Source organism: Capricornis sumatraensis, chromosome 10 (assembly GCF_032405125.1).
Source record: "Capricornis sumatraensis isolate serow.1 chromosome 10, serow.2, whole genome shotgun sequence".
NCBI classification, from domain to species: Eukaryota; Metazoa; Chordata; class Mammalia; order Artiodactyla; family Bovidae; genus Capricornis; species Capricornis sumatraensis.
This window is the reverse complement of record NC_091078.1, coordinates 10,311,779-10,454,356: the sequence shown is the minus strand read 5'-3', so window position 1 is coordinate 10,454,356 and position 142,578 is coordinate 10,311,779. Positions and strand designations below refer to the sequence as shown.

General features: G+C 51.1%; 2 protein-coding genes and 1 pseudogene across 2 annotated transcripts; 2 read left to right on the top strand and 1 right to left on the bottom strand.

Annotated features, from left to right (window-relative positions):
- Nucleotides 1-1,372: 1,372 nt before the first annotated feature.
- PPIF (peptidylprolyl isomerase F) lies at nucleotides 1,373-8,248 on the top strand. Its single transcript, XM_068981872.1, has 6 exons — nucleotides 1,373-1,618; nucleotides 2,856-2,886; nucleotides 3,330-3,418; nucleotides 5,143-5,239; nucleotides 5,774-5,849; nucleotides 7,360-8,248. The coding sequence occupies exons 1-6, from the start codon at nucleotides 1,421-1,423 to the stop codon at nucleotides 7,493-7,495; spliced, it is 627 nt and encodes a 208-aa protein (XP_068837973.1). The 5' UTR covers nucleotides 1,373-1,420; the 3' UTR covers nucleotides 7,496-8,248.
- A 16,292-nt stretch (nucleotides 8,249-24,540) lies between these two features.
- On the bottom strand, nucleotides 24,541-87,105 carry ZCCHC24 (zinc finger CCHC-type containing 24). The gene is made up of 4 exons (XM_068982979.1): nucleotides 86,855-87,105; nucleotides 74,491-74,691; nucleotides 33,420-33,584; nucleotides 24,541-24,664 (listed from the first exon to the last, which is right to left on the bottom strand). Exons 1-4 carry the CDS (start codon nucleotides 87,098-87,100, stop codon nucleotides 24,551-24,553), a joined length of 726 nt encoding a protein of 241 aa, XP_068839080.1. The 5' UTR covers nucleotides 87,101-87,105; the 3' UTR covers nucleotides 24,541-24,550.
- A 27,295-nt stretch (nucleotides 87,106-114,400) lies between these two features.
- Nucleotides 114,401-114,870, top strand: LOC138087719 (RNA-binding protein 3 pseudogene; annotated as a pseudogene).
- Nucleotides 114,871-142,578: the final 27,708 nt, after the last annotated feature.

The window sequence follows — 142,578 nt, the reverse complement described above, 5'->3', positions numbered from 1 at the left end:
CCTGACCTCTTCCCAGAGTCATTTCAGGGTCTGGGGCAGGTCAATTTAGAGTTTAAGTTCATCTAACTCCAAGGCCCAAATCCCACCCTCTTCTCTGCCCACTCAGAACTCTGAGTCCCTGCAGCTGAGGCCCACCACTGTCTGAGCAAAAACCATCCACGCTCTGCCCAGCACTGACGCTCATGGCACAGCACTTAATAGCTGACCACCCCCCTTACTCTTGTTCCTTTTATTCCTGGAACAGGCCTGGAAAACAAGAAGGGGAGAGATTAGCATCACACACTATTCTGCAGAGTGGTCTGGGAGGACTGGCCCTGGCTGGCAGCGGGGGACTTCCCGGTTCGCTGACCTCTGGGCAGTGCCTTCCTCTCTCCCAGCCTCAGTCATACATCTTGGGAACTGCACATGTTGGCTCAGATGCTCTCTCAAGTCCCCTGCCGGTCATTCATTTCCTGTGGGCCTCCCATGCCCACAGGCTTCTGTGCAGCCCACCTCAGCCTGTGGGGTAGACTCCCCCTCACTGTGGTTCCTCGCTCTCAGTTCCCCTTCTCGTCCCATCTTGCCTTCTCGCTTTTCCTTAGACTGGGCCCGGTGGTATGTTACCCGCAGAAGCAGTTTTGGGGGCAGGATTAGGGGCAGGAGGGGAGCTAGCAGCCATCTGTCCTGGTTGCTGGCATTCAGGACTATCAGTCTGGGGGTCAGGGAGGGGGAGTCAGACCCAGTCCTGGCGGAGGTCTGGGGGTCTGGTAAGAGCATGACAGGCCCAGGCTGAGAATGGGAGAGGGACTGGTTTCTAGAAGCATCTGGAGACAAGCCCAGGCTTGGACAAGGAGCCCTGTGTTCACAGTGGGAGGTGTCTGCCTGTCTCCTCCTGTCACCTCTCATTCTAATCCCGCCTCTCGTCTCCAACTTTCTTTGACTGACTCTCAGTTGCCACAGTCTCTCGGTCCGTCTGTCCATTTGCAGGGCCTATAGGGCAAGGGACAGTGAACACAAAAGCCTCAAAGGCAGACTTCTGTTATATTCAAAGAAAAACATATGGCGGCTCCTATTTTGGAGTTAACCACGTTTTAGCATTTACCCCTCTTTTCATCTATTGGGACCCTCACAAAATAGAACCGGCCTCCCTTGGCGAAGTCGCATCTGTCCCTCAGGTCTCCAGCCCTGGTTGGGGTGTGTTCAGACTTCACGCCCCACCGCCCCACCGCCCCACCAGCCGGGGTGCGCTGCCAGCTGGGACCAGCAGGGGGAGCCCGCGAACAGGTTGGAGGAGGCGGGATGGAGGCGGGGCCGCGAGGCCGGCTGGGCCAATAAAGGCGGCGGTGCGCGGCAGCTGCTGACTCTGCCCTCTGGGCACAAGTGACCCTGCCTTCCGTCCTCTCCGTTCGCCGGTTGATCTCTAGCTCGGACCCGCGCGCCCATGATGCTGGCACTCCGCTGCGGCCCCCGCCTGCTCGGCCTGCTCTCCAGCCCGCGCTCAGCGCACCTGCGCCTCCCCGCGGTCCGCGCTTGCAGCAGCGGCAGCGGCTCCCGCGGCCCGTCCTCTTCCTCCGGGAACCCGCTCGTGTACCTGGACGTGGGCGCTGACGGGCAGCCGCTCGGCCGCGTGGTGCTGGAGGTGAGACCACCGGACCGGACCGCGCTGGACTGGGCGTGGGGGATGGTCCCGGAAGAGCCTTGGACTCCAGGCCGGCGCTGTGCCTGGCTCACTGGGTGACCTTGATTCCTGCCCCCGGGCTCTGGGCCTCAGTTTCCCCATCTCTTAAGAAGGGCCATCGGACTGGTCTCTCCAGGCCTCCCTTCGGATCTTTGGACTAGTGGAGGCGGGAGGGAAGGCGCGTGTGGAGGAGACAGCTCAAGGTCAGATCGTAGGCTAGGAGGGTCCGCCCCGCTGGCCGGCCGCGGGGGGGCTCCGAGACTTAACCGGGTGGGCGCCTAGGCCCAAGCTTCGAGGTGGGTGTCAGGGGGGTTGGGGGTCGGGGCGGCGGGCGGGCGGGCGGGAAGCTCACGTGGTGGCCCTTGCAGAAGGCGGAGCCGGCCCCAGGCCCGCCCCCTGCTACCTGGCTGTCCGGAGAGGTAAGGTGGTTTTGGGCCGTCTCCTCTCCCAGCAGTTCAGGCTGGCCTGGCCGCAAGCTCCAGCCACCAGACAAACGTGGCATAGACCTCTTGGGGTCAGGGCACTGTGCTCAGGGTGTGCCCCAGCCACCCTCCCAAGGTGACACAGTGCCTGCCCCAGCTCTGTGGGCCTTTTTGAAAGACAAAGCAAGAAACCTACACAGTCCAGAAAGTAACAGAGGGGAAGCTTGGGTGTAGCCTTCAAGCCCATTTTAAACAAAGGTGTCTCAGTTAAACCTCGGTTTCCTCTTCTGGAAAATGGAGAGCACCCATTTATTTTAAACATTCGGCACCAGAGTGGCTCTTGCAACTGGGAGGCAAGAGGCAGGCTTGGATAGGGCTCCTGCCTTCCCTTTCCCCGACCCTCCTGCCTCTCTCTGAGCCTCAGTTTCCCACCTGCCCACTGGGGAGCTTGGACTGGCTCCCCCCGGGGGCCACCCTCTCCAGGCCCTGGGTCTCTGATGCTTTGAGCCCAGCTGAAGCAGCTCTGCCAGTTCTGCCCCCAGAAGAAGGCCAGGGTGGTGTTGTCATCTCTTCTGACAGATTGGGAAATCGAGGCTGCCTCTCCCAACCTGCAGTTCAGGAAGCAGCTGGCAGAAATGATTGCTTAGGTGGCCTCCCACGGAGGATTGAGAATGACAGGAATGGTGCTTTCCCTGGCTCCTGGACCATGTAGGGGGTTGGGTCCTTCCTTCTCCTGCCTCTGGACTGAGCCTGTCTTCCCTCTCTTTTCCCCGCAGCTGAAGGCAGATGTCGTCCCAAAGACAGCAGGTAAGACGGGGACCGGGGCCTTCTGAGTCTGGGCCACATGGAAGAGAGAGGGGCATGGCGAGGTGGGTGGGATGGTGAGAGGAGTCAGGGCGGAGACCTATGGCCAGATGGGAGTACACCACCACATGTGCTCAGCTGCTGGGGACCTTGGAGCAGCCTCCGACCCTCTCTGAGCCTCCTGGTGGAGGGTGGACTTACTTGGACTCCTTGCCCCACTGACCCGGTGCTACTCCTGCCACAGTGCTCAGATGCTGAGGTCAGGGCACAGGATGATTTGTCCCAGGTCACACAGTCAGCAGAGACCCCAGGGCAGGGCTCTTTCCATGTCCGGGGGTGGGTGGGTAGAGAGGGCGCCGGCTGGAACCAGCTGTGGCCCCTGCGCTGAGGCCTGGTCCTGCTGACCTGCTTTTTTCCTTCACCTCCTGCTCCCCCCACCACCCCAGAGAACTTCAGAGCCCTGTGCACCGGGGAGAAGGGCTTTGGATACAAAGGGTCCACATTCCACAGAGTGATTCCGTCCTTCATGTGCCAGGTATGGTGGGCCTCTTCCTGCCTCAACTTCTTCTGTAAGTGGCATAGTGACAGGGCCATGTTGGAGAATGTCACGGGGATTAGCCAGTGTGTTTGTGCCTGGAGAGTACTGGATGGAGGGCAACCGCGGCCATTCACTCAGCCTGTCCTCTCCTGAGAGTCTGGAGCTTGTCCTGGCAGCCATAATGCCTTCCCTGCCCCAGGAGCTAAGCAACAGGACAAGCGGCAGGTCGGCCCTGCTTGGCAGGGCTGGGAGAGTGGAGCGGCGGAGGGAGAATGGCATCGGGGTGTGGATGTGCTGGAGGCTTTGGAATAACAGCGTATTCAGTCTCTGCCCACAGCCCCCAGTGTGTCCCACCGAGCACTCGGCATAGGAGATGAGGAGGAAGGGGAGGAGGGAGGCCAGGCACAGACAAGAACACGCAGGTCCGGACTTGGAGCCTCTCTCCAGCATAGGGCATCTTTCTCGGTTAAATGCATTTGCTCTTTAGTCATATGTTCGGCCTCTTTTCAGGAGCATTAGCTTTGCTGTGTTAGAAGTTTTGTGGGTAGGTGTGGCAGGCGAGAATTTCCGCCGGTGCCAGGGCCTGAGCCATGCTGAGGGTTGTCCTGTGTTAGGTCAGACCCTGCTAAGACAGGGGCTCATGTCTGAGGCCAGCAGGCCTGGAGGCAGGAGCATGGCTGCCATGACCTCTTTGAAGTCCTTTCAGCTGGGATCTCTGCCCCCCAGTTCCCTCTCCCCTGACCTGGTGGCTGTCATCACATCGTGGTGAGCGGCATGGGTTGGGGCTGGGCCTGCTGACGTGTTGAACATGAGGAATGCAGCGACTGGAGGGGGTTGTGGCTGCGGGACAGGCCTGGCCATAGCCCGTGGCTCTCAGCTGCAGAGGCCCCCAGCTCTGCCTGAGGCTGTAGATTGAGCAGGAGCCGAAGCAGATGTCCAAGCTGGGCTAGGATCTTACTCTCACCACAGTAGGCAAGGGCAGGGACTCCAAAGCTGGTGGGCTCTTGGAGGCATGGGATGGTGGGACCAGGCACCGGGAGGCCCGGTCTTCTCTGGGGACACCTTATTGGCATTTATGGATGTTTCAAAAGCAGGGCTAGTCGGGTCATCCCTGTTACCCGAGGAGGTCATCTCAGGAAAAGAGCAATATGATGGGGGCTGGGGGCTGGGGCTGGCAGACCCTGGGCTCTTCTGTCTGTGGCTCCTTGTGGAAGCCTCGAGCAAGCCGTGAGGAAGACCACCAGCCCTGGGTGGACTTTGTCCTAGGCCGGGTGAAAGGGAGATGCTGGGACAGGAACTGGGGCTCAGCAGAGGGACCTGCCTCTGTGCCAGCTACCCACAGACCACACTGGGGAGCAGGGACTCCTGGCCTCCTCCTTGTTTACCCTCCAAGAGTTGTGGGTAGAAAATTCTAGGTCTCTTAAGAAGCAGCTCGAAATGGCTGAGAATTTTTAAGGATCATTTAAAATCTCACTCAGACAAAAATGAATCATTCAGAAACCAGGGTAGTTATTGGGGCAGAAAGTATTAAACCTTTATTTTGTTGCTTACGTTCCTTAGCGTTATATCAGCCCTTCTATCATTGGGTGTTTTCTGACCCCTTTGGCTGAGGGCTCCCAGCTGGGTGGGCCCTGGGGGGCTGGGCACTGTGTCCCAGCATGGGAATAGCACCCCTCTGCCAGCTCTAGTGGCGACTCTCAGCTAGCGCTCCGTGTTCACAGGCTGGTGACTTCACCAACCACAACGGCACGGGAGGAAAGTCCATCTATGGAAGCCGCTTTCCTGACGAGAACTTCAGGCTGAAGCACGAGGGGCCGGGTGAGTAAGGCTGTCAATCCCCACCTGGTCATGTGCCCTGAGCTGTGAGCCTGGCGCTGCCACCCCAGCAGGCCTGCAGGCTGCAACCAGATGGCTCCACATCTAGGGACACATCTTCCTTCCTTCAGGGTGATGGGTGGGCTTACTGGATTGTCCCAGAGGCTTTTTCATCCTGAGCTCTCAGTTTCAAAAACAAACCTTTCTTTGATCACCATTCTCTGAGAGCTGTTAAGCAAAGCCCTAGCTTTGTGTTACCTTTAGGACCCAACGTGCAATGTGGAAAAAGCTAGAGTTCAGGGCTGGAGGTCCTGCCCCTGCTCTACCACCGAGAGCTTCCAGGAGGCCCTTCCCTCCTGTGTCGTCAAGGCAGACAGGCCCTGGGTGGCTGTGTGCTCTGGGCTTGGCTCTCCTCTTCTGAGCCCCAAGTATCTTCAGCCGCAAGCATCCTTCCTGTGGTGTGCGTCATCCGCTCTTGAACAGCTCCCAGGTGATATGCCTCCTGGGGCAGCCTGCTCATCCCACTTGTTTTTGCAGGTGTCCTGTCCATGGCCAATGCGGGCCCCAACACCAACGGCTCCCAGTTCTTCATTTGCACCATAAAGACAGACTGGTAAGTTGCCAGCTCCTGGTCCAGGCCCTCAGGGTAGCAGGGTGGCCTTGAGCTGGAGCGGGAGGATAGTTTGAGGCCAAACTCTGCTCTGGGGCAGTAGCCCTCACCCGGCTGAGTGTGTAAGAGGAGAAAGGCCCCAGAAGGATTGAGGAAGAATTTGGGTTATTTTGCAACTCTGTCTTTTATCAGGCTTCCCATTGTTGCTGTAGCTGGAATTTCTCAGTGTTCTGAGCATGCACACATACACACAGGAAAGAATTCTCTTACCAAATACATTGGGGAAATGCTGCAGAACTTATCAGGCCTCGGGATGGCTTGTGGCAGAAGCTTGCTCACTTGGTTTAACCTGCCGTTTCCCAGCTTATTTAACTTTGGGCTGCACCTTGGAAAATGCTGCAGTAGACAGCATTTGGCCATCATACCGGATTTCTCATCAGGCATTAGCACCAGCCTGTGGCAGCCACCAGCCCCGCCGGAACCCTCTTTCCCATTGCGCTTGTATTTTAGGGATGTCTTCCCAGGTCAGTTTCCCACTACCTAATCAGTTTTCACTTCCCAGAGTCCCCTGTGTCCTCACCCTGAGGCATCTCAGCGGGGTGAGGGGACAACAGCTGGCCTGGAGCTAAAACTTAATAAAGCCCGTTTCCAAGGACTTTAGGGAGACCCAGGTGGTGGTGGATACTAGTGGTCTGTAGCCTCTGAGCCAGAAGGGACACGGATGTTGGAGTGGGCAGGTTGTTGCTGGCCCTGCCTGCCCTCCTTATGTGAAAACCCCTGGTGGAACCCAAAGTGTAACCAGTCTTGGTTGGTGGCCCTGAACTGAGCTGCCTTCTAGATTCTCGGGACTCTCTCAGGCTGAGAGCTGCCTGGGACTCGAGTGGGTTCACCATGCGTATCACCTTGGCTCTCACCTCAGAGCTCCTGACAGTTAAGGCGGTTCCAAGAGGCCTTTCCTGGTGCCCTAGTGGCTAACAGTGCACCTTCTGATGCAGGGGGTACGGATTTGATCCCTGGTCAGGGAGTTCATATCCCACATGTTTCGTGTCCAAAAAAAAAAAAAAAAACCACCCATAAATAAACCCTAGAAACAATATTGTAACAAATTCAATAAAGACTTCAAAAATGGTCCACATCAAAAAATAAATAAATAAATAAAACACTTAAAATGACTCCATTTACACAGACTTATTTCTTCAGAGTAGTTCAATATCCCATCATCTCCCTGAGCAGAGTGAGAACAAGTCACTCTTTGTAGGTCAGGTTCCCAGGATTCAGGCTGAGTGGCCTGGGCCGAGGTCGCACAGCAGGTGAGGCAGAACACAGCCTGGGAGGGACTGGGGGACTCAGCAAGGCTCCACACGGGACCTGTGGGAGGTTGGGCCAGCTTTCCGGTCTGAGTTCCTTTCAGAACTGCTGTTTTCAGTAAATAATTCCATGACCAAGGGACTGTGACCCTGGGTGACATTGCAGCACTCTTGTTTCTGCTTACCTGGCTCACCTCTCCTCCCAGGCTGGACGGCAAACATGTTGTGTTTGGCCATGTGAAAGAGGGCATGGACGTCGTGAAGAAAATAGAATCTTTCGGCTCCAAGAGTGGGAAGACATCCAAGAAGATCGTCATCACAGACTGCGGCCAGTTGAGCTGACCCTGTGTGCTTCCAGGAGGCCTCCTAGGAATGTCAGACCCCACAGGACCCACCGGGCAGCTTCCCCAGTGCCCTCCCTTCCCCAGCGCCCCGTTTCTGGACACCCATCGTGGATACAGTGTCGCCGCTCCTCGTAGTCATCACCTGTGACCACCTGGCTCAAGTTCACCCATGCCTCGGGCACAGATGATGAGTTAGCTTTAAAGGCGGTTTCTGCCTTTTCTTTGACCACAGGGGAAAGCTGGTTGCTGTAAAGGGCTGTCATATCTGTTTAATACTGTCTTTCTGATCGCAATAATTTCACTAGACTCCCTGGAGCTGAAGCTGTGACACTAACTACTCCAGGCTGTGGTGTGACCTGAGTTGGAGGCACGGGCCACAGACCTACAGAGCTTGGCCTTCGGAGCGCACTCCAGGCCTTTGTGACGGTCCCACAGCCGAGGCCTTTAATCCCAGCCACTGTGAATCCCCTTGGTTTGCTGCTCTTGTATTTGGGGAGAGCCCGTGGGGGTGGAAGCAGCTGAACCGGGGGACAGACCCACTGCAAGCTGTGCCTTGTCAATGTGAATTCCCAGGTTGAAAATACAAATAACCTGTAAGTGCTATGTGCTCTGGAAGGAAGTCAAGGTGTGTTTTCCTGGTGGGCTTTGATTTGTTTTTCCTGTGTGTTTAATAAATTAAATCTATTGATTATGTACACAATATACTTTTGGAAAATTTCTTTATGTTCACCTTAGATGTGAAAATAAATGCTATTTTCTATAAAAGACTGTCTGGTGTCCATGCCTTTAGCAAGCACTGTCTATAACACAACTGTTTGGAGCCAGTGTTTATTGTTAACTGCCGTCACTCCATGCTCTGAGCAGGGCCTTTGCGTGGACTTGCAGTCCACCAGCAACCTCTGAGGGTATTCTTGTCATCCTGTTCAACAGGAGAGGAAACAGGCTCAAACAGACTGTCTCAGCACCCACAGCCCACCCGAGCGCCCTGGTGTGCCTCTGAGTAACTGAGCCTCAGTTCTGCTCAGCAGAGTAATGGGATAACAGTGCCCAGCGCACAGGGTGGTGAAGGCTGGACGTGATCTGTGGAAAGTACACAGCACGGGCCCTGGCACGTGGTCTGGAGGGGCAAGGGCACCATTTCTGGTGTGTCTAGGTCTTAGAAAAGAAGGAGCTCTGATTATGTCGGGCTAGATGTGGACTTTACTTCCCTCTGTGCCATTTAAATTTGGAGTTAAATTTGGAGTTACAGGGTTTCTAAATTGGCATGGGGGCCAGATTGAGGGGTGGGAGGAGAGTAAGAACATCCTTAAACAGCCAAGGGAGGACCGTCTGAATAATAGAAGAATCACAAGATGATTAGCGTTGCCTCACCTTGGAGTTTCCTGAGTGTCATGGTGTGTGGTCCCAGGTCCTTGTCATTCTCAGCTCACTGTGGCTGGACTTTCTATAGTGGCTCAGCAGCAAATAATCCGCCTGGCAATGCAGGAGACTTGGGTTCAATTCCTGGGCTGGGAAAATCCTCTGCAGAAGGAAAGGGCAACCCATTCCAGTATTCTTGCTAGGATAATCGCATGGCAGAGGAGCCTGGTGGGCATGACTTAGCAACTAAAAGCAAAAAATAAGTAGAGGGTTTGGGTCATTAGAGTCATGGAGAGTTTCTATGAAGTCAGTTCAGCTACATGCATTGGGAACTTAGCTTATCTAATAGTTCTCAAACAGCTCTCAAAGAGCCTTGAAGCGTCCTCCGACGTGAGCACGGCCCCTGAACCTCCCTTCAATCGTTCAGTCGCTAAGTCGTGTCCGACTCTGCAACCCCATGGACTGCAGCATGCCAAGCTTCCCTGTCCTTCACTTTCTCCTGGAGTTTACTCAAACTCATGTCCATTGAGTTGGTGATACCATCCAACCATTTCATCTTCTGTCAACCCCCTTCTCCTCCTGCCTTCAATCTTTCCCAGCATCAGGGTCTTATCCAGTGAGTGGGCTCTTCACATCAGGTGGTCTTTCAATCATAGATACCCTCTTATGTTTTCTAAAAGGGATCTCATTTGAAGAGTGGGATCTTGAGCCAAGTATCAATAACAGTTATTGGTCAGTCCATCCAGCATTTTACAGATGGGTAAACTGAGGCTGCCAGAGGGGTCATGGTTGCTAAGGTGACTTCCTGAGTCAGTTGGTAGAGCAGAGGCTCGAATCCTGGACCTGACAGACCAGAGGGCTTTCCATGGGAGGCGTTTCCACAGACTCCTTTGTCTTCAGATCACACACGTTCAGAGCTCTTTGAATTTCTTAGGTCAAAGCCATGATTTCCGTCCCTGTGGTTTCCTCTTGGCCTCTGGGGATTCTGGGAGGCAGCGGTGCTGTGGGCAAGTGTGAGGGCCAGCCCCTTGAGGTGTGACCACTGGGCCCCTGGTGACTTCTGAGGGGTCGCAGGGTCACAGAGCCTGTGGGGCATGTGTTCAGTTCACAGAGCATTTCCTTTTTGACAAGGAGGAAGCATATGTGTACGTGCGTGCATGTGTGTGCGTGCCTGTCCCTCCCATGCAGAGGAGTCTAGTGTGGTGTAGGGGAAGAAAGTATTCAGGAATTCCCTAAAAACAGAATTTCCCAAAAACAGAATTTCCCACAGGTGGGACTGTTCCCTATATTTCTTTTCCTAGAACTCTTGCACAAGGGCCCGAATTGGTCTTACTATACAAAGCAGAGCCTGCGCAACAGACAAATGAAGACGCTGACTTGTTGCTGACGCACAGTGCCTAACGCATGAAGGGAACAGTGAGTCATACACGTGCTCTCACAGACGGAATCATACGTGGACGTCATGTAAACACAGTGTGTTTAAATCTCTGAAATAGCAGTTTTCTGAGACAACACAGGAGAGCTTTTCACACTGACTTCATTGAACCTTTAAACCAAGAAATTTTTGTGCCTTGTTTTACATCCCTGGATATGTTCCAGTGCCTCCTGGCTTATAGTCTATGGGAACTTGAATAGAATTAGTGTTCGGCTGTTGTGTGAAAATTGTATAAATCTCACTTAGGTTGGCTTGGTTCACAGTGCTTTTCAGGTCTACTCTATCCTCCTACTTTTCTATTCATTCTATTAATTTTTGAGAGTTTGATATTGAAACTCCAACTGAAAAAAAATCTTGATTTATCTACTTAAAAATATTGTAATATATAGTGGAACTATATGTAACTTTGTATTCTCCAAGTGTCTTGTAAATATGTTATAATGCTTTCATAATTTAAAAACTAAAAAATTATAAAAGCTAAAACAATTGACTTCATTGAAGTATAATTTACCTGCAATAAAATTCATACATTTGAAATGTACAGATCAATGACTTGACAAATTCATACACTGAGTAATCGCCACCAAATTAAATTAAAGAACATATCTCCATGAAGAGATGGAAAGCTTCCATCTTTCCAGAAAGCTACCTCTGTGCCTGCTCCCAGGAACCCAGTGATTCTGTCTCTGTGGATACCTTTTACCTGTTCTGGAACTTGGCGGAAACGGAATCCTACAAGATTTACTTTTTGTGTCTGACTTCTTTCATGTAGCAAATATGAGGATGTAGAATTTAACACACTGCTGGGCTTTATAGAATGTTGCTCCATGAAATGGAATGTCAGTCAGTGCTCCCAAGGTCTGGTAAGGTCTAAAGCAATGCTTCTCCTGGGAATCATGCGGTGCTGAGAAAACATGCAGATTCCCAGGCCATGGCTGAGACCTGTGGAATACCAGTCTCGGAGGGTGGAATCTAGGTCTCTGAATTTTCAGATAACAATTCAACTAAAGTTTGAGAATTTGAGTGTAGGCGAGAGGGGGCAAGGCTGAAAAGGGAGGCCACCAGACCACTGGAGTCATGGTTAACTTGCGAAACACTATTCACTGTGTCTCTGGGAAGCTGGAGTAAGACCCTCCACCTGTAAAAGATGCTTCACTTGAGTTTCTAGGTGGACACTCTTGGGTGATGGGTAGGTCAGCCTGTTCAGCCAATTTTTGTGGGGACTGGTGGTTTGGGTGGGCCCAGACAGGAGAAAATTTCTCAGTGAACAGCTTCTGGAGGCCACGAGTCAGATCTGTGTCTGAAGTCCACTGGAATAGGGTGATTAGAGAAAGTCTTGGTTCCATGCTGAGTGTTCTGATGGCTCCATATATCTGCGAATATACTGGAAAAACACTGAATTATATACTTCAGGCGGATGAATTGTATGACACATGAACAATATCACAATAAATCTGCTTAAAAATGTGTGATATAAAGTCTCAGAATTCTTTGGGTGTGCAAGCTGTTTCTCTGAAGTCCTGTCCTTCTGGAAAATGCTGAGGTTTGACCTGGTGATGGAAGTCTTGGTTGGTCTTGGGTATTACCTTTCAAAGCACCCATCCGTGGTAAAGTCTGGTCTCAGACACAGAAGGGCAGGCTACTTGCACAGGTAAGGGAGTAATGGAGTGACTGGAGGGTTCAAGTTGTTAGTTTCATTTGGGCCCAAACAGATGTCCCCATCACAGACTTCAGGATCCAATTCCTTTCCACTGATGCCCTTCACGTGAAAGCCTTAGCGAGACTGTGAATTCAAACGATACTGTAATTCAGCTGATTATACAATTAAATTTTTGTTAGATTTTAAGTGATGTCAGTCCATTTCTATGAGAAATGAAAGATGTTTTCGAGTTGTCATGGAAGCTTTCTGGTTCTCAGACCTTAACATAAGCCGAGAATTAAAGGACCTGCTTGTCATTTTCTTTTGGTAAACAATCAAGCGTGCTCAGAATAATTCTCTGCACAGTGTGGTCCTTATGGTCATGGATACTGCCATAACCATCGTGTGTGCAGCCACCTGGCTTCCCAAAGCACGTGCCTCTCTCGTCACTTAACCGCAGGTGACAGCTCTGTGGTGTCACTGCATGCCATGTGTCACCATCATTCCACTTCCTATTGTTCAGCCATGCCTTCAAGCCCAGGGGCACAGCCAAGCACATCTCTAACTACCATCTTTGTAGGGTTATCTCCTAGGATCACCGCCAGTGTCAACGCGTTGGTCAGGGTCCAGACAGAATACAGAAACAACACAGTGATTCTAACACGGAAAGTTTAATACAAAAAGGTGTTAACCACTCGTGGGTTTACCTACCAAAGTGTCTCTCTAGTGCCCTCTACTGATTGTGTGTGTGTGTGTGTGTTGCTCAGTCATGTTCTACTCTTTCCCACCCAATGGACTGTAGCCCGCCAGGTTCCTCAGTCCCGTGAGATTCTCCAGGCAAGAATACTGGAATGAGTTGCCATTTCCTTCTCCAGGGTATCTTCCTGACCCAGGATAGAACCCGGGTCTCCTGCATTGCAGGCAGATTCTTTAATGCCTGACCCACCAGGGGAGCCCCTCGGCTAATAAAGGTTAATATAACTTCAGGTGGCAAGAAACAATGGTTACAGTGTCACAAACAGGGTAATGGAGGGAAGAGGTGAAAGACAAGGAACTTGTAAGTGGTGGCATCGCCCTCGTATCTAATCTGACAAACTCTGCCATTCAATTAAAAGTTTAGGGCACTTATATTCAACTTGATTATCGATATAGTTAGATTTACATTGACCTCCTTTCTATTTGTTTCACCTTTGTCCCCTCCTCACCTCCTTTAGGATTGAGTTTTTCCTCCCAAATGATTTCACTCCACCTCCACTATGGACGGCTCAGACTTAATTCTTCACTTTGCATTTTCAGTGGTTTCTCTAGGATTTACAATATGTAGCTTAATTTATCACAGATTACCTGTAAATAATATTGTACTACTTTATATATGTGTCAGAATTGCTAGCCTTAATGGGAACTTCATGTTTAAGATTTTGAGGACCATCAAACTGTTTTCCAGAGTGGCTAGAAAATTTTATATTCTCACAAGCAATGCATAAGCATTTTGATTTCTCCATGGCCTCACCAGCACTTTTTATTATTCATCTTTCTGAGTCTTGATGTCAAAGTAGTATTTCATTGAGGTTTTGATTTGCATACTCCCAATGACTAATTTTTTGGGGCTCCAAAATCACTGCAGATGGTGATTGCAGCCATGAAATTAAAAGACGCTTACTCCTTGGAAGGAAAGTTATGACCAACCTAGATAGCATATTCAAAAGCAGAGACATTACTTTGCCAACAAAGGTCTGTCTAATCAAGGCTATGGTTTTTCCAGTGGTCATGTATGGATGTGAGAGTTGGACTGTGAAGAAAGCTGAGCACCGAAGAATTGATGCTTCTGAACTGTGGTGTTGGAGAAGACTCTTGAGAGTCCCTTGGACTGCAAGGAGATCCAACCAGTCCATTCTAAAGGAGATCAGTTCTGGGTGTTCATTGGAAGGACTGATGCTAAAGCTGAAACTCCAATACTTTGGCCACCTCATGTGAAGAGTTGACTCATTGGAAAAGACTCTGATGCCAGGAGGGATTGGGGGCAGGAGGAGAAGGGGACGACAGAGGATGAGATGGCTGGATGGCATCACCGACTCGATGGACATGGGTTTGGGTGAACTCTGGGAGTTGGTGATGGACAGGGAGGCCTGGCGTGCTGCGATTCATGTGGTCACAAAGAGTCGGACACGACTGAGCAACTGAACTGAACTGAACTGAATGACTAATGATGTTGAGCATCTTCTCATCTGTTTATGGACCCTTTGGACATATTCTTTGAAGAAATGTCTATTCAGATATTTGTTGATTTTTAAGTTGGATTATTTGTCTTTTTACCATTGAGTTGTAAGAGCTCTTTATTTATTTTAGATAAAAGTCCTGACCCTAGATCCTCCTACTGTACCAAACAAAAAGGTAATTAAGAAAAAAAAAATTGACTTTTAAAAACAAAAATGCCCATGCTGTTCAATAGGGAATTGATAAACACATCACCTAACAAAAGAGTGCAGTCAGCTGTCAGTCAAATGAAGCAGATTTCTGTGCTAGCAGGGAAAGGTGATGGTGAGAACAAGGCAGGTTATGGGACAGCATGTCAAATATAACCGTGTGTGTGTGTGTGTGTGTGTGTGTGTGTGTGTGTGTACATTACAGATACAAATATTTTTACAAGCAAAAAGTCTGGGGAAGGTTAGGGCCAGACTCGACAGTGGTGTCTCTGGAGGAAATTAGGCTGCTAAGAATTTCACATCCTCCTATTTTTGTGTTCTTTCCATTCCACACTGTGTATCTCTTATTTTTATAATCAAGAAGGAAAACTCAGATATTACCACCTGACAGCTTTACTGAAGCAAAGTTGCATGAGGCCTGGGTAGAACTGTGCTGTAGTGGTCAGGACTCATCTCGGATTTGAGAGCAAAAAGATAAATCCCCTTTTGACCCCTGTGCAGGCTTGCCGCCTGCAGGAAGTCGCAGTTCTCAGACTTAACCACCAGGAGGCAGCAGGGGACCAGCCGATTCCTGCAAGAGGAAAGGGGGCGAATTTTGAGCTGCCAAGGATATTGAGGGAAAAAGATCTGGGCCAAGCTGTTTGAAGCAGTGTCCACTGTGGGGTCAGGATGGGTCGGGTTTCCAGAGACAGGAAGACCAGTTATGTGCTAGGCAAAGTCACTTGCTGCAGCACAAGGGGGAAACTCAGGCAGAAGCCCAGTCAGAGCTGAACAGGGTGTGGGTGTCTGGGGAGGGTGCGGGGAGGGGCTACAGTCCAAGAACCAGATAGACTCACATCCTGTCCTGGGGCAAAGCCTCATCTGCCGCCTGGTTGGTATAAAATTTTCAGAAGGCCTGGTTCAAGGTGCTGAGAGGTATAATAGGAGGCAAAAGACAGAGAGGGAATCATGAGGGGTGGGGGGAGGATGGCATTTCAAGGGCAGCACAGACCCAGGGAACTGTCACCCCCGCAGTAGCTTAAAAATGCTTAAGCACATCCCAGGTGTTTAATCATGACAATGACCCTCAGCTGGGGGACAGGCAGTATCAGTTCCATTTTACAAGAGAGGAACCTGGGGTTTGGCGTGGGGGAGGCAACTCGCTCAGCTCCGGACGACAGCTGATGAATAGTGGAGCTGCAGTTCTGCGTCTGGTCGTCTGACCCCAGAGTCCTTGCCAGGATGAACTGAGGGGTGCTGAAATGGAGGCCCCAGCAGGTACCACAATCCCGGACATGCAAGGCAGGATCTGGATCCCAAATTGCCCCCCAGGCTGCAGTAGCTGGGTGCAGAGGGGCGGCGGCGGCTGGGCCCTGACCTCCGGGGGTGACCAGAGGAAGGGGGCTGTTGAGCAGGTGGGCGAGGAGGATGCTACTCAGCTCCCAGCATGGAGGGCTTGGCGTGGGCCTTCACTTCCAGGACCAAGAGGGAGCTCGTGGGGGGGGAATGGGAGTGAAGACAGGGCTCCAGCGGCGGGAGGGCTGAGGTGGGGGCGGGGGAGGGCTGAGAAGGGGGTGCAGGGGAGGGCCAGATGGATGATCGTGCAAGGAGAGAAGGGACAGGTTGCCGGCCTGGCTCTCCTGGAGGTAGTGGAGGTAGCAGCAGGGCCCCCCTTGCAACTGGGAAAGAGGCCCCCAGGGAGGTTTTCAAGAGGGCTGGAAGGGGGTGGAGACCTCATGGGGGTTGTGTTCTGTGTTGCGTGGCTTGGCTTGAGTTCCAGCTTCTGCCCAGGTGTGCAGTAACCACCGCAGCAGCTGCACCAGCTGGTTATTGGCTCCAGACTACCCCAGGAAGGCTGACGGGCTCGTGTGAGGTGTGAGGGGCCCAGAGACCTGGGGGCTGAGGCAGGCCGGCCCCACGCCTGGCTGTCTTGGGCGGTGGCACAGCTGCCAGAGGCAGGGACTAAACCCTGGACCTGACATAGCCCTGGGCTGAGAGATGGGAAGAGGGCCTGGGAAGGGGCACAGGCAGAGGCTCTGCTGTCATCAGCCGTATGATCTTGGACAAGTCTGTCAACCTCTCTGGACCTTGGCTTCCTCTTCTGTGAACTGGGGCTCATGCTAGCACCGCGCTCACGGAGCCGTGGGAAAGACCAAGACTGACGGTGCATGTGCCGATCACGCAGCCCAGCAGCTGGCACATGGATGTTGGGCAGACCTCACTCATTCATTCCACACTTAACCCTGTGATGAGCCAGGCCACACCAGCGCTGCAGCTGCACAGACTATGGGGGATGGTGCTGCATGAGGGCAGGGACAGGTCTGGAGGCCCTGCCCCCACGAGGCCCACGCACCTCCTTGGTCCAGCTGCCTTGAGCTCATCTCCTGCCCAGGAGTGGAACGCAGAGTAGAGCGTGTAGGGCAGTGGACCCCCAGGGCCCCGGACCCCCACTTCAGACGTGGTCCCCATTTTGTTGGTCTCGCTTCAGCAGCCCTCATCTATATCCTGGATTATTTGAGAACAAAGCCAAAGCCTGGGCTCTGTCTCGCTTCACCTTCAACACGCGTGTCTAACAGATGAGGTCACTTTTTGCACAACCCTCATCACAGGCCACTTTTCACAGGGCCCTCATCACACCTGACAAGACATGACTTCGCTCCACTGTTCTCAATACAAGGACAGGCTACGGTCAGTGTGTTGGACCTGTGTTTGGAGCTTGACTTCTCTCACCCACTGGGTGGTTCCAGAGACCCTCTGGCTCATGGCAGGGAGGTACAGCCTGTGGTGAAGGTGGCAGAGTCACATGAAGTCCATGGCCCTCTGGCCGGGAGTTTCCTCCTCTCTAAAAGTGACCCTTGGCTAACAGGAGTCAGGGAGAGGGGCTGCCCTCAGGGCTCCCTACCCCCTCAGTACTCCCAGTGGGCTGCAGCCGTGCATGTTTGTGGTATGTGTGTTAGTGTGTCTGAGAGTGTGTGAGTGTACATGTGTCAGTGTGTGGATATGTGTTAGTGCAAGCAAGTACAAAGAGATATGTGAACGTGTGTGTGTGAGAGAGAGATGGGGAACCACGAGCCCAAGCCTCTAACCGTTCTGCAGAAATGTGGAGAGGTGTGAGGAGGGGCCTTTGTGCCCGAGGACAGGCTGTTCCTGGCTCCAGCCAGAGTTCCAGGAACAACCAAACGCCTGCCTCCGGCTGCGGGAGCCCTTCCCCAGTCGTCACCACCTCCATGTCAGCTTCTCTTGCCCCATCTCCCCTCCGAACACTATGCGGGAGGTGGGCCAGGGAGCAGCTGGGGTGGCCTTTGGATGCCTGACCTTAGGTTGTGGGGAGCTGGGGTCCAGTTGTCTGGGAGCAGGCAGGACCTGACTCCCCACCCAGGTCATCACGGGGCCCAGCCCTGGCTCACCCCTAGTCATTTGCTGAAGGCCTGAGCACGCTGGGGGAAAGGCACTTGGAGTCTCTGGCTGGAATCAGAAAAAGCACACGGCATGGAGATGGAAGGACCCGTCTGCCAGTCTGGGGCATCGCAGCCTTCCCCAGGCCTCAGTTTCCCCACCTGCTGTACTGTTCTCTGCCCTGGCTCCTGCCTTGACCGTTAGGAGCACATATGAGCCCCGAGGGACAGGAGAGGCGTGTGCCTGAGGCCAGGGCCCAGGGCAGAAGCGCATGCCAGCAGGAGCCAGCGAGAGGAGGGGCCCTCGGCACAGAGCGCCCTCTGAAGCCTGTGGTCGGTCCCGCGTGCCCCAGCTCGTAGATATAGACACGGGGGCTCCACGCATGTGTTTCAAGAAGAGGGTGGTGCTAGGAGCCTTGTCTGGGCCCCACGAGGGCCCCCTGAGCCCCCAAGGCCTTTGGTGCTGAGGTGGTGGTGGTGGGGTGGTTGAGCACATATTCTCCATCAACTCCACGCTGGGGAACTGGCTGGTTTCCCTTCCCTGTGTCTGGTGTCTTACACCAAGGCCTTCATGGGCTGGAGCTGCCCGCTCCCCAAACCACCTCTGCCCTGGAGCCCTCCTCGCCCACCTCTGCAGCTGTGGCCGCAGCACGCTGCTCGGGGCTGAGCCCCGGCTCTGCCTCTGAAACACTGCACCAGGCGGTGATACCTCAGGGTTCAAATTCTGCTCTGTCGCCCAAGTGATCTCGAGTGAGCCCTTTTCTCTGGAGGCCTCAACTAGGGGTGTGAGGGTGGCGGAGGACGCCAAGGGGTGGGTCAGAGCTGGGCCCTCCCATTTGGGTCCACTGACGCCCCTTTCTGCTGTGGATTCCGCTCTCTCTACTCTCGGCCGCCAGCTGCTTCTGGACGTGGACATTAAGTCTAACCGGAAATCCTTCCTGTCCAGGGGAATTACTGGTTTCCACGGCTCCAGGAGATGTCGAAATGCAGGCTGTGCTTGCCTTGGATTTGTTTTCTTTCCACAGAAAACAAAGCAAAACAACGGGCACGTGCACAGGACACATAGGGCAGAAAATTGAGTTTTAGACTTGACTCCTCAGGCCCAGGACGGGGTCGCTCGGCAAGTGAACAAGAGAACCAGCTTCCTGGGTTGGAGGCCTGGTGTCCCCGTGGACACCCTGTGTGACCTTTGGCCTGAGCCACAGACAGTGGGAGCAAGCGATCCACGGTGCTGGCCCCCTACCCACCACCCTGCCACCAAGCTGGGCTGACTTACCCGCACAACATCCCATGGAAGCCACGGCTCAGAGAGGCCAGGGCAGCTGCTCAGCGTCACCCAGCCGTGGGAGACAGGACTGATCTGGAAGCCAGCACGACGACACGGGGCACAGGGCCACTGAGATGGACAGGCTCCGAGTCCTCAGACCTGCACCGGGAGCGCAGCCCTCCCTGGGCTGCAGGTGGAGAGGCCCTCATTTGGGGGTTTATTCTCTTCCCCGCCTGCTCTTCTGGACTGGATCCCCTCTCCGTTCACTGCTGGGCTGCAATGACACCCATCTGCCCTGCCGTCATTTCACAAAGCCTGAGGCCAGGCACCCAAAAGTGAATTCTTTCTTTGCACCAAAAAAGGGAAAGGGCTTGATAGATTTCAGGATTCACTGTGCACCCCAAAGAAGGCAAAGGATCCTATTTCTGGAGTCAGGAACCTCTGTTCCTGCCTGTTCCCCACACTTCCCCATCTGTGTTTCCTGATCCCAAGGAGTTACATCTTGTTTTCTCTGCCCCATCTCAGAGGCTGCAGTCTGGAGGCATGGACTGGCCCATAGACATGTCAGAAACTAGTTGCCAAAATTTAAAAATTCCACATAACAACCTGGACTTCTAGTCTCCCCTACCACCCACTTCCCACCACACCCCAGGTGGTGTATTCTTAGCAGCAAGTGCACGGAGCTGAGGATGTGGTGGCCTGCGGGGAGGTGTAGCTCCTTGCCCATGGTCTCCTCATTCCCATCCCCGTCAGCCCCACGGGACCATAATGCCCATTTCCAAGCCTGGTGCTTCTCAAGCGTGCATGTGGGACTGACGAGGGACTCTAAGAACGTCAGGGAACCCAAGTCCGTGTCTCAGCATCCATGGGGTGGGACCAAGCCTTCCGCAGGTGATGCTGGTGAGCAGTCAGGCTGAGAACCACAAGCCGCTGACTCCGAGCGGAGGGGCTCCGTATGCAGGTGGCTCCTTAAGGCTCACTCGGCTGTGGCTCCAGTCTCTGTGAGCCGTGGCCCTCGGTGAGAGCCCCACGTCGAGACAGCCCAGCCTGGTCCTTGCTCAGAAGAAGGGCCCTCTGTTTCCCCTCCCAGGGACTTTCCAGGAGGTCCCGGACACTTGAGTCTGCTCACTGTGGGATACTCAGCATCTGAGGCCCCAATCCTGGGCTTGGAGAGAAGGCCAAATGGGAGCTGCAGCGCAGGCCCGGGGCTGCCGTCTCTGAGGAAGATTCACTCCTATATATGGTCACCGGGAGCCCCGCTGCAGAGCGAGCCGTGACCTAATGTGCCGACAATCTCGCCCAATCTGGGGCCCTGCCTGGGAAGGGCCCTCGCCCCGGAGAATGTCTGCTTGGGGACAGAGGGACTGGGAGAAGGCGAATGCTCGGGGTAGAGATAAGGTGAGACAAGACATCCCAGACACCCAGAGACCAGAGGGGCAGCCCCAAGGCCCCCCACCCCCATGGCCTCCTGCGTCTGTGAAAATGTCCAGCTCCCCACTGATGCTCTGTGTAGACAAGGAAACCCAGGAGCCTCTCTTGCTTTTAAAAGTTCTTTTAATAGAGCATGAAAAGGCTATATCTCTATAGGCAGGCCGTATACAGATTCACCAGGAATAAGGCACACGACGGAATGCCATCCCAAGGGCAGCCCTCAGGAGAGGTTGGGAGGCTTCTCCACGCACCCTCCGAGCTGGCCCGCGGGTTCTGTTTGTCTTTTTAGCTGGACACACACATATTAACAGATACAGACACCGACAGGGTCACCACACAGGAGTGGAGGAGGTTGAACGGTGAAGTTGACAACAGAGAGCGGTGAGCTCTCTAAGACTGGACGCCTCCCAAACGTCAGGGTTAGTTGTCACTCTGGGCTATGGTGTAGTGATGCTGGATTTAATATTTGTTCCAAGTAGATTCAAGTCCGTTAGATGCTGGAGGGCAGGTCTCAGGGCTCTGGGTGGCAAATCCAAGTTCAAAGAGCGCAGGGCCCTGAGGGATGGCTCAGACGGCAAAGCTCCAAAGAGGGAGGTCGGAGAAATCCCCCTCCTGCTTCCTCTTCCCTCCCTGGGCCCTGCTGACTGGGAGCCCTGGACCAGCCCAAGGAGGCCATCTTTGGAGCTGGCCGGCTTATGGAGAGGCTACGTAGTCACATGTTGCCTCCTCCTAACCTGGCTCACTTCCGCCCCCCACAAGATTAATAACCATGATAACAAGATAATACTAAGAAGGTGCAAGAGAATGGATTCTAATGCTGTGCTATCCTCAGCTGAAGAGGCTCAAAGGGTTCACCATTCCCTTTTTCACTAAGTATCTAATAATAGCTTCCCTTACAAAAAGTAATACTTTCCCAAATACACATATGTATAAATACAGGACAGGAACACATGAATAAGTCTAAGCACTTGAATAATATGCTGGCTACCTAATACTGATATTTTCATCCAAGGAAAACAACAGAGAATAACAATAATATGGCTTAAAGAATTGCAAAGATTTTTTTTTCCTCATCAGAATTATGTACCAACTTCATATAATATTCTATGTAGACAATATTTCCTTCTTAATGTAATTCAGTTGCAGACTTTTTACAGACCAAAGCATAGTAAAAACAAACAAACAAACAAAAACAAAAACCAAACCAAAAAAAAAAAAAAAAAACAGGAAAAAGAGAAAAGTTCTCACCATAAATATTTTCTTGCAGCTCAACCAGAAGGTTTGCAAAAAATACTTCCAGAAATCTTCCTTTGACATTCTATTGCCCTCCTGAAAGCTCTGAAGTTTTGAAAATGCCTCTCTTTTTGTTTAACCTCAAAAACCAAGCAATCATATTTTTCTTTTTCTTTTTTTTTCTTAAAAAAAGCCCTCAAATATATACAGACAAAAATCACTGTGAAGTTTTCGGGAGAAGGTAACAAATTCAGTGTTGTGAGAAAAATTGGAAACCATGCAGAAATTTTAACATCCATGAATTTTCGTTTCAAAATACACACATAGTATTTTTTTCTTTAAAAAAAAAAAAAGGAATTCTGTGTCAAGTATAACTCAAAATAAATACAAATTCACAAGTAGAACTATTGAATACTTCATATTGGGTAAACACGGTTATCTCCCAACTGGATCGCTAGACCTACTAACTGCAAGCGATTGTCCCTTTTGAATGTACTACAACCACACACTTTCTTGTCTCCTGGGCACCCAGGCCCTCTGAGCACTTAATTCTTACAGCACCAGCCTGGACAGCAGTGGTTCTCGCTGAGCCCAGAGAGCTCCCCAATTCAGCCAAACAGTACCGGAGGGGGTGGTGCAGAAGGGCAGCCTCAAGGGAAGGCCCAGCCCCCGCTGGCCGGCCCTGTACAGATGGGGGGGTGCAGCGGCTGCCAGCTGGACAAGCCCACTGGAAAGGTCAATTTGGGGTGATATCCCTTCCCCTCTTGACCTGTGGAACGCCCTGGCCTCCAGGGGTCTGGAGCCTGGGTTCTTTCTAGGGTGTGGGCTTCCCCCACAGCTGCAGCCCAGGCACTCTGAGACCAAGGTCCCCCCATGGGGCCAGGTCCCTGGAAGTGTTGAGCCCGGTCCACACAGCAGAGACCAGCGCAACATCCACAGAAACAAATGTTCTCGTTAGCAGGGCACTAGTCTGACTGACAGTAACAGCTTCCCCTCCGGGAAGGAGAGCCCTGGGCCAGGGTGACTGGCTCACCTTGACACCATGGAGCAGGCAGGGAGCAGCCGGGAGGGCCTCCTCAGGGGCAGGCGCTGTGCATGTTCACGGCCAGGGACCTGCACTCTATCCCTGTGGCCGGAAGGAGGCGGCTATGGGGCTCAGGCTGGAGCAAATACTCTCTTCTTAAGTGCTCAGAGGGCATGGCCTCCCCCACAAACCTGCCCTGCAGCCCTCTGGCTGCACACACACTCACTCCATCTCTTCATCTCACTCCCTGGACCCCTGATAAACACTTCGCTGTAACTCCTCAGTTGTACAAAGCATTTTCATTTGAGAACAAAAGGCAACCGGACACAGGTTGGGTGTCCTTGAGCTGTGGTAAACACTGAATTTCAGGCCCATTTCATGGTCTGATTTTTTTTTCCCCCCCCACAGAGGCATAATGTTGGGGCAAAAATCAAGTGACTCAGCTCTGACAAGCCAGCTACCCCCCGGGAGAAAGGAAGGGTAACATAACAATAAAAATAGGGCTTCTCACTGGGAAGGTGATCCCTCCCGCTAGCTGGGACAGCATGGCCCTGGCCAGTGTGAGCGCCAAGAAGCCTCCCCATCCCCTGGGGAGGTAGGAATCATCAACCCAGCTTTGTAAATGAGAGGTTCTGTAGCTTGTACTGGGGTTGCCTATGTAAGGGCGGGACACTTCTTCATGTTTGCAAGGTAGGGGACAACAGGAAGAGCTGGGGTTTCAGGGGCAAACAGGGAAGGACCGAGGTCCTTCCACATGACTTATTAAGTGACTGACTGGCTCCCATGGCATACAGGATAGTGGGTTTACAGGACCTGGAAACCCTCTCCAAATAAAGCTCTCTGCTCTAGGAGATGGTGTGCAGCCAGGACGAACCCCAGGACCTCAGAACACCTCTCTGCTGTCATCCTCTCACGGGATGAGTGGGGAAACGGAGAGATGAGAATCCTTCCCAAGACTCCGTAGGGCATCACTGGCAGGGCCCGTATTAGAACCTGGGACTTGGGTCTTCCAGGCCTGTGTACTTCCTGCCAGAGTGGCTTCACTGCCGGGTTCTACAACCTCCATCCGAGGGTGGCCCCCCAGCAAGGGTGGGAGGGGAAGAGGGAGGGAAGGGAACGGGACAAACAAAATCTAAGCAATAGGGGAAGTACGTGGCGTGGGTGAGCGGTGGAGGCGTGGCCTGACATGCACCAGGTCACACCTTGGAACACTCTGCAACATTTGGCGCCTCCCTGTCCCTGACCCCTGGGCTTGTGGGGGGTGGGGTGCAGCACCCAGGTGCCAAGCCAGTGACATTAGAGGCGGTCAGATTCAGGGCTCAAAGTGGCAGGGGGCAGAAGTGCCCACTCCCCAGCAGCTGCTGGAACAGGTGTCAGCTCACCATGAGTGCTGACTTGGAAAACTGGGGCTTTGCGAGAGTGGCTTTTCACACAGGGCGAACTGGAAGGTTCTGGGTGGGAGAAGGCGGCCTGGCTGGTCTCGGGGAGACAGTCCCCTGCAGGCTCCAGGATTCACAGTAAATTTAGTGCACTCGTGGCCAATACAAGGCTGCTCAGCCCAAAGGGAGTCTCAGAGGAGAGCCTGCGGGGGACACTAAGGACCCTGTGGGGTCCTGTGTGCCGACCTCTGCTCGCCCCGACCCCTTCACACAGACCCACATCCACTGTAGGGAGTCTCAGAGACTCAGCCTTCTGGGGGCACACAGTGACATCAGTAACACTGTCAACATACATGAGCCGAGAATCTAAGAGGCCACCCCCCTAGACCGGTCAGCCTGCGAGGACACCCTCGCACACGCGCAGGGGACACGCGGGGGTGGCGTCTTCTCTGGCCGGCGGGCGGGTGGGCGGCAAGGCCGGCGGCCAGGTCACTGCACGCGCCGGCAGTAGTAGCCCAACACCTTGCACTTCTCACACAGATGCTGGGGGTGCTCCTTGCTCTGGTCGGACACATCCAGGCCGTCGGGCTTCTCCAGGGGTCTCTGCAGAGAGGAAGGAGGAAGCGAGCCCAAGGGTAGGGAGGAGGGGGTGGGGAGAAAGAAACACCAAAGTAGGGGGAGTGAGACAGATGTGGAGAGAGGGCAGGCAGACAGGAGGAGGGTGACAGGGACAGGGAGGGCGCAGAGAGAGGGCACATGAGCCTGCAATCAGAGGTTGCTTCCCTAAGCGCCCAGGACCCTTCCTGCCTCTCACCTGCTGCAGGTAACACATGTGTCCTGTGAACTGAAGGGCACAGGCCGAGGCCTTGAGCTGGGAGCAGGGCTGTGGGAGGGCGTCTTGTACCCAGAGCCCTAGGTCTAGACACCACTTTGCCCACCACCTCCCAACACCCCACCCCCAGCCAGCACTCTGAGCCGCCACCATCTGAAGCTCACAGATGGTGCACAGACGTGATCCAGCTGAAGAAATGGAGGCCCAGCTCCAAGGAGACCCAAGCTACATCCCCTGCTTCCCAGCACACACTGCTTCTTCCCAAGCCACTTGTCACCCCACACCTGCTCCTGTGGCCTCAAGACTCAAGGGGAGTTTAGGGCATTCTCTGGTGGTCCAGGGGTTAGGATTCGGTACTTTTCCTAAGGGGGCCCAGGGTCAATGTCTGGTCGGGGAATTAAGATCCTGCAAACCATGTGGTGCGGCAAAACAAAAGAAAAAAAGACTCAAGAGTTCAGCCACAAAAAGGAATGAGTCTGAGTCAGTTGAAGGGAGGTGGATGAACCTAGAGCCTGTTATACAGGGTGAAGCAAGTCAGGAAGAGAAAAACAAGTATCATACGTTAACACATGTATATGGAATCTAGAAAAATGCACCTATTTGCAGGGCAGGAATAGAGATGCAGATACAGAGAATGGGCTTGTGAACACAGCAGGGTAGGGTGAACTGAGAGTGGCGCTAACATATATGCACGGCCAAGTGTAAAACAGTCAGCTAGTGGGAAGCTGCTGCATAACGCAGGGAGCTCAGCTTGGTGCTCTGTGATGAGCTAGAGAAGCGGGGCAGCAGGCCGTGGGACAGAAGCCCCAGAGGGAGTGGGTCTGTGTATACACATAGCTGATTCCTGCTGCTGCACAGCGGAAATCAACACAACATTGCAAAGCAACCGCCCTCCAATTTAAAGTAAATTTAAACATGGAGTTTAACCTGGATGAGGTCATGGCATTTCAGGCTTGGGGCAAGCAAGCCCTTAGCTCTATGAGGTCAGTAGCCAGTGTTTTGATTCATCCCACACCCCGGGGCCTGCCTTGTTTATGGAAGACTGATGTCCAGAGAGAGGAGGTGACTTGTCAGACCTCTGATGCTGCTCACTCACAGTGTGACCTCACAGAACCTCAGTTTCCACATCTGTTAAATGGGCCATTTTTGCAGCTTGTTTACAGGGAGGAGTCAGGTGTCTAGATGTTTGTAAACTGAGGGGTATTCAGCATGTAAGAGCACATTTCTGTTACATGGGGCGCTTCCTTGCTCCCTCTGGTATTCTCAAAAGCTAGCTTGTTTCTCTGGAAAACATATGGAGGCTATTAAGCAGACGTTTTCTTGGCTGGCAGCTGTAGCCCCAGCCCAGAACCCCTACCTGTAGCAAGGTTCCCTGTACAGGACTCGGAGGGGACTCAAAGGAAGCTGGTCAGGGCCAGATGGCAGCCACATGCCAAGGAGAGGGGCAGGAACTGCAGGCTGATGTGGGCCCAGGGAGCCTTGGTGCCCGTGACCAGTACCCAGGATGGTCCTGGAGGGAAGCTGAGTGTGAGCGCTGCCCCCGGGCAGGCTGCAGACTGCTCAAAAGGAGCACGTCAGCTTGTCTGGACAGTTATGCAGTGCCTGGCCTGCAGCTGACACTCAGAGCAGGGGGGAAGCGTAAGTCAGAGGGCCCTGGGAGGTGACGGACTGTGGGTGGGCAGGGTCCCGATGTAGGGTCATAAAAAGTCATTTCCGCGCTTCTAGGCCTACAGCCACATCGGGAAGACATAGAAACAGGCCAGGAGCCTTGGCTTCACCTCAAGAAACTTTTAGATGACCAGCTTTCTTGCCCAGGGGAGAGGAGAAAAAGTTTGTCTTCATGTCAGACTTGGGCTCACACTACCTATGAGCTGTGTGACCTCTCAAAAGTCACTTAACCTCTCTGTGCCTCAATTTTTTCCATTGCTTTTGTTGTTTAATCTCTAAGTTGTGTCTGATTCTTTTGCGACCCATGGACTGTAGCCCAGCAGGCTCCTCTGTCCACGGGATTTCCCAGGCAAGAACACTGGAGTGGGTCACCATTTCCTTCTCCAGGGGATCTTCCTGACCCAGGGACTGAACCCACACCTCCTGCATTGGCAGATGGGTTCTTTACCACTGAGCCACCAGGAAGTCCCCTTTCTCACCTATACAATAGGCCAATAAGGGTGCCTGACTTCCCTGGTGGCTCAGACGGTAAAGGGTCTGTGTATAATGCGGGCGACCTGGGTTCAATCCCTGGGTTGGGAAGAGCCCTTGGAGAAGGAAATGGCAATCCACTCCAGTACTATTGCCTGGAAAATCCCATGGACAGAGGAGCCTGGTAGGCTACAGTCCATGGGGTCGCAAAGGGTTGGACACAACTGAGCGACTTCACTTTCACTTTCAATAAGGGTACCTAACTTGATAGGGTTGTTGTGAAGAGTAAATAAGTTAATATATGCAAGGTTACTAGAACAGTGCCTAGTACATAAAGAGTAAACTATTAGTATCAATACCGTGTATCATTGCTATTGTTATGTAGAAGGGGGCAGGCTGAGAACAGGGGAACCAGCTGAACCCCTGGGGAAACCCACTTGCAACATCCTGGCCATTCCCGCTCCTTGGCTGTGACCTGTCAGTGCCCCTTCCCTCCATGGGTCCTGGCTCAGTCCTGCCCAGGCGCTGGGTGGAGGAGGTGGGGAAGCTGTCAAGGCAACTCCCCTCTGCAGAGGGAAAACAGTCAGCAGCTGGGACTGATCACCCCAGGGCCACCCCCACCCCCCGCAGGGAGGCAAAGCCCATTCTTGTTTTCTTCTCCTGGAGGGCAGGGCCGGCAGGGGGAAGCCACAGCTGGAGTCTGACGGGAAACAGATGTAGCGGGGAGCAGGGAGAGGGGAAGTGGAGAGTTCTCAAGAGATGGACACCGACAGGTCAGAGCTCAGGGAGCAGGGGAAATAAAGCAGCCCCTCTCCACTGCAGGGGGCGGGGGCAGTCGGGAGGGGGACAGATGCTCCAAGCCCCTCCTCTCAGTTCTTCAAAGGCTCCTGACTGCTGGGGGGCCTAGCAGGGCCATCACCCCCTCTGTCCTGCCCCCAGCTTGCCACTTCCCTGAGGAAGAAGAGCCCTGTGACCGGAGATTGGGGAGTAAAGCAAGGGCAGACTAGGGTCCCAGGCCCCCTTGACTGGCTGAATGACCTCACTCAAGTCCCTTCTTCTCTCTGGGTCTCAGTCTCCCTGTTGCACACAGTAGGTGCTCAACAAACAAGCACAGAATGACTGGGAGAGGGAAGAGCAGAGCCACACACGCTCAGAAGATTCTCCTGCATTTGGTCCGGAGACTGGTCCGCAGACAGTGATCAGGGAGGCGGTGCTTGCACTGAGCTTTCAGGTTGGAGATGATGAAACGGATGAAGCTGCTGCCAGCCTGGGGGAATGGCGGTACAGCCCTGGCCTCTTGGAAGGGGTGCTAAGGCAATACAGGGGCGGGGTCAAGGAGGCTGGAGCCACTTCAGGGAGTTGGGGCCTGGTGGACTTGGGTGCATGGACCGGACCCCTCTCACGGTCACGGGCCGTGAGAGTCACTGGGCCTGAGCCTCCCAGACCGCCAGCACAGACTCCGGCACCATACATCTGAGTTCTGGCAGGAACTGGCCTATCCCCAACTCTTGCCCCAGCCAGCCGGCCTGACCTGCACTTGCTGCTCCCCCACCCCTCCCTCCACCTGTCCCCTGCAGGTGTTCTGGGCTAGCCCCGCCCTTCATGAGTTTCAGCTTCTCTACTGAGCTTGGGTGAGTCACTTATGCCCTTTGCCTCAGTTTCCTGCTCTGTAAGATGGGGAAACAATAGAGCTGACCTCCTGGGATGGCTGAGAGGATAAAGGGATAAAACACGCAGAGGAGTGCCTGGCCACTGCACACTGCTATCAGGATCTTCCCTAGTCTCCAGCGGCTGAGGCTCACCTGCAGCCTGGCCTCCTCCCTCCTGCACTGGGAGCCCAGGGGTGTGCTCCAGGCCACCCAGTTCAAGGAGGGCAGTGCTAGGCCCGCCTTGGCTTCAGGACCAGGCTCCAAAGACAGGTGCAAATTCAATTCCAAGGCCCCACGTCTATGTGGGGGCCTTGGAAAGGCCGCATGACTTCTCAAGATTGCACGTTCACTCCCAGCGAAGCAGGATGAACAGGACACCTGGTCTGCAGGCAGAGCACACAGGAAGGGTGTACAGGGGCTCAGCAAATGGCACCCAGAGTACGGCCACACCTGTGACTCAGGCCAGGAATTCTCTGAACAGTAGTAGGTAACCCTGTCTAATGGAATCCCATCCCTTGGGTTGGAGAGGAAGCTCCTGGCAGCGCCCTGACCTTCATCTTCCTTTAGAACCTACACAGACCAGTCAAGCAGTCCTCAACGGAGTGTGTCCAGCGAGGGAAAGAAGGGACCCCTCTGACAGCACTGGCCGCCCCAGGGCCCTGGGCGCATGTGCTGATGGTCGGACGTTACGGGAGGTGCTTCTGGACTGGGGTCCCAGACCTGCTTAGGAATTGCCAGGAAGACCTCGGGAGCCTGGATGCTGAGGCTTCTGTACCCTGCTTGCCTTCAGCCCCATCCTTGATGTGCTCCAAAACATGTGCATGCCACGTGTCCTATGCCCCAGCTACTGGGTCATTGAGCCTGCATTGGCACCCCAGGGGCTCAGTGTCTCCCTCAGTGTCATTAGGCCGTGGACCAGGCCCCTGCACTAAGGAGTCCCTCATCCACTGGGCTGTGCGGCCAGCTTCCCATCTATTTGCCTGGGAGCCACGGGGTGGGTGCCGGGAACCATGGAAACCCAGCGACAATGGAGGCCTGCACAAGAGTCACAAAATCACAGAATAGTTCAGCCACGAGAGCACTCCTGGACAGCTCCCAGACCTCCTAGTAGGACAAAGACCAAATTCTGGGTCACAGTCTCTGAGCCAGCCCCTCCCTCCAAACTCCCTCCAGCTTCCCTCCTCGGCTCTCCTATCCTCTCCACCTTGCACATGCTCTCCCCTCACCAGACACGCACGCTGCTCTCTGCCACCCCCATGCCAGTCTAGTCCCCTTGGTCTGCCGACCCTCCGCGGCCCCTTCAGAGCTTAGCCTGACACTACTGCCCCGGGGAGCCACCCCCACCCTCTGGCTTCCCTTTCCCTGTGCCCTCCTCCACCCCCTGCTCCTGCCATCCTCAGGGGAGACTTGCCCTACCCCCAGCTCCTCAGTACCCGACTCCCTCACCAACCCTAACCTTCTCTCCCGACAGCCTTGGCCACACCCTGGACTTGGTCTTCAGAAACCCACTCTCGTGGCAGCTCTCAGCTCCTCTCCTGAACCCAGTCCCGGCCCCACCTTTCAGTCAGCGCTCCTCGGGCTTCCTTTCCTGACCAACTAGCTGATGCCCCCGGACCAGGCATTCCCAACAGCACACTTTTCCAAATATGCCCCAAACTTGGCCCTCTCCCCTGTGAAACACTCTCCTGGCGCACCTCGGCCCTCAGCCCGTGCACTGTCTGGCTCACACCCGCGTGCAATGAACACGGCTGGGCAAGGTGCAGAAGTGAGCTGATGGCTTTGGTGACAGTTACAGTCTTGAAGCTCCCCTGGGCTTGGATGCTGCTGGCCAGTCTGGTTATGTTTTCCTGGTAGACCCGCTTCCTCCCTCATCCTTCAGCAAGCTCACCATACCCCTCCTCACCCTGGCTTTTAGCTGAAAACTTCGCATCCCATTTCACTAAGGAGACAGAAGCCTTGGAAGTGAGGTCCCCCTTCTCTGCTCCAAGTCCCTCCCCAGGCATTCCCCACCCCCCTCCCTCCTGGGCCGACCATGACGCATGCCTCTCGTCCCGGTATCACCAGGCTTTTACTTTCTTCTGGGCCACCCTCATTTACCCATAACATGCTCCGGGCTCTCTCACCTTATAACATCCATCTCAATGGCCTGTCTCTACTCCAGCTATGGTCCCATCTCTCTGCTTCTCTCCACAATCAATGCCCTTTGAAAAAGTGGACAGTGAAGGTATTTCCTCTGCAGCCTGGCCCAGGGAACCTCTGCCACCAGGACCACCACCCTGGCCAACAGATCCCCTTGTGAATCAATATCTTCACTCCGCTTATGCCTGACCTGCAGGGTGTTGGCTTCAGTGGTTCTTCAGACCTGGGTTGCAGCTCAAAAAATCCTCCAGTAAAAGTAAAAGCTTCGGGACCATCTCCTTGTTACCAAACCTCAAGGCCCTTCTCCATGGTCATGACAGCTGACAGCTCAGCAGCAGCCACTGCCTGAGCCCGGGACGGTGCCCCCTCCCGCCTCGGGGGCTCCCTGCATTGTGGCCTTTCTCACTGGATGCCCCTCCTTCATCTGACCTCTGGACGCTGGGACTCCACAGCACATGGTCTGGGGAATCCCTTCTCTACTTTGTCCATATTCTGCAGGGAATCTCATCATTCCCTAAATACCTTTAGGCCAGTGGTACCCAATTATCGATAAACCACCTTGAATTCTTACATGAACTTCAGAAAAACAAACCCAGCTGCCTTCTTGGCATCTTGACCTGGATTGTCAGGAACACTTCAAATGTAACATGTAACAGAGGTCTCTTGCCTTTATCTAGAACACCTATGTCCCACCCCAAGCTGCCCCTAGCCCAGACTGCCCACCGTGATCATGACCACCTCCATCCACTCAGGAGCTCAAGCCAGAGTGTGACTGTTTTCCTGGGTTCCTGGCCTCACCTCACTGTCCACGTCCAGTCCCATGACGCTCTGTGTCAGACCCAGGTGCAGACCCACAGACTTCCTATGGCTTGCCTGGCATTATTGCCATTTCATTGCCTACTGGTCTCCCCACGTCTCCCAGCGCATCTAGACCAGTCTCTACACACAACCAGAGCAATCACCTGTAAATGAAGCTGTTTCTTGGTGTTACCCTGTGCTGCTGCTGCTGCTGCTGCTGCTGCTAAGTCGCTTCAGTCGTGTCCGACTCTGTGCGACCCCAGAGACGGCAGCCCACCAGGCTCCCCCGTCCCTGGGATTCTCCAGGCAAGAACACTGGAGTGGGTTGCCATTTCCTTCTCCAATGCATGAAGGTGAAAAGAGAAAGTGAAGTCGCTCAGCCGTGTCTGACTCTTAGTTACCCTGTGGGGCTCCCCAAATTCCTCTGGGGACTGTCCCATTAACTCCTAATCCTCCCACTCCACCCTCCTGCTCCTTCACTGAGCTCTGAGCCTTGAGTAGCCCAAGTCCAACAGCCTCAGGGCATTTGCACCTGCTCTACCCTCTTCCCGGGATGGTCATCCACCCTCTCGTGACAGGTGTAGTTTCCCAGAGTAAATGCCTCCTCCTCTCTGCAGCCTGCAGTGAGTGGGGCCTCCCTGGGGTGATCCACCTCAATCCCCTCCCCGTAGGGCAGCAGGCCCTTGGCCACCAGCCCTGTTGCACAGTCCCAGGCACCCAGCAGCTGCCTTGTGTACAGGCGCCAACTGGGCAAATGAACCGATGAAGGGCGCTTTTCTACAGCATTCTGCTGCCCTCTCATCCCTCTTTGTGTCACAGTCGCACCTCCAGTTCATTCCTTTCAAAATTCACTTGGGTCTGTGGTCTCAGGGTCTTGGTACCATTTGCCCCTTTATCCCCTTTCCCTGCCTGGGAAAGCAGGCCCTCTCTCTCTCCAACCGCCCCCACCCCTCATTTCCGACGAGACAAGGAAAGGAAAGGGCTCACTTGGATAGATGTGGCCGGCAGGGTATGAAGGAGCAAACTGAAGCTCAGTAAGGGAAAAGGTAACCCTCCTCTATCTGTTCTAGATAAAGACCCTTGAATACACCCCACCTGCTCCCCTGTTCCTCCTCCCACTCCGAACATTCCCCTGCACCCCGCCCCTCACCTGCCCCTGCCTGCTCCCTGCACCCCCGCCCCTCACCTGCCCCCGCCTGCTCCCCGCACCTCCACCTGCTCCCTGCACCCCACCCCTCACCTGCCCCGCCTGCTCCCTGCCCCCGCCCCTCACCTGCCCCCGCCTGCTCCCTGCCCCCGCCCCTCACCTGCCCCGCCTGCTCCCTGCCCCCGCCCCTCACCTGCCCCCGCCTGCTCCCTGCCCCCGCCCCTCACCTGCCCCCGCCTGCTCCCTGCCCCCCCGCCTGCTCCCTGCACCCCACCCCTCACCTGCCCCGCCTGCTCCCTGCACCCCGCCCCTCACCTGCCCCGCCTGCTCCCTGCACCCCGCCCCTCACCTGCCCCGCCTGCTCCCTGCCCCCGCCCCTCACCTGCCCCCGCCTGCTCCCTGCCCCCGCCCCTCACCTGCCCCCGCCTGCTCCCTGCCCCCGCCTGCTCCCTGCCCCCGCCCCTCACCTGCCCCCGCCTGCTCCCTGCCCCCGCCTGCTCCCTGCCCCCGCCTGCTCCCTGCCCCCGCCCCTCACCTGCCCCCGCCTGCTCCCTGCCCCCGCCCCTCACCTGCCCCCGCCTGCTCCCTGCCCCCCGCCCCTCACCTGCCCCGCCTGCTCCCTGCCCCCGCCTGCTCCCTGCCCCCGCCCCTCACCTGCTTGTGCGGGTACACGTTAATGTGGCACTTGATGCACTCCTGCCCCATGTTGGCCCAGGAGTTGCCGCTCATCCATTTTCTCTTGCACTTGGGACACTTGTACTCGCCGAAGCAGCGCTTTTTGCCCTGGTACGGGGTCAGACCCTCGCCTTTGGGGCGTGCCTAGAGGACAGGAAGCAAACATAAGGGATTGGGGTCCACCCGGCCGAAACAATGCCCCACCGGGTCCCCACGGCCTCTCCCTTCAGCCTTCATGCCCTGTGTCCCCAGGTGCGGACATGAGGACACCTTTTTGTCCCAGGTCCAGAGGACACCAGTCAGCCCAGAGCTCACGTGGGAATCCCGAGGCTGGGAGACTCGCACGGGAATGAAGAACGGAGCTGGTGGTGGGTTTTTAGAGTTAAGAAAGCAAATACTTGCTGGCGGCGAGGAATGACTCCTTTAATGCTGCTGTCATGAAGGGGCAGCTGGCAGGCACATACCTACAGACACATGGCCCAGGGTGGAGTGGTTTAAATGGCCCCTGAAGGGGCAACGTGGGCAGAACACAACCTCGGAAGCAGTGAAAGCGTGTCTCTCCGCAGCCCTGCTCCCAGCCACCTGCTCCCTTACTCGGCAGCTGTGTTAATTTCTTTTAGACCACCCCAAAGATGAGCTCTCCATTTTCAAAGGCATACAGCATATACATTCCTAAAGGAGACCAGTCCTGGGTGTTCATTGGAAGGACTGATGCTAAAGCTGAAACTCCCAATACTTTGGCCACCTCATGCGAAGAGTTGACTCATTGGAAAAGACCCTGATGCTGGGAGGGATTGGGGCCAGGAGGAGAAGGGGACGACAGAGGATGAGATGGCTGGATGGCATCACGGACTCGATGGACGTGAGTCTGAGTGAACTCCGGGAGTTGGTGATGGACAGGGAGGCCTGGCGTGCTGCGATTCACGGGGTTGCAGAGTCGGACACTGACTGAGCGACTGAACTGAGCTGAACTGAACAGCATATACACACGTATGCACAGCCTTTCTTTTCCCTCACTCATATGGAGACAGATTATACACTTGGTTCTGCATCTTCCCTTCCTCACTTCATAATAATCATAGACGTACATATATAAAATATTTCCCCCAGATCAGTCAGTACAAACAGAGCTGCTGTACTGTGTTGGTAAGAGTAGCACAGCACGTAACTCTGCGCAAGCTTTAGTGCTCTCCCATCACGCTGCAACTGTCTAGATTGTCTCTGCTCGTCTATCACGAGCAGCGCTGCAACGAATGACTTTGCATATATAAACGTGTGTGTGTAGATGGTAAAGAACCTGCCTGCAATGCAGGAGACCCAGGTTCAATCCCTGGGTTGGGAAAATCCCCTGGAAAAAGGAATGGCAACCCACTCCGGTATTCCTGCCTGGAGAATTCAATTCCATGGACAGACCATGGGGTCACAAAGAGTTGGTCCCAACTGAGCAACTAACACTTCCATGTGTGTGTATATAATTTTGCACAAATGAGAGTACATTTGCCCAGTAAGTTCCTAAAAGTGAAATTGCTGGGTATATGGGTATGTGCCCTTTTCATTTTTAAAGATGACAGTTACCATTAGCGTCCTTTCCCCACCCCCAGCTGCAGCTGTATCAATTTAACATTCCAACTCATCAATAGTTTTCATCATTGCTAATCTAGGAGGTAGACTTCCCAGAGTAGCTTTGACTTATATGATATGTACTACACACAAAACAGAATTTTTGCATTTAAGAATCATTTGTGTTTCCTTTGTGATTCTTTTTTTTCTGCTGGGGTTCGATATTTTTCTTGTTGATTTGCAACTGTACTTTATTAAAGAAACTAGCTCTCTCCTACACGGTGTTTTTGTTTTTGTTTAAGCATTTTTGCTGAGATACTATTTATATAGCTAATATTTCACCCATTTAATGTGTGCAGTTCAATGGGTTTTCGTATATTCGCAGTTATACAACCATCACTACAGTCTAATTTTAGAACACTATTTGTTACTCCCCCACAGAAACTCTGCATTCATTAACAGTCATTCAACGTCCAACCCCCACTTCCTCACCCCACCTAGGCCCAGGAAACCACTAATTTAACTTTCTCTCTATAGGTTCCCTGTTCTTGACATCTCAGGTAAGTAGATCATAAGATGATTGCCCCTCTTGTGTCTGGCTTCTCTCACTCAGTGTGATTTTCACCTACATTACAGCATGCATCCGGACTTCATTCCTTTCTGGTGCCAAATAATATCCCATTAGAGCTTCTCAGGTGGCTCAGCTGTAAAGGATCTGCCTGCCAAGCAAGAGACGCAGGTCCGACACAGGGAACGCAGGTTCGATCCCTGGTTGGAGAACTGGGATCTCCCGTGCTGCGCGGTGGCTAGGCCTGCATGCTGCAATGGCTGGGCCCACACACTCTGGAGCCAGCACGGCACAACTAGGGAGCTCGTGCTCGGCAGCTAGAAGGATCCGCGCAATGCAACGAGGATCCTGCGCGCTGCAGCTGAGACCCGAAGCTGCCGAATAAATACAGCAAGAAATGTTTTAAAACAGAAGTCCTGTGCTGTGAGACAGTGTGCCTCCATAGACATGTTTCCCTGGGTATTTGTTTGTTCCCAAAGTAGCACATAAAGGTCAAGAACACAGACTCCGGATCCAAACCCTGGTTGTGATCCTGGGCACGTTACTTCACAAGATTAGTGACAGCGCTACCACAAAAGCCTGTTCCGAGGATCAGGTGAGGCAGAACACTCAGAACACTGTCTGGCAAATAAAACAGGAGGATTTGTTCGTATTATTCACTAATGGAGAACAACAGCGGTATATAAAATAATAACTTCTTCCTCCGCTAGTCATGTCTTTTTTGCCCAGGCACCATTACCACCATTTGGTGACAGCCTACTAGAATTACAGACAAAATCCTAAAAAGGGACATACATGCTGAATGCGTAAATCTAAACTTAGAAGGTGACAGCAACGCTGCCCGGGTCTTCTGGGCCCACTGCCTTATGTCTGGATCCTTACTGGCCTTCCTGGCAGCCGTGATATCCTGGGGAGAAGACTCCGCCTGAGCTCCGAGGCAGCGCTGACTCTCAGCACTGATCAGAGTCAAGGGAGAGACCAGTTATGCCAGAAGGAGCGCTTCGCGTGCGGTCAAGGCCCAGGGTCCAGTCAGTGTGCAGTAGAGAGGCCACCTTATGACTCTGAAGATGCTCTGAGTTGTGCTGGTCTCAAGACAGGGACACTGCAGTGAGCCCTCCAACCGCTTCTGGGGGGCACCTTTTCTACCTGGTTCCTGGTGCCCACAACTTCCAGAGCCTCCCTTCTCCAGTAATCCTGAAATAAGAGACTAGATGAACTCAGCCTCATGGTCCTTGTTCTTAAAGTGAAAGTCGCTCAGTCGTGTCTGACTCTTTGTGACCTCACAGACCATACAGTCCATGGGATTCTCCAGGCCAGATAACTGGAGTGGGTATCTGTTGCCTTCTCCAGAGAATCTTCCCGACCCAGGAATTGAACCGGGGTCTCCTGCATTGCAGGCGGATTCTTCACCACCTGAGATATCAGGGAAGCCCAGAAGTGAAAGTGAAAGATGCTCAGTTGTGTCCAGTTTTTGGCAAACCCAGGGACTGTAGCCTGCTCTGCTCATGGAATTCTCCAGGGAAGAATACTGGAGTGGGTAGCCGTTCCCTCCTCCAGGGGATCTTCCCAGTCCAGGGATTGAACCCAGGTCTCTCACACTGCAGGCGGATTCTTTACCAGCTGAGTCACAAGGGAAGCCCTTGCGAGGCACCTACATTTCACAGGGGAACCGGGATAGGCACGGGGTGCCACACCAATGGTAGGATTCCAGGCTCCCTGGTGGAGGTGGGAAATGCGGCTCTTCACCAGCCAGACCCACCCTGAGATCTGGTTCTGCAGGCCTCTTGGTTCAGAGGTTGATGGGACCTGTCACCCGACCTCATACATCTGGGGCCAAGGGCAGGGGCCAAGGTGTCAGAGGTGGAAGTTGAGGTATCCTGGGGCACTCAGCAGCACAGAGCGTGAGGATTGGGGCAGGACGGACAATGCAGTCCCCCCAAAGTCTCTGCTTCAGAAATGAACAAGAAGGAAAGCTACACAAATAAAGAAGATACTGTGTGTGCACCAAAGGAAGAAGCAAGAAGATGAGAGATGAGTAAGGGGTAAGGCGGGGAGTATTGCCACTCTGTGTAACCAGAAAACCAGCCATTCCAGAGCCTTCTATCAGGGACTGTGAGTGGCCAGGCAGGTCCCAGGGACAGGGGCTTCTGCCGGACCAGCACATCTTTCCCAAACAACTGTCACCAGGCCAGGCACCAGGAGGGCCAGCTCTGACTCCCCACCATACAGGACGTGGCTCAGATCTCAAATTTCAGGACCAGATGCTAGCAATGAATATTCTGTCTCTACCTGTGACTGTCTGGGGGACCTTCAGCAAATCATACAACCTCTCTGTGCCTTGGTTTCCAAAACCAGAAACCTGGGATGATGATAATGGGCCAGCCTTCCCAGGGCTACTGGAGGAATTTGATGCAGTCATACTGATGAAGGTCTTAGCTCCGTGGATGGACATTGCAAGTGCTCAGTAACCATTAGTGATTTCAGTAGCACTCACTTCTGGACCTTGTACAGGGAGAGGGAGCAGGTATGTTCCAGGTGATGTGGAGACCAGGGCTGAGACCACTGAGCACAAACTGTAAGAGGGAAGTCCTAAAGATGAGAGGAAAGCCTAGGGAGAGGCTGGGCTCACCATCCCGGAGTTGCGGTTGAGCAGGGAAGGCGCAAGCAAAAGATGAACAGCATTAGGTGTCTTCACCTGCTGGAATCCTCGGAGAGAGAGACAAGAAAATGACAGAAGGGCTGTGAAAGCTCTGCGGATGTTGTGGAGAGGACAAAGAGAAGAGGGAAGAGAACAGGTTTTTACGAAGCACCACCTGTGGGCTAGGCTTTGTGCTCATGGTTCCACGGCCTGTTCAGCTCCCATTTAACTCTTCCCATAATCCTATGGGGCAGGGAATATCATCGACCCTCTTAACAGATAGTGAAACTGAGGCATGTGGAAGGATTTGCCAAAGAGTTTCCAGAGTACAAGGGCAGGAGGTCAGGCTCAGGAGGCTTTCCCACGAGCCTACAGTTAACTCGCCCTTCCTGTCTGTCATTCCTAAGTGCGTCCACACCATGAAGCAGAGGCCTGCACTCAGGAGGAAAAATCCCCCAGGCCTCCAGTTCAGCCTAGCCCAGTGGCTTTGCCCTCCTGTGGGTCAGAGGGGGAGAGATGACCTGTAGGACAGGGACAGGGAGGCAGGGGATGGAGGGGAAGCCAGGTCAGCAGGCAGCTCTGGGTAGACAGCAGCCTCTTCCCGGAAGGACTCCGTCCCATCGTGGCTGTGCTTACAGACGAGGGCAGGGCCAAAGGGAGTAAGAATTTTGGATGGGACAAAGACTTCCCTACCCCCAACACCTCCCCCCGCCGCCTCTCCTCCCAGAAAGGCATGGCCTCTGCTCATAAACGTCAGTGTGAGCAGTGACTGCTGACAGCCTCGCAGGGGCCGCCACCCACCCCGGCTGGGAAGGAAGCCAAGACTGACTGGGCTCTCCTGACCTGGGCCCCTGCCACGTTCCCCTCTGGGAGATCACGTGTGCCAGGAGCCCAGGCAAAGCTCAGTGGGGCTCAGGAGCCAGCCCTCTTAGCACAGACAGGCCCCCCTAAGGACCAAAGAACCCAAGGGACTTGCTCCAGGACACACAGCCAATCAGGGACTGAGCTGAGATGAGAGATCAGATCCTCTGACCTCCAGACCAGGCTAGATTCAGCATGGAGGGCAGCCTGGGAAGTGAGAGATGGTGGCTGGTGTGGAGGTGGGAAGGAGAACTTGTGCCAGGGAGCAGCCAGGGCAAAGATGGGCAGAGGGTAGGGGGTGGGGCGTCATCCAGGCATGCCAGAAGCTTGGGGAGAGATGCAGATGATGCTACCCCTACCTTCTTGGGGGTAGCTCAGTGTCTTCTTTCCAACAGCTCATGAGATTTCCTGTGTGGCTGACCAATAGGTAGTGAGCTCCCTGTCACTAGGGGTATGCAAGCAGTGACTGGGTGAACAACTATTAGGGATACTGCCAAGGGGACTTTTGCCCTGGTCAGACAGTGGGACCAGGTCACTCTGAGGACACTTCAACTCTGTAGTCCTCCCAACTCTTCTTGCTGGTGAAGGCCAACCAGGCAGGTGTGGAAAGGGAACATACTCAGAACTGCTGGGGGTGGAGGCCGAACAGGAACACTTCCTACTGCATTTCCATAGTGCAACTCGGCGGCAAGGTTTTAGACTTGAGAACATGCCCATTCCTTCCCCCCAGCAAATCTATACCTGGGTGACCATTCTAAGGAAATGAAAGACCAGAGATGCAGACCACAGGGAAGTTCAAAGATGACCATCACATCACTGTTTATGATAGTGACAAGTTGGAAAAAGCTAATGCCCTGGTTCCCTTCATGATGTCACACCCACTGGACAAACGACAACAAAACCATTAAAACATTTCGGAGGATTTCTTAAAAAGGGTTTGGAAACCGTTTTATAAGAAAGCAGGATAAGCAATCAAATAGAGTCTGCTCCCAGAGTAAAACTGTAAAAAGAAAAAATGTGTGCAAGAAGAGGGTACGAGGGAAATCAGTCAGAAACGTTCAGAGGTTGCCTCTATGAGACAGGATGCTCTGCTCTAATTAACTGTCTCAAACGAGTAGGTAGGTATTACTTTAATAGAGAAAACGATGGTCCTGACTTGCAGGCCCCTCCTGCCCACAAGGGGGCGCCCTGCACTTTCCCAAGGTGGTGAACCAGAGATGGCAGCTCTGTCCATACTTGTCCTCTTGGGCCTGGGTGTGGGGCAACGGTCAACCTCTGGCTGCCGGGTCTGTTGGAACACACGTGTTCGCAGAGCTGCCCTGCCCTCAGCCATGGTGTGGGCTTCCCACCCCCTCTACCCCATTTGCTCCCTCAATGCTGAGAACAGCTAGAATCATCCACACCTGTCACGTAACATAAGAGTCTGGCTGGTCACTCTGCCCATCAGTGTCCCTGCCCCTGCTTCCTGAAGTCCCACCAGGAGTGAGTCAGGCTTCAGGGTGAAGCTTGTTTTCCTCTTAGCCTTTTTTAGATTGAGTTTTTTGCAGGGAGATGACATCATCACCTTTGGTCGCTCGAAGGAGAGCATCTCAGGGACCCTGGCTCAGGAGGAGGCAGTGAGCTGGGGTGATGAGGACCTGAGGCTATGCCCTGCACGTGACGACTCCATGCTGGCTTCTGTCCCAGGAGGTACAGCCTCTGTTCTCAGGATCACGGTTTCGGCTACGGGCCCCAGCTGCAAGGTCTCAGCCCAGCCCTGGTCACACCACCTCTGCCTGCCCAACAGAGCATCCTGTGCCCTGGTGAGCTTTGGGACAGACTAACAGCTATACTCACTAGGTGTCTCTTAGGAGCTAGGCACTCTTTGTACAATCACCTGTGAGTCAAGTATGCTTAGTCCCAGGTTTTGAATGAGAACACAGGTACGAGGAGGTTAACTCACCCAAAGCTATACAGCCAGCAGGTGGTGGAGTCTGGACTTGAACCCAGACCGCTGACCCAAGCCCACTCTCTCAGCTGCCCTGCACTGTGCCAGGATGGCACAAAGATGAGGGACTCACACAGCTGGGAGAGTAAGAGGCAGGAAAGGGCTGCTACTGTCATGGCCCCTGGCATGCTGGGTGCCCCTGGGGCATCCCTTCTCCTCTCTGGGCCTCAGTTTCTTCATCTCTGCGGCTGCTGCTGCTAAGTCGCTTCAGTCGTGTCCGACTCTGTGCGACCCCACAGACGGCAGCCCACCAGGCTCCCCCGTCCCTGGGATTCTCCAGGCAAGAACACTGGAGTGGGTTGCCATTTCCTTCTCCAATGCGTGAAAGTGAAGTCGCTCAGTCATGTCTGACTCTTAGCAACCCCATGGACTGCAGCCCACCAGGCTCCTCTGTCCATGGGATTTTCCAGGCAAGAATACTGGAGTGGGGTGCCATTGCCTTCTCCATTCCCCGTCTCTAGAATAAGAATTGATGTCTTCCAACTGTGGTGCTGGAGAAGACTCTTGAGAGTGTCTTGGTTAACCTGGAGATCAAACCAGTCAATCCTAAAGGAAATCAATCCTGAACATTCATTGGAAGGACTGACACTGAAGTTGAAGCTCCAATACTTTGGCCACCTGATGCGAAGAGCCACCTCATTCCAAAAGACTGATGCCGGGAAAGATTGAGGGCAGGAGAAGGGGACGACAGAGGATGAGATGCTTGGATGGCATCATCAACTCAGTGGACATGAGTTTGAGCAAACTCTGAGAGATAGTGAGGGACAGGGAGGCCTGGTGTGCTGCAATCCACTGGGCAGGTTTTCCTTCTTGAGGCCCATAGTACAACCCGGCAGCCCCACGCACGCTGGTCCTCTCAGCCAGGGAGTACTAGGCTGGCCCCACAGTGCACCCAGCTGAGAGGAAATGGCTGAGTCGGGAGAGCAGGGGAAGAAATAAGGATCAGATGGGCTCCTTGCTGGCTCCCTGTCCCCTGTCTGCATGCTCTCTGCGGCCAGGCAGCTGAGGTGGTGCTGGCCTAGAGTAGAGAGGGAAAGAGCCCTGGGTTTGAGATGCCCTTTCCATAGATGAAGACACAGAGGCGGAAGGGCCCAGGACTCTTGGTGCAGCCTTGCTGCCTCTTCCTGGAAAGCCCAAGAGGGTTCTGGGGACCCTCTCTAAGGGCTGGGGGCCTTCCCTGGAGGAGCACCCCTTTCCCAGAACCTCTTCTCTTGAGCCCGCCTCCCTTAGGCCCACGGGGGCACCCCTGCCCTTGGCACTCTCTCCCCAAGCCTGGATGCATGGGGAGGAAGCAGGGGCTATGATCAGGCCTGGGCTCAGCCCTGGCTCTCATGGGCCCGACTTGGAACTTCAGTTTCTTCTTCTGCCAAGTGAAGGGGCTGACGTAGAGGAGCTGGGACGCCAAGATTTCCTGAGCACCCACCATGTGCCAGCCGCTTGCCAGCTTGTCACTCCACAGCGCTCCCATTTTATGAGGGAGCAAATGGAGGCCCAGAGAGGCCAAGCAACCTACGCAGGGCCTCACAGCCGTGAAGCCAAGACTTGAACCTGCTCTGCTATACCTCCTACCTCATGCATACCTGCTCCTGAAATGGTTGTGAGAAAAGGAGAGAACAAGCCTGCTCCTAGGACCACGACCCCACCTCTGAGAGCCAACCCTTGGCTACCACTGCAATTATTCACTCATTCAGCTAACATTGACTGACTACCTGCTCTGCACCAGGCTCTGTGGAACATTCCAGGAATATGGAAATAAACAGGACAGATGAGGAATGCTTGCACAGTCTGGGGCCTTCCAAAGGAGTCGACCCTGTGTGACCCTTTCACCAAGCATGGCCTACACCAGTCACAGACACCCTCGGACACGCACTTCCAGGCTCTGGCTCAAGTCAGACTCACACCTGCAGAAACATTCTTGGACCCGTGTCCTCGGGTAGAGGCTATTCTTCACCCAGTCCTCCCAGATGACAGGCAACGGCGCCAATGCAGGACATGCGAAATGATCTCTAATCGATGCAACAGCCCTATAAAACCAGCACTCTGAACCCTACCGACGGATGAGGAACCTGAGGCTGCAGACAGGGGCAGTGGTGCCCAGAGTCACAGAATTAGGGAGCAGTGGGGCCAGCATCTGAGCTTAAGCCTGTGCAGTGCCAGGACCCACGCTTCTTCTTCCCCTGTTCTCTGTGACTCCGCTTAAGCCACCCTCCCAAGTCCCCCACACTCATGTGTCCACACACACGGCCCGGGGAGGCTGGCAGGAGGGCTTCCTCGGCCTCTGCAGCCTGGCCGAGGCAGCTGCGGGCTCTGCGGAGGCCCCAGAGGAAGCAGGAGATCAGAGGGACAGGTGGGCTGGGCCCTGCGGCCGGCAGGCTGCCGGGAGGGAGGAAGGACACTGCAAGAGGCCCCCTGGGTTTCCTCCCGAGACTCAAGGGCCCCCTTGTCTGAGCACTGGCGTCCTGGCTGCCTCCTCTAGGCCCCCTCCCCTTTTCTGGGTTCCTGCCGCAGCCCAGCAGGAGCCCTGAAGGCCCAGCCTCCTCGCCACCCCTCCCACCCCGTTCCCAGCCCAAAGCCACCGCAAAAATGCCATCCTGATTCCACAACACTAGGGTTTGTCAAAGTGCAAGGGAACAATGACGCTTTCACAGTGCCAGGAAAAGGTCTCAGGAAAACCCTGGGGAGGGGGCACCGAGGGGGAGTGAGGAGACAGGGAGAGGGCCGAGATGGAGCAGAGAAGACAAGGGGCGGCTGAGAGGCAGAGGCCACAGGCAGAGCCAGGCAGGAGTGGGGAGGGGGTGTGGGCTGGGAGCCAGGAGACTGCAAAGACGGGGCGGGAGGAGGCGGGGGTGAGGAGTGACAGGCGAGGGCAGAGAGAAGGGGGGAGACAAACCGAAAAGGAAGGAGGAAACATACAGGATGGGCGCCCCGACGGAGGCCAAGAAGCCCCTCCAGGACCCAGAGCAGTGCAGAGGCCCCTGACACCACCCCGCTTACGCCTCTGGGCACGGCACCCCTAGGAGCTACCCTCCCTGCCACAGGAACCCCTCTCTCCAAATCCCACCCCAAGGCCAGGCAATTGGACTTGCTCTCAGGCAAAACTTTTGGGAAACCAGAGACTTTGTAATCACATGAACAGCCACTCCCTAAGCTATCTGTTTCCTGCTTCTGGCTTTCCTCCATTAGCAAAACCGCACGGATCAGAACTCAGGGGCGGGAGGGGAAGGGCGGCCAGTCCAGAGGGGCAGAAAACATCCGAATCAGAGCGATTGCAAAAGGCCTGGGTTTTCCTCCCCTCCTGTGACTGCAGAGACAGCGATTGCTCGTCCTGCCGCCACCGCTGATGGGTGGATGCGATGGACAGAAGGTCTGCAACCACTGTGTGGTTGGCCAAGAGCTAGATGCTGCTCTGAAAACCATTTGTTCTCCTGAGCGGGTTCCCAGAGCCTGGTGCATCCCTGTTTGGGTGGCCCGTTTGCCTGGCAAACCCTTCCTTCAGACTGTGCCCCTCCCCTGTGGTGGCCGCAACCCGACTGTGCCCCTCCCCTGTGGTGGCCGCAACCGGGTCCAGCCAGGCAGAGTCGCCCTCAGGTGCTTTAATGGCCACGTGAGGCTTCAGAGCCCCAGGACCTGCAGGATGGAGGCAGAACACTTGAGACTTTCAGACTCCTCCCCCTCTGGCCCGGCTGACCTCACCTTTGTCGGCTGACCTTACCTTTGTCACTGCTGCTCCCTCCTACCAAACTTCTATTCCAACAACAACGAAATCATTTCCTGCAAATAACTCACCGCCCTCTGCCCTCACACCTTTGCTCTTGCTATTCCCTGCCCCTACCCCACCAAAACTTTCTCCACCTGGTGGATGCTCCTGTACTCAAGGCCAAACTCCAAGGCCACTCCATCTGGCCTCCCCCCTCCCAGACAGGGTTAACTGCCCTCCTTGGGGTGTTCATGCCACTCGAGTCCCAGGCTCGAGCCCTAGCACAGAGCCCTTCGGCTGCCTCCCTCAGAGAAGCCCTGGCTCCCCAAACTCCCAGGGGACTTTGTGGTCTGCACCGCTCGCTTGGCTGAGGGTCATGTCCCGCCCTGACCCGGCCTCTGGCATGCCAGAGATTTCATCCTGAATTTAAAGAACTTTCTGAAAACTGCCGTTTCTTCCATCTAGTTTCCCAGTAGTCTCTGAGTGCTCTGGGACCACGAGAGGCTCTTGAAGCACCTGGGTGGGGCTCAGGCCACATCAACAGCTGGAGGGGACAGAGGTGTGGGCAGTGCTGGTGATGGGTGAGGTGTGTGGGTCTGGGTGAGGGTCCTGCAGGCAGAAGCCTCCTCCCAGGATGCCCCCTCCTGGGGTGTGCTGAGCTCTCTGGAGAGCCACCTCAGGACACCAGCACCATCTCTACAGATTGTCTGGCCCTGGTCTGCATCTGAGGCCATCCCTGGTGAGGTCTGGCCACACGCGACCTGGCTAGATGTGGCTATAACCAGCCCAGCTCCACCAGGCTGGAGGAAGGCTCTGCACCAGTGCTGGGGCAGGAAGGCATGTGGGTAAGAGGTGATGGCCTCAGCCTACAGTGGTGCTTTGGGTGTGAGGGTCACAGCCCTGGGAGGGGAGGACAGGGGAACTCAGCTCAAAATAGCAGTGGGGGAAGGGTGTGGAGGGTGGCCAAGCGCCAGAAGAGAAATCGGATCTGCCCTGGCCAATGAAACGCTGACGTCAGCAGTTCGGGGCCATTCTGGCAGAAGCCAGGGCTGGGGCTCCCAGGCGGCCTGGTGAGAAGCTGCAGGCCCAACTTCCAGCCTCAGCTCCGTACTGACATCAACCGCTCCTCTCTCTGGGTCTCCACCTCCTGAGCTGATCCCGAGGGGTAGAAAGAGAAGAGAGCTGTCTACCTCTGAGAACTTTCATCAGGTGAGTGTTGGAGCTTGAGATGCTTGGGAGATGGCGACAACCACAGGGAGGAATGGAGCGCCAGCACGGGCCACGCACTTGGCTTGTAGGTGGCTTCGTTATGACCTTATTTCCAGATGAGGAAACAGAAGCCCAGAGAGGTTAAGTCACCTATCCAAGGTCACAAAGCAAGTAAGTGGCAGGCCTTCAACCCCAGTCTTTCTGGCAGTCATCCAGTTCCCTCATGCCCGAATGAGGGCCACATGGCTGGGGACTGGTTTCAGGGTCATCTGTGACAACTGTCATTGGGCAGAGCAGGGGTTAAAGAGGTTCCTGGAAGCCAGCCCAGACATCTGCCAGCCTTTACTGTGGTTCCACAGTGATGGCTGGTATTAAAATCAGAGAATGGGCCGTGGAGAGGAGGGTGTATGTACATGTAAATGCACGTGTGCCTGTGTGCATAGAGGCGTACGTGGATCTCTCATGCTCACTGCGGGGCAGCAGACCACGGCACACATCTTCCCGTTGTGGGGCCTGGCAGAGGAAGAGCTGCCCTTATGTGACTTTTCTAGGTGGTCACAGGGAGGAAGCGAGTTATTTGCCACCCCCACAGTCCAGGCTGCAGCTGACATCGCTTTTTCACCCAGGGGCAGGGAAAGCTGGAAAAACTGTGCCTCCCCCTCTGTCTCCAAGAGCAAGGGTGCTCAGTGCAGTGGGCTCTGAAGCAGCCAGAATGATGGAGCCATACTGTCTGGCCTCAGATGGTCCATCCTCCTCCCTGGGCCCAGCTGTTAAAACCCTTATAGTTCCTGCCGTGTCCAGTTACCTCCGTCCTCACTATAACCTTGACAGATGAGAAATCCAAGGCACAGACAAGTTGGGAGATTTGCCTGGGATCACACAGCCAGGAAGCAGCAGAGCTGGGATCCAAACTCAGGTCTGGCTGGCTCCCACGGCAGCACACAGACCTCTGCTCTGGTCTCCAGCACCGACCTTCTGGGGCGGCCCCACATGACAATAAGCCTCATCCTTGTAAGAAGGCAACAGTTACTTGCCTTCTCTGGGCCTCTGTATCCTGAGCTGTAGAATGGGCATGAGGGAACGGGGAGGTGTGGAAAAGACCTGTATCTGATCCATGCTCCTACACTAACAGACTGTTACGAGAATCATCTGAAACAGCATTTCCCAAAGTGGGTCCTTGGACCTGCAGCATCACCTGGGAACTGGGTAGAGATGCTGAGATGGGAGGGGAGTGATATGTACCCATTACAGGAGGAGGCTGGCTGATAGTACTCATTCTCACATCGTCTCTGCACACCAGTGCCACCGGTGTGCACACTCTGCATACCTTGTCTCCCAATAAAATCCCATGGGAAGCTGCACTTCCCCCTGGAAGCCTTCCAGGACTACTCCTCTTGCAGACACCCCTCTGGTCTCAACCCCTTCTGCAGCTCATCTCGTGTCCTCTGTGCCCAGATCCAGGCAGCACCGGAGCCCACTGCACTCCTATGAAAGCACACGCCCCTTCACCAGGGTTCTGAACCTGCTCCTTTAAAGTGCTGATGGTGGTGTGAGCCAGGTGTGGAACCTGCCCTCATGGAGCATCTGTCCCAGAGGAGCTCAGGTGTGGAAGCTGGGCTGACCCGGCCGTGTGTTATCTATCTCATTTAATTAGCACAGTAATCCCACCACGCACAGTGTAGGAATATCCATCCACTTTCCTCACCAGGAAACCAAGGCTCATTTCCAAAACCACTGAGCTGCGAAGTCTGTGTGCCATCTTTCTGACTCCCGACGCCTAAGCTCTTATTTCTGGAGCACAGGTTGTTATTCACCTCAAGCTGCGTCAGAGCCACCTGGGGGCTGTCATCACACCGGCCAGTGCCCATCCTTAGAGCTTTGGAATCCACAGGTCTGGGCTGGGCCTGAGAATCCGCATCTCTACCCGTTCCCAGGTGATGCTGATGCTGTGGGTCCAGGGACCCACTTTGGGAACCGCTGTTTCAGATGATTCTGATAACAGTCTGTTAGAGTAGGAGCATGGATCAGATACTGTCTTTTCCACACCTCCCCGTTCCCTCAGGCCCATTCTACAGCCCAGAATACAGAGGCACAGAGAAGGCAAGTAACTAGCCCAAGCCACACAGGAAGTTAGGCTCAGAGCTGGGAAGGGAGCCCAGGGCTCCTCACCCCAGCAGTTGGTCTGGATACAGGACAGTGAGGCTGCTAGGCAAAACCGTACAAGAGCCTCGGGAGGAGAAGAGCCATCTCTTTAAGCGGGGCTGGTGGCGGAGGTGGAGGCGGGGTGCTGGGGGAGGGCTGGCCTGCTCTCCTGGCCCAGCCCCAAACCTGTGACTCCTCAGCATCTGGAAACCATCACGAGGAACAATGGAGGGAGCAGGGGGCCTGGCTGCTCGGGGGCTCTGGCCCCTGACTGTTCAGGAAAGCAAAGGAACCGGGGCCCTGCGGCCATCTCCCGCCCCCACCTCCATCACCGCTGTTTGTTTTGGCATTGGCACACACAGCTCCCAAGGGGCCCAGCTGTCAGGAAAAGTCAGCCCCTGAACTATAGACACGGGGGCTGGTGGCCAGGTTGGGTGCCCAGAAGCCAGGCCAGAAGTCAGAGACTCCGCCCACTCAGCACCAGCTCTGTGAGCAACACTCCGGTATTACTGTAGCTCTTGGGGGGGGGGGGGGTGGGGGGGAGGCCTCAGTTTCCCCACAGGAAGTTCAGGTACCACCTGGGCTGGCTGCTTACCATGTACTGTCATAGATCTGACCAGCCTGGTGCCTGGGTCCACTGCTGCCCCCAGGGGCCCGCTTGTCCTCTGCAGGCCAGTGGGGGCCAAGCAGCCAGCCATGGGATGGGAAAAGGATGCGGGACTGCGTACATTTACCCCACCGGCTGTCAGCTCACGCCGTCAACAACACACGTGCACCGAGTGTCTGCTGTCCACGAGGCACCGGAGCAGAGTGGTTAAGAAGACAGATGTAACCCCAGACCCCTGAACTTACAGCCAGGTAGGAAGGAAAAAAAAAACAAGCGTCTCATTCAAATAATCACAGCTGTGATGAGAGCTATGAAGGAATGGCAAGCTACGACAGAGGCAACTACCAGAGAGGGAAATAGCCACTGCGGGGTCTGTGCCAGCCTCTGGGGTTTTGCAACTTAAACTCAAGGTGGGTGTTTCTTTTCTAAATTTTCATACAGTTTTAGAGATTATTTTCCATTTACAGTTATTACAAAATATTGGCTATATTCCCTGTGTCGTACAACACATCCTTGAGCCTGCCATCGAATAGTTCATGCTTCCCACGCCCCGCCCCTGTATTGCCCTCAGCCCCGCCAGTGGTGAGCACTGGTTTTTTCTCTATATCTGTGAGTCTGCTCCTTTTGTTATAGTCACTAATTTGTCATATGTTTTAGATTCTGCTTATATTTAGACAACACAAGTGATATTATACAGGACTTGTCTTTCTCTGTTCAACTTCGTTCACTTAGTATCATACTCTCTAAGTCTCTCCATGTCACTGCTAAGGGCAAATTTTCATTCTTATGAAATGGTTGAGTGGTATTCCATTGTGTGTGGTGTGTGTGTGTGTGGGTGTGGGTGTGTGTGTGTGTGTATGGGTGTATACATATATATTCCATATTCTCTTTGTCTATTCATCTGTTGATGGGCATTTAGGGTGCTTTCATACCTTGAATTGTAAATAATGTGCTAGAACATTGCAATGCATATATCTTTTGGAATTAGTGTTTTTCAGATATATATCCAAGAGTGGAACTGCTGGGTCATATGGTAGCTCTATTTTTAGTTTTTTTGAGAAACCTCCATACTGTTTTCCACAGTGGCTGAACCAGTTGATATTCTAAGGTGGGTGTTTCTTAACCCCACCCCTACCCCAGCCCCAACATGCTCTCTGCCCTGGGACAAGGCCCTTCCTTGTCTGGGTCTCAGTTTCCCCCTCTGTCAATGACAGCATGACAGGGAAAGCAAATGCCTCATCTCATGTGTCCAGTTGCTTGCCATCAGTGCACTGTGTTAAGAAAGATCCTGCAGCACATCCTAGCTTGATGGCAAAAATAGTGCAGTTTTGGTGACTTCTGCCTTGCCATGGCCGTGGGCTGGGGGTGACAGGCACACGCGACTCGTGTTGGCATTCTAGGCCTGGGTGATCCCTGAAAATCCTTCCAGTGCAAATGTTCCACAAGAAGACAGCACATGGCTGAGAAGCAGACAGGGGTTGAGTCTGGCAGGGCATGAGCCTTGGCTTGCCACAACACAGAAGCCATTGCTTCTTCCCCGCTTTGGACCTATGCCGGATGCTGGTCTTACCCTGCCTATGCCTATGGCTGTGTTGTCTTGTGACTCTGGCTGCAGAAACACTTCAGAACAGTGACTCCTCTTCTAGGAAGCCTTCCTGATCAGCCTTCCTGGCAGACACTGTGCCACCGCACCCCCAGCACTAAGGATGCTCCACTCAGTCTGCGTGCCTGCTGTCTCCTCCCCAGCCCTCTCCCCAGGGACAGAGACCATGTCGATTCCTCTCTGATCCCCAGGCCTAGTGCAGAGCAGAGAGCCTCTGGGGAGGAGGTGAAAGACAAAGTGACCATTTTGGAAATGCCGGTCATCCTGAAACAAGTAGCCAGAGGAGCAAGTCAGGAGGGCTGGGAGGCGTGGGGAGGGGGTAGCAACGGGCTGGTGACTTCCTGCACAAGCATGCCGGCGACGTTCCTGGCCCTCAGTGTGGCTATTGTCCCCACTGGTCCAGAGAGCAGGCTCAATGGGGCCTCTGTCCCTCCTTGGGCAGGCCGGCCGGCTCGGTGGCGTCCCACCCGGGCAGCTGGGAGGCAAGGGCCGACGCTTCCTGTCCCCACCACAAGTGTTCCGAGGGGCAGGGAGAGGGGAGGGGGGCCCTCCAGACAAGCACCCATCTATGTCCCCTAGGGGAGGGCTGCCCAGCTGGGGGAGGAGGCGGGAGAAGCACTGGGACACGCTCACCCCTGTGCTGCCGCCTCTGTCCTCCCGACCAGCTCTCCCTCTGAGCTGGAGCTGTCAGCAGAGCCACTCTGGCCCTCTTGCTCTTCCTCGAACGGGCCAAGCGCATCCTCGCCCCGTCTCAGGGCCTCTGCTCTTACCGTTCCCTCGGCCAGGAGGGCCCCTCTCCCGCATCTCCCCACCATTCGTTTCCTGCTTCATCTGTCTGTATGCAGGCTGCCGTGCCGCAGAGAGGCTGTCCCAGACAAGCCTGTCTGAACACGACCTAACACCACAGCACGTCCGTTTGCACCTAGATCTTTACTGTAGGTCATTCTGCACAGGGTGAGCTGTCTTCTTTCCTTGTATTTCCTGTTCATTATGGCAGATGAGAATTCTACCACCTTTTTTCCTTTTCCTTTTCCCTTTTTAAAAAACTTTTGGGCCATGCCACATGGCATGCAGGATCTTAGTTCCCGGAACAGGGATCAAACCCACAGCCCATGCACTGGAAACACAAAGTCCTAATCACTGGACCGCCAGGGAAGTGCCTCCTGTTCACTGTGGACTGTCCTCAGTGCCTGGGGCAGTGCTTGGCACATAACAGGTGCTCCATAAAAACATGCTGAATGAACAGATAAAAGTAACACACCTGGATATCAATGCACACACCAAGAGATGTGCTCTGGGGGAACAGAGTCCTGTGTTTTGGGAGTATATGACAGGGCGGCTGGGGCAGAGGCTGTGCAAAGTACAGGAAGAGCCAGGTGAAGATAAAGTAGAGAAGGATCCATGTGGACCAGGTAGCATGTGCCAAGGGCTGGGACGGCAGGAAGCACCGCGGGCTTAGGGCTTGGAGGCCAGCCCACACCAGGCCCCGGGACAATGCTCCAGAGCCAGATTTCAGGTGGGGGTCATGGAAAGCTAGGGAAAGATTTAAAATCAGGGGTGGCAAGGTGAGTCTGGCATTTCAGGAAGTCTGGCTGGGTTTAGAGAAAGAATTGAATTGGGGTGTGCGAAAACATGAGAGGACACCTTGGGGGCTGCGGCCACATGGCTGGTAAGAGGCGATGGTGGTGTGGTCTGAGAGGAGTGGCAGGCAGGAGAAAGGTGAAGGGACGCCAGAGACAGACAGGAAGCACAGTCAGGATCTGGGGTAGTCCTGGGGAAGGGCAAACCAGGGATCAAGCCTCAGCCATCCTGCCTGGCTGTGGGGCTTGGGCCAGGCTCCCTCTGTTGGCTGGTGACAGCGCTAACTCTGGCTGGGGCTGGGCAGGACAGGGGGAGACAATGGCAGTGCCTTGAGGCTGACAGTGACAGATGGAAGGAGGACTGGCCGTCACAGGGCAGCCGGTGGCAGTGATGGCTGGGACAGCCTCGTGATAATGATCTGCTGGGCTCCTGCCCAGGGGCCTGCCCTCAGGAGTCAGGAGTTGCCCATAAACCTGTCACCTGAGCCTGTACATGCTGCCCTTGGGGGGAGGGTATGCTCCAAAGCTGATGTGGAGAGGGGGTCAGATACCCTGGTGTGATGCTGCAATTATACACACACACACACACACATGCGTGCACGCACACACACACACACAGTCTCCTGCAGGTGAGCAAAAGGCTCTCATTCCAAGAAAGGCCAAGCTAGAAACAGCCAGGCTGTGAGTACCACAGGCACTCAATCCCAAGGCTTGTCTACAGTTCTGAGTTGCCTGCTAGGCCCCAGAGCAATTCTTCAGAGCCCAGAAGGAAGAGTTGATGGAAGAGGTGTTGAGTCTTAAAAAGGGAGGAAACTCAGGAGGAAGGGGAAGAAGGCGGATTCAGAGGGAAAGATGCCCCGGGCCCGCCATGGTCCAGCCACACAATGTGCACAGCAGGGGATAAGCAGGGTCTCTGGGGCAGGTTTCAAATCGGAAAAGGAGTGCATCAAGGCTGAATACTGTCACCCTGCTTATTGAACTTATATGCAGAGTACATCATGAGAAACGCTGGACTGGAAGAAGCACAAGCTGGAATCAAGATTGCCGGGAGAAATATCAAGAACCTCAGATATGCAGATGACACCACCCTTATGGCAGAAAGTGAAGAGGAACTAAAAAGCCTCTTGATGAAAGTGAAAGAGGAGAGTGAAAAAGTTGGCTTAAAGCTCAACATTCAGAAAACGAAGATCATGGCATCTGGTTCCATCACTTCATGGGAAATAGATGGGAAAACAGTGGAAACAGGGTCAGACTTTATTTTTGGGGGCTCCCAAATCACAGCAGATGGTGACTGCAGCCATGACATTAAAAGACGCTTACTCCTTGGAAGAAAAGTTATGACCAACCTAGATAGCATATTCAAAAGCAGAGACATTACTTTGCCGACTAAGGTCCGTCTAGTCAAGGCTATGGTTTTTCCTGTGGTCATGTATGGATGTGAGAGTTGGACTGTGAAGAAGGCTGAGCACCGAAGAATTGATGCATTTGAACTGTGGTGTTGGAGAAGACTCCTGAGAGTCCCTTGGACAGCAAGGAGATCCAACCAGTCCATTCTGAAGGAGATCAGCCCCGGGATTTCTTTGGAAGGAATGATACTAAAGCTGAAACCCCAGTACTTTGGCCACCTCATGCAAAGGGTTGACTCATTGGAAAAGACTCTGATGCTGGGAGGGATTGGGGGCAGGAGGAGAAGGGGACAACAGAGGATGAGATGGCTGGATGACATCACTGACTCGATGGACGTGAGTCTGAGTGAACTCCGGGAATTGGTGATGGACAGGGAGGCCTGGTGTGCTGCGATTCATGGGGTCGCAAAGAGTTGGACACGACTGAGTGAATGAACTGAACTGAACTGAACTGAGGCAGGGAGGGGACTTCCAGCATCACACAGACCATAAGGGGCAGGACAGGGCTCAGACCTCCCTGATCCAAGTCCAGTGCTGGGGGAAAGCCTGAGGCTAGGGCTGAGAATGAGGAGTAGTGGGCACTTCCAGAAGCTCTTCCAGCACCTCCTCAGCCCTGGGACCTGGCCATACTCCCTGAGAGGGTCTCTCAGCCCCAGAAAGGCACCTGACACCAACCACGTCCCCAGGAGGACACATCTCCTCCCCAGGGGTGGCACCAGGGCAGCACTCACAGCAACCCTAACCCACGGCAAGCTCCCCAGAAGCCCACTGTCCTGGTCCCTGAGGCCCACCCACACGTGCTCCTTACAGGTCCCAGACCATCTCTCCCGCCCCTGCCTCACTCCCAGCATCCCCAAAGATCAGAATCACAGGAGTGAAAGGAACAGCATGGGAAAGACTGGCATGTGGAAGCTGTGGAGAAAAGCCTCCTTATTCTGCCCACAAAAGGGCGCTGAGCTTGGGTCCTGAACTGGGCCTGGACGGGCACATGTCTGCAGACACTCAGGTGCACATGCAGAAGAACGACACACGTGGGTGTTTCTCCGGGGTACACACCTGGGGAGCTGCCAGCTCCATTTTAAGTCCACCGACAGGGAAGCATGTGGTCTAGACGGCAGCAGAGGCTCCTTACACCTGCCTGGGGCCCAAGGGAGGCAGTTCACAGTGCTTCCCGTAAACCGGGCAGCTCCCGGGGGCTCGGCAGCAGCAGAGCCTCTGTGGGCTCCTATGAACTGGGTACTGCAGAGGGGAATGCGTGCAGCATGCACACTTGGAGCTCCGGGTATTCGTGTCATGCATGTGACTGCACAGAACCCTCCACTCTGGACCCATCCCCACAAGCTACTGTGGACTGTGGGGAGGCCCAAGGGCTGGGCAGCAGACGCAGCTCAAAGAGTTTCTCAAAACCATCAACATAAACACATGGAAAACTGGGAGAATTATCCTGAAGGAAGAAAGAACTGCAACCACTCATCTCTCCTGAAGATGTCTTTCTAGTCCCTGGCCACCGTCTATCCCATGACCCCACATCTTCTCAGCCAGCTGAGCCGGAAGTGAAAGAGCCCTGGCTGTGCAGCTCTGAGGCCTGGGTTTGAATCTTGGCTCTGTCATTCCTGGCAGCAGGAGCTTTGGGAGGTTTCTAAAGCTCCCTGAGCCTCAGTTTCCCATTGCTCAAGTGGGAATCATAATATCTATCCACTGGGGAGGTGAGAGGATTTTCTGAACTCGTGAATGCAGAGTGCTTGGCATGCATGCATGTGTGCTTAGTCACTTCAGTCATGTCTGACTCTTTGCAGCCCCGTGGACTGTAGCCCGCCTGGCTCCTCTGTCCATATTCTCCAGGCAAGAATACTGGAGTGGGTTGCCATGCCCTCCTCCAGGGGACCTTCCCAACCCAAGGGTCGAATCTGTGTCTCTTATATCTCCCGCGTTGGCATGCGGGTCCTTTAGCACTAGCGCCACCTGGGAAGACAGAGTGCTTGGCACATGTTTGGAACTCAGTAATTGGCAGACTTCATCACCCTCCTCATCATTATTTGGACACATAAAACTTCACATGTCCAAAATTTACGTTTATATTTTTTCCCTTCTATTTTGCCAACTTTCTGAAAACCCAGAAAAGTCTCTGGAACCCCAAATTTCATCTTTTCAGCAAATATAAATAAATTCACTCAGTCTCCCTCAACAAACACGAGTTGTTGGTGAGACCTGGGCTCTTTGCTGAGGGTAAGGAGCCAGCAGCATGCTAGGCTGGCCTCTGTCCCCTCCGATCACATCAGGCTTTCCCACATAGGATCTCACGTCATCCTCACAGGACCTGGGAGTTGTGATACATGGGCCCCAGCATGGAAAGGCCCAGAGAGGAGAAGGGACTTTCTCAAGGTCACAAAGTGAATGAGTGGCAGGACCGCCACCCCAGAACCCCAGCTGTCCCTTGACCTCCTGGTCTGTGAGCCGGCCCTGTGCTGGTGGGTGTGGTACCACTCCTAGTGCAGTGAAACAGAAGATGATGTGGTCGGGCCAGCATGAAACAGCCAGGGGTCGGGGGTTACAGGGGACGGGGAGAGCCACCCTTGGGCCTGGCAAAATCCACCAGGTTACAGGCTGTGAATATGATATCCTGAATCTCAAGACTGGTCCCTGTCACCTCTGGGTGCTGTGACAGGTTGACAATTCTGTGCAGAAAGCAAGGTCTGGGAAGGACTAGATGGAAAATACAAGCAGGAGCCGGACACTTAGTGAGGAGGAATGGGTTTGGACACAAGCTCTACCAGGCAAGTCGCTTCCTCTTTCTGGGCCTCAGTTTTCCCATCTGAAATCAGGGTGCATGTGTCTAGAGATGCTTTAGATGCAATAGACTCTAATGTCTTAGCCACAGCTGACCCCCCCGGGGACTGACCCCTTTGCTGTTGGATGGGGTTAATGCACTGAGTGAACTGGAGATGCTGCTACACGTCTAACCCACAGTCCTTCCTGCTGCAAGGTCAAACACGCCCCTCATCCCTGCTCTACCTTCCACTCCTCTATTGACAGCTATGGAGCAAGAGCCAGAGCAGAGAGAGAGCTCTGTGGGGTCTCTTCTCTCCCCACCCCCACTCTTCCCCTAGAGAGGCTGTCCGGGCTGAGCAGGGGAGGGGGCACTTGTCCAAGCTTACACAATCAGCACCCTGTCTGGCGGAGACAAAGGCCAGGCTCTGGGCCTTGGCGGCCAACTGCTCGGATGGAATGACAGATCACAGAGCTGCTGAATTTAGAATTTTTTTTGTTTTAATGTTAGCTTAGATTCTGAATCTCTAAAATTCAGAGGAATTATGTGTTAGAATCACAGACGTGCAGAATCTTCATCTCGAAGAATAAGGAGAACAGCATGGTGAAACAGAAATCGTCAGAGAGCTCAGAATCCCACAGCTGCGACATGAAATGATTGTAGGAACCTCAGACTCTTAACAAACTCAGAGCAACCAAGTGTCAGAATCATCCCGTGTGGGAAGCCTCATTTCCCAGAATAATAAAATGCGGGAATCGCAGGATCTCAGAAACCCAGGACTGAACGTCACACAGGGTTGCAAGTAGGAACTCCTGGAATGTTCGTTTTCATCTCACGGAACCATCTAATCTTGCCTCCCCAAGACCTCAGAAGGACGAATATGGTTCTGCTTACCTGAAGGGCCCTCCCACACACCTGCGTGAGCTCCACTTTGGACCTGGGCAAAAGTATATCAGAATCACCTGGAGAGCTGAAAACACGCCCATGGCCAGGCTGATCTGGGTCTACTGAGTCAGAATGTCCAGCATCAAACAAACAAGAAACAAAAAAATCCCGAGGTGATTCTACTGTGAAGCTCCAGTTGAGAAGCACTGATCTGGTAAGCCTCACAGCCTTATTCCAGACAGGGTAACAGAGAGTGCAAGTAGCTGGCCCCAGAGCACTCAGCGGTGGTCCCTAGTCTCTACAGCAAGGTCACGCCCCTCAGGTTGTGTTCTAACTCCGCCTGGACATTGTTGGCTCCAGGGGCCCTGTTCCCAACCCTCGGTGTCTGCCTCAGAGCACCCCTGCTCCAGGGGCGTCCCCAGCAGTCTTGGGGGCCAAGCAGGCCGGGACAGAAACTGCTAGGCTCACTAAGCCAGCCCCTCCCTCCCTGCTCCCAACCCCAGTCCTCCAGGTGGTATCCACCCGAGTCAGAGGAGTACTGTGGAGGTCATCAAGGTCAACCCCCAGCCTCCAGGAGGCCTGTAATGCAAGGATGTCCCAGGTGTCGGGAGTCAGAGGACAGGGGTCCCCCACTGCATTAGCGTGCTGAGTGGCCTTAGATACGTCACTTGACCTCTCTAAGCAAAAATGGTCTCAAGGACAGGAAACTTCTGGAAATCCTTTCTTCCTCTGCCTTTTGACCTCACCCAACATGGCCACACATTTAGTCGAATGGCGCCCTCAGCAGCCTTTGCCACTCTGTCCTCAGTCTTTCTTATGTCTAATCTGAAACGCTGCAGTGTTAGGCCTCCTGCATGGAGATGGAGCCTACCTGGCCACAGATGCCCTCTACTTGCTCAGAGGAAACCCCCACAGCCATCCTGCAGCCCACCTGAGGGCGCCCCTGTTGCAGGTCTGGCTGGCCTTGCTGACTCTGGTGGGAGCTAACCTCCCACACAAATGATGAAGGGTGGCACTCCTCAGGGGCCGCCAGAGCAGCAGAGGCCGACAGAGCCGTTTGATGACTGCAGTTTCAATCGGATGTGCTCACAGCTCCTAAGCCCTCTAGCAGGGCAGGGATCCTGCTGGGCCGGAGTGTTTCCTCCAACAAGATGGAGATTTCCCGCCAGGCCATGGAAAGAAAGCCCAAAAGGCAGTCTCCAGGAATGGGGAAGTGGGAGCCCAGATAGTCCGGAGACCAGTGTTTCCCAAATATTAACATCCCCATCAGCCACCTGGGAGCTTGTGAAGATGCCCACGCTGATTCAGTAGGTCTGGGGTGGGGCCCGTCTCCGCATTTCTGATAAGCTCCTGCTGCTGCTGGCCCATGGACCACTCTTTGAGAAGCCAGCCTCTACATGTTCATAAATAAAAATCTTTCTATTCCTAAGAATTCTTTACTTTTGTCAGGCATGGTTTGCAATTCATTTCCAGCTCTGTCAGCTCATGAGAGCCACAAAGCAGCCCTGAGGGGCAGTTCGTTGGATTCACTGCCCAGAAGGGAAAACCGAGGTGAAGCAAGGGCGTGGGGCTTGTTCAAGGTCACCCATCTGGTTACCATTGTTGTTTAGTCACTAAGTCATGTCCAACCCTTTTCAACCCTATGGACTGTAGCCCACCAGACTCCTCTGTCCACGGGATCCTCCAGGCAAGAAAACTGGAGTGAGTTGCCATTTCCTTCGCCAGGGGATCTTCCTGACCCAGGGATTGAACCTGTGTCTTTTTCAGTGACTCCTCTAAACTCCTTCTCCGTGGCTGTTCAGAACCACAGACACCTTGGCAACGAGTGCCCTGACCCAGCGACTCCCTGTCCTGCCTTCTACTCAGCTGTGCCGGCCTGGAGGTAGAGGCCAGTGCTCTGAAGTTCTCTGGGGATCTTCAGGGCCCCTCACTGAACTGTGCTGGCTGTTGATCTGGCTCCCGGTGGCCTCGGCTGATGGACCAGAGGGTTAGGAATCAGTCAGGCTCACTGAGCTTAAACCCACACCCTGCCCTTGGCTTCTGGGTGACACTGGGTGAATTCCTTGACATCTCTGAGGACATGGATGACGTGCCACGACTCAGCACGCTCCTGGTACACGCAGGGTGCTCAGCCAACATTCGCTGCCTGCCTTCCCTTCCTTCCCCACCTCCCAGCTGAGTCTTGTTCATTTCTCCCTTCCTCCCTCAAGCATTTACCACAGCACAGCCTCTGAAGCAAGGCTGCTGATTGGATTGGAGCTGAGCAGCGTGACCCTGAGCAAGTCACTTCCTGTCTCTGTGACTCAGTTTCCTCCTCTGGGCAGTGGGGATGATAGGAGTCCACAGAGGGCTGGTGTGAGGATTAAATGGGTCAATACATGTGAAGGGCTTAGAGCAGAGCCTAGGACACAGCGAACACTCCCTGCCCCTCTCAGCTACCGTGCTGTTCACGGCATCGCAACACGATGGCCTGGCCCTGCGGCAGGTGCCACGGCAGATGCTGGGGGCACAGTGAGAAGCAGCATTGCCATTAGTGATTCTACGGCCTCCTGCCCATCCCCGCCCCCGCCCCAGATCACAGGCAGAAGAGAAGACCAAGATACTAGGATGGCTGTGCAAGGGTCCTTTGGGAACACAGAGGAGGGAAGGACTGGCGGACGAGAGGGTGTAGAAGGCCTGGGAGGGGAGGAGATAACAGCCCTGCTTAAGCGTCATACTTAATACCAAAGAGTAAGGGGAGTTCGGGCTTCTGTCTGTTTTTACCCTTTGTCATCATGCTTACCGCCTTGGGAACACACCCCTTCTCACCACCTCCTCATACACTCAACTCCTGCACAAAGCCTCCCTCTCTGGCCAAGTCAGGGAAGCGTCGGGATGCAAGGCAAGGAGAAAGCCAAGGGGCGGGGGTGAGGTGGTGGTGGGGAACGACACTCTCCCGCAGCCTGATTATTGCCTGGGCCAGAGCACAGCAAGTGTACAGCGTGTCCTGGAGGATGGGTCTATTCTCATGGGCAGAGAGGGCCAGTGGGAAAGGTGGGCTCCTGGGGTCAGAGAGACTTGGATTGATCCTAATCATCTGTGGAACCAAGGGCAAGTTGCCTAACCTCTCTGTGTTACTTTGTTACAAAATAAAAGGAGGAAGGGAGACAGGAGGGAAAGATGAAGTGGGAGAAGAAGGTGGCCAGATGGACTGCAGACGCAGTGCAGGCTGGCATGAGCCTCCTAGACCATGAGGTGGCGGCGCTTTGCAGGCCGGGTATGAGGGCGGGAACATTTTTCCAGGCTTCCCACCCCACTCCATGGGCGCTCCTTCCCTGCGTTTGTTGCCTGATTTCTCTGTAGCCCAAACCTTAGATGTGGGAGGGCGTGGTGAGAGAAAGGAAGCCCAGATCTCAAAAGCGAGCCAAGTCAATGGTATCAAGTCCTGGAAACCAGCAACGGAGCCTCCTCCTACCCCAGACAAAGCCACGGGGTCCAGACTCCGTCCTGAGGGGCCACCCAGATGCAATGGGAAGGGAAACTGCCACTATCAAAACGTGCCTCCGAGAACCCCCAGCAGATGAAGGCAGAGTCCGTGGCAACCTCCGGGCTCACACTCACTCCAGGAGCATATGCACTCTCAAAGGTGGTTAAAGGACCAGGGACAGGTTCTGGCTCCCAGGCTCTGCCATCACCCCTGTCCCTTAGGGATCAGAGAAAGAGAACTGAGGTGAGGCCAGCTGACGTGGCGAGATTCCTGGGGGCCTTGAGTCACTCTCTGAGATCCATTCACCCCTAATTATTTCAACACACACTCTGCGAGTGCCTGCTGTATGCCGGACCTGTGCTCAGCTGCTCAGTGGGCAGTCGGGCTAATGGTACGACTTTATAGTTTTCTAGTTGGGTTTGCCTGCCCCTACTTCATTGTTTCTGGAGCTCACAGAAGCCCTGATTGATGGGCTTCACGGCTCGACCCTGCTTCAAGCACTCAGGGGTCGTGAAGGCTCATGGGGAGGGTCGACTTGGCCACAGTGGACCAGCTACTGAGGCTTGGGATAAGAACTCAAGGCTTTTGACCCCAAAGCCCAGGCCCTCTTGCCAGCCATGCAGACACAGACCCTACCTGGGGTGGGCCCCCCGGGAAGCAGGAGAGACGGTCGTGTGAGGATGGGCTCCCGGCTAGGCAGAGCTCAGCAAGACAGAGTAGGAACAAGGTGGGAGGGTGAGGGGCACAGGGGCTTCTCCGCAGGAAAGGGCACATTTGCGCTGGGCTTGGAGGGAAGGATGGCGCAAATGAGAGTGAAGTACCAGCTGAGGGCACAGCACAGGCAAAGCCTGAGATGGGAGGGGTTAGCAGAATTCAAGTGGCGAACAGCCAGGATCACCTCCTGGGGGGCCCAATTGGGGCCACACTTCAGGGCAGGGCACCGAGCCCACAACGAGGGGGCATCATCTGTCCTCTGAGGACAAGGTGGGGAGGCAGACAGGTGAGAAGCCATGGGAGGCCTTAGAACCAGGCTCTGGATGGGGTTGCAGATCATGAAAAGTGGGGTTCTAGAGAAGAGCTGGTGGGCCTGAGTTGCTGGGGAAGGAGTCTTCATGGAGGTGAGTTTAAGCTGGGCCCTGAAAAGGGGCGGGAAGGAGATGTTACGGAAAGGACTGCAGGCTGGGGGGCTCCGTGGGCACCGTTCACCTGTGTGCGTGGCTGAGCAGCCTGGCTGGGGTGGGGCAGGGAAAAGAGGAGGTTTCAGGGACCACGGCGTCCTAGGCTGCCTCTCACCCCCTACATATCAACTCTACAAAGCCAGGCTCATGGAGCCTCCCTTACAAATAAGAGCAGATAAGGCTCAGGGAGGCCCAGCAACCTAGCAAGTAATACTAACAAGAGCTGCCATTGAGCACTCATGGGATGCCAAGCACTGGAATAGCTCGCCCATTTCCCACAAATATCTTGCCAGTGGGTAAGCCCATCTCACAGATGGTTGGGGATGCTGTGTAACACAATGACAGAGCTGGGGAAGGGCAGGAGTGAGCTCTGAGCTCAGCTCAGTGAAACTCAGAGGGTGGGCCCTTTGAGCGTAGAGGAAAGGGGAAATCAGAGAGGGCTGCCTGGAGGAGGTGACATCAGCAAGCGAATCAGCCCAAGAATATAATCACTCTGCTCCAGCCCTCCATCCTCTGGGCCTTGAAGGTGGTTAAAGGAGCAGGGACAGGTCCTGGCTCCCAGGCTCTGCCATCACCCCTGTCCCTCAGAGACCAGAGATAGAGAATTGAGGTGAGGCCAGCTGACACGGCGAGATTCCTGGGGCCCTTGAATCACTCTCTGCTATCCATTTAAAAGAAGAACTGGCAGCAGGGGATGTGAAACTCCCCCTGTCAGACTCTTCCTTGCCAGGCGTGGGGCAGCAGGAAGGATGTAAAAGTGGTTGTCCCGTGAGCCCCAACACTCTATCCGTCCATCCCTCCCACTTGTCTTTGCCAGGGTAAGCACTTGGCAGGGCCATCCTTCTGCCTGGCCAGAGGGCAGCTGACAACCCATAGGTGGCACCTTCTAGTCATGGTTCATCATCCCTCCTCCCAGAGCCCCCACCCTGGACAGAGTGGAGCCTCTGGGACCCAGTTCATAACCTTTCATCCCTCAAGCCAACCTGCAAGACCCAAAGTCCTCAGAGCCTATCCCAGTCACCCTCCCAAGCCTCCTGAGAAAGGCCAGGCTCATCACATGGCCTTCCTGCGGCCCACCCTGGAGGCAGCCTGTCCTGTGTGGTGACAGTGGGCTAGGAGGACCAGAGCCCCCTCTGATGACCTCATAGCTTTAAAAGACTTTTCTAGACCTCTGGGACTTCACAAACTAGTTTGGAGCAGCTGAACTGAGGCATAGCAATCATGATGGTCATTAACACAGTCACAACAGCTAACACGGTGCATACGAAGTGTTTCTCAGTGAAGCACTTCAGATAAAATAACTCATTCATTCTCACAACATCTTGTGAGCTAGTTTCCATCATCTTCACTTTACTGAGGAGGAAACTGAGGCCTGCTGCTGCTGCTACTGCTGCTAAGTCGCTTCAGTCGTGTCCGACTCTGTGCGACCCCATAGACAGCAGCCCACCAGGCTCCGCCATCCCTGGGATTCTCCAGGCAAGAACACTGGAGTGGATTCCCATTTCCTTCTCCAGTGCATGAAAGTGAAAAGTGAAAGTGAAGTCGCTCAGCGGTGCCTGACTCTTAGCGACCCCATGGACTGCAGCCTACCAGGCTCCTCTGTCCATGGGATTTTCCAGGCAAGAGTACTGGAGAGACCTTTAATTGATTTTCCCAAAGGCACACAGCTAGTCCGAGGCACTGCTGGAGGTTGAACCCCGGTGGGCTGGCTTAAAGGCTCTGCTGGGAACCACCACACCAGAAGGTGAGGGCTTTGGAAAGGGAGGAAAGAAAGACTCGAGGCCACAATACAGGGTGTGAGGGGCACCATCCCAAAATTAGCAGGCACTACACCATCCCTATGAACACCCGTCCCAGCTAACATTCTCCAAGCACTCACGACATCCCAGGTTCTGTGCGAGCTCTGGAGTATCAAGCCCAGGCACCAAGATTAGGAGGAAGCCCGTGCAATGATGCCTGCTGCGTGCAATGCAAGCCACCTCCCTGAGCGCAGTCCTTCCACACTGGAATCACAAAATGACCTTGTGTGTCCACCCTCTTTCCTTCTCTCTCCCCTCCTGCCCTTCCGTTTTTCCTTCCTTTTCCCTCTCTCCTTCCTTTCCTCTCTCCATTGATCTTTTGTAACTTGTAGTCCTTACAGTCCTGGCCTAGTGCCATGAGAAAACATCAGTTTCCACATCCATATAGTGATGGCTCTGAACTAATCAGTGGTCCCTGCCCTGAGCTTCTGCCTGTCCCTTTCTGCCTGTTCCCTCCCCAGGCTCAGCCACTCTGGCCCCAGAGGAAACCCAGGCCTGCAGGGAGGTCAGGGCCACAATGAGGGGTTGGAAAACCCAAGCAGAAGTCAGACATGGTCTGGGGGCCATGGCCCTCCTGGCCTCCTTGCGACATCCCTGTGGGGTGCCCGCTCTAGCCTAGGGAGAGATGGAAGGGCTGGGGTCCAGGAACTGCAGAGACTGGGTGGGGAGGAGGGGATCTGGGCCAGCCTTCACTTTCCCCTTATCTCCTGCCCCTCCCCCAGCAAGACCCTGAGACTATTCACATCCCACCTCTAAGATTTCAGCTGTTCTAGGATTCAATTCTCTCCCTGCTCTATTTTTCTTCTTTTGCAATCTCCAAGAAACTCGAGCTGCCAGATGGGTGGGGGAGACGATTGTTTTCTGTCTGACATCTGGATTTCATTAGCAGCCCTGGGCATGCTGACTCAGGAATGGCAGCTCCCCTGGGCTCAGACCTTTCCCAGACCCCTCACGGTGCCTGGTCCTTGCTAGACGCAGGAGGCCCAGGTGCCAACATCCTTCAGACTTCCCCCAAAGGAGTAACTAGCCCCCCAAGAACACCTCGGGTGTGATGGAGGCTGAGGACTTAGAGAATTTCTGCTCCCAGCTCAGCGCCTGCCTGATGGGTGGCTGCCAGCTGGGCGTGGCTGGGCATGACCACCATGAAGGCTGCAGGAAAGGACGCTAGGTCCTGGAGGGACTACCTCCATCTGTACCCCAGTCTCCATTCCTACAGAGGCACCGAGTGGGCCATCGAGGCAAAGAGCCCTGCACTGATCCCCAATAGGAGATACAATCTGGAGATGAGGAAAGGTGGCCCAGACAGCGAGTGACTCATCCAAGGTTGCACAGCTGGTAAAAAGCAGCGCTGGAACTTGAACTCTGGCTTTGAGGTTATACATTTGAAGCTGTTTCCTCTGACCTCAACAAGATGTCCCTTCACTAACATCAGGGTCCTTCCTGGTGGCCTATGGACCCTCAACCCTGTCTGAGTTTCAGAGGAAAGGTAGTATCTGGAGTTTTCACATCATATCATCCATCAGAGAGGGCTGCAGTGGCCATCCAACCTAAAGCAGCCTCAGACACTCTTCAGGGAGGACACCAGTGGATCCCCTCCTCCACAGTGAAAGTGAAAGTGTCTCTCGCTTAATTGTGTCCAACTCTTTGCAATCCCATGGACTGTAGCCCACCAGGCTCCTCTGTCCATGGAATTCTCCCGGCAAGAATACTGGAGAATACTGAAGAATATCCCTTCTCCAGGGGATATTCTTGACCCAGGGATCGAACCTGGGTCTCCTGCATTGCAGGCAGATTCTTTACCATCTGAGCCACTATTTTATGACCTTATTGGTATAAAGATAAATATCACTCAGACTGGATTCATTATTGTACACTTACTATTATTCATTTTTTTCCTTCTGATTTTACGATAAATGAAAATTACGATATTTTTGTGGGCCCCTGAAAGAACAGTGTCTCAGCATGCCTGCTGTTTCTCCCAGAGAAGCGGGCCTGGCAGTCTTGGTCAAACGACTCACATTCTGCACAGCAGTTCTTGTCATCTCATATCTCCTTCTTATTGATTTGTGCTTATCGTCTGACTTCACCCAATACTACATGAGCTCCAAGAGAGTGGGAATCTTTCCTAGTTTGTTCACTACGGCATCCTCAAATGCCTGCTACACGCTTGGCACATGGCAGATGTTCAATAAATGTCACTCAGTGAATAAAGGAAGAGGAACCTATCTTCTCAGGCAAGTGTATTTGAATCCCAGATAGTGGCACCCCACTGGCCACTTCAGCGATCTAGCTGCATCTCCTCTACTGCTTACCCCTGTTCCCCCTACCCACCTGGTCACCAGGCCCCATGAATGCCACCTTCTCATCACGTCTAAGATTCGTCCCCTCACCTCCAGCTTTCCTTGCGCTTGCCTTGTATCTGGTCTTATCATCGCTCCATGTGCCTGGACTGGTTTGGTCTGCAGACTTGCCTCCTCCAGCCTGGCCTCCCAACTGCGACCAGCATGATCTTTCAAAATGCCAATCTGAGTGTGTCACCTAAAACCCCTGGATGGCTTCTCCTGACCCTCCAGATCAAGTCCAGACTGTGCAGCCTGGCACACAAATCCTCCACCACCTGCTGCAGCCACACCTCCTGCACCTCCCCTCAGGCACCCAGAGTGCTAGCTGTCGCCAAGGGCTCGTGGTTCCCGGAAAGCAAATTCCTACTATTAACACACTTTCCTGGAAGCCTTCCCCACTCCAGACTCAGACTCCTCCTCTCTGAGGCCTCCCATGAAGCCCCAGGCAAAGCTGGTCCCTCATGCAAACGTTATAGCCCTGATCACCCTGAACGGTCAACAGCATTTCTGTTTTCCACACTGTGCCACGGTGGACAAAGGTCAAGCACTTGTCCAGCACAGGCCTGACGTACAGTAGGAGCTCAGGAAGCTCTGGGCGGTTGTACTGAGGGCTGGGCTGGGCTCTATTCTGGACAGATTGTGTGTCCTGAACATGGATGGGGCACTTAGTCAAGGCCTCACCACATACACACATACCATACAGGCAAATGTGGATGAGATGACGCAGAGCAGGTCCCGCCACACTGGTGTGCAGAGGCCAACATGAGACACACAGTGACCCTGAGGGCAGGCCCAACAGAGACACCCATGGCTCCCCTACAGCCACCTGGAGCTTCTGCAGTCACCACAGCTGGCACCCCGACCAGCCCTGGCCTCCTTGACTGCACTGGGGCAGCAAACACCCTGGGGCTGGACCAGTGGAGGAATCTGCCAGATACGAGGCCTTGGCCAGATGAGGCCTGATATGGTTTTTGTCCACACTGTCTTTGTCCCTCTTTATTTCTAGCAACCCATCTTTTTAAAGAACGCTGACTTTCTGAGAAAGACGGTGGAGATCAAAACCTGGATGCTGACGCAGGAGGTAGGATCTAATTTAAAAAGCATGGGCTCTGGAATCAGAAAGGCCTGAGTTTCAATCCCAGCTTTGCTGTTTGTTAGCTGTATGACCTTAGGCGAGCCACCCAACTTCTGTGGGCCTTGGTTTTATCATCTGGCAATTGACCTGATAGAGTTTTTGAGATAATTAAAGGAACTGGTACATACTACACACTAAGCTCAGAGGTAAACTCAATGCTTAGAGAACACTGTTATTGCTGTTCATATTATTACTATTACCCTTGAATAGAAACCTGGCACACTGTACACGGATAGCTACAGGGACAGATTTTTTAAAGAGGTCAATGATAAACACTCTTGAATCATAGTTTTCTTGGGCCAATGCTGACGTTGGCTGGAGAGAAATTCTGGCCAGGCACAGCCTCACCCCACAAAGAGGGGTCGCCTTCCACCAACACTGGAAATTTATCTCCGGCACTTTCTGCCTCTGCTTCTGGGGTTCCTCTTCATACAGTGCCCAGTCCTCTTGCACTGCACCTGGCAGCTATGAGAAGCCTCACCAGCCTACGGAGCTGAACTCTGGACACCTCTCTCTCCCCTTAAGGTTGGAAAAGAATCAATTAACAGGTCACCACCCTCTGGCGCCTGTACCCCACTCCCCAGGCTGTTGGCAGCGAATGCTTTAACCACGCTTTCACTGCTCCCTTTCTCTGAGGCTGGGGCTCCACGGCAGCTTCAGGACCCAGGGAGGGCTGGCCTAGGGTTCTGCACGTTCCACCTCTAGTTGGACCATTTAAGATTTTAAGAGCATTTAAACCATTTAAAAGTCATTCCACAAAAAGGGATGAGAGAAAGGAGTAGAAAAGTCATTGAAAGAAATGATGGCTGAAAACTTCCCGAATCTGATTTAAAACTTTAATCAACACATCCAAGTAGCTCAACAGACCCAAAGCACCATAAAGATGAAGAGATTCACAAATGGACACATCACAGTAAAACTGCTGAAAGCGAAAGAGAAAAATCTTGAGAGCAGTGAGAGAAAAATGGCATGACATTTACAACTGATTTCTGATAATAATAACTGACTCCTCATCAGAAACAACGGAGGCCAGCGAGCGGGGGATAACATATTCAAAGTGCTCAAATTAAAAATATTTGTCGGCCAAGAATTTTATACCCAACAAAGCGATCCTTAAAATAATGAAAGTGAGATAAAGACATTTCCAGATAACTCCCCATTGCTAGCACACCAATCTTTCAAGAAATACTAAAGGAAGTTCTTCAGACTGAAAACAAGTGACCCCAAAGACTAATGAAAATACACAGGGAAAAGCAAAAAGCACTGAGAAGGTGATTATGTAATTGTAAAAGACAGTATAAGTGTTTACTTCTTTTCTTCTCTTAGCTAATTCAAAATATTTGTCCTATAACATAGAGATATATAGTACCCTTTCCAATAATAGCACAAAGAAGGTGGGTGGGAGAAAATGTGTCTTGAGCTAAGGAAATGACACCAAGTGGTAATTTGAATTCACAGGAATAAATGATGAGAATTCAACACGTGAAATAAGAAGGCTAGCATGAAAAAAGCAATAGGTACATAACTGGTCTCATTTCTTCTTGCAGCCTCTCTAAAACACATAAAGTTAAATAAAGTAATAACTTATCAAGCATTGTTGAGTTTGTAATATACATAGATGTAATATGCATAACAAGAATGCCACAAGAACAAGGAACAAAGAATAGAACCATAAGGGAGTAACATTTCTATTTTGGAGTTAAGTAATATTTCTCACTGGAGTTAAGTTAATATAAATCTGAAGCATATTTTGATGAGTTAAGGGGTATTCGACCTGGAGCAACCACTAAGGAAATAACTAAAAAATGGTGAAAAAATACTTAAAGAAATTAGAATGTTACATTAGAAAATTATCACTTAATGCAAAAGGAAGCAGTGAAGGAGGAACAAAGAAACAAGAAGGACATGAGCAACTTCAGAACCAAAGTAAAATGGCAGATCTAAGTCCAACTAGATCAATAAGAGCATAGATAAAAAGTGCATTGACAATAGCATTATCAATCATGTAAATGGATTAAGCAACCCAAATAAAAAGCAAGGATTGTCAGGTTGAATAAAAAGTAAACCACGATCTAACTATATGCTGTCTACAGGAGACACACTCTAGATCCAAAGATATGAACGGATTGAAACTGAAAGGATGGGAAAAGATATATCAGGTAAACAACAACCATAAGAAGGCAGGCTACACTAATATCAGGCTAAGTGAAAGAAAGTGAAGTCGCTCAGTCGTGTCCGACTCTTTGCGACCCCATGGACTGTAGGCTACCAGGCTTCTCTGTCCATGGGATTTCCAGGCAAGAGTACTGGGGTGGGGTGCCATTGCCTTCTCCAGGGGCTCTTCCTGACCCAGGGATCGAACCCAGGGCTCCTGCACTGCAGGCAGACGCTCTACCCTCTGAGCCCCCAGGGAAGCCCTAATACCAGGCTAAATGGACTTTAAAACAAAAAATATTGCTAGATAAAGAGGGACATTTTCTAATGACAAAAGGATTACTCCATCAGGAAAATACAGCAATTATAAACAAGCATGTGTGCGTCCTCAGTTGCTTCATTTGTGTCTGACTCTTTGCAACCCTATGGCCTGTAGCCCACCAGGCTCCTCTGTCCATCAGATTCTCCAAGTAAGAATACCGGAGTGGGTTGCCATGCCCTCCTCCAGGGGATCTTTCTGACCCAGGGATCAAACCCACGTCTCTTGTGCCTCCTGGATTGCCAGGCAGATTCTTTACCACCAGCACCACATGGAAAGCCCATCAGAAACACAGATGTACCTAATGGCAGAGCATCAAAATACATGCATCGAAAAGCAACAGAACTGAAGAAAAATTGTCAGTTCAACAATAATCGAGATTTCAATACCCCTATTTACAATAATTTACAATACAACTAGGTTGAATGTCGACAAGGAGTCAGAAGACATGAACAACACTATAAACCTATTAGACCTAATAGGCATCTGCAGAATACTCTACCCAGCTGTATACTTCTCAGGCGCACATGAGCGAGTCTCCAGGACAGACCAAATTTTAGGCTATGAAACAAACCACAATAAATTTAACAGCACTGAAATCATATAAAGTATGTTTTCCAACCACAATTGGATAAAATTAGAAATCATTAAAAAAAGGATACTTGAGAAACTCACAAATATATGGATATTAAATAACACACTCCTAAATAACTGGTGGCTCCAAGAAATCACAAAGGAAATGAGAAAATATCCTGTGATAAACAAAAATACAGCATACTGAAACTTATGGGATGCAGCTCAGAGGAAAATTTATAGCTAAAAACACCTCCATTTAATTTAAAAAAATGTACAATCAGTATTCTAACCTTCAACCTCAAGAAACGAGAAAAAGAGCAACTAAACATAAAGCAAGCTGAAGAAGGGGAATAATAAAGATTAGCGTGAAGAACTGAAAGCAGGTTCAAAGCAGCATTATTCCCAACAGCCAAAAGGCAGAAACAATCCGGTTGTCCACTGATGAATACACGAACAAATAAAATGTGGTAGACACACAGACACACAGACACACAGACACACGGACACACACACACACACACACAATGGAATATTATTTAGCCTTTAAAAGGGAAGGATGTTTTTAATAAAAATATATCACAAGGCAAAAAAAAAAAAGGAAGGACATTTTGACACATGCTATAATATGAATGAACCTCGAGGACATTGTACTAAGTGAAATAAGCCAATCACAAAAGGATAAATACTGTATGATTCCATTGATACGTGGTACTTAGCGTAGTGAAACTCTTAGAGACAGAAAGTATAATAATAGTTTACAGGGGGTGGGTCAGGGGAGGGGAGAGAATTATTGCTTAATGGGTACAGAGTTTCAGTTATGCAAGATAAAAAGAGTTCTGGGGATGGTTGATGGGGATGTTACACAATAATGTGACTGGACTTAATGCCACTGAACTATGTGCACTGAAAAATGGTTAAAATAGTACATTTTATGTTATATGTATTTTTCCACAATTTTTAAAAAAGATTAGCAAAGAAAGTAATGAAATGAGAGTAGGAAAAAAATAGAAGAAATCAACCAAACCAAAAGTCGGTTCTTTGAAAAGCTCAACAAAGGTAACAAACCTTCAGCTAGAATGACCAAGAAAAACAGAGAGAAGACTCAAATTATAAAAATCAGACATGGTGGAGGGGGACATTATAAAATAAAATAAAAAGGATTATAAGAGAATATTATGAACAAACTTTATGCCATGAAATTAGATAACTTAGATGACATGGAAAAATTCTAGAAATACAGAAACTACAGAAATTGATTCAAGAAGAAATGAAAAAGCTGAATAGACCCATAACAAATAAAGAGATCCAACTGGTAATTTAAAGGAATCTACCCACAAAAGAAGACCCACACTTGGACAGCTTCACAGGTGAATTCCACCAACCATTTAAAGAAGAATTAATATCAATTCCCCACAGACTCTTCCAGAAAGTAAAAGCGGATGGAACCCTTCCCAAATCATGGAACTAATAAATGCTATTACATGCACAAACCTTGAAAACAATATGCTAAGTAAAAGAATCCAGTGACAAAAGGCCACATGTTATATGAATCTATTTATATGAAATGTCCAGAATAGGGAAATCTACAGACATAGAAGGTAGATTAGTGATTATTCGGAGATAGGGGACCAGAGGGTCATAGCTAAAGAGTATGAGGTTTCTTCTTAAGGTGACAAGAAAAGTTCTTTAATTGACTGTGGTGATGGCTGCACAACTCTGCGAATATACTAAAAATCATCGACTTATCTATTATAAACAGTTGAATTACATCTCATTAAAGCTGTTCCCCAAAATAAGCATTCCACTTTTCAATATTAAAAATGCTGAGCTCTTACATAATAGTTCATTTGAAACAAAGGTTTCCACCTGTTCCTTCATTCAGGAAGACATACTGAACACCTGTTGCACTGTGTGGCACCTGGGCAGGCAGAGGGGTACAGAGATGAATTCAGTCCAGCACCTGGGGCTTGTGGTCAGCAGAGAAGTGGGGAGCATCCAACCCTGTTCCAGCCTGCTAAAATCCTTAGCCAGTCATGTGCACTCCACATTGTGACATAAGGGAGACAAAAATAATGCTGGCCAACAGTTACTGAGCACTTACTGGGCACCAGGCACCGTGCTAAGCACTTTTCAAGCATTACTTCATTGAGTCCCCATGGCAATCCACGATGTTAGTGTCGACAGCCTCATTTTACAAATGGTGACCCTTGTGAAGTGTAAAGGGAGGTCCTCGGGCCTGCAGGCATCCTAGACAGAGTCAGGTTTGAGATGGGGCTAGAAAAGGACCTCTAGGGAGGACGTGAGGCTCCACAGGCTACGGATGCTCAGTTTGGAGCAGCACGGATGCTCAAGGAAGCAGAGAGCACCGAGGTCCCAAGAGCAGGGTTCAGCCCTCTCTGCAGCCGTCCTCTCCTGAGACTCTGCTTCTTCCGCTGTAAAATGGAGCTATTATTCCTACTTTGGCTAGAGTTGAGAGCCCTACACAAGATTAGTGAACATACTGTGTAACATATAGCACCATGCTAGGAAGCAAGAGGTACTGAGGAGAGGCACCCTCTACCCCGCACGTTGGCACGACTCTGGCCCCATCTGGGGAAGAGCAGCAAGTGCACAAAACTTACACACACACCTCTTCACTGTCCCTTTGCCTCGGATTCATCATCCGTTGCCTTTGGATACTGGTCACCCCTCACTCATCCACCTGCCAGCCCCACTCAAGCCCCTCTCCTGGAAGCTTTCCTGGGCTGCCCACCGAGTAGACACTCTCAGGGGGCTCTGAGAAGTTGCGCTCATGCACCCGTAACAGGAGATTATTAAAAGTGCTCAGCACACTGGGCAGATGTGAGTGTTAAAGGAAATGCTTGGAGAGCACTTAACACAGTGTCCATCTCCTCCTTAAACAGGGTGGAGTCCTGTTCCACCCTGGAGGCAGGGTGACTGAGAGCTGACAGGCTCTGTGTGTGGGGTGGCGTGGGGGGTTCAGTCAGGGAAGGCATGGGGGGCTGCTCACTGGGTGGGCCCGGGCACATCCTTTAGCACCAACCAGATCCTCAGCCACCTGGTGGCCTCTTGTCCCATCCCTAGAACCCTGGGGGCTAGGGGTCTGACCCTCTGCCAGGGTGCCCTTATGCCAAGGATCCCTTGCTCACTGCACACATCTGCCCAGGGGGTGTGGATCTGGAGGGCAGCCAGCAGTGGGTCCAGGGTGGGTGGGCCTCTCTTGGCCAGGGGCGGGGGGAGGCTGAGATCACTGGCTGAATCACCAGGGATCATAGTTCTGGGTTGGGTTTGAGGTTCTGCATTTCTAACAAGCTCTGGGGCGACTCTGATGTGGAGATGGCTGGCTGTACTTGAAGGAGCAGGGACCTAAAGCGTGGCATGGCCATTCCTGAGAAGAGTGGTGATTGGCATCTCGGCACCCTCACTGGTCTTGGAGGGACCCAGCCCTGCCTGGCCACACCCACAGCTGCCAACATCTGGAGGGCAAGACTACACGGATTTTCTGAGTTTCCAGGATTCCATTTCCATTACACGTATAAAATAAAAGTAGTACCATGCTATAAAAACAGTGGAAAGTATGAAAAAATAATAGGAAAAAAAATCGCTGATAATCTCATACTATATGGAACACAACTGTTAACCTCTCTCTCCAGGATTCCAAAACCACATCTGTCAGAGTCAGGGGTCATCCGGTGGGTGAGGTCTGCCCCCAGAGCCCCACCTTGTTGCAGCGAAACACTAAGGGAGAGATGGGGGCTGTTCCTCACCCCTTTCCCACCCCAAGGGAGCAATGCCCGGCCCCCCATGCCTGAGACTTTCGTGTGTGCGTGCTCAGTTGCATCTGACTCTTTGTGACCCCACGGACTGTAGCCCGTGGGATTTTGTCCATCTGTCCCATGGGATTCTCTGTCCATGGGATTTTCCCGGCAAGAATACTGGAGTGGGTTGCCATTTCCTCCTCCAGAGGATCTTCCTGACCCAGGGATCGAACCAGTGTCTCCTGCGTCTCCTGCAATGCAGACAGATTCTTTACCACTGAGCCACCTGGGAAGCCCCTGCCTGAGGCCTTCACCCAGACCTATTCTGGGGGCACCCCTCCCCCTCACAGGCTGCAGGCTGCAGAGCTGGCGGAGGTGGGGTCTGGGGGAGGGGGCGCACATCTGGGTTCCTGGCCTGGAGCCCACATTCCTTCCCTGTGAGTGGGAGGTGATGGGCTCTCAGGAGAACCGTGAGGAAGCCGTTGGCCCCTCCTGCCCGATGGTAACAGGACCCACCTTGGCAGGAAGACTGGGGTGGGGTGAGGGGAGACTCGGAGGCTCAGAATCTCACTCTGGGGTGTCCCTCCCAGACTGCTGACTGGCCAGTGCAGGCCCAAGCTGGGGCTCTGTCCCATCCACACCAGCTAGCCCGCCTCAGGAAAACCAGAGGGGACCAAGAGGTGGCGGCCAGTGGCCGCGGGGCGAGGCGCTGCAGGAAGGGGCCCCGGCGAGCTGCTGCGCCTCCTCCGCGCACGGAGGCTGGGCCGCAGGCCCGCCCGGCCGCGAGCCGCCGCCGGGGCCGGGCTGCCTTACCTGGGGGCAGTCCTTGATGTAGTGCCCTTTGTTGAAGCACAGGTGGCACAGGTAGTTGGGTGGGGGCCGCTTGCTGGGCTTGCGGGTCTCGGAGGCGAGGGTCAGGTCGGAGAAGTGCTCGGTGAGGGAGCTGAGGCCGTCGGCGATGTTGTTGAGGGAGCCGTAGGGTGAGGCGCTCTTGTACACGCTGCTGCTCAGCGCCTGAGGGGCACAGAGGCTGTGAGGCCTGGAGGCCCGGCCAAAGGGGCAGCCGTGCTTCCACAGGCTCCTACACACACACACACATTCATACCGATTCTTTGTTTTTTGTCTTCCCTGATCTTTTCTTTTTTCTTATTTTTTATTGAAGGATAATTGCTTTACAGAATTTTGTTGCTTTCTGCTAAACCTCAACACGAATCAGCCATAGGTATACATATATCCCCTCTCTTCGGAACCCCCCTCCCATCTCCCTCCCCATCCCCCCCCTCCAGGTTGATACAGACCCGGTTTGAGTTTCCTGAGCCATACAGCAAGTTCCCGTCGGCTATTTTACATACGGTAATGTAAGTTTCCGTGTTACTCTTTCCGTACATCTCACCCTCCTCCCCTCTCCCTTGTCCATTAGTCTAGTCTCTATGTCTGTTTCTCCACTGCTGCCCTGCAAATAAATTCTTCAGCACCATTCTTCTAGATTCCGTATAGATGCGTTAGAATATGATGTTTATTTTTCTCTTTCTGACTTACTTCACCCTGTATAATGGGTTCTAAGTTCATCCACCTCATTAGAACTGACTCAAATGTGTTTCTTTTTATGGCTGATAATATTCCATTGTGTATATGTACACAACTTTTTATTCATTCATCTGTCAATGGACATCTAGGTTGCTTCCATGTTCTATAGTTCAAATAGTGTTGCAATGAACAATGGGATACGTGTGTCTTTTTCAATGTTCGTTTCCTCAGGGTATATGCCTAGGAGTGGGATTGCTGGGTCATATGGTGGTTTCATTCCTAGTTTCATACCGACTCTTTAGTCACCTGTGGGCTCTGGCTTCCTGGAGCCCATGTTCAAATCCCAACTCGAGTTGTGCATCCATGGACAAGCCAGTGAACCACTCGGGACCCCAGTGACCCCATCCAGTAAACACGAGTAATGACAGCTACCTCCAAGGGTTTCTAGGAGGCTAACATAGCCCTTTATTTCCTGCCTGGCACTGGCGAAGTACTCAGTACATGATGATGGTGACGGTGGTGATCATTAGTTCTTTACACGCTGCCAGGAGGTAAGACAAGCAGCAGAAAGCCACCTGCCAGGGCCGCATCTCTGCCGTGTGCTGGTGGGGTGACCAGCTCGCAGCCTCGTTTCCACTGTACAGAAGAGGACACTGAAGTTCAGCACTTTGCCTGGCCTCCTGCAGGCCGACGCCTGTGCACAGTGGGTCCGGGGAGCCCTCAGCCCAGCCTGGGCCAGCTCTCTGGAAGCCCGGAGAGGAAACGGCCCACCTCTCTCACCTCTCCCACCTCCAGTTGACAGGAACCAGATGTCTTGCCTGGCTTCAAAGCAGACGCGGCCCAGGCCCCCTCCTGGTGTATACAGCCTCTATTTATAGGAGTCACGGGCTCTGGGCGGCCAGGCACACTGGAATTCAGCAAAGGTGGGGCCTGCAGTGAGGCTGGCCATGAGACCCTTCTCCCGGGGCCAGGCCAAGACTAGAAAGAGGTAGCTTCCCAGGGGCTGATGACAAACCTGGGCACGGGGCTCAGGTTACTAGGCTCCAGTTCTTGGGCATACCAGTTCTTTTTCTGTGTCCCCTCAGTGTAGGAAGGGAGGGTAGTAAGCTGAGAGCTGGTCCCAGGGAATCAAGACACCCCTCCTCCAACCAGGACAGAGCCCACACCTCACACATGTATGCCTCTGGAGGTCCGGCACTCCTCCCTGGAGGACACAGCCCTCACTCTTCTTGGCTCCCTGGACACCCTGCTCTGTGACTCTGGCCCAGCCCTTTCCCTCTCTGGGCCTCTTTTCTCTCTCATGTAGGCTTGGACCAAAGCCTGGGATCTGGAAGGAAAGACAGAGGCACGACAATCAGGGCAGCTCAGGCCCAACACACAGTCAGTCCTCAGTGACTGTGCACTGAAACTTAAAGGCTCCTGATGCCATCGTGGGCTTCCCTGGTGGCTCAGCTGGGAAAGAATCCACCTGCCATGCGGGAGACCTGGGTTCGATCCCAGGATTGGGAAGATCCCCTGGAGAAGGGAAAGGCTACCCACTCCAGTATTCTGGCCTGGAGAATTCCATGGATTATATAATTCATGGGGTCAAAATCTCTGCTCTACCACTGCACAGGGCCACTGTGGAAGATCCTGCACAAACCTGGCATCCAGTCTGAGAGCAACTTTCCAGCTCCCAGGTGGCCCCAGATGGTCCATCCTGAAAGGCAGAGGGTCCCCCATCCTTGGGGGAGCGGTATTCGAGCCAAGACAGGAAAACCTTAAGGGATGTGGGGAGAGTCCCAGCGGAAGTGGGATTAGATGATGTTAGTAACACGAACTGAGCACTTTAGTGTCCCTGGCGCTGGAAGCTTTATGTGTGTTAAGATAACTAACGCTTACCACAGCTCTGTGAGTCACTGTCCCCATTTTACAGATTAGATCAGTGTGTCCAAACTTGTATTGAATGACCCGGGAAACTTTTAACCAATACAGTTTTTCTGGGTCCCACTTGAGACCTATCAAAGCAGCCACCAGGGACTGAGGGCCCAGAATCTGCTTTGCTTCACTGTGGTAGAAAATACGTTACGTAAAAACCTATCTTTTTAACGATGTTTAAGCGTGCAGCTCAATGGCACTAAGCACATTCTCATTATTTATAGTGCAAACATCACCACCATCCATCTCCAGGAATCTTTCATCATTCCAAACTGAAACTCTGTCCCCATTAAACACTAACTCGCCACACCCCCTTCACCCCTAAGCCCAAGTCAGCATTTTCAATCTCCCTTGGAAGGTACAACCTTCCTAGCCCTCCCTGGCCTTGGGAGCACCTGGACTTTCCAACCATCAAGGTTTCTCCTTAGCTTGTCCCTAGGCCTCTCCCCATCCAAACTGGTCTGGGGGAGGGCAGTGTCACCCCAGCCTCCCAGAGAAAAGTTCATCCAAACAAGAAACTTGAAGTTCCAAATGGTGTGACTCATTCTCATGACTGGGAAATGCAATTTCACAAATAACAACCCTCTTATTTTTTTTTCTTTCTTTCCTTTTTTCTTTTTTTTTTTTTCTGGATAAGATTTAAGCAAGTCCACAGGAATCAGGGCTGTTCTGGCAGCAAATTGTCAAGAGGAAGGGGAAGTTTGGTGGGTGCCAGAAACTGCACTAATTATACCCTGAAAAACCTCTCCCCCATCTTGTGGCCACACACCCCTGCCCCTGGGCAGTCCCGCGGGTATCCCTGGGCAGGCAGGGGCCTCCGAGCATCCAGGCTGTCCTCCCCCTGGCAGCTTGACACCCCTCCCACCGCCTCAGGAAGGTCATGGCTTTGTTCCTCTGGAGGGTCACACAGGCAGCTGTGGGTCAGAGGAGCGGGGCCAGGGCTCCCCTCCCTGCCGCCTCTCCCCATCCAGTGTACACTGGCCTGGCCCTCACAGCTGCTCCAACTGCCTTCCCCAGCCCCAGTTCAAGATGACACCAGGAAAAGACGAAAGGAAGGAGCAGTCAGCCGACCCAAACTCACTCTGAAGTTATGATAGAGAAAGTGAGGCCAGGGGCACAGACCAGGGCACGCAGCCAGGCCTAAGGGCCAGGAGTTCTGCTTGCCGGCTGGCTGGATGGGCGGGTGGGGCGGCAGGCTGTTTCCTCTCTGAAGCCCTGAGGAGCTCGGCCCATGGAGGTAAAAGGCGAGCCGGTCTCTCAGCCGTTTCCACGGCCTGTGGGGACTAACCGGAGCAGAGGCCAGGACACACAGAACTCCCTCCCCTCTGCCCATGGAGCCTGGCCCCAAGCTTTTGGATTCCCCACATGTAACAGGGAGCAGGGAAGGAGGGCAAACTTTATGATCTCTGCAGGCCTGCTTTTTTAAGGTCCAGACACTCAGGTACTGAAAGATGCCCCCAGAGCATGGTACACAAGAGGGCCCTTCATTCACAAGGGTACCACCTCTCCCAAGTCCTGCCGCTCGTGCCTGGAGGGCAAGGCTGGGCAGGGCTTCCCTTCATCAGTCAGCCCCTAATTCTACAACAGCGAGGCTACTCCCCTTGGTGTCTTACTGGCCACTGCTTTTCTCCCTCCAGGCCTGCACTTGCTGTCCACCCCTGGGATGCCCACCCTGGATCCAAACCCTCCAGGATCTGGTTTTCGACCTGGTTCTGACTCCAGTGATACGGCCATGAAGCCACCCCTTCTTCTTACTCAGGCCTGGGCTCCAAGAGAAGGTGTGAAAAGCATAGGTTCAGGTGCTCATGAGGTCCCTCTTGCTACAGAGGCCCCAGCCCCCTCCAGAGGTCTTCCAGACCTCCTGGCCATAGCCCTGTGCTGCGGGCTGGGATGGGGACTCCCCTGCCCTGGCCTGAAGGAGCTCTGAAGTCTGTCTTTCATCTCTTTATGCAGAGATACCTCTTCGTCTCTCCACAGGGCTGAACATTCCTGAAGGCAAAGATCCTAACATCCTCCACTGCCCCAGAGACCAGACTCCAGTGCTCTTTAAGCCCATGATAGTCCTGCATGTAGACAGTCACAGGCAAGAAGGGGGCTCCACTTGACAGATGGGGGTGCGGATGCCCTAATGCCTGGAAGGATTTAGCTCAGGGTCTCTGAGTTCCCATGGACTAACTCGGAGGGTGCTCTCACCCCAGAGTCTGCTGTGCTGGCTGGGGGGTGAGGATAGCCCCCCAGAGTATGGCTCTGGGTCATCTAGGCCCAAATGAACAGCCTTGGGGAGGAGACCACCTCCTTCCTCCCCGGGTCAGTGACCCCAGCAGCGAGCAGGAAGCGTGGGATCCTTATGCCACATGCAGGGAACAAAGCAGCAGATTCCTGTCCAGGGCTGGAACTTCTCCAAGGTTCTGGCTCGGCTGTTGGGGAAAGTTAGATGGGAAGAACTATAGTTTATTCCGAGCCCACTTGTGTCACAAACTCGACTGGATCCTTTCCCTTTCTTGAGACTCATACCTGCCAAGAACACTGTTCAGATGGTCCTTGTTGGGCCGGTTTTATAGAACTGGAAACTGAGGCTCAGAGAGGCTGAGTACCTTGCCCGAGGAAACACAACCAGCACGTGTCTGAGAGGAGATTCACAGCCCGATCTGCTAGCCTGTTACATTTCAGCTCCTGAATGGCCTCCAAGGCTTGTCTTTCCCTACAGGAAGGGGAGCCACCTGGCAAGGACCATCTTCCTTGGCACAGAGGCCCTGTGACTCCACACTGCCAAGCCCCTCAGGCCTGGTAAGACAGGGTACCACCTTCTCTGGGTTGTGTGAGGGGCTCGGGGCCCAGGGTTTGTGGTTCTGCTGAGGGTACACGAGGAGAGATTTCCAAGGCCAAGGCAACCTGACCAGCTGCGCTTCCTTTTGGCCACCATCCCCAGGACAGAAAGAGGGAACAGTGGGAAAGGCAGGAGGGAGTCCAGGCAGGTGGGCAGGAGCTTCTGAGGGCAGCCAAGAAGAAGAAGAAATGGGTGCAAGGAGAGAAGAGGGAACAGTTGGCAGAGGTGGGCGCAGCACCATGGGTAAGGTCTGTGCAGAGCAAATGCAGAGTCTGCTGCCCCCGGGGCCTGAGAAGGCCTGAGAGGAGGAATCCTCTGGTCCTAGTTCCCAGCTCTGTGGGGGTTCTTCCATTCTTCCATCAGCTGAACAACCCCTTCCTTATCCCCAAAAGCCATCCGTGTCCACACTGCTATACACACACACACATGCACGCCCACACTCCTCTCTTTGGAACAAGAAACCATTCATCTCACAAATGACTCCACCCCTTCTCCAAGGAGATCTGCACTTCTTCACCCCTAGGGTCTATCTGGGGCTCCAGCCCCTGGGGTCAGACGCATACACATGCTCACAAACACATACCCATTCTATACAAAAAGCAGGGGTGGATGTGGGCTGGGCTCAGGGATAGGAGACAGCCATGGCCAAGGATGGAGCGGGCTAACGGGAAAGTGAAGTCAGACCAAGGGTTTCCCCAGCTGTGGTTAGACCCCAGTTCTGCTCCTGTTTCCAAGGTCTGAAGATGACCTGTGGGCCAAGGGCACTGTTGCCTCCTGGAAGTCCATTCAGCGGGGGTGTGCAAAACACAGCCAGAACTTGATGGGAGATTCAGATTTCAATAAGCAGGCTGTGTTCTTGGTAAGGGGAGTTGGGAAAGAGAAATGGGAAAAGAAAGGACCAAGGGATGGAGGAGCACAGTGGCAGCAAGATGGAGTGGAACAGACCCAGGGGAGGCTCCCCCTCCCCAGTTAGTTTCTCCTGCTCCCCTGCAGGTCACCACTCACCTGGCAGGGGTTCACATATCATAGCCACGAGCCTACTGCCCAGCTCCCCAGCTCGAGCATAGGCACTGGGGAGTGGGCTGCCTCTTGCTTCTAGACCAAATGCGTTGAATGAAAGCAGAAAGCATGGATCTGAGAATCCGAGGACTAGACGGTCTCTAATAGTAAGACAGTCTGGGGCACCATCAAGGCTTGCAACCTCCACAGCAAGGGGCCTGGATTTGAGGCCCACTGTCCACACGATCCCCCTGAAATCATGTGCAAATGCAAGTTCTGTGTGTGCATGGACAAGCGTGCTGTGTGCATTGCACTGAGGAGAGGAACTTGAGCTGCTTTCAGATTCTCAAAGAGGCCCACAGCCAAAGAAGGTCAAGAACCCTTCACACACCTAAACTTCTGCTGGGACACCTCTACGCATAGGGTTTCATGACCCCCACATCAGCTCTTTAAAATTTATCAAGCAATTCATAAACACTTCTTCCGTGAGATAAAACAAAAGGCTAAGAGGCTGAGGAAAGTGTTCCCTAGTCAGAAGTCTGGGGAAGGAAGAGGAGGAGAGAGTCCAAGTTATCCATCCACCCATCCACCTAGTGAATGTCAACTGAGCACCTAGTCTGTCCCAGACACTGACCAAGCATGGGATGCTGGGATTACCAAGTGACAGGATGACAGGGTTCCTATTCTCAGAGTACTGACACATATGGTAATATTTCACAGCAATACCGACTGTTCAGACATGCTTTACCAGAAGCATGTACCATTTCTCTGTCACAGGACATGGAAGGAGGGAGGTGTGTTCCCCATGGCAGCCAGGTAAAGCCTTCAGAGAAGAGACATCCACTGGGGCCATAAAGAAGTAAGTTGGAATCTATCAGTTATACAAGGACAGTCCGCAGCATTAGACGCAGTGGAAACAACAGCAAGTGCAAAAGCTTAGAGTGAAAGGTTGGTGCTTAGTGTTTTCAGAAACCTCAACTGAATCTATATGGCCAGAGGAGGGCAGAATAAAGATTATACATACATCCCAGCCACCACCACCCACACACATACACACAAGGGACCAAGCACCCTGAGACACACCCTGGAGCCCTGATCCTCGACTGATTCCCTGACTTTATCTTCCTCTTCTTGAAGAGCCTTAGTTTCCCCATCAGCATAATGGGGATGCTGCATCCAGTGTGTGCTATGAGACAGGAGTGCTAGGAAGTCCTCGGTGTCCGTCTCCTCTGCCTCCCCCAAGCCAGGCCACCCTTGGACTCATGCCCCACAGAGTCCCAGGCTAGAGCAAGGACATGACAGAAAACCCAGGACCCATGAGCAATGCCTGCCACTCCTCAGAAGGTTTGGGATCGGGGACAGATCAAGTGAGGCACTGAAGCCTGACAGAGCACCCTGGCTAATGCATGCCCCACACTGGCACCCAGGGCACGATCCAGGTGAGTGCCACCCGCACCAGCAGGGCGAGCCAATGGGACAGCTGTAGTCGGGATGGAGGAGACTTCTAGGTTGAGCTCTGCCACTGACTTGCTGAGTTACTAGCCAGGCCTCTATTTTTCTCTCCTGGGGCCATGAAGAAAAGATGCCTAGAAGAAAGCACCACCAAAGTAAGGGACGCTTCTCCACAGGGTCTTTATCCTGGTGCTGACAGTGCCTGACTTTCTATCACTGCTAATTCCTTATTACTAACGCTGCCTGCTTTCCTCCCTTCCACCTGACTCAGAAGGTCCATGAGGTGTGGTCTCCCTCCGAGTCTAGGCCCGCCCCATCAACTGAATTTGATGGAGGGAGGGTCAGGCCACCTCAGCCAACAGGCCCTTGAACGACGGTCTCCCTTGCCTGAGTCAGAGCTCAGCTTTCCAGGGCTGGCCAGAGGGAGCCGGGCATCTTCCCAAGCTCCCAGCTGGGCTGGAACGGCTGTTCCTCCCAGGTCCTGGGGCTGCCCCCCACCACTTCACACAGACCACAATGGCTGCTGGGAACAAACCTCAGCTCCTGAAGCCCATTCAACCCCAGTAAGGCAAACTCCCACCTTCAGCAGACAGGTGGCTTTGTTCTACCCATCCATGCCAGTCAGGCAGCCCCTCGGCTCAGCAGCACCAACGGAGACCAAAAGTGATATATCCAAACCTTCAGAAGACTGCCAATCCCTAGGACCTTTTAAACCAGGACACTGGGGTTACCCCCTCAAAAGGTGTGTGTGGGAGCCTCAAGCCCTATCTGGTAAGCCTCATGAGACCCTTACTGCTGTTCTCAAATCTCCAGTGAGTCCAGAGAAGCAAAGAGGAGGGTGACCTCGGTGCTATGGAGATAGCACTAGGACCCAGGAGGGGATCTGGGTTAACAGCTGCAGGAAGAGCCTCCTACAGGTTGAAAATATATCCAACAAGGAAGAGGTATGCTTTCATGGAGCATGCCCTGAACTTGAGGTATTCAGAAGAAGGTCGGGTTGAAGAAAGGTTAGCAGGTTCTGTCCTGTAGGACTTCTCAGAGCCTTTACTGTGTTAGTGGGCAATGTGTGTCTCCAGGGGAAGGATACTAGGCTGTGTTCCCCAAATGTATTTGACTCCAAAGCCCTCCCCCACAACCTCCACAAAGCATCAGTTGACAGCAGAGCCGCATCTTCAAGCCACATCTGGCCCTGGAGGAAGAGGAAAAGAAAACAGCTACCCTAAACATCTGACCTGGAATGGGACAGCTCCATCTCCCAAAGGGGGTGCAGGAGCTACCCAGGAGGGGCTCTTGGCATCACTCGGAGGTGCTTGAGCACTAATTCTCAACATGAGGGTAACTCTACTTTTCTGGAGGTGGAGTCCCACAGCCTCCACACTGCTGTGAATTTAAATTCCCAAACAAAACCTAGTGCTACGAAGATAGCACTAGCAAGATAGCAGGAAGACCCCCACTCTCATGCCACCAACCCCAACTACCTCTAAGACCTGCCTTCCTTGGGTACCAGAGAAAGAGAGGAAGGGCATAGCCAAGGGCCTCACAAATTTCCCTCCAAACACATACATTAATAGTTGTTGCCACAGATCAGGGGTTGAAACGGGCTCGTTCACAGGGTCTAGTTTCTATGCCCAGAGGCCTTTTTAAAAACTGCACCAAGTACCCATGTGTGCTTTGGCCTGGCAGGCTTACCACACACTAAGAAGCCAAGAAAACCCCCACAAGCGACCAGTCACCCCCTGGTGCCAGTTTCTGCACTTGCCCATGAACTCCACCATCTCCCTCTCTGCTCGCAGGGCCAGCGTTCCACTCAGAACCCTTGGCTTATCTTCAGCTTCCAGAGCGGAGGTTCTAGGGGCACAATGGGCTTCTGTGCCCCCATGTCCTCAGCCCCCACCCCCACCCAAACCCCAGCTGCATTCATGGTGTTCTGCTATTGTGGTGGGAGCAGCCTGGGGGTGGTGCAGGAGGGGGTGGGCTCCTGGCACGGGGACTGGCGCAGACAGGCCGTGGTCAGTGGTCAGCATGCAAGTCACATCCGCAGGCGCTGCCACCGGGCCTGCCAGGCTCTGCATGGAATGGCGACGCTCCTGGGGTCCTGGGGCCCTTCGCAGAGTCCCTGCAAGCCCACACACAACTTGCTTCCTGTCGGACAAGCCCCTCGGTGGCATTCAGGTGGGGGGTATTTTTTCTTGCCTTCTCAACCAGTTGCTATTTTGGAGCCATATTAGGTCACCAGCTAAGCCCTGGATGCAGGAAAGGCCTGTCCCTAGAAGCACAGCTGGGGCTTCAAGAGGGTTTAGGAGGCGAAACTGGTAGGGGGGAGGTGGTGAGAGCGGGTGAGTCTGAAGCCAAGAGACTCTTCCGGAAGTCAGCAGGCACAGCCTTCCAGCCCCTGCATGGAAGCCACTGGCCCATGAGCATAGGAGAAGCCCCTCCTTACTCTCCCAACTCAGCCTGTCTGTAGGCGCATTCTCTCCTGCACAGCTCTCAAATCCCACACATATCACCCTGGAGGACAGCAGAGACTACAAGTTACAGATAGGTAAACTGAGGCCCAGATAGAGATGAGGGTTCTTCCAAAGTCAGATCATGAGAGAGTTTTTTCCACCATTGCTCTAGATAACTTTTACCAGCTCCTTCTACACTGGCCCTAGCAAAGGAATGTGCCCCGTCAGTGGGAACACCGAGGTAAGCAGCTAGCACAGGCTGCTTAGGGACCCCCACTTGATCTGTGAACCATGGTCTCCCTTCTGCCTTTGGGCTCCTACAGGATCCCCATGAAATCACCCACCATTCACACAATATCATCTTATCTGTCTTCTAATCTGGGGCCCCCATGGGACTCTGGTGGAATCCCCAGGGGGCCACACGGAGCTCAGAAATGTTTGGTAAGAGAGCAAACAACTGACAAGACCCAGGCACTGTCCTCCAAAGCCCCTGGTCACAGAAGCCAGTTCCCCGAAGAGAAGGCAAAGTCCCTTGTAAGAAAGAAAGATTTCCAGCCAAGAACAATTCCTCAGGTGGAGAGAGTGCTTTACAGTTTACAAAGAGTTCTGGAATATGAATGCTGTCGCGGGGCACCAAAGGGTGCTTTCTAGATTCATCTCCCCCAGCTATGCCTGACAGTCCAATACAGGTCAACCATCCCTTCTTTCTGCTGGCCTGCCGTTGGCCCATCTCTAGGCCTCAGGCCAGCAATTCACATGGCCACGTCTTCCCTAGCCAATAATGGCAGAGGCAAACACATTATGGGGTCACAAAGGGCGACCCTCTGTCTTTCCCACCTCATCACCAGCACTCTGGTGTATACACAGGTCCTTTCCCGCAAACTGGTAAGGAACTCTGACTCTCCTGAAGCTAACCGGTGTGCCCGGGTTTAGAAGGCAAGTGCCCCTCCTGTGGGTCCTCTTACCGGGCCCCTCCCTCTGCACTTTTGCAGAGAGAGCTGCCAGAAGCAGAGTGAGGGAAGGCCACAGAGGGTGTCTGCGGTTCTCACATGAAGCAGGAGTAAGTGGGAGTGGGGCCCAGGAGGAATTCAGCTGAAGGGAGAGAGGATGGTATCCAGGAAGGCTCTGAAGAGCTCTCCAAGGGGCTGGGAGGTCCTGGCAATCTGGGTATTTATCTAGCTGGGGAAAGATGCAGTCTGGGTATTTATCTAGCTGCCCGTCTGACTTTGTAACTGAATCCCTCCAACAGGCAGACTTTGCAACGGCAGCCGGCCCAGGTTTCTGGAGAAGGCACTGGGCAGCTGGAACCTCTCCCCCTATCGAGCCCCCTCCCAGGAGCTCAAGAGATTTCCCTTTCATTTCCTTCCAGGCTGGAAGGGCGGGGGACAGCACAGTCTGTGGGGTCAAGCCCTCAAAAACCACTTCCTATGTGGCTGGGGGAGGGCGAGCGGCTGAAGAGTGTATCTGGGGGTCCCCGCGTGAGAACAGAAAAATTCTGCGGGTGAGTTGCTCTCCAGAGTGCCCTTCAGGTCGGGAACCACCGAAGTCGGAGGAGAAAAGATTTCAGGGCCCTCCGAAGGAACTCGGAGCAAATCCACACTCTCCGTCCCAGCGAGCGGTGGCCAAGAGGGGGATGGGGTTGGGCGTGGGAAGGACACTTGGATGGGGCTCCCCGCACAAGCCGCGCCCCGGCTGTCTGGAGACAATCCGGAACCCACCCACCCGGTCGGGCTCCCCAGCCCCCTTGGAGCAGGGCGCTCCAGGCTGGGAGAGAGGGAAGGAGGGCTCCACCCGCCCCAGAGCTACTCCGGGCCGGGCTCAGCGGGGAGGTGACGCGCTCCCGGCGCCCCGGGGACTTCGGGAGGCGAGTTTGGCAGAGCTGAGCGAAGTCAAGCCAAGCAGGGCCGGGCAACACGGAGCCGGGCCGGGGCCAAGCCAGGAAGAGCTGGGCAGATAGGAAAAGGCCTTGCGCGGTCGCCGGAGGGCGGGGGCGCGCGGGGGCACCCACCTCTCCGCGCTGCAGCTGGAAGAAGCTGTTGAGATAGCTGGAGTGCAGGGGCGAGCCCAGCTGTTCTGGGCGGCCCTTGCCGAAGGCCAGCTCTGGGGGTGCGGCGCCGGCGGGCGGCTCTGGCCGGAAGGCATCGAAGGCGCTCGCCTGGTGCGTGTCCTGCAGCGACAGGTAGACCCAGTTGAGCAGCTGGGTCGGCTGGTACACCGAGGCGGCGCTCGTGTCGATGGCCGACAGCAGGCTCATTTTGCGGCGGCGGTGCCGGCTCCCCGCCCCCCACCCCGGCCGCCCGCTCGCGCCCCCCCCTCCAGCGGAGGGGCGGGCACCGGGGAGCCTGCGCCTACTGCCGCCCCCGAGCCCGGACGGCGATCGCCTGCACCCCGCGCTCAGCCCGCAGCCGCCGCCGCCGCCTCCCCCCAACTGCAGCAGCAACGCGCGCGGGCGGAGGAAGGAGGCAGCGAAAGTTGGGCAGGAAACTTTTGGGCCCGCCCCCTCCGAGCCGCCCGCCCCGCCCCGCCCCGCGATCCGCTATCTGCCTCTGTGCTGACCCCTTCAGCGGCCGCTCCTGGGGTGGGGTTCTATGAGGCCCCGCCCCTTGTGGCACCATCCTCGCCTTCCATTGGCTGTATCATTGAATATAGAGTAGCAGGGGCGGGGTGAGAGGAAAGGGAGCTCATCTACATAGGTAGCACGGGGAGGGTCCGCCCATGGGCGGCCCCCTTGCAGTCCCCGCCCTCAGTGCGCGGCCGGCCCAGCTCCCCAGCTCCGCAGGAGCTCTCTGCTCCCCGGGCCTGATCTGTCCAGGTTCTCTCTGCTTTCGGCTCACTGCTGTCTCTCTTTCCAACTCCTTTACAATGATTTCATTTTCACTTGTTTTTTCCCCCTATTTTCTTAGCTTCCACATACTCTTCTTTCTCTCAGACTAACATCTCCTGTGTCCATCGTCTGTCTGTCGTCTTTCTCGGCGGATCTGTTTCAGTCTCGTCTTTTCTACTTTCGTCTAGTCTGATGTGTCTCTGCCTCTCCCCTTACCCTCTCAGACCCAGACACACGCGCGCGCGCATAGACACACACATACTCACACACACATCTCCCTCCCTCCTCTCGCTATCACCAAAGGACCCTCCCCCTCCCACTTAATTCCTTCCATCTGCAGAATCGTTTTTCGGGTCTGCTTAGCCAACGGGGGCCTGGGTTCCTGCCCCAGGAAGGACTCCCCGCCCCCTTCCCTCGCCTTCCTCCTCCCCCTCAACCCTGTCTCTTCTTCTATTTCTGTTCTGTGGCCGCCTCACTTCTTGCACTTTTCCTCCGCCCAAACCCCCGGTCCCAGCCCACCCCAATGCCTCGGTGGGTCGCCAGGACTCTAGATGAGTTTGGGGAACTGAGGAAGACATCTGTCACTCTGCTCCCCAGGGCAGCCCAGCTAGTTCAAGTATGCCGCGGGGTGGCGGCCGGGGGCGGTGGGGGGGGGGCGGTCCACAACCATCCCTCGCCTCGCCCCGCCCGACACCCTCCGAAGCCCCGAGGCCTTCACCCTCTCAGATTTAGGTAATCTTCGGGCACCTGCGCTGTGCCAGCGCCAGGAACCTAGCGACAAGGCGCCTAGAGGGGGACGCTAGTCACCTCTCCAACCTCCAGTGGTTCTGGAGCCATTCAGCCTGGCGTTCAAGTGTCAGCTTGGCCACCTTCCAGATGAGTGGCCTTGGCGTTGCGCCTAACCTGTGCTGATGAACCTTTCTCTTCTGTAAGATGGGGAGGGTCACTGTCCTACCTCTAGGGATATTTGCGAACTTACCAGTTTGAGCTTGAAAATCAGAAGATATTCCATGAAGGTCAGCTCTCTGCTACCCGCTCCAAGAGGTTTTCTCCCACCACCTGCATGGGCACACATCTGTGGATGCTTGGAAGTGAAAGGACTTCAGTGGTGATCAAATGCCACTCTTTCCAACCATGTCACCAACCAAGAACCCCTTGGATTTTTTTTTTTTGTCTCATTTGATTATGTTTTCAAAGATTTTGTCTATCAGTTTGGGATTATTAATACAAATGATAGCACACATACCAATCAATATTTTTCATCATCAGAGACACATATATATAGTACCCTTTATATTTTAAACCTATTCCTTGAAAGAGAAAGTACACATTTGTTGGGAATAAATGTTATAACTACTTACTTTTGGAAACATTTGGGGTCATCTCTGGAACTGTGGTGTTGGAGAAGACTCTTGAGAGTCCCTTGGACTGCAAAGAGATCCAACCAGTCCATTCTGAAGGAGATCAGCCAGCCCTGGGATTTCTTTGGAAGGAATGATGCTAAAGCTGAAACTCCAGTACTTTGGCCACCTCATGTGAACACCCGACTCATTGGAAGAGACTCTGATGCCAGGAGGGATTGGGGGCAGGAGGAGAAGGGGACAACAGAGGATGAGATGGCTGGATGGCATCACTGACTCGATGGACGTGAGTCTGAGTGAACTCCGAGAGTTGGTGATGGACAGGGAGGCCTGGTGTGCTGATATTCATGGGGTCGCAAAGAGTCGGACACAACTGAGTGACTGAACTGAACTGAACTGAACTGGAACTCTGATACTATCTTTAAGGTTCCAAGGGGAGGGGCTGGATAGGATTTGTAGCCACCGATCTAAACTCTCCCTAAGTTTTACAGAGAAAATTGCTAGTCAGAGAGGGGACATCATCCAATTGTACATCTTCCAGTTCCAAAAGCAGGCAGTTGGGGAGCCTAAAGGAGACCCCAGGGTTCCCAGCACTAGCCCAAAACTCTGTCTCCACCCACCACTCTTCTTCTGGTCAAGGATAGTCCTGTTATCTTGAAGTGCATATTTTTTCCCTAGTATGGGTTGCAAATTCAAATTGCCTTAGAGACCAGGCAGGTACCAGGCAATAAACAGGTAATGATGGGGCATGTGGAGAACCAAAGTACTAGCCACACAAAACCCTACTGCTGTGGTTTTCAGCCTCAGAGAGACTTTGAGTCTCAGGCGCCTGGTCTGGGATCCCCTGTCCCTGAGAATGATGTGATGCTGCAAGGGTACTGGTCCTACCTGGTGACCAGACTGAGGGCCTCTGCCCTCTTCACCACCACCCCGACTCCATAGTTCCTACCCAGGGCCTGTACGTAGATAGGAGATGATCCAAAAATGTTTGCTAGGTCAATGGTTGGATGGAGGGATTATGGGAGCCAGATTATGCTCCCCTTTGAAGCCTGAATGGCTTCTTTGCTTTGTACTTTTCTCCCTCCCCTTGCCCACAACACACCTACTCAACATGTGGGCTCTGTACCCAGTCAGTGATCAATAAATTTGAGCAACTGACAGGCAGTTTGCCTGGATAGCAGCTGACTGGGCCCCTCATATCCCCGAGACAACCCTTCCCATGGGATGGAGGGTGATGGGTAAGAGTGACAAGATAGGTATCAGAGGCCTGGGTCCCAGGATAAGAAGACTGGTCCAAGCCCAAATTCGGTGCTTCCCCACCCCCCATCATGTACACATTAGGAAGCCTTGCATTCAAAATGTCAGAGGGGACTTCACTGGTGGTGCAGTGGATAAGAATCTGCCTGCCAGTGCAGGGGACATGGGTTCGACCCCTGGTCTGGGAAGATCCCACATCCTGAGGAGCAACTAAGCCCATGAGCCGCGACTACTGAAGTCCACGCACCTCAGAGCCTGTGCTCTGCAGAGAGAGGCCACCACAGTGAGAAGCCTGAGCACCGCAGAGAAGGATAGCCCTGCTTGCAGTGACTAGAGAAAGCCCACGCAAAGCAGCAAAGACCCGGCACAGCCAAACTAAAATAAATAACTTAAAAAAAAGTCAGAGGTCCTATCTCAAGCCTTCAGGTTACAGAGAAGGAAGCACCCTGACCCAGAGAAGGAAAGGGACTGGCCCAGGGTTACCCAGGAAGCCTGAGGGCTGAGCCACCTGCTCCTAATCCAGTCCACATCTAACTCTCTCTTCTTTGGCCCTGGTCCGGCAGTCTCCTGCATGCCCACTCTAGCCCCTACACTGTCCTCAGGACCACAGGGAACTCTCAGATGAGGGTTGGATCCATGTCCCATTTCCTCTCTGGCGACTCCATCCACCCTGTGGTCTCCAGGATGAGACAACAGAGAGAAGACAGGATTTGGAGGAAAGAAACCTGGCTGAGTGGCTTTGGGCAAGTCTCTGTCCACTCTGTAAACCTCAATTTTCTCAGTTAGTGCTTGACAGGGTCAAACGAAGAGGCAAACAGGAAGGTGCTTTGCTAGCTGGAAATAAGCAATCATGTGGGAAGGAAGTGTGGTATTAATAATTTCAATAAGAGTGATATTCAACTTTCCTGGCATGGTGTTTGGAGGAGGAGGACCCATGTAGGGAAGTGTCTGCCCCTAAAGTTGCCCAGGCAACAGATTTGATAGTCCTTGGTGGCATTTCAAACCAAGAGCTTTGGGCTCTGAGCAGAAGAAACTTTGGACAGAAGAGCAAGCAAGGATCTGGGGCGGGTGTCTTGGGCAGGGGAAGGGGAAGAGAGACAGGAATCAGCCTTTAATTTGGGCTTGAAAGGCTGGCAGAGATGAACAGAGGAAGAAGAAGGGACTTCACAGTCCTGTGCAAATTGATGCTGCTTATGTCAGTAGAAAACATCTCGTGGTGATTTGTAATGCAAAGAAACCCCTAACCCTCTTGAACCCACCTGCACTCCATGTGTCAGGAATTAAACAGCTGATACACACCGGGAAGGCTGACGTTTGCCTTTCCTCTGGGCCAGGGCTGTGCACTGGGCTCCTTTGGGCTGTGTGTTGACACAGAAGGTGTCAGTTTACAGCAGTGATAGCAAAATGGCAAATACTCTCCCTGCACACTCCACTGCCCCATCCCCCACTGAGGGCAGAAGTCACTGCGTGCAGCACTCCTTCCCAGACAGGGCTCCAGGCTCCATCTCCGCACAGCACTCCGGATTTGCCGCCAAGAGTGGAGCTGGTCCACAAGATGAAAACTATTTGCCATCCCTGACGCAAATCCACAATCCCAAAGAACCCTCTGACATATATGGGGACTTTGTGCAGAATTAGAAAGAGGCTGCCCTCAATTCCAGTGGGCTCAAATCTTCTTTACAAGTCACTTTTGTACAGACACACAAAAGGTAATCCTTCTTCCCATGGATGCAGCTCCCTTGTTGCCAGGGCCCAAGACTTGGTAAATGCCAGCTAGAGTTTGGTGCCCACCAATCCCAGATATGGTTATGCAGTTTCTCTGATGAGAAAACCAGAGGGGCAGCCTCATCACTCCAGGCCCTGCTTACAAACTCTTGTCCGGAAGGAAACCATACAAAGTGGGCAGAGCCGTGAACCTTAAATTCAGCTGGCCATTGCACGCAGGTTGGGAGCTGTGCAATAGTGCCAGGGCCTTTGGAGTCTACCCCGTTCCCCACTGTGTGAGAGTGGAAAGCTGAATATCCTCTCTTCATGTGTAAAATCTTTCCGCTTCTTGAATTCCAAGACACAGGAAGGACTTGGACACCTGATGGCGCTGGCCCTTGGAAGGCCCTCAGTGCTTGCCCAGTTTCAAGGCTAGATTCTGTGAAATGGATGTGAGGGGCACCAGCTTGGATACATCCGAGGGTTCTCAGCCCAGCCCTCTGGACGTGATCTAGGGCAAAATGACAAAAGCCCCTTCACCTCTGATCCCAGAAGTCACAGGGACAGCCCTAGCAGACCCTGAGCTCCCCAAAGAACAGCCTTCAGAAAAATGATGAGGCAGAGATGGGGCCTTCCACACAGGGACTGTGGCAGCAGCGACTTTCCTCCCCTCCTTCTAATTTCCCATCCACTTTTCTTTAAACAAAACAGCCATATAAATTTTACCAATAGTCTCAACCACCTCAACCCCATGGAGAGACCCCAGACCTTCAGGATTGGAAAGAAGATGCTTGGTGACTGTGAACCAGTGATGGGAATGTGTGGGGCACAAAGGGCTCTGGAATTTGTGTGTATTTAGGCTTGTGGGGCATCGTTTTGGAAGATGGGGACTGACACCCAGCGTTGAGTGTGGAGAACTGTGTACATATATTGGAGAATGAAAGGAGGGAAGGGAAACTGGTTAATGGAGACTTTGGGAGTGGCTGAAATGGCCCTTCCAGTGATCCTTGGCCTTCCTTGCCTCCTTAGAATCTTTCCATGGCTGCCCAATGGATAAAGTCCAAACATCCACTGGGCATGACATTCAAGGCCCTTTTGATCTCTGATTCTTGACCACCTTTCTACTTTAACTGCTGTTACAGGGGACTTCTCTGATAGTCCAGTGGTTAAAAATCCTCCTTGCAATGTAGGGGACATGGGTTCGATCCCTGGTCCAGACGATCCCACATGCCTCGGAGCAACTAAGCCCACGAGCCACAACTAGAGAGCCAGTATGATGCAACAAGGACTTGACACAGCCAAATTAAAAAAAAAAGAATTGCTCTTACAGTCTACCCTTCAGCCCCTACACCACATGCGCCTTGCCTTCCAATAAAGTGAAAACACTGGCCTTTCCCCACTCACGGGAGGCCTTCTTGGCCTCCACGCTTTTGCGCATGCTGTTCTCCTACCAGCAAGAGCCCCCTCTTTCAGTTCTCCCAGAAGGCTACTCTTACCCTTCAAGATCCAACTGAAAAAATGACTTTCCCAAAGAAGACTTTAGTAATCACAACCCCCAGCTCCATTGTCACCCAGTAGATATTTTTTCTTTTACTCTTAACTGCAGTGGCTCAGTGGCAAAGAATCTGCCTGCAATGCAGGAGACTCGGGCTCGATTCCTGGGTCAGGAAGATCCCCTGGAGGAAGGCATGGCAATCCACTCCAGTATTCTTGCCTGGAGAATCCCCTGGAGAGAGGAGCCTGGCAGGCTACATATAGTCCATAGGATCGCAAAGAGTCACACATGACTGAATTGACTGGCCATGCACGCATCAGTGTTTGCATGGTATCATGATATCTGTAAAACTGTTATTTCCCCCTTCTCACTCCCTTCCACCCAGCACCGCTGCTGACTGGACTATGAGCTCCTCTGCCTGACACAGTGCTGGATCAGAGCACGTCCTCTGTTTACTTAAGGAATGAACGAATAAACTCAGAAAGCCTTTGTGGTTTGTAGACTCAGAGACAGGAGACTGTCAAATCTGGTCTGGAACGACTCAGAGGCTCAAAGGATTGCAGAAATGCAGGGGGCTCTGGCAGGGAGAGTCCCCATTCTCTGAACATCCATGCCCTCCCTCCTTTTCCCAGCATCCTCTGCAATTGGGCTGGGCCCATGGGACTCGTTCTCAGTGACAGGGAGGTGAGAAGAAGCAGTGTGTCTCTGGTGAGGCAGCAAGCGTTGTTGGGGCTTCTCCACATTTTCTCTCTCCCATTTTGCTGGTGGAGAGTGAAAAATTCCAAGGCAGAAAAGGCCAGATCCCTAAGTCAGCATTTCAGGAGAGCTGACAAGGAGGGCCTCTTAGACTGTAGTGGGAACTGGAACGAAACTCTCTGGTGCTCAGCTTCTGAGATGGAGGTGGAGGTGAGAGGATTCTTTGTTACAGCAACAGAACTTGCTCTGCTGCTAAGTCGCTTCAGTCGTGTCTGTCCGACTGTGTGCGACCCCGTAGATGGCAGCCCACCAGGCTCCCCGTCCCTCGGATTCCCCAGGCAAGAGTACTGGAGTGGGGAGCCATTGCCTTCTCCGAACTTGCTCTAGCCCAGCTAATTGTTGTTGTTTTACTCACTAAGTGTCTGACTCCTTTCATCCCCATGGACTGCAGCCCACCAGGCTCCCCTGTCCATGGAATTTCCCAGACAAGGATATTGGAGTGGGTAGCCACTTCCTTCTCCAGGGGATCTTCCTGACCCAGGGATCAAACTCTTGTCTCCTGCGTTGGCAGGTGAGTTCTTTACCACTGAGCTACTAGGAAAGCCAACTCAGCGTATGGGGGGGGCTCAAAGATGATATGGTCCCCAAACCTCATTTTATTGATATGAAAACTGCCACTTAAGGAGTTTCCTGTGTGGTCCAGTGGTTAGGGCTTGTGCTTTACTGCCATGGACCCAGGTTCAATCCCTGGTCAAGGAACTAAGATTTCACAAGCCTCCCACAAGCTGTATGTGTGGCCAAAATACACACACACACACACACAAGAAATATGAACTTCTCTGCTACTCCAGTGGCTAAAATACCACATTTCCAATGCAAGGGGCGTGGGTTTTATCCCTGCTCTGAGAACTAAGATCCCATATGCCACGCAGTGTGGCCAAAAAAAAAGAAAACTGCCACCTAGAAGAGGAAAAGAACGTGGCTTCTGGTTCTGTGATTTTTGAACTGTTGCCCTGAGGACTACCTGGTAAAAGCAGCCAAGTCTTCTGATCTGCAATGCCAACCTTCCCCCTCCTCCTCGGCCTGGGCAGCAGAGGGCATGAACCATGATCCTCACTCTGCAGTTTTATTTTATTATTTGTTTATTAATATAAGTCTCTATGAACAAGTCAGTCAAAGCAAAAACTCAGACCTTGACAATACCTTATATCTACCTATGAGGCTAACCCTTAGCCAATCTCCGAGGTCTCCCCAGCCTCCAGAATCATTCCCTTGCTTTCCTATTTTTAGAGCTTTGTCTCATATTTGTACACATATTCTAAAAATATATATCTTTGACTTGTTTAACTTTATTTAAAGAGTATCACACTGTGAAATATTTGACTTATTTCACTTTGTATAGTACTGCTAAACTGCAATCTTATTGAGAAATGCCAGCATCACCCTTCGTTCCAATGGCTGTAATTCTATTTCATTGTGTGACTACAGCACAGCCTCCTCAGCCGTGCTCTGTTGATGGCTCTTGCAACAGTGCAGCTGGGACTTTTCCTGACCTACGTTTGCAAGGTATTTCTGGAGTATCTGCATTTGCTGCACTGTAAGATCCATCAATGTTCACCTTTGCGAGATACAGCTAACTGTTGTCCAGCAGAAGAGGTCCCATGGGTCCACACCCTTCCCAACACTTGATTTTAGACTTTTTTAGTTTTACAAAGTATGTGCAGTTCTCTTGACACCGTGGCAGGCTCCCTGACCTCCCTGACCTCAATTTCCAAATCCTCTGAAAGGAGGTGATATTCTCAGTGCCTATACAGCTGCCAACGGCTTCCCAGGTGGTGCTAGTGGTAAAGAACTCGCCTACCAATGCAAGAGATATAAGAGACACAGTTTCGGTCCCTGGGTTGGGAAGATTCCCTGGAGGAGGGCATGACAATCCACTCCAGTATTCTCGCCTAGAGAATCCCATGGACAGAGGAGCCTGGTGGGCTACAGTCCATAGGGACACAAAGAGTTGGACATGACTAAAACAACTTAGCACGCATACACACACGTGTGGCTCCCAAAGTGAAGCCGACAGGGAAAATGGGTGCTGTTCACGCAGGTCACAGGAAGCCAGGGACCAGGAAGGCTGGCCTTGCTCTGCTGTGGTCTGCACAGCGAGGGACAGGCAGCTAGCTACTCCCTCCCAAGTCTCCTGCCCATTCTCTCCATTTCAAAATACAAGAGGCTGAGACTCAGCGTGTGCACAGCATGCTGGGATGCGGAAAGTAGGAGCGGGCAGACCCTGAGAGCTCAGAGCTGGGAAAGGATTCCAGGTCCACCCAGATTAGCCGACTCATCCAACCCACACTTAGGGGGTTTTCCTGTTGGCTCATGAAGTGATATTAAGTCAGGGGTATTGTTCTCCCTGGTCTCTGCCATTGATAAAACAGAGAAAAACAACTCCCATGATACTGATGCCGCCAGTCCTTCCTGCCACTTGCCTTCCTGGTTGGAGTCCTTTCTCCTGTGCTCCTTCCTCTGTCTCCTCCCAGAGACTGTGATTCAAGCCAAGATGCCTTGTGGGCTGATGAGCAGGGGGTGGGCTCAGAGCCCACCTTCCATACCTCTTCTAACCTTGGACCTTCGGATTGCCAGAGCCTCCTAGGCAGTGGTGTGCAGGAATTGGCTTACATTGGCTCACCAGAGAAAACTGTTCAATGTTTCCAGATTCTGTAAGCCTGTTGTTAAACACAGTCATTATTAAAAATTAAATTCTTTAGTATTACAATTAAATAACTTATAATAAAAGCACAGGTAATGACATCACATCCTAATTATTTCATCACCTTCTGCTATTATTAAAAACACTACACAAAATACTGTTTTGTGACACTTTTGTTCCATTCACAGAAAACATACACTTGTATACATACCTGGTGTACCTGATCGTGATAAAACATGTAGCTTTTTCTTTTTCTTTTTTTTTTAATAAGAACACTTCACATAAGATCTACTCTCTTGGCAAATTTTTGAGTAAACAATACAGTATTGTTGACTATAGGCACTAAGCTGTACAGTACATCTCTAGGACATATCTTGTACCCCAGAAACTTAGTGCCCTTTAACCCATACCCCTCCCAGCCCCTGGAACCCACCATTCTACTCTCTGCTTTAATGAATCTATGTTAGCTGCCTCTTGTAAGTGGTAGCACGTAGCATCTGTCCTCCCAAGTTTGGGTCATTTTACTTAGCACAATGTCCTCAGATGTATTTCTTAAGCCACTGTTTAATATCTATCAGCTGCTATTAGGCTGCTGCTGAAAATCCTCCAATACTTCCACCATACTCGGAAAAAGGCCAGAGGCCTGATCCTGTCCACAAGCCCTGCAGAATCTGCCCTCTCTCTCACTTCACCCACAATCCTTCTGGCCGCTGGCCTTCTTGCTCTCCCGTGACCCTCAGCTCCCTTGCCGCTAAGGTCTTTGTGCTAGCTGTCTCCACTGCCTGGACTGCTCGGCTCCAAATGTTTACTTGGCTGCACAGACCATTCAGATTTCAGCTCAAATGCTGCCTCACTATTCACCTATTTGTTCACTTATTGTGTGTCTCACCCGCTCTGTCCCCATTCCCACACACACCAGGATATAAGACAAGAACTTTGCCCACCACACGGCATGCTACCTGGCACACATTAGGGCATCGGTTCATGTTGATGAATGAATGCACTGATGCCAGCACATGGGGTCATCACTCCACCTCTAACAACTGGAAACTAGTTTGAAGTTCTCCCTAAGCTCGTCAGCAGAAAGTGATACCCGAAAGATAAGAGATGCCATCAGGTCACTGAGGGAATGAGCAGGGTTATGCATCCCTGGGGTCCTGACACCACTGTCCTCTGCTGCCCTGGGCAATCCAGTCTGCAGCCAAAGGCTCTGTCCTAGACCTATCTCAGGTCTGGACCTGTAGTAATCCTGACTCTTCTGGACCTTTACCAGAGGGTTTGGCACCTTTATTCCTTTTTGTTTGATTGCTTTGTCTTGCTTTCTTCTATTTTATTTTTTCGGTATTTTATTTCATGTCATCACCTTCTAATAATGGTCCACAGTTCTTGTGTTCCAGTGAAGGCGAATGATTTACTAGTGGATCCTGAGCTTTGGTCATTTTTCTTCTCCCTGCCTCTCCCTTCCTCCTCACTGCTGGCTCTCGCAAGCCGATTCCCTTCCTGCTGTGCCCCACCTGTCCCCTTCCTGGGAGGAAGACGCAATGCTCCCCAGGGCCTGCTGGGTGGGTTTTAGGGCCTGCCTCATTCACCCTGCATGAGCTAGTGCCCTTCCCTAAGGCCCCTTCCTTTGTGGGCTCTGACTCTAGAATCTTAGTGAAATTTCCCTGAACCTCAGCTTTCTTATCAGTCCTTTGGGCTTAAGGGTCTGTGCTATGCCTATGCCCCAGGGCTGAGAGGATCCAATTAAAGTTGTGAGCATCCTTTCTGGGCCCTAAGGTTCTATCTGATCTCAAGCATGTTTCTGTAGTTATGAGCAGGAAGTCTTTCTCACTTAGACCATTGGCCTTTCCATCCAGAGGCTGACTTGGCCAGTTTGGGGCCCTTTCTGCGCACTGTCTGCCTCCTCTAACTGACATGCTTCTCTCAGCCTGGCTCAGACCTGGCTCTGCCCTCCCAGCCTCCTGGGCCAATAACAGGGCTCTCTGATGCATACAGCTACTCAGACTTATTCTCCTTCCTCCTGGATTGCCAGACTTAGCAAAATAAATAACAAGCAAGCAAGGTTGCCCAGAATTTATTTATTTATTTATTTTTGGGTCTAAGTATGTCCCGTGCAATATTTAGGACATCTTTTTTGTGTATGTGAAGTTGCTCAGTCATGTCCGACTCTTTGCGATCCCGTGGACTGTAGCCTACCAGGCTCCTCCATACATGGAATTTTCCAGGCAAGAGTACTGGAGCGGATTGCCATTTCCTTCTTCAGGGGAATCTTCCTGATCCAGGTATTAAACCCAGGTCTTTCACATTGCAGGCAGATGCTTTACCGTCTGAGCCACCAAGGAAGCAACTCAAAGAAATATTTGTTGTTTATCTGAAATTCAAATTTAACTCAGTATCCTCTTGTATCTTGGGCTTCCCTGGTAGCTCAGCTGGTAAAGAATCTGCCTGCAATGCAGGTGACCCCACTTCAATTCCTGGGTTGGAAAGATACCCTGGAGAAGGGATAGACTACGCATTCCAGTATTCTTGGGCTTTCCTGGTGGCTCAGACAGTAAAGAATTCCATCCACAATGCAGGAGACCTGGATTTGATCCCTGGGTTAGGAAGATCCCCTGGAGGAGGGCATGGCAACCCAGTCCAGTATTCTTGCCTGGAGGATCCTATGGACAGAGGCACCTGGCAAGCTACAGTCCCTGGGGTTGCAAAGACTGACATGACTAAGCAACTAAGCAAAGCACAGCACAGCATCCTTTTGTATCTTATCTGGCAACCTCACTTTAGGAGTTTCCTCAATTTGTCTTGGGTCAATAACCTAGATCACACTCTGCCTTGGTTCACTTTCTGAAAACAGGAAGCACAGTAGATAGCGCTCAAGAAAGTTATGAGACTAAAAGAAAAAAATGCTTCGGAAAGTCCCTCCAAAGTGTGACTTGTGTACAAGATTGAGAAAATCTCATTCTCAAGCTTAAAACACCCACCAGGTCTGGAGGTGGGGCCTGTGTCCTCCACCCTCCCCAGCCAAGCTTCCCACCTGGGCTTCCCCATCTCTGTAAAGCCCCCACTCAGGGATCTTCTTGGCACAAACCATGCCTCTACTCTGTCCTCATCTGTCTGAACGTCCCATCAGTGCCCAATGACATCTCACCAGGACACTGATTTTTTTCTCCATCCTGAGACCTGCCATCAACCCAAGAGGCTAAACACTGGGATGACCCTATGTGTTGGTTTGCTCATGAAAGTCCAGGCTCCTATCCATCATTCCTATGTGGGACTGTAAATTAATAACACTCCTTTCACTTTCAAAAGTGGACAATAAATGATCTGTGACCCATCACTACCCTGCCTTCTCAGCTCCCTGTCTGCCTCATCTCCAGGGACCATCACACCCCACTGCACTGCTGTACCCATGCTTTCCCATATTCTGACCATGCCACTAAAGCCTTCCTACATCTGACATGGAAGATGTAAGGATCTCTCTTTGACCATAACCCCTCTCCTTCTACACAGCTTCTCTTACTCTTTTTTTTTTTTTCTTTTCCTCCATCTGCCTTACATGTCTTGGTGCATCTTGTCAATCACGCAGGTCAGCTTCCCACTGGTTCCATTGGCCTGGTATCTCACTCACCAGAAATCTTCCAGGGTAGATTCATCCATCATCAGCCTTCTCTGAACTGCCCTGGACTGTCAAAAGAGGCTGGAGAACCTCACACGATCACACAATCTGAAGCCATAAATTCTCAATCAAAGATATTGCATCATTGAATACGTGCTTCTGACAGGACGCTTTGGCAAGCAGATTACACTGGGGTGGGGAGGGGGGTGCCAGCAAGCAGGAGACTAGAGAGAAGCTGTTCGTTCACCAAGAGTTTACTAAGCACCTGCTCTGCGAGAGGCGCTGGAGATAAACCGTAAACAAAACATACGCAAATCTTTGCTCTCAGCAAACTAACAGTTTAGTGGAAGGATTTAGACAGTAGACAAGTGTATTAACCTGTGTTACACTAACAGAACCAATGGGAGATATATATGATCTATATGATCTATATCTATAGCATATATATTTACGTATAGAGAGAAGCTTATTGTAAGTAATTGACTCCTCTGGTTATGGAGACTGAAAAGTCCCCTAATCCATATGGCAACCCAGGAGAGTTGGTGGCCTAATTCTAGTCTAAATACAAAGATCTGAGAACAAACAGATCCTATGATTAAAGGTCTGGTCACAATCTGAGTCCGAAGGCAGGAAAAGACCAACGTTCCAGCTCAGAGATGGTCAGATGAGAGAGAGAATTCTTTCTAACTCCACCTTTTATACTACTGAAGCCTTCAACGGATTGGACAATCTTCTTAATTCAAACGGTCATTTCATCCAAAACACCCTCACAGACACACCCAGAATACTGTTTGACCAAGTATCTGGGTGGGCTTCCCTGATAGCTCAGTTGGTAAAGATTCCACCTGCAACGCAGAAGACCCCAGTTGGATTCCTGGGTCACAAAGATCTACTGGAGAAGGGATAGGCTACCCACTCCAGTATTCTCGGGCTTCCCTTGTGACTCAGCTGGTAAAGAATCCACCTGCAATGCCGGAGACCTGGGTTCGATCCCTGGGTTGGGAAGATGATCCCCTGGAGAAAGGAAAGGCTACCTACTCCAGTATTCTGGCCTGGAGAATTCCATGGACTGTATAGTCCATGGAGTCACAAAGAGTTGGAAAAGACTGAGAGACTTTCACTTTCAAGTATTTGGGCACAAAGTCAAATTGACCAAATAAACCATCACCATATGTAGGTAACGAAAATAGCAAAACAAAGCAGGAAAGAAGGACAAGAAAAGTTAGCAGTTGTTTTTGATGGGGGGAGTCAGGGTCAGCCTCTCTGAGGAGGCGACCAGTGAGGACATGAATAAAATGCGGAAGTAGAACTTTGGGATATTAGAAGGAAATGCATTCCAGGGAGAAGAATCACGAAGTTCAAAGGCTTCAAGGTGGGACTAGAGTGGCCACATTCAAGGGACACAGAGAGCAAGAGGAAGTATAGATAGCGATAAGGCTTAGAGAGGAAGTGGGGTCCCATTGCAGAGCCTTGAGGGTCATTGCAAGGATTGTGGCTTTTACTGGGTGTGACATGCAGAGGCACTGGAGGGTTCTAAGTGGAATGACAAGATCTGACTTTCACTAGAAGCAAGTGAGCATGGAAGCAGAGACACTGATTGGAAACCACCATAGTGATCCAAGCAAGAGACGATGGTGGCTCTTTCTAGGGCCTCTGAGCTTAGCAGGGATATTGGACTGTCAACTCAAACACCCACAGGCAGTGTGCTAGGCCCCGTGCTGAGGTCCTGGCCTGAGCACACAGTAGGAACCCTCTAGATGACTCCGGATCACAATGTGCTAGTGAGTTCTGCCAAAGTCCACAGCTGTGCGCAACCCAGAATCTGAGGCGGGTCAGCTGTAGTCCTCGTCCTCTGGCAGAGCATGCCACATTCAGGGTTGGCTTGCCCTGGCACAGCCTAGGAAGATTCCCAGATACAAGCTTCCCACAGGGGTCAGCTCCAAGTCGGCCAACCTAAAACAGCTACAGCCCACAGAGATGCCCCTGCAGACCAGGAGCCGAGCGGCCACACTCTGTGGGTCCCTGCGTCTGCCTTTCTCACCCTTGACTCCCCTTAGCCAGGGCTCACGGGCCGGACACTTGATCTTGTTCAGGCAGCAGAGTTTTCTCTCTTGCAGCGAGAGAGGCCCAGCCAACTCCCAGCCCCTACCATTGTCCCAGCACAAGCCCTGCCCTTGGTTTGGTGGAAAGCCAGGCTTATCGGAAACTCTGGCTCAGGTGAGCAGGATCCAAGCAGGTCAGCCATTCCTGACTGTTCTGTCTGTTGGGTCCAGGAGGCTCCCCTTTCTCTGGAGCCTTCACAATAGTCCTCCTTAGAACCTGTAAAGGGGAAATGGATTTTTTCTGGAATATGAGGTTAGACTCCAGGGTGGACTCACTAATCCCTGGGTCACTATCACGATCATCATTAAAGCTTTAATTAATTGCACAGAGTGGACTTGTTTTTCAGAGTTGGTCACCACCCCAGGAATTTGTAATCTGAGACAGATAGACTTGTTCAAGATACGAGTGATAGAAAAGACTTCGCCAATCTTATGCAGAATTCAGAACTCCACGGATGGGCAGACTCTGAGATAAAGGCACTGAGTATATCTTAGATATGCCACCAAACATATAAGCAACAAAGGAAAAAAATAGTTAAATTGGACTTCATCAAAATTAAATCTTTTTGTGGTTGAAAGGCACAAAATAAAAACATTTTAATAGGTAATAAAATAAAGTAAAAGGGCAAAAAACAGAATGGGAGAAAATACGTGCAAAAATACTTGCAAGTCAAATATCTGATAAAAAATTTGTACTCAGGATATATAAAGAACTATTACAACTCATTAATAAAACGACAACCCATTCTTTTAGAAATTCGGCAAGGGATCTGAATACATATTTCTCCAAAGAAGATATACAAATGGCCATTAAGCACATGAGAAGACACTCACTATCATTAGTTGTTGTTTAGTTGTTAAGTCATGTCTGACTCTGCGACCTCGTGCCCGCTAAGTGCCTCTGTTCATGGGATTTCCCAGGCAAGAATACTGGACACGTCCTTCTCTTGGGATCTTCCCAACCCAGCGATCAAAACTTCGTCTTCTGCATTAGCAGGCAGATTCTTTACTACTGAGCCAACAGGGAAGTCATTAGGGAAATGCAAATTAAATCCACAAGGAAATACCATTTTATAGCCACTAGGATGGCTACTTTTTTTTTTTTTTTAAGGAAAATAAATGTTGGTGAGGATATGGAGAAATTGGTGGTGGGAATATACAATGGTGCAGCTGCTGGAGAAAACAGTGTTTCGAAAAATCAAATGTATTACCACATGACCCAGAAATTCCACTCCTAAGTATATACTCCAAAGAGTTAAAAACAGGTACTCGAACAAATACTTGTACACACAGGTTAACAGCGGCACTACTCGCAAGGGGCAAAAGTTAGAAACAACAGGGACTTCTGGTGGTCCGGTGGTTAAGACTCCAGGCTCCCTATGCAGGCTGCGCAGTTTGATCCCTTCCGGGGGAACTAACATACCTCCTGGCTCAGGAAAAAACAAAGGTGGAAACAACCAAAATGTCCCTCCACTGACGAAAGGGTAAATGAAAGGTGGTATTATTCAGCCATAAAAAAGAATGAAGTACTGATATATGCTATAACATAAACCTTGAAAACACTCTGCTAAGTGAAAAAAGCCAGACACAAAATAATTCATTTTGTAAGATTCCATTTTATATGAAATGTCCAGAACACGAAATTCTATATATAGGGAGAGAGCAGTTTAGGGGTTGCCAAGGTCTGTGGGATCGCACAGAGTCGGACACAACTGAAGCGACTTCGCAGCCCCAGCAGCAGCAAGGGCTAGGGAGAAAGAGGGAAGAAGGAAGAATGGTTGCTAATGGGTATGGGATTTCTTTTGGTGGTGGTGAAAATGATTTGGAATAGAGCATGGTGATGGTTGCACAACTCTATGAATACACTAAAAAACACTGAATTGTATACTTTAAAAGGATGAATTTGTGTATGTGAATTACACCTCAATGTTTAAAAAAGACAGTGTAAACGCCCAGGCTCTGCGGGCCTGGGGGGTAGGGCGTGGCGTGGCGCGGGGCGGGGTGGGGGGGTCGCTCTTCAGCGCCCCCTATGGGTGAACAGACTCTGGTTTGCTGCCTCCCTCTTGGTCTGAGTCGAGAGAATGGACAGCTGGTTGCGTGGAGCAGGAGCCCTTTCCAAGTAGCCGGAGCCAAAAGGGGAAGGTTTGCCGGGCAGATGCAGGACTGGCTCGTGAGGCCTGAGGGCAGGCAGTGAAGGGCGCAAGGAGTGGAAACAGGAAGGGAAAGTTGTCTGGAACCAAGGCAGCCTCTCTCCCAGCTTCCTTCCCGTCTGCTCCTTGCCCCTCTGCCCCACAAGTGGGGGGCGCTGCTCTCTGTCTCTATTTCTGTGCGAACCCTCATGACTGCCGGAGAAGGCTCTATCCCTGAAGAGCTCCACACCAGCTAATAGCTGAGGCTGACACCCCATGCTCCAGTTCTAGGAGACAATATGATTGGACCGAATCCAGCTACTGGATTGATTCCCCCAGGTCATATTCACCCACAGTCTGATCACTTGGAGCTCAGAAGAGCCTCTGCTGGGGGTGGGACAGGCAGGTCTGAAGCTCCCTTTTCTCTTCTTCTCTATGTGGGTCGGCTTTGTCCCCTTGCTACAAGCTGGTGTTTTCCGTGTGGCTGCCAGCAGCTCCACACCTCAGAGAAGAAAGATTCGTCTGCTTCCAACCTGAAGATCCCAGAGAAGATTTCTGTCTAGTCCAGTTTAGGTCGTGGGAGGGTCCTGAGGTCAGTGGAGACCCAGAGGATGGGCAAGAATTCAGCAAGGTGCTCCCTCCATAGATGTGTGAATGGGGTAGGGATGGCTTCCAGGAAGAGGGTGGGCTCCAGAACTACAGGATCTTCCTTAGGGTTTGTGAAAGTTGGAGGTGGGGAGAGGATAGGACCTCCCGCCTATCTGATCCATATGTCAGAGCACCTTGGAGGAAGGCAGGAGTTGAGGGGTCTTTCCGTGATGGAAGATTACCATCAGGTGCCTTGAAAGCTGTGAAGTCACTAGAACAAGGCCTTAGGAACCATCTCAACAGATTCTGATAATCAGGGCAGCCTCTAGGGAAGCCTTCACCAATAAAGCACCCTAATACACGTGCCTGGTAAGAACCTAGCACATGCTCAGTACTTCCATATCCAAGAGCACCTCCACAAATGAGTTCCTCTCCTTGTTTTTTAGATAAGGGAAACCAAGGTTCTGAAAGGCAAAGTCTTACCCATCCTGGTGGAGGAGGGTTCACTGGAGGGTTTCTGACTCCATCTGAAACTCCGCCCATTGTCCTGTCCTGCCTCACCCCTTGCAGACCTCTGAGATGGTGGGAGGGGTCACGGCTGGGGCTGGGTGTGGGGCCTGAATGTGTGCAGCCAGATGGGAGCAGCCCAGACCTCAGGAACTCCCATTACAGAACCTGCAGCCATAGCTAGGCTGCTTGAAGCCCCCTGTGGGAGCCGCTGGGGCGGGAGGCAGGCAGAGTATTTGTGTGTCTGGGAGGTCACATCCTCCAAATAAACACATCTGTGAGCGAACTGGGGCACCTCCCTGTGACTGTGGCCATTTGTTTCTGAGCAGTAAACTGTGGCTGACCTGGAGACTGGCAGATGCTTCCAGGAAAGAATCTCGGCTGATGCTCCACCAGCTCCGAGATGCCTGCCCCCTGGGCCTCCCCTAGCCCCCGACTCCGGATGTGGGGGCCCTTCTGTGGTCACCAACTCTGAGGTGACAGGCCTGGAAGTGGTCAGTTTGTTCTAGGGAAGTCCTGAGGGAAATGCTATCACTGTTTACATGTCCCTGTAGGGCTCAGCTTTAGGGCAGATGTGTCCTGCAAACCTCAGAGATGACAGAGAAAGGAAGATTCCCACCCGAAATGATGAGAGTCTTCTAGTGGTTGGAGATGTCTCTGGAACAAATGTGGGTCACTCTGAGATTGAGTGGGCTCCCTGTCGTTAGAGGTGTGCCAGTTAAGCCTGAATGTCTCTGTGGAGGACAGACCAGGAGTGAACTGCAGTTGCTTTGGTGGACTAGGCTAGGTGACTTTTAAAGTCCTCTTCCAGGCTGACTTCATGGTTTCTGTATGCCTCCTTTTCCAAGCTTTATTTTCATTCCGTTTCTTTTGTTCTAGGAAATACTTCTGTGATGAATATTGCCGGTTGCTTCTCAGCATCCTTCCCACTCTGCCAGCATTCCAGAACAGCTGCCATGCAGTTCTGATGAGACTGACCCCACCCCCGGCACAGGAGAGGCCCTGGTTGGCCTGAGCCAATCAGCATGACCCCATGCTGCCACAAGGATGGGTTGCTGGGCGGGCAGGAACTGAAGACAAACAGGAAAACTGACACAAATAAGAAAACACCAGGGCAGCGTATTCCCCAGACACAGGTTTTGGTTCAGGTGTGGGGTGGGCACAGGACCTCAGCAGGATAAACCGGAGTGCAGTCAAGGACTGTGGCGTGATGGCTGTGGGAAGGACTCCCTGTCCCCCGTGGGCATGGCTGAGGAAGCACACACACTGTAACAGGTACATTCAGCGCCCTCCCCGTGTTCGCTGTCCCGTCTCCAGTTGGCAGCATTTGATTTCTTTTTTTTTTTTCAGCCTGAGGCTTTTTCTGGCTGCTGGAGCCCACTCTGCCTGATCCTAGGACAGTCCAGAAGTAGCTGGGCCACTTGGTGGGATAACTGTGGTGCAGGGTCTACATGCTTCCCCAAATTCCTCGGTGACATTGCACTCTAGTTTTCCAAAGATAATTTTCTCAATAACTTTATGGACTGTCTTTTCTATCCCGGTTTCCCATTTTCCTACGAGTGTTTTGTGGGATATCTTCCCAAATATATTGCTTATTCTCACATCCTCATCCCAGGATCTGGGGCAGGGGGTGGAGCTCTAGATGAAGGCACCTAGATTGTTGCTGACAGCCATCCCAAGGCTACATGGGAACCAGGGTTAGGCTGAGACCAAGACATGGGAGAAGGCAACACGGGACAGTGAAAAGTGGGACCTTGGGGACATTGATAAGCTGCTGGATCCACCAGTGCTTGAAGTCTGCCTTCCTTCTAGACATTGCATTTTTGTGATCAAATTCCCTTTCTAGTTTAGTCAACTGGCTGCAGTCAATTTTCCACTACTTGCAACCAAAAGCATAGAGAGTGATGTGATTCACAACGTGCAGGACCTGAAGCATAGCCTTGCATTTGGGGTCATAGGCAGTGAAGGTTTGGTAGTGAGACAGGGAGAGGTAGCCTGCTATGGGAGACAGAGGAGATGGAAATAGTTAAACTTGAAGATCTGCCACTTAGCATTTTACTGGATCAAACACTGACTTTCCCTCTCAAAGGCACAGTTTTCTTATCCATAAAATGAGTGATGTTCCCAGTCTATCAGGGTTGTGAGTTTTGGAAAAAAAAAAAAAAACCACTTGAAAAATAGCCTGTAGCAAATGGTCAATAAATGATAGTTATCATTGATAATAGAAGGAAAAGAAGAAGGATAAAGAGAGAAAGAGAATTTATTTTGTGCCTAGTTAACAGAAATTCAGAATTAGACAGGGGAATAGGAAATGGTCCAGGCTGATTGGAGAGATACTATTTTGGGAGGCAAGGAGTAGCTGACAGCACTTTCTCAGCATCAGGCGCTGTTCTGAGCCCTTTTCACTTATAAATTCATTTAGCCTTATCAAAAACTCCATGAAGCACATACTATTATTACCATCACTCACCACTTTACAGAGAAGGAAACTGAGGCACAGAGAGGTTGAGTAACTTTCCCAAGGTCACACAGTGTGTGGCAGAGTTGGTTGGGAAGCCAAGTTGTCTGAATACAGAGCCCACACTCCTAACCTCAATGCTCCATTGACTCTTTTCAGCCCCAAGATAAGGGAAATGCTACAGATGCTGAGTGGCTTTGATGACAGGACGAGGCATCTGGGCTCTACTCATAGGCAGTAAAGCCCTACTCACACAGGCCCAGGGACAGTAAGAACATCGCACAAACCCCTGGTAATTGTTTAAACAGCTCCTGAGTCATCCCTGGAACCAGATTTTCATCCCATCCATCCCACGGGAACAAAAGCTCCAGTGCATTTTCCAAAAGGGAAACCAGGGACCTGGGAAGCTGTTCTTAACCCCAGGGGGAAATAAGAGATGATGTAAGAGAAAGAATGAAAGATAAAGTAAGAAAAACTTCCAAGTGCTTGTGAGACCCTAAACTGTGCTCTCCTAAGAGGTTGGGAAACATCCTTTTCCAAACAAGGCAAACTTTCACCAGTCTTAGGATGGTTTTGGGGCTGAAGAGGTACCACAAGACCCTTCCGAAATGAACCCTAGCAGGGACTTCTCTGGAGGTCCAATTGTTAAGACTCCACTCTTCCAGTGCAGGGGATGCAGGTTCGATCCCTGGTTGGGGAGCTCTTAATAAGATCCAACACGCCTCGCAGCATGGCCAAAAAAAAAGAAAAAAGAACCCCAGCAAAGGAGATAACTGTTCTTTCAAGTCTCATGTCACATAGTCCTTCACCCAAAGACCTAAAAGTTACTGCAAAGATATTTTAAAGCTACACAATAATACATCACACTTCACAGAGATAAAAACGATATATAAGTGAATCAGGAACTTGGAAGAATCTTTAGGAAACCCAACGCAGATGATGGGCTCTGATGGGAGGAGGGAAAGCATGGCACAGGGTACCCGTGGCTGTGATAGGTATGGTGCATCCTGCAAGCCATCACAACTCAGCTAGAGTTCAGGAAGGGGACTGGGGCTGGAGCTGTGACTTGGGGAGGCCTTCGGATCCCTACTGACTGTGAGAGCAATTCAGGATGGAATCACCCAGGGAGAAGTTGCTCTGGGTAGAGTAAAAAGAGATCAGAGTAAAGGAGATCAGAGGCTGGGCAGACGGAGGTGATTCGGTTCAATGACCAATTACCTAATTTCTTCATTGCATCCCTGACTTCACCTTCTTTCTTGGTTTCTCTATCGCTATCACGCCCCCGCCCCCCAGAAGGTTTTCTACAAGACATTGTTTGTTAGGAAGGTGAGCGTGGAGGTACCAAACAGGGACTCGAGAAATACTTGGCTCCAATTTGTTCCTGGAGTCTTGCTCTCTTTGCCCCTTCCTCCTATCCCACCATTTGCATCATTTTCCCAGGGTAAGCCATAGCCACACATGACCTTGCTCTGAGGCCTCCAGCTCAGAATGTTGAGCCAGTTCCCCTCCCTTCCTGACAGGTTCCAGCCTTCAAAGCCCTAAGGTCTAGATTGTTAACGTCAGGGGGTTGGAACTGAGATCCGGACCCGCAGGCACTGCGAGAAAGACTGGGAGCAAAGGGTCTTTTCACACACGACTGGAGTCACAGCAGCCCTGACTTCACATCCCCAAGGAGATTGAATCTCCATCCCTGAAAAAAGAAGCAGGGGTAAGGGTTGGGGGAGTTGGTATTTCTGGTTGAAACTGGTAGGAGGTAGCATTCACTCCATCCCACCAAAATGACCGTGAAAGGGTCAAGATATAAACCCACAGAACTAACTGGACTATGAGAGGGGATTATGCGACATGCTTTTCCAGGCTGGAAAGCTGATGGAAGAGTGTAACTGGTTTAGCAGACCAGAGAGAGCTGAACCACAAGCGGGCAGGTAGGAAGACATGAAGCAAGCTGATCTACATTGCAGAACCCCTCAAAGGCTTGGAAATGAAAAACATCCCTTCTCGGGAAGTGGGTATGAAGGGGAAGCCAAAATGAGGAATGATTAGTCAAAAGTCTATTTAATTATCCAACTGATTCAAACACTTACGCCAACACAAAAGCCCTCAGGCAAATATTTATAGCAGCTTCATTCATAAATCCCCCAAACGAAGCAACCAAGATGTCCTTCAACAGGTGAATAGATAAACAAACACACAAAATTGCATATACATACAATTATATATTATTCAGTGATAAAAAGAAATGAGCTATGAAGCTGAGAAAAAACATGAATGAATCTTAAACACATATTGCTAACGGAAAGAAGCCAGTTTGAAAAGGCTACATACTGTGTGATTCCAAATATTAATATGTGACATTCTGGAGAAGGAAAATCTGTAGAGAAAGTAATTGTCAGTGATTGCCAGGAAATAGGGGGGATTGAATTGGTAGATCATTTGGGAATTTTTAAAGACTTTGAAACCGTTCTACATGTTATTGTAATGGTGTATTTGTCAAAATCCATAGAACTTTATAGCACAATGAAATTTAACATATGCAAATTTTAAAAAATCACTTAGGTGATTTTTATCTAGGATGGGATATCTATCCCAGGATGGAATGTATAATATGATGAAATGATCTAACTTTATTGCAAATGTATGAATGGGCCTGATTGAAGGAGGTGGGGGAAAAGTTCCTGGCCTAAGTAACTTTGGAAATGAAATATGAGTAGAGGCAAAAGAAACTGTACATAATCGCTATGTTCTAGCTGTACTCTAATTCTTTCCCATGACGTCACAGATGAACGGTTCTGATGATCTATGCATGTGTAGTGGAAGTGAGTGATTAGGTAAATGAATAGGTAAATGGTCATGGTTTCTCACTGTTGGAGTGGGAGGATACAAATGAGTAAGAAGAGGCTAGGATGATCCACTTCTTAATGAATTAGAGTGGAAGGGGAAGGAAATGGGATGAATTTATGTTTAACTTAATATACATACCATATAGATGGTTACATATAGAACTATTTATAGATGTGTGTGTGTGTGTGTGTGTGTGGTTTAGTATACACACACACAATTTTTCTTCTGTCAGCTGAGCAGGCCTAGAAACTACACCATCCCAATATCAATGAGCATATCCAGCACCCCGATCTTGGTTTCCAATACCCCTCTCCAACAAAAGGAACCAGGACTCCTTGGAAAAATGGATGGTTCTAGAGTTGGGGCAGGAAATATACAAACAAGCCTGGGATCAAAAAGTAGGAAAGTGCTCACATATCCATGAGGCACACGCAATGGTGAGGGCATGTCCAAGAGCAAGGATGGCGACTGGGAAAGCTCCCAACAGCCGAAGTTGGGACTATTTGAGCAACTGAAGTAATACTGGATTATAATTCAAAGTATAAAATAAATCCTCCTGAATTGATACTGATACAAATAAGGATTAAATAAATAATCAGAGGAGACTAGTCAAATATCCTGTACAGAAGAATTCCAAATAATTTATGCACATAGTCTGCCCTCAAGAAGTAGAGCATAACACCCAGTCCTTAAATATGGGCTGTGCATAGTGACTTCCTTACAAAATTACAGGGTTGGGAGTGGATGGAAAGACTCACTTTAGAAGGGAGAAACCTGACGATCGGTGGTGTCTCAGTCAGGTAATCAAAGTTAATATCGTCAGTGACAAGCCATGTTGATATCATGTCCTTTGGATACAGTATGATGAGAATGGCCCTGTGCTTCTGTGGTTTTTCTCTCCAAAACACGTAACCCCAGTGTCATCACTAAAGAAATACCGGAGAAATCCCAGCTGAAAGACATTTTACGAAATACCTGAAAAGTATTTCTCAAAATTGTGAAGATAGTAATAAAAAACCCAAAAAGTTCGAGAAATTGTCATAGCTAAGAGGAGCCTAAGGAGACATGACTACTAGATAGAAAGTTTATTTTTTAAATCCATGGAAACAATAAATGTTAGATAATGCTAGCTAGAACACAGAACAGCTTGAAGAATCTACTCAAACCTACTCATATAGAGAGGAGGGATAAATTGGGAATTGGGATTGACATATACACACTACCATAAAATGGATAACTAATAAGAACCTACTGTAGGCACTAGGAACTTGACTCAGTACTCTGTAAAGACATACATTGGAACAGAACCTAAAAAAGGGTGAATATGTGTATATGCATAACTGACTCACTTTGCTGTGTAGCAGGAACTAACACAGCCTTGTAAATCAACTATGTTCCAATAGAAATTAGTTCAAATAAAGTGTATAGAAATACTTTTCGATAGGAATTTTTCATTCAAATTCATTCATCATAAATACAGACAGAGGGTAATGAAGCTGGATCTCTGGATGACCAGATGATAGAAAAGTACACATTTTTGTAAAATCTTTAGAGTGACAAAATAATCTCATCAAATTCTTATTAAAAGAAGATGATCAGAAACTAGTGTGAATTATATCTTATCTAGTATCACCAGTTCTAATTAAAAAGTTTAAGCCTACAAATAATATGAAAAGGCATTAGATGTTATTCTTGTTGAGTATTAAAACACTGGGGGAAAATGAAAATTTCCTCATGGAATAAACTCAAAATGGTTTATGCCCCCAAAAGTCTAAAAAGCAGTTTATTCCCAGACCCATTCCCTCCCTCACCACACAGGTGGTAAACTGTTCTGCACCTCAGCGGAAACCTGAAGCTTCACTATATGGAGAAGGTAAAATAAGGATTTCCAGACAGGAAGACAGCAGACATAGATGCGTATGGAGTATTTAAAATAGGGATGAAATGGAAACTTACTTATTAGATGTTGAACTTCTAGGCTTCTTCTCCCACTCAAATCCCAAACTACTAGTAGCCATGTTTACGAGGTCCAGCAAGGACTGGAAAAGAAGTCTCCCCTCAAAAATGTTGGCCCAATTGCCCTGGAAAGAAGCACACCCTCCCCTCCCCCACATCCCCAAACACAAACACAGAGTGTACAATCAGATTCTGGTGTCTTCCTCGGACAAGAAGGCAAACAAGAATCCCCTGTTGTTAGGGGAGAGCCTCTACTAAGAAATAAAAGCACTTTGGAAAAAAAACAGAAGCTTGCAGAGAGAGGAACACTTCAGGAAAAGATTGTCATGAATATCTTCAGAGAGATGAGAAGAATTTTTCTATACATGAAACAAAAAGAAGAAACTATTAAAAAGAACATCTAGAGAACAAAAAAGAACTCTTAGAAGTTAAACATATAATAATAATAAAAGCTCAGTACATTAATAAAATAAAAAGACACGCCAAAGATTGGGAGAAAATATTTGCAAAACACAGTCTGATAGAGGCTTACGTCTAAAATGTACAAAGAATTCTTAAAACTAAACAATAAGAAAATCAACCAACTAAAAAATAGGCAGAAGATGTACACAGATACCTCCTCAAAGAAGATATATCGATGGCAAGTAAACATATAAAAAGATGCTCAAAATTATATGTCAGTGACTTACAAATTCAAATAGTGAGATACCACTATACACCTTGGGGAAGGAAATGGCACCCCACTCCAGTATTCTTGCCTGGAAAATCCCATGGATGGAGGAAACTGGTGGGCCACAGTCCGTGGGGTTGCAAAGAGTCGGACATGGCTGAGCAACTTCACTTTCATTTTTCTTTCACTGTACACCTATTAGAATATCTGAAAGCTTGATCACACCAAATGCTGGTGAAGATGTAGAATGACAGGAACTCTTATTTATTGCTGGTGGGAATGCATAATGGCACAGCCACTTTGGAAGACAGTCTGAAATTTCTTACAAAACTGAGTATAGATTTACCATACAATCCAGAGATGGTGCTCCTCGCTATTCACTTAAATGAGTTGAAAACCTAAGTCCACACAAAAACCTACCACAGAGGTTTACAGCAACTTTATTCAGAGTTGCCAAAAAGGGTCTCACAGAGTCGGACACGACTGAAGCAACTTAGCAGCAGCAGCAGCAGCAGCAGCAGCATCAACCAAGATGCCCTTCAGTAGATGAATGTAAAAGTATCATTACAGCCCAGTCTCTTGGCTCCTTCGCAGTAGCTGTCTCTTTGGCCTTTTTACGTCTTCATTTCCAGGACTTGAATTTACTGCCATGCCCTCTGAAGAAGGGAAGCTCTTTGTGGGAGAACTCAACTTCAGCCCTGATGGGCGAGCTCTGGAAGATCATTTCAGCAGCTTCTGACCTGTTTCTGGGGTGGTCATTGTCAAAGATTGGAAGACACAGCTATCCCAGGGTTTTGGTTTCATCACCTTCAACAGTCCAGAGTGTGCCTCGGACGCTACGAGAGCCTTGAATGGAAAGTCTCTGATAACTGTCAGATCCACGTAGACCACTTGGGCAGGTTGGCCCCGGGGAACAAGAGGAGGCGACTTTGAGCCTGTGGGTGTGGTCACAGTTACTCTAGAAGAGGTGGGGACTGGGACTGTGGAAGTGACAGGTATGACAATCGACCTGGAGGATACGGATATGGACATGGAAGGTCCCGAGACTATGGTGGCAGAAGTCAGGGTGGTTACGACCACTATTTAGGAGGAAATTACAGGGACAGTTATGACAACTGAGATGCATGCACGTCCCACGTAGATACACAAGGAATAAAACTTCTGATCCAGGACCATCCTTCCAAATGGCTGTATTTACAAAGATTTTTGGAGCTGCACGGAAACATCTGTTTTTAGTACATTTACCTCTTTTTTTCAATTGAGCTCCCAAGGTAGCTTGTTAAAGACCTTTCAGAAAGCTCCATGTGTTTTTAAATTTTTTTTCTCCCATTTAAAGAAAAATTCTGAGACATTTGTAGAGTCTGAGTATTTTTTCCTTTTTTACCAGTTTTTAAGTTCAGGCTCCCAGGATTATTGGTTCTGACCAAAAAAAAAAAAAAAAGTTTAACTAGACAAATTGTTTTAAATAAAGTACATCTAGGAACGTTTTTTTAAAAACCTGTACACAATGTTTAATCATGGTTGGGAAATAATTTCCAACGGTTAACTATAAGAAATCAAGAACATGATTGAAATGGGAAGTGAAGTATTCGTTGCTCAGTTGAGTCAGATGCTTTGCGACCCCATGGACTATAGCCTGCTAGGCTCCTCTGTGCTTGGAATTCTCCAGGCAAGAATACTGGAGTGGGTTGCCATTCTCTTCTCCAGGGGATCTTCCCAATCCAGGGATCGAACCTAGGTCTCCTCACTGCAGGCAGATTCTTCACCATCTGAGCTACCAGGGAAGGCCAAGAACATGATTACTTAGATGTTTTTTTACTCTAGCACTCTGTCTGATTATATAGTTTTCTAAAAATATTTATGTCATTTCTTTTCTTGTTTGTTTGCTTGGCCGTGCTGCATGGATTGCAGGCTTTTAGTTCCCTGACCCAGGATTGAACCTGGGCCACAGCAGTGAGAGACAGAATTCGTAATCCCTAGGCTGCCGGGAAACTCCCTCATTTTTTTCTTAATACTGGAAATAAAAAATGTTCTGTTGTGTCTCACGTCACATTTAGGCTGTCCTTCACCAGGATGATTAAAAAGATGAAACCTGAAAACAACACCAAAAATACCAACACAAGCAAGTTATTTTGAAATATGCAAGTAAATACCAGAAGAATTGTTTAAAGAGTTGAAAGTGGTTGCCTCTGGGGAAAAATAAATAGTGAGGATGGGGTGAAAAATTAGTTTTTGTTGTAATGAAAGAAGAATTTGCCTCTTAAGCCGTGTTAGTGGCTCACTGTGATAAAAATTAAAAAATAAAAATTAAAAAAAAAGACTGTAGAGAAAAGAAGATGCACCTATAGAATGAGCACCCACTCGGAGTCAGTGTTGCTCCAGACCTGTTCTCATGCTTTGGCTCATGTGAATCCCGCCTGATGCAAAGGCATCTGTCACTCCCCTATGATCCAGAGGAGGAAACAGAGGCCCAGAGACGCCAAGAGCCTGCCTGGGGACACACGTCTAAGAGCTGCTCAATCCGTTCATTCCTCTGTTTCCACCACTTTGAGCAGCTCCTATCAGCACATTATTATCATTATCTTTTTCTCTGGGTTAGTTCTTCTAAGGAGAAAAGGTCTTCCCCCAAAGCCTTCCTCCAGCCTCTGCTGACTTGGGGACAGAATTTTGTCAGTGATTTGATACAATCCAGATGGAAGGTTCCACTTGGCTCTGAAAGCGTGCCTTTTGGGAACACTGAGATTTGCAGATAAGCCTTGGGACGCAAGTGGAGAACAAGTAAATAGGAGGGGATGGAATATGAAGGCTGGGAGAAGGGCAGTCACTTAGGGATGCGTGTGAGCCTGAGAGAGGAGCTCCTCCACAGCTGTCAGGCCCACGGCCAGGCTTTGGGGCTCGGCCACCAGCCCAGAGTCTCAGAGTTAGAGACACATGCGCTCCACCCATTCACAAATTCCGGAAACACTTCTGAAGACCCAGGGGCAGGCAGTGAGGTGGGAGCGAGGGTATGGTGTTGAATCAGACACAGACCTCTGCCTTGAAAGGTTCATAGACTAGCAAATGAGACAGAAACATGTACAGATGGATAGCCAAATATTTATGATCCAGTGGGATCATAAATAAACATTACGGGGACAGAGTACAGGAAGAAGACAAAAGAAGAGGCCTTGTTACGGAGGAACTGACATAGGGCTGGGTCGTGATAAATGAACAGACGCATGCCAGCAAAAGAAGTAGGGAGGGGCCCCCAGGCCGAGAAAAGAGCAGGTGCAAAGGCATAGCAGCTTGAATGGATGCTGAATCACAGAAGCACAGTGAAAGGCGCTCTCAAGCCTCCTTGGAGCAGCCCCGTGGAGCTCGGAGGGGCTGGTGTCCTGAGATATGGCATTCATTCCTGGTCGCTCTCCTTCCTTGTGCTGTGACCTAAACAAAGTCATCTTGCCTCTCTGAGCTTCAGTTTCTTCCTATATTATAACAGGGATGGTATACTTTGATTTTTTTTTAACAACATGAAAATAATACATTGTAGGTTTTTTTAATTAAAAAAATGTTATGCCCATGTATGTCATGGAAGACAAGTTTCTTGCTCCAGTCCTTTCTACCCCGACTCACTTCCTCAAGGAAACCTCTTTTAACCATTTATCGTATTATTTAGGTGATAAGCCTCTGAAACACTAAATAAAATGCTGATGGTTCCATTTATTTTTAAAAATATATATTTATCTTATTTATTTGGCTGTGCCGGGCCTTACCTGCAGCAAGAACATGGGATCTTCAACCTGCAGTTGTGGCATATGGAATCTTTAGCTGTAATGTGCGAACTCTGGGCCAGCATGTTCCCTGACCCGGGACCTAGAACCCAGGCCCCCTGCGTTGGGAATGCAGAGTTTTAGCCACTGGATCAGCAGGGAAGTTCCATTTGTTGATTTGCAGACTTTAGGTAATCTATTGATTCCCCGGTTTGAAAAACAAAAATTTAGTTCACAAAACATCCTCCTTTTTCTCTTCCTCCATTTCGCTCGCCTGCCTGTGAATCTATCTAGTCTATGTCTTCTGTTTACCTTCGAACATTTAAAGAATGTACTTACATTTCTATCCCTTGTTTTATCAACTCTAGTCAATAACTCAACAATCTTGAATGAGAATGAAGCTATTAACACACCTACTTTTTATTTCATTTCCCCACCTCTAACACAAGTATTCCACTGACTATACATTTATTTTTATATTGTCGAAAATTTTAACATTGGCATTCTGTCTTCAGTCATCACTAAGTTTCTATGCTCTGTCTATAAATTGTTTCTAAAAATCAAAAACAGTGTTTATATTCTTATGACTACATATGGTTTCCTATGTAATCAATAGGATGCTATAATTACACTGTGAGGCAAATGTGATAACCACTACACAACGGAAACTATAATTACATTGTCTCTTTTTTTTTTTTCTTTTTTCCCTTGGAGCTTATAACTGCCTTTCTTTTTCCCTTATATTGTCTTATTTTGCCCTGTCCCTAAGTTTTTCCAGCGTCTCAAGGATAATATGGAATCTACAGAATTTCTGGATTATAAGTGCCTCAGGAGCTGGCATTTATTTCCCTCTGTTTGGGCACTGCTGTGTATCCTCAATCTGCCATCTGGAACTTGAAGTCAGAATAGTTTTCAATCTACCTCTTAAGACTATTTTAAAACTGCAGTTGTGCCCAAACAACTTTATAAATGTCAATTACTATCAATGTAAAGCTATTATTTCTATTTAATTGTATTGTTTATGTTTAAATGCACTAAGCTTCTCCATCACCTCCCAGATGAATGACTTTTTCAAACTCCGTGTGCGGTAACGAGAGGCTCACTTTCCATCAGACATCTCTGATTCCTAGAACATCTTTTCTCTATCAAGTTTACATTTTCCCCTCTGAAAGTTCTTGCTATTGGGTCTAGCTCTTCTTTCTAGTGTCTCAGAGTGTAGGGCAGCTCACTTCCTCATGGACCAGTCCTTGGACAGTCACGTCACGACCGTCTTGGTGCTCGTGTATAGAATGTACTCCCAGCTCCTTCCTTTGTCACCCCACCACGCAACTTTCCACCCTTCACTCGCCTGACCTTGCTGCCCAAAGGGCAGCACCTACAACTGTCCACAGATTCTAGGCCCAGCTGAGTCCTCACAGCAGGCAGTAGATATATGAATGGTATCATTTTCTTAAACTCTCAACCCTTAAAACATCATGAGAACCACCTCTCTCTTTCATTTAAAATGTCACATATTGATAATACACAAAATACGTACCAAAAGTCCACTATTGATACTCTGCCTTAGTACTGCAATCACAACACAGCCGCCCAGCATGGGGTTGTTCTCAAACCAAGTCCTCACATCAGCCCCAAACTCCAGCCCAAGAACACAAGCTGGTCTGTGGTGAATTTTTCATTTGTTTGCACAAAACAGAAAAACAGAGGGCAAAAGAATGAAAGTTCCATAAAGTTAAATTTATTAATGTAGAGGACTTTTCTTTATTTGGACACTCTGTTCTTCTTCCTTATTTTGGTATTAAAATAAAAAGTATCGAGATTAAAATGTGTATTAAAACTGTTTTATAAAATGATGAGTGATTCCCACTCAAAGGTTCCAGGAACTACATTTCAGGAAAACTGAAGTGCAGATCAGATCATATTTTAAATGGACTTCTTGGAAACTAAAATGTGGGGAGTCTTATGTAGTCTTCCAAACTGCAGACTGCGTGGGGTAGATGTTGCTTACAGGCCCTGTTCAGTCCTGTCCGACTCTTTTCAACCCCATGGACTGTAGCCCGCCAGGCTGCTCTGTCCATGGGGATTCTCCAAGCAAGAATACTGGAGTGGGTTGCTATGCCTCCCTCCAGGGGATCTTCCTGACCCACGTCTTATGCTTGGCAGGCAGATTCTTTACTACTGAGCCACCTGAAAGACTTTTTAAAGATGCATCAATTCCATGTGAGAGGCTCAACCTTCAAGAATCAAATACGCTGTGTTTCCTCAAATCATGAACCTATTACAGAGAAATGACTATGGAAAACAGGGGAGGAAATGATGAAGGGGGTTGATGGGGTAAGATCATGGAAAGCCTTCAACATTAGTTTTCGGTGCCGCCTGTGTATGAGAGGAACCTGGGCTGAGTATGAAACATGCATATTCCTGGGCCCCAGCTCCTGATGAGAGGTCTGGAGCGGGCCCAGAAATGTACGTGTCTACAGACTGGTGCCCATGTGAGGGCTATAAGGACCTGGAGTGCATGGAGAACATGGAGTGCAGATGAGACATGTCCATGAACAGAAGGCCCGGAAGCTACGGATATCATGCATAGACTCAAACCTCTGATCAGATTGAGTGTTAGGAGCTGAGAACCTAGCGGCAACTCCTTCCCAGCTCGGAGGAATGGGAGCGGGGAAAGCAGAGCTGTCTTCTTTCTATCAGAGGAGAGGACATCCCAGTAAAGCCCCTTGTCCTCCCCCTGGTGTCTGAATGAGACACTGCAAGTCAAGGCTCACAGACAGAGAGCGATGGATGAGCAGCTACCCTGGGAAAGGTAAGTGGACAAGGTTCAGCTCAAGTCTTGCCTCTTCCAGAAAACTTCTCTTAACATCATTCTCTCATCTGTTCTCCTAAAGCCCTCACTTCTGAAACATACCACCTCTCTCTACCAAGCCTCCTGCTGATGTCTCTGAAATGGTTATTTTCATGCTTGTGGGGATGTAAAAAGCTTTATCTCAGAAAGCCTTGGGGGTACCTTTTTAGCTGGAGATATGCATATAGTACTTAGAGTTATGAAGATAGCAACCAAGGAACAAATACCAGCGATGCAGCTGGACAGGGAGAAAGGGAGAAGGAAGACAGAGTAATCTCTCATCTAATCCAACCGAACCTCAAGAGAGTAGATCAATTAGGATACAGCAGAAAGGTCGCATACTCTGACTCTCCATTTCTATGACAGTGTGCAAAAGGCAAAATCTTGCAGACGTAAGTTGGATCGATGGTTGTTAGGGAAGATTTGGGGATACGCTGGAGAAGGTAAATGCTTTGTAATCAGACTTGGAGGCAGGAAGAGCGGAAAATATATTGGGGGGGCAGAAGCAGGCTAGAGAAAGTCCCAGAAAGCGTTCTACCTCTTAGGCCATGCCATAATGGTGGGGGAGAAACCTGTTGGGCTATTCACAGTACTCTCCCAGTTCTGCCCTGGCAGTTAACTAATGTCTTAGGGATGCGAGAGGCCCAGGAAGAGACGCTGCCAAGGATTTCAAGAGGGAAAGGTCACAGGATCTTGCGTAGGAGTGAGAACAACAATAAGAGCAACAGATGAACTTGCCTCCAATGCAGGAGACATAAGAGACACAGGTTTGATCCCTGCATCAGGAAGATCCCCTGGAGGAGGGCATGGCAACCCACTCCAGTATTCTTGCCTAGAGAATCCCATGGACAGAGAAGCCTGGCAGACTACAGTCCCTAGGGTCGCAAAGAGTTGGACACGCAGGACTTGATTCAAGCTTCCCATGTGCCAGGCATGGTGTGCTATAGACATCTAATCCTCACAAATGGTTTTGGCATTATTGTGGTTGTTGTTCTATCTCTAAGTTGTGTCCGACTCTTTGTAACCCCATGGACTGCAGCACACCAGGCTTTCCTGTCTTTCACTATCTCCCAGAGTTTGCTCAAACTCATGTTCATTGAGTAGGTGACACTATCCAACCATTTCATCCTCTGTCGCCCCCTTCTCCTCCTGCCTTCCGTCTTTCCCAGCATGATTATTATCCCCATGTAACACAGGAAACTGCTGGAGCCCAGAGATGGTAGGTAGTCTGCACAAAGTAACAGCTAAAAAGAGAGAAGAGGATTTGAACACAGGCACCTCTGGCTCCAGTGCCCTTGCTCTTACCCACCACCATGCAGGCCATATCCCATCACCCAAGTGATGGCAGAGTCTCTTCGCCGCCTTCCTGCCATGTGCCCATCCTGCCTTGGCTGGCATACTTCAGTTGGTGGGTACTCACTATTTCCCAGGGAAGGTCACGCCACAATGGACTTGAAATTGACCTCAATGCATTTACCCATAACCCAGTTACTCCTTCCAGTCCTGAGTGCTTAATGCTACCCATCAAACATTTCCATCACCTCCTGGGCACTGGGTGGGTTTGCATTTCTAGCCCCCTGAAACTACATGCTTCCATGTGACTTCCTTCGACCAATACAATGTGAAGTTTTAGAAGCCAGTGTGCAGATCACCTCTTGCTACAGTGTTGAGGGTAGGGGAGGGAGAGGGGGGCTCTACCTGAACTATTTCAAATCCTAAAAGATGATGCTGTGAAAAGTGCTGCACTCAATATGCCAGCAAATTTGGAAAACTCAGCAGTGGCCACAGGACTGGAAAAGGTCAGTTTTCATTCCGATCCCTAAGAAAGGCAATACCAAAGAATGTTCAAACTATCGCACACTTGCACTCATCTCACATGCTAGCAAACTAATGCTCAAAATTCTCCAAGTGAGGCTTTTAGAGTAGGTGAATGGAGAACTTTCAGATGTCCAAGCTGAATTTAGAAAAGGCACAGGAACCAGAGATCAAATTGCCAACATGTGTAGGATCACAGAAAAAGCAAGATAATTCCAGAAAAACATCTACTTCTGTTTGATTGACTATGGCAAAGCCTTTAACTGTGTGGATCACAACAAACTGGAAAATTCTTCAAGAGATGGGAATACCAGGCCACCTGACCTGCCTTCTGAGAAATTTGCATGCAGTTCAAGAAGTAACAGTTAGAACTGGACATGGAACAACAAACTGGTTCCAAATCAGGAAAGGAGTACATCAAGGCTGTATATTGTCACCCTGCTTATTGAACTTATATGCAGAGTACATCATGAGAAATGCTGGGCTGGATGAAACACAAGCTGGAATCAGGATTGCCGGGAGAAATATTAATAGCTTCAGATATGCAGATGACACCACACTTATGGCAGAAAGTAAAGAACTAAAGAGCCTCTTGATGAAAGTGAAAGAGGAGAGTGAAAAAGTTGACTTAAAACTCAACATTCAAAAAACTAAGTTCATGGCATCTGGCCCCATCACTTCATGGCAAATAGATGGGGAAACAATGGAAACAGTGAGAGACTTTATTTTCAGTTCAGTTCAGTTCAGTCACTCAGTCGTGTCCGACTCTTTGCGACCCCATGAATCGCAGCACGCCAGGCCTCCCTGTTCATCACCAACTCCCGGAGTTCACCCAAACTCATGTCCATCGAGTCGGTGATGCTATCCAACCATCTAATCCTCTGTCATCCCCTTCTCCTCCTGCCCCCAATCCTTCCCAGCATCAGAGTCTTTTCCAATGAGTCAACTCTTCACATGAGGTGGCCAAAGTACTGGAGTTTTAGCTTTAGCATCATTCCTTCCAAAGAACACCCAGGACTGATCTCCTTTAGGATGGACTGGTTGGATCTCCTTGCAGTCCAAGGGACTCTCAAGAGTCTTCTCCAACACCACAGTTCAAAAGCATCAATTCTTCGGCGCTCAGCTTTCTTCACAGTCCAACTCTCACATACATACATGACCACTGAAAAAATCATAGCCTTGACTAGACAGACCATTGTTGGCAAAGTAATGTCTCTGCTTTTCAATATGCTATCTAGGTTGGTCATAACTTTCCTTCCAAGGAGTAAGCGTCTTTTAATTTCATGGCTGCAGTCACCATCTGCAGTGATTTTGTAGCCCAAAAATAAAGTGGGGGCTGCAAAATACATTGCAGATATTGACCGCAAGGAGATCCAACCAGTCCATCCTAAAGGAAATCAGTCCTGAATATTCATCAGAAGGAATGATGCTGAAGCTGAAGCTCCAATATTCTGGCCATCTGATGTGAAGAACTGACTCATTTGAAAAGACCTTGATGCTGGGAAAGATTGAAGGCAGGAGGAGAAGGGGATGACAGAGGATTAGATGGTTGGATAGCATCACCGACTTGATGGACGAATTTAATTTGAGCAGGCTCAAGGAGTTGGTGATGGACAGGGAAGCCTGGCATGCTGAAGTCCATGGGGTTGAAAACAGTTAGACCCAACTGAATGACTGAACTGAGGTGAACTGAGGGTAGGGGAAGGAGGGTGGGGAATCATGTCTGAAGGAAAGCCCTCTTGGGTTGGATTCCTAAATGACTAGGATGTGCGGAGTCCCTCTTGTCCCGTACTGGGACATGAGCAAGAAATGAGCCTTGTGTGTGTAAGCCACTGAGATTTGGGAATTGTTCATCATCACAGCCAAACCTAGCCTGTCCTGACTTACTTGGTCCCACAGAGTAAGTCACTATGCTCCAAGCCAGCAACAACCCAGCCTCCTCTAAGCCTTCTCCAAGCTACCCACTCCAGTCTTTTCAACTGAGCCTCTTGGGACTCAGTTTGTTGACTTGTCACCTGCTCTTTTCTTCTGGACAGACTGCAATATGAGAACGAGTCCAGGGGCAAACGGCAAAGCCCATTACCTCTCCCCGCCTCCTCAGCCCTCAGCCTCAGCCTTGCAGTGATTACACTGAGCTTTGCTGCTGCTGCTAAGTCACTTCAGTCGTGTCTGACTCTGTGTGACCCCATAGATGGCAGCCCACCAGGCTCCGCCATCCCTGGGATTCTCCAGGCAAGAACACCAGAGTGGGTTGCCATTTCCTTCTCCAATGCATGAAAGTGAAAAGTGAAAGTGAAGTCGCTCAGTTGGGTCTGACCCTCAGCGACCCCATGGACTGCAGCCTTCCAGGCTCCTCCATCCATGGGATTTTCCAGGCAAGAGTACTGGAGTGGGGTACCATTGCCTTCTCCATATTGAGCTTTAGGCAGGCAAATAAGGCTCGCCTTGTCCCTGGGTTCCATTCTGAGCGCCTGTTTCCAATTCTTTGGTGGCAGTGGTTTAGTCACTAAGTCGTCTCTGACTCTTTGTGACCCCATGGACTGTAGCCCACCAGGCTCCTCTGTCCATGGGATTTCCCAGGCAAGAGTACTGGAGTGGGTTGCCATTTCCCTCTCTGGGGGATCTTCCTGACCCAGGGATTGAACTGACATCTCCTGCTTGGCAGGCAGATTCTTTATCACTGTGTCACCCAGGAAGCCGTTGGGCCTTGGCTAAAGACAGAACTTAGGATTTAGAATTAGAGTGACCTGGATTTATATCTTGGCTCTGCTACTAACTTACTGAGTTATTGTGGGCAAGTTACTTAACCTCTCTGAGCCTGTTTTCAAAACAAAGGATGTAAATGATAAGACCAACCTTGAGCTAGTTGTATCAGTCAAGCACCCAGCTCTTCCCTGGTATCTAGTGGCCCTGTACAGATGTCATTTCCTCTCTTTTCCTCCTAAACCCTATGTCTTTCAGGCTCACAAAGCTGGGGGAGGAGAAGGCATTTTTGGAATAAGGCCCCAGGTGGCTCCTATACCATTGCAGTGCTTCCTGAGTCTCAGGCCAGTCGGGGGGCCCCTTCCACCTCCCCTCCCAGGTCGCAGCTGTCTGCTCCCCTTACCCCCATCTCAGGGGGCTGCCCCGTGGGGCTGGGAGAGAGGGAAGTGGCCGCCAAGCTGCAGATGTTCAGAGCTCAGAGAAGGCTGCTGAACTAATCCCAGGGCTGCTGGCGAGACTGGGCCAGCGCCTCAGAAGTGAGCTTCCAAGAGGCCCTCTCCTGCCTGCCGGCAGCCTGTGGCTCGGCTCGAATTTCCGAGGCCCCAGCTCAGGAACAGCTGCATGGCTTCCCCTCCCTGCCTCCGGGTTCTCTCTTCTCTTCTCCTGACATGAGTCAAGGAGACTGTTCAGCAGGGCTAGCCAGGGGTCTGGAAAGAATCCAGAAGTCTCCCAGACACTCAGTTCAGGTCTCTGAAACCCCAGGGAGCTCAGACACATGGGGTTTCTCGGGCCTCTCTGCTTGTTTCCTGTGGCTCTTCATTTGGCCAAAAACCTCAGGACTGACTTTGATGTTTGGATTGGTGTCCACCCCTTTGCTCCCTGCCTGGCTGGCCTTCCCAACTCACCTCCCCAGTGTGGCAGGCAGAGCCAGACTTGGGGTGGGGCCTCTTGGTTCAGCGGCACCCCCACCTAGGAGCCTTCCCAGCCTCATCCTCCCCACCCCCAGGCCCCTAAATATCCCCCAGGGTTGAACCTCTGACCTCCCTTTCCACACCCCCATCAAAAGCCCCCCACCCTGCCCTCCACCAGCAGAGGTGTGTGTGTGGGCGCTCACCACCGTTTCCTGAATATTTGGTACATGAAAAGCTTGTTTTCTTTTTTCCTCAACTATCTTGCTTTTTCCTCTCTGACAAATAAGGAAATGGAAAACCAGAGAGACTAACTTCTTCACAGAAATATGAAGTGGCAAAATTAGGATTTGAACTCACTTCTGACGTGCTGACGACTTTTGAGACCATGGGACCTCTGCACCCAGCCACCTGGCCTGGTCAACACCTGTCCAGTCCTCTGGCCTGGGGCACACAGTGGGGCTGCATGATTCACCCCGACCTGGACCACGAGTGTCCCATGAGCCGTGGATGTGTGTGCCCTTTCAGCTGAACACATTTGCCCAAGCGTGAGAATGAGGAGAGGATGATAGAGCTGGTGATTTAGGAAGTGGGCGATGGGAGAGCCAAATCTGCCACCTTCGATTGGGTTCCCAGTGTCCAGCTCAATGCATGCTCATTTTCATGCTGGGAGTGATTCTGAGTGAACATAAGGGTCCATTCAGGTGTGACCTTGAAGCACAAGCCAGCTGCCACTCAGGGATCTGACCCACGCCCGTATCCTCCTAGGCGGGGCAGTCTTGTATCCATAGGGCCCTGTGTAAGGAGGAAGACTGGGAGTGGGGCAGAGGGGAAACTTGTACTGGAGTATTTGAAGTGGTTTGGGAGGATGATAGCCCTGCCGTGGCAGTGCAACGGGCTGAGCTGAGGTCTAGCCACCCATGGAAGAGCTGCATTGTAGGGGCACTGGGAACCTCACAGCTCCTCCTCTGTTAAGGGGCATCATTTTCTCATCTGCTCAGTGGGGGTGGTATACAGTAGGTACTAGCTAAATGGGGATGGCTGCATGAAGCTGAGTGAATCCCCGGAAGGAAAGACTCGGCATGAGGGGGCTTAAGAACCCTCCGCCCGCACTCAGGGCTGGCCTGGAATTGAAGAGGGGTTGAATCTCAGTGATAGACGAGGAGGGGGTATTGGTGGGCCAGTGGTGGGATCTGGAGGCAGTAGAGGTTGGGGAAGGAGAGGTGGTGCTGAGATTAATGTGTTGAGTCAATTTATGAAAATTAAAATTCATGTTACAGAATTCACTGCTTTCAAGTTATAATCAAGTAGCACTTAGCACATTCACAACAGCGTGCAACCACCACCTCTATCTAGTTCCAGAACATTCCCATCATCCCCAAAGGAGACCCCTTACTCATTAAGCCACTGCTCCCCAGTCTCCCCTCTGCCCAGCCCCTGGCCGCCGCCCAGTCTGTTTTCTGTCTCTTGGATTTGCCTACTCTGGTTCAGATACACGGATTCAAACAACACGTGACCTTTCATGACTGACTTCTTGCACTCAGTGTAATGTTTTCAGCGTTCATCCGTGTTGCTGCATGAGTCAGTATTCCATTCTTTTCTTATGACTGAACAACATTCTGCTGGCTGGATACACCACATCTTGTTTAGTCATCATTCAACTATTCACATTGTTGGTGGATGTTTGGGTTGTTTCCTCCATTGGACCCGTTTTGAGGCAAAAGTCACTGAAAAGCTGAGGTCCCACCATCATCACTCAAACCTTAGAGTGAGTAGCACTTCAAGCAGAGTCCCCCCATGAAGTCCTTTCCTGCCCAGGCAGCTGCTATGGAGGCCACAGCGGCATGCTGAAGTGACTGCTGGGCAACATGCCCTGCAGAGCAGCTGAGTTGCTTGGCCTCCATTCAGATCCCCTGACCCAGTGCAGAAGGAAAGAGGATGGGAAGGGAAGGGAAAGTGGAGGAAAGCAAGCTGAGGGTGGGTTCCCATGGAGGCCACTGGAAGCTCCTGGCCCATAAGTAGAGTCCACTGTGTAGGAAGCCTAGCTGTGTCTGAGTCTCACTGGAGCCCAACTGACCACCATCAGCTGGACGGGGCTTGTCCGAGTGGGAAAACTGAGCCCCAGGGAGCAACAGTGGCTTGAACAACCTGGAGCCAAACCAGAGATCAAACCTGGATGCTCTGATTCCCAGCCTGAGCGGGCTCTGCCCTCCTGACATCAGCACGGGGCCTGGTGTGGGCTTAGAGGGGCTGCCCCATCTCTCCGGTGGGCCTGTCCCTCAACCAGAAGCAGGTAAGGGGTCTGTCTCTTTCTATCATATGTGGGGGACAGAAGAGGAAGGAGCGAGCACCGGATCTAGAGCCCTGGGCTCGAGCCACCCTCCAGCAAGCCCCTCCCACCCTCACAGCTTCCCTTCCCCACCCCCACCTGTAAAGTGGAAACTTGAGCTCCCTGGCAGGTGGCGATGGGGTCCAGATGAGTCCATACATGGGACACCGGTAGCAGGCTATAAAGTCCTATGCCAACTCTTGGTTCACTGTGGCCCCAGCAGGCAAGATCTGGCCATCCTATCCTGGAAGAAGGGCTGTCCCAAGAGTGTGTTTATCTCACCCAGCTCTGGGCCAATAACGCACTTGATCCAACCCGGCCCCCAGCCACAGCTCCAGCCCCAAGGAAAGAACAGCATCCCATCTGTATTACTCGCCTCCCCCGACTCCGTGCCAGACTTGGGCTAAATTAAATGCGTCCCCAGCCAGCAACTCCGTCCCCAGAAACTGAACACATCCTTCCTGGCTCCCCTTCCCCCCACAGCTGTGCCCTCCCATGAGGCCAGCGGCTGGGAGCCTGACAGGCCTCCATCCGCAGCCCTGGAGCTGCCCTCTGGCCTCTGGCTGTCCCCAGCAGGACGGAGGAAGCTCCCCCACACCCCTCACCATGGCTTGGCCTAGCTGGGAGATTGGCATCAAGTCCCTCCATCCTTCCTTCCTTCCACAAACATTTTGAGTGCCTTCTAAACATCCTGCTTCCTCTCCTCTAAGTACACGAAAAACCAAACACATTCCTGCCCTCGTGGAGCTTACACTCCAGTAAGGAGAGACGGAGAGAAAACCAAACACATTCCTGCCCTCGTGGAGCTTACACTCCAGTAAGGAGAGACGGAGAGAAAATCAAGTAAGTCATACAAAGGGTCAGAAGGTGGACAGCACTCTTTAGAAGACAGATAAAAGAGGCCTGTGTGAGTGGCCAGGGTGCAGGCGGGTGAGCATGAAGGGCAAGCTGCCATCTGAAAGGGGAAGGTGGGCTAGGCCTCACCAAGAGGCTGACTGCCGAGGAGGCCACGGCAGTCCCCACCGGTAAGGCTGATGTTTGTAGAGCGCTGGCGGCAGACGCTCGTTTTGACCGTTTCCAGGGGTGGGGAGGGCAGAGTTGTTGACGTGGCCATTCTGTCCAGCTCGGGGCTGGCTCCTCCCGTCCCAGGCAGGGAGGGGTTCTCTTGTGGGTGGAAGTCCCAAGGGAGCGGGCAGCTGGCCTGGCCCAGAGGGGACCTGCAGTTGGGGACGAGCCAGTGCGAAATCTCGGTCTGTGCCAAGGATGCCGGCCTGTTCAGAACAGAGGAAGCCCCAGCTGACACTGAAACAGGCCTCAGCTGGGCAAACTGACCAACTAGGTGGGGACACGCGGGCGGGCACCTGGGGGCCGTGAGCCACGACACACACGCTGCTAAGGTGCGAGCCTCCCGTCCTGGCTCCTCCTGTGCCAGCCCCGCCATCTGCACACACGCACACTCATACTCACACACACACACACACACACACACACACACACTTTTTCTTTCTAGCACACATATGGCATATCGTGCATCCATCAGCACACACGAGAATGTACCCACAACACTCACGGAACCAGCAGACTCAGAAAGACCCACCATCACAGTCATGCACAAGAATATCACAACACACATGCACAAACAATGTATCACACACGCACCATTATGTCACACCTATTCACACTCCCACACACCCTCAAGTGAAGACTCAACACACACACACACACTACTCCACACACACATGCTACTCCACACGTACCACACATCACCAACACACATTAGATACCCAGTCACCACCACATGCATAACACACACGCCATACATACCCCACACTGTGGATAAAGTCCAGGCCTGAAGAGTCTAGACAAGCTCTCTGAAACAGTCTTTGTCACTCAAGGAACTGGGACACCCATGACGTGTCCCCTGACAACCAGGGCAGGGAGGAGGGAGACCTTCAGCATTTTCTAAGTGTTGTTTCATAAAATGTCCACTACAGAAGAGTTTTTCTTTCACCATGCAGAGGCCTCTGGGACAAGGAGAAGATCTGGCATAAATACCAGAAACTGGGCCTTACTTCTGGCCTGGCTGGCTCCGAGTTACATGTCACTGGGTACGTTTCTCTACCCCTGGAAACCTCGGCTTCTTCATCTGCAAAATGAAAATGAAAACTGTTTATTCCAAACTTCTCAGATGGAGTGAAACTCTGAGAAATTGCTTTGTAAGCTGAAGAAATACCAATACAAAATAGGGCGTCAGAAATTCATGCAAATGGTCTAAGCTTTGTTGTCCGTCCCTCATCCCCACCCCTCACACTTCCTGTCCAGTCCAGGCACCCTACACTCTTCGGGGAGGCTTGAGCAGTGGCCCCGGCTGCTTCCAGGGGAAGCTTAATGGAGTGACACAGGAAGTGAGACGGTGCTGCAGGATGGGCCATCTCTAGCTTCTCAACTCAGGACCCAGCAGGAAGCGATTCTTACCAGCAACTGCCATCCCATGGGCTGTCAGGGGCTGAGAGGCCACAGCCACGAGGGGGAGAACACCCACTGGGGAGGAGACACAGGGCCGCAGTACCCTTCCCCCAGCCCCCGCCTGCCCCACCCTACGCGCGGCTGACACTTCGCAGAGAGCACTGGAAGGACATTCACGCCGGAAGAGAGCTTCTCTGTGCGAGGTAACAGCTGCTCTGAGCCATCACCGGGATGGAGGTCCTCGGCAAGAAGGGAGGATCTAGGCCCGCGTGGAGTGCTATTAGAGCGTGCAGTAAGCTCTTGAAGCCCTCCTCAAAGATGGGAGCTCTGTCCTTCTCAAAATCCACAAAGGCTGTAGTAACTTGCGTGGACACAGGCCTGTAGCTGGAGCCACTTACTGCTTTGCATCTCTCTCATGCAGCGACCCTCAGGGCAGCAGCCCTGTGTCTTCGGGGGACAGGCTCTCTGCAGCTTCTCTGCCCTCATCTTCATGGTCCAAACTGGCCCACCGATGTGTCTGCATTCCAGACAGCGGGATGCTATGGGACAGCCTGCAGTCCTTATCACAAAAGGCGAGGCGAGGAGCCCTGACACTGCTCATTCTCCGTTGTCACCCCTTCCACGTTTTTCTTTCCTTGTCTCGGCTCTGTGCTGGGGTGACCTCATCCCTGCACACTGAGTCCTCCCGGCTCTTCAGCCTCTGGCTTCTGGTTGAATTAATGAGGAAGGGGAAGGGGGATTCTGGAAGGTAAGAGGAGAGAAGGGGAAGGGGATTCTGGGAAGGGGGATTCTGGAAGGTAAGAGGAGAGAAGCGAAAGGGGATTCTGGGAAGGGGGATTCTGGAAGGTAAGAGGAGAGAAGCGAAAGGGGATTCTGGGAAGGGGGATTCTGGAAGGTAAGAGGAGAGAAGGGGAAGGGGATTCTGGGAAGGGGATTCTGGCAGGTAAGAGGAGCACGCACTGGGCTGTCTCCCGTGCTCCACCCTCTCTTCATCAGCATGTCTCCACCTGCAGGTGTGACCTCCATGATCAGGGCTCCCTCAGGAGACCCCTCCTCCATGGCCTCTGCTCTCAAGGGGCCCAGAATACAATTTTCTCTCCTAACCTCTTCAGCCTGGGAGCTTCCCCTTGCTACTATTCTCTGCAAGCCTCTTGCTTCCCTGTCTGTTCCCCTAGCCTGCCCACACTCTGTCAACAGTTTCTTTATTACAGCATCTTCATGGGTACCACCTGGACTGATTCTGTTTCCTGCAGAGACCTTAATGGACACAGCCCTCAAGGGAAAATGGTGTCTAAACGCCTGGCGCAGATAGAATATGCTTGACTCTTGCAATCTAAGCTCTGGACCATCAGCAATGACTCTTCTCCCTCCTCTCTCCTTGCGGATTCTGCCTTCTCCTATATTTCTTTCTAGATGTGCCGTGTGTCTCCACAGACTTAATCTGAACACATAGGTGGAATTTAGCACCTTCCCTCAAAAGAATGCAATCAAAACTTCCACCTCGGTACCTGAATGAGTTCGCTGAGAATGGAGGATGCAGGATGATTTTCTCAGCCTCCATCAAAAGCCTGGGGGTCTCAGGCTCACCTATCAATATCCCACCTCTTGCAGAAATCACACGAGCAGCCTCCTCGGAGGATGGCCAACCAATTTCTGCTTGTGCCCTTCTGGTGATAGGGAGCTAGTGCCTCTTGAAGCAGCCCATTCTATTTCTACATCACTTGCTCTCAAACTAGTGAGAATCGAAGTCTGCCCAGTTCCTACCCACAGGACAGTCGTGACCGCTACACAACTATGGTGACTGAAGGTGTCAGTAACTGTGTCCTCCTGAGTCTCCTTCTCCCCACGCATCGTGTGTCTAACCCAGCCTCCCTAGAACTTTCAGGTGACCTCCTCTTTCCCTCCTTCCCTTCTTTCCCTGATATAAATAGTTTACAGACTATTTCCTTGGGAGATGGAGGAAGAATCACATCTCACCTCACACAACAGAAACTTACTAACATTTCCCCGGAAACATTTTGATTTTCCTTTCAAAATTCCTTCATCCTGCTGTATCTTGCTGTATCCTGCTGATACTTACCTTCCTTCCCCTCCCCTGTCCCCTTCTCCAAAGTGGTCGTGTCTGTCACCCTGGGACTCAGAATCCTTCCATAGCCTCCAGACCCACAGCCTAGTCTGTGAGACTGTACTTTTCTTAGTCACCACCAGAGGTCTCCCTACATGAGTTTGGTTTGCACCCATCTCAAGCCGCAGTGAAGATAGCTGTGAAAAGAAGAGAAGTGAAGGGCAAAGGAGAAAAGGAAAGATATACCTATTTGAATGCAGAGTTTCAAACAATATCAAGGAGAGATAAGAAAGCCTTCCTCAGTTATCAATGCAAAGAAATAGAGGAAAACAACAGAATGGGAAAGACTAGAGATCTTTTCAAGAAAATTAGAGAGATACCAAGGGAACATTTCATGCAAAGATGGGCACAATAAAGGACAGAAATGGTATGGACCTAACAAGAGCAGAAGATATTAAGAAGAGGTGGCAAGAATACACTGAAGAACTATACAAAAAAGATCTTCAGGACCCAGATAATAATGATAGCATGATCGCTCACCTAGAGCCAGACATCCTGTAATGAGAAGTCAGGTGGGCCTTAGGAAGCATCACTGTGAACAAAGCTAGTCGAGATGATGGAATTCCAGCTGAGCTATTTCAAATTCTAAAAGATGATGCTGTGAAAAGTGTTGCAGTCAATATGCCAACAAATTTGGAAAACTCAGCAGGGGCCACAGGACTGGAAAAGGTCAGTTTTCATTCCGATCCCTAAGAAGGGCAGTGTCAAAGAATGCTCAGACTACTGCACAATTGCACTCATCTCACACACTTGCAAAATAATGCTCAAAATTCTCCAAGCCAAGCTTCAACAGTATGTGAACCATGACCTTCCAGATGTTCAAGCTGGATTTAGAAAAGGCAGAGGAACAAGAGATCAAATTGCCAACATCCATTGGATCATGGAAAAAGCAAGAGAGTTCCAGAAAAACATGTATTTCTGCTTTATTGACTATGCCAAAGCCTTTGACTGTGTGGATCACAATACACTGTGGAAAATTCTGAAAGAGATGGGAGTACCAGACCACCTAACCTGCCTCTTGAGAAACCTATATGCAGGCCAGGAAGCAACAGTTAGAACTGGACATGGGACAACAGACTGGTTCCAAATCGGGAAAAGAGTACATCAAGGCTGTATATTGTCACCCTGCTTATTCAACTTACATGCAGAGTACATCATGAGAAATGCTGGACTGGATAAAGTACAAGCTGGAATCAAGATTGCTGGGAGAAATATCAATAACCTCAGATATGCAGATGACACCACACTTATGGTAGAGAGTAAAGAGGAACTAAAGAGCCTCTAGATAAAAGTGAAAGAGGAGAGTGAAAAAGCTGGCTTAAAACTCAACATTCAGAAAACTAAGATCATGGCATCTGGTCCCATCACTTCATGGCAAATAGATGGGGAAACAGTGGAAACCGTGACAGACTTTACTTTTGGGGGCTCCAAAATCACTGCAGATGGTGACTGCAGCCATGAAATTAAAAGAAGCTTGCTCCTTGGAAGAAAAGTTATGACCAATCTAGAGAGCATATTAAAAAACAGAGACATTTCTTTGCCAACAAAGATCCATCTAGTCAAAGCTTTGGTTTTTCCAGTAGTCATGTATGGATGTGAGAGTTGGATTATAAAGAAAGCTGAGCACCAAAGAATTGATGCTTTTGAACTGTGGTGTTGGAGAAGACTCTTGAGAGTCCCTTGGACTGCAAGGAAATCCAACCAGTCCATCCTAAAGGAAATCAGTCCTGAATGTTCATTGGAAAGACATGCTAAAGCTGAAGCTCCAATACTTTGGCCACCTGATGTGAAGAATTGACTCATTTGAAAAGACCCTGATGCTGGGAATGATTGAAGGTGGGAGGAGAAGGGGACGACAGAGGACGAGATGGTTGGATGGCATCACCGACTCAATGGACATGAGTTTGAGTAAGCTCTAGGAGTTGGTGATGGACAGGGAGGCCTGGTGTACCATGGTCCATGGTGTCGCAAAGTCGGACACGACTGAGCGACTGAACTGAACGGAACGGAACAAGCAGCAGTGCCCTGTGCATTGCAGTTTTATCCATGCTGTTCCCTCTCAGAACTGTCCTTGTACCAGAGTCTATTTTTGGCCATCTGGACTAAAATGTCCATCTATAGAGCTCTTAATTATCGTCCGGATATCAACTGATATGGGGTCTCTGGGAAGTGTTCCTGACACCCCTTCCTTACCATTGTGGTCCTGCACAGTGAGGTAACACAGCCTCAGCATCCTCTGGACTCTGACTGCAGTACTCATTACATGGTATCCTCAGTGTAACCGCTTTTCCATCCTTGAATATCTGTACAGTGGACAGTCTCAACACCAAATACAGGCCTTGTGTAATATACCGAGCAACATGAAATAGGACTATCACCTCCCTTGTCCTTGGTTTTATGTCTTTGTAGCTAAAGATGGCAAAGAGGTTTTGCTTTATTTTAGTTTTGGAGCCAACCCAAATTCCTATACTTTACCCCAAGGATTCTTCCTGAATCAGATCTTCCCTAATCCTGAATTTGTGAAATTAGTTTTTTGAGTCCAAGGAGAGAATATTAACAAGGAGAGAATTTCTCCTTGTTCATTTTGGCTTTTCATCCATCTTTACAAGATCTCTGTGGATCCTAAATGTGTACATAGCACAGATCCCCGGGTTTGGTGTCCATGAAATGTTAGTCAGTCAGTCGTGTCCGACTCTTTGTGACCCCATGGACTGTAGCCCACCAGGTTCCTCTGTCCATGAGACTTCCCAGGCAAGAATACTGGAGTAGGTTGCCACTCCCTTCTCCAGGGGATCTTCCCGACCCAGGGATGGAACCCGGGTCTCCCGCACTGCTTGCAGATTCTTTACTGTCTGAGCTGCCAGAGAAGCCCCTGATGCAAACTATGGGCTTTAGTAAATCTAGCCTGTCAGTATCAGTGTCACAGCTGGTGTTCATGGAGCCCCACTGTATACTGTGACGGCTGTACCTTCCCCCATGACCCCTAGCTGCAGCCTGAGCTGTGTGTGTGTTTAGTGTCTCAGTCATGTCTGACTCTTTGTGACCCCATGGGGTGTAACCTGCCAGGGTCCCCTCTCCATAGAATTCTCTAGGCAGGAATACTGGAATGGGTTGCCATGCCTTCCTCCAGGGGATCTTCCTGACCCAGGGATCAAACCCAGGTCTCCTTCATTCCAGGCAGATTCTTTACCACCTAGCCACCAGGGAAGCCCAGCTGGAGCCTACAACCAGAGAAACACAGCAGCTTCCTCTCCTTTGAAGGCCAGCTCTGAACAGTTCTGTTAGCTGTCTTTATTCTCAAAGTCAACCAAATTCTAAGATACTCTCCCATAACCTTGGACACACAGTAGGTGCTTAAGAAATGTTAGTTCCCTTTTACCCCATATGATGATCTCAATACCTTGTTGTTACACATTAATTCAATGAAGAAATTATGGCCTACAAGATACAAAGATTTTAAAAGTACATTGATTTCATCAAAAGGAAAACATTAAAAAAGACATGCTTTCTTCCCAGAAGGAGCTTAAATTAAGATATAAACAAATAAGTAATCAATGATAAGATGCTGTAAACAAGTGTTACATAGTCCCTCCCTCCAAATTTTTGAAAATTCTTTATGTAATTAGTTTCCTGTGATATTTTAGAAAGTAGTGGTATCTGAGTCCTCCTGGGGATAACCATAAACAGAACAAGCATTTGTCCCAAAGTAACCAGCAATAACAAATCAGGAGACACGGATTCGATCCCTGAATCAGGAAGATACTCTGGACAATAAATGGCAACCCGCTCCAGTATTCATGCCTGGGAAATCGCACAGACAGAGAAGCGTGGCAGGCTGCGGTCCCCGGGGGCTGCAAAGAGTCAGACATGGGTGAGTGATGAAGCACAACAACACAACTGCTGCTGCTGCTAAGTCGCAACTACCCTACAGTGAAACCCACCAGGTGACAGGCGCTACTCACGCACAAAGGCCCGCCAATGGATGTCTGCTGCTGCTAAGTCGCAACTACCCTACAGTGAAACCCACCAGGTGACAGGCGCTACTCACGCACAAAGGCCCGCCAATGGATGTCTGCTGCTGCTAAGTCGCAGCTACCCTACAGTGAAACCCACCAGGTGACAGGCGCTACTCACGCACAAAGGCCCGCCAGTAGATGCCTAGTATCTCATTAAAGTATTTCCAGAAATCATCACAGAGTTTTTACGTAAAACATAGAGGCCAAACAAAAACAAGACACCTACAAAACAACTTAGAAAACACAAAAACCATTCAGGTAGAAAAAAACTAAAACTATGCCAGTTCCATACTCAGAAACAAGAGTAGGTAGTTAAAAAACAAAAAGGAATGGTCACAGGACAAAAATATCCCATGAATTTTATTTAAGAAAAACCAGAGATGATGATTCCATAGAAAAGGATATAAAAGGAATTCTCCAAAACCTAGTATGAGAAGAAAAAGAAATAGAAAATGGGAGAAAAAAAAAACAAAAAAAGGTGAGAAAATTAGAAAATTTACCCAGAGAGACAGCATTTGATAAGTAGAACTTGCAGAAAGAAATAAGGGAAAAACAGATTAGGGAAAGACTTTTTCGGTAAATTAAAAAAAAAAACTTTCCGGAATAGACAGGCATGAGTTTTCAGATTGAAAGGACACCCAAAGCACCCTGTGAAATGAATGAATTCATACATTCACCACCAGGATATTACAGAACCCCAGGAATTAAAAGCAAGTTCCAAGAAAAAAATTTGAATAAAAAATACAAAAATATCAAGACTTAGACATTAGACTTCTTAATAAAATCATACCCCCATTGGCAAAGCAGGTATGCCTTCAAAACTCATAGCAGAAACGTTTTCCAACATGGAACTAGATATCAAGACAAAATATCACTCACGTTTGTAGGTAGAGATATTTACACACATGCAAGACTTCCAAAAACTTACCTTCTGAGAATTCTTTCTCAGGAAATAGGAGAGGATGTACTGAAAAAAAAATAAGACAGTAAATCAGAAAGGGCGAAGATGATAAGGGATCCAGGAAAACAGAAGAAAATGGCAACGAGAATGCCCAGGATGACTGTTCAAATAAAAAAAAATTCAGTCTAGCAACCGTGCAGCGATCCTGCAGAACTAACATGGGAGAGGGCAGGCCAGAGAGCTCCAGGCCCGGAAAAAGATCTCCAAGGCCCTGCTATTTACAGAATACTTCACCTGTGATGTAAGAGTTGGGAATGAAACATTCTGAGTACATAAACATATGGTAAATTACTGAAGAAAAAATGATTTACTCCAAGAAAATTTCTAAATGCACAAATTAGGAAAAGTAATTATGGTATACCTCAAGATGACTAACAATTACAGAGTCACCTTTGGATGGAAATTGAAATTACATCATCTCACCCCACAAAATTAGCAAAACTTAAAAAAATCTGACAATATCAAGTGCTTGCAGTGAATTTGGTATAATAGGAATACCCTCACACACACACACACACACACACACACACACACACACACGAACACGCGCACTTTTAACATGAGTTTTGACTGGTGGAACCTCTTGGGATAATAAATAGTAATTATCTATAAAGTTGAAAATGCACGTGGTCTGCCACCCAACAATTCCCCTCCCTGATTATATACTTGACAGAAATGTATGCGTATGAATGTCCAAGGTAGCAAAAAACTGGAAACAATGGGAAACAATTCAAATGTCCATATGCTGTAGAATATGTAAATAAATGGCAATATTTTCATATAATAGGATACTTCAAAGACAATGATATGGCTCCTATTTCTTAAAGTTGGTGGAGTCTACACAGGTGTTTGTTTCATTCTTCCTTGAAGAAATCTTTTCAATTCCTCTGTCCCTGCCCCTGACCAGACGTCAGGAGGCGAGACACCTAGAGATCTAGAGCTTAACTGGCTTCACAAACAAGGGGACAAGAAGAGGATACATGTCAGGCGTTCCATGGGGGTCTTTTGAAACCCAGGATGCCCTCCTTTCCTTCTCAGTACCCACCTGTAACAGCCTCTTTAGTCTTTTAAGGCCGTCCTTCCAAATTCTTTGTTCATCCACCTCACGAGAAAACTGAAGTTGAGAGCAGCTGAAGCGTGTGCTTGGGGAACACAGCCATTGAGAAGCAGCCCTGGCTCCCTGGAGCCCGTGCCCTCTTTACGGCAGTCTCTCCAGTCATGTCTGACTCTTTGCGACTCTAGACTGTAACTCGCCAGCTCCTCTGTCCATGGAATTTTCCTGGCAAGAATACTGAAGAGGGTTGCCATGCCTTCCTCCAGAGGATCTTTCCAACCCATGGACTGAACTCACGTCTCCTGCACTGCAGGCAGGTTCTTTACCACTGGGCCACCAGGGAAGCCTTTACAGGCAAAGTCCAAGGATAACTTACATCTGCATTCAGACCACCCTTAAAGAGGGTGGGTCCCTTGTAAACGGTGCGTGCTTGCGTGCTCAGCTCTGTCTGATTCTGTGAACCCATGGGCTATAGCCCACCAGGCTCCTCTGTTCATGGAATTTTCCAAGCAAGAATACTGGAGTGGGTTGCCATTTCCTTCTCCAGGGGATCTTCCCTACCCAGGGATCAGACCCAGGTCTCCTGGAAGTCTCCTGCATTCACAGAAGGATTCTTTACCACTGTGCCACCTGGAAAGCCGCCTGTAAACAGTAGGTGCTCAGTAAATGCCACTTCCTCTCTCCGATCCTTGGTAAGTCACTTCAGTCGTGTCCGACTCTGTGCGACCCCATAGACGGCAGCCCACCAGGCTCCCCCATCCCTGGGATTCTCCAGGCAAGAACACTGGAGTGGGTTGCCATTGCCTTCTCCAGTGCGTAAGAGTGAAAAGTGAAAGTGAAGTTGCTCAGTCGTGCCCGACTCTTTGCGACCCCCTGGACTGCAGCTCGCCAGGCTTCCCTGTCCTTCACCATCTCCCCGCGCCTGCTCAAACTCAGGTCCATTGAGTCGGCGATGCCATCGAAGCATCTTGCCCTCTAGCTCCAGCACTATCAGTTCAGTTCAGTCGCTCAGTCGTGTCCGACTCTTTGCGACCCCATGAATCGCAGCACGCCAGGCCTCCCTGTCCATCACCAACTCCAAAACTGAATATTTTGATGCTGCTATACAAAAGGTGACCAGCAGATGGCAGAATTGAGCTTTCCCGGCTCCTAACGTCCCTATCGCAAGGATAAGGGGAGAGAAGTCGGTTGTCCTTTTGCAATCTCCAAACTCCCGAATGCCTCCGAAATGTCCATTGCTCCCATTTGAAGCACCGTCCTCCTACTCCTTTGGTGAAAAGATGCAGTGAGCATTTGCAGAAGCTGCAGTTTGGGACACGCTGGTGGAAGGGCACAGGGAAATGCAACAAGGACTTTAATCCTTTTACTCTGCGTGTGCTCAGTCGTGCCCAACTCTTCGCGACCGGATGGGCGGCAGCCCGCCAGGCTCCTCTGTTCATGGGATTTTCCAGGCAAGGATACTGGAGTGCGTTGCCATTTCCTTCTCCAGGGTATCTTCCCGACTCGGGGGTCGGAACCCTCGTTGGAGGCTTAAAATGCAGGGAAAGTGGCTGACTCAAGGTTCCAGTTTTCGCTTGGGGAAACCGAGGCTCAGAGAAACAAGGTGATGTGCTCCGGAACACACAGCCAGGTCAGATTTTCTGGCTTCTAATTCAGGGCACCAGGTTAGTTTCTCAAAGGCAAAATCTACTCTGAAGGCACTTTCAGTTCACATACGAAGACAGGAAATCTACAAGTTAAAAGATAATTCAGAATGCCCCACCTCCCCGCAAAAGTTCAACGCTTTGTGGAGGCTTTGCTGTAGTTGCCCTGGAACCACAGAGGAGCCTGCATTTGGATAACTTCTCCTCCAAGTGCTCTTTACCTGAGGTCTGTGAACACCCTAGGAGTAGTATCCCCTCCCAACCCCAACAAGCAAAGGAAAGTATATACATACGAGCACATGCTTGAGCATATGGATCCACACTAATTATGTTCCCAGCTTTCTTCAAATGCCCCAAGGTGTCTGTGCTGTGTATTATCCCTCAGCTCCAAGTTCACTCACCAATACCTACTCTGTGATAATGGGCAGAATTCCCATAGGCGACTCTCCTCTACAGTGAGCATAATGTTGTAATGTAAGCTTTCTTAGGAGAGGGTGCTGGGAGAACACTGCAGGAGGAAGAGGCAGTTCTTGCTGGTTTGGGCAGGCGTAGGACACCCTGTGGTGCTCTGCCCCAGCCACGTGCCCAGAAGGGCCTCCAGTGACCTTTGCAGTCCTGCCTGGCCTAGTGATCACTTTCCCATGACCCTCCCAACACAGACACTGTACGTTCTGTGCCACCTACCTACAACGCCGCTCAACTCCCTCCACCTGCCCACATACCCACCTACCAGGTAATTGCTCCCTGCTTGTCCAGCAGATGCCAACTAGCTTTGGCCCAGGCACCAGCTAATCTCTCTGCCTCCAGTGGGGCCATGACACCTCCTCCAACAAGGTTTGATACCCAGTCTGGGGAAGGGACCTCCTTCATGGGTCCTCTTTCTCAGCTGAAGGAAGAGTAGCCCTATAGGGGTCCACTTACGTTTTAAGCAATGCAGGAGACCTGGGTTCGATCCCTGGATCAGGAAGATCCCCTGAAGAAGGAAATGGCAACCCTCTCCATTACTCTTGCCTGGAAAATCCCATGGACAGAGAAGCCTGGTAGACTACAGTCCATGGGATCACAAGAGTTGGACACGACTGAGCAACTTCACTTTCACTTTACATTTTATATATATATATGATGTATGTGCTCAGTATTGTCTCTTTGTGACCCATGGATTGTAGCCCACTAAGCTCCTCTGTCCATGGGATTTTCCAGCAAGAATACTGGAGTGGGCTACCATTTCCTCCTCCAGGGGATCTTCCTGACCCAGGGATTGAACCCTGCATTGACAGGTGGATTCTTTACCGCTAACACCACCGGGAAGCCTTACATCCTACAGTTACTCTTTTATCATAGTGTATGTAATACTCCTTATATCAAACTTCCATTTCTTAAACCCTACGTGGTTTCTGCCTCCTGATTGGACCCGGACTAATACTTGTGTACTGTGGCCCTTAAAGTACTAAGATCCATCTGACCTAGTCCCAGATATAACAAAAATAAAAAACTCACAGCTCCCTGCTCAGCACACAGAGAACAATGTGTTACTACCGTATGTTGGGGATGGAGATCAGTTTCCCTGTTGCCACAGAGGGTTGGCAGCTCTGGACAATCTCCCTTAAGTGGTCTCTCTGGCCTGCTTAGCTTAGCTGCATGCTCTCTGGTGGAGCAGTAAAATAACAAGCAATGAAGAGCATCATTTACAGAGCACACACTTCAAATGGCATGCAAGGGTTTATGTGTACTATTAGCTCCATTTTACGGATAAAAAAAAAAAAGCAAAGATCTAAAGAAGTTGGAAACTTGCCCAAAGTTTCACAGTTGGCCCAGGGAGTGCTAGAATTTGAACCCCCAGTATATCCAATTCCAAAGCCCCAAACTCTTAGCGACCATGATGTATTTCTGCATAGCCACTGTCTACTGCAATGTCGAGCTCTGGGCTGGATGATTCACAGTGGTTATGTAATGTGTTTCCTGTAGTAACTGTGTTTGGTAAGCAGTTCTATACATTTAGAGATGAAGAGAGCTTCTTATCCAAGGTCACTTAGCTAGTGAGTGTGGAGGTAGGGTTTGATGTTAGCTCTCTGACTCCAGAGCCTTTTTTTTTTTTTTTCATAATGTTGGAATTAGTAAGGACTGTCTTTATTAAACAAACAAGAGCACAGGGATAAAGAAAATTGTTAAAAGACTTGATTACACACATAGGCTGAATTTCATACCCA

What these genes read in the sequence shown, in the direction of transcription:
- PPIF (XM_068981872.1), top strand. Translation starts at nt 1,421, where the DNA reads ATGATGCTGGCACTCCGCTGCGGCCCCCGCCTGCTCGGCCTGCTCTCC. An exon ending in TTCCGTCCTTCATGTGCCAG is followed by an intron (nt 3,419 to 5,142) that starts GTATGGTGGGCC and finishes CCGTGTTCACAG; the next exon opens with GCTGGTGACTTCACCAACCA. An exon ending in GCTGAAGCACGAGGGGCCGG is followed by an intron (nt 5,240 to 5,773) that starts GTGAGTAAGGCT and finishes TTGTTTTTGCAG; the next exon opens with GTGTCCTGTCCATGGCCAAT.
- ZCCHC24 (XM_068982979.1), bottom strand. Translation starts at nt 87,100, where the DNA reads ATGAGCCTGCTGTCGGCCATCGACACGAGCGCCGCCTCGGTGTACCAG. An exon ending in TCCAGCTGCAGCGCGGAGAG is followed by an intron (nt 74,692 to 86,854) that starts GTGGGTGCCCCC and finishes TGTGCCCCTCAG; the next exon opens with GCGCTGAGCAGCAGCGTGTA. An exon ending in ACATCAAGGACTGCCCCCAG is followed by an intron (nt 33,585 to 74,490) that starts GTAAGGCAGCCC and finishes CCTGTCCTCTAG; the next exon opens with GCACGCCCCAAAGGCGAGGG.